The sequence below is a fragment of the Barbatula barbatula genome, assembly GCF_947034865.1.
Source record: "Barbatula barbatula genome assembly, chromosome: 10".
NCBI lineage: Eukaryota > Metazoa > Chordata > Actinopteri > Cypriniformes > Nemacheilidae > Barbatula > Barbatula barbatula.
The window spans coordinates 12393769-12515664 of NC_136773.1; the positions used below are offsets into that span (position 1 = coordinate 12393769).

Sequence of the window (121896 nt, forward strand, 5' to 3'; positions counted from 1 at the left end):
AACATTATTACTCTCAACCCAGAGGTCCAATCAGATTGATTTTAGAAACCACTCTCTAAAATGGGGAACTGGTAAGGGATGGACAGAACTGTCATCCATTCTGAAGTGAAGAAACTTAAAAGGACTTTTCGAAAGTGATATTCTAGAGATTCTAATGACATATCATGTTTGAGGAGAATTATATTCAGTGGAATATTAAATAATATTGTGATAAACTGTGGTAGTGGTGTATACATGAAGAGTTTGGTTCCAAAATGAGATAACTCTCTTTAATTATTCTTTTTTAATATCAATCAAACTGCAGTTGGTTTGTTTTAATTTCAGCCATAATAACTAATCAAATACAGCTTAACTAACACAATAAAAACACAATTTTAAGAGTCATCTCATTATCTTCATATAGCAAACATAAAAGTGCGTATAAAATTCAGTTTCTATCCTTCTATCAGTATATAGACCTATAGATGATTACAGTAAGATAAGATAACTCCCATCATGCCACACCCTCCCATATGATAAGGATGATTGTGCCTTTTGGAATTCTTTTAAAACCATTATTTACCCTTTACGTTGTTTTATGACCTACAGGAAATAAGCCAAGTCATGTCTGTGCAACAGGTTTTACGATATTTATAGTTTGTCTTAATCACGCCTGTCCTGACATATTCTTATGCATGGCCTAATACAGGTTTCGTGTTTTTATGAAACATTTGACGTCACATTAAAGGGGAATATCCAGCTTTACCAAATACAATTTGCTGACACAGCAAACAAGTTGTAACCAAAATATAGCGGATACAAAGTTGATACAAAGCGGAAACAATGTTGAAATGCTATAATGTGGTAGTGCACATAATGTTGCTTTGGAAACTTTATCTTTCCGCAAATTTCGGTGACAGAAGAAATACGATTTCCTTTAAAACATCAAAGTATAAAAAATCCTATGTATTTTCCTCTCTTAACTCGTGATCAATCTACTTAACATTTAGTTAACATGCTTAAGGTATCATTGATCTATAATCATGGAATCTTGCTGAATTATACTGGTGGTCTTTTGGATATCCGGAAGTCTGGGTGGTGGGTCTGTAAATGTTATAAAATAAACACTGTCCTAAACCAACATGTTAAGTGCAACATAGCTTTCACAATAATTGAATAGTTTATATAACACGAGTTTTGGATGAACCTTAAATGGTTTCTCACTCTGATCAGAATCAGTCCTGACTCATGCAGTTGCGACACACATTTTTTCACCTAGGCGTGGTACCCACTATAAAAAAAACTTCCAGCGTGTGTACCAGTAGAAGGTGACTGCGCCTTTAAGAAACGCTGTATCGGTGACGTAAAGACGTGACGTGCTGTAGACTCCGTGGGCAGGAAAACTGCGCGCGTGTGCGAGAGAGACAAGAGAGAGAAGCGCATGCATTGATCGCTCCCGGAGCACAGACACGGCGCAAGGTCCAACACGATGCGTTTCTAATGCTGGGACACGGCCAGAATCAAGCCCATTCTCCCCCCAGAACACACATCGTGCAGCAGCAACCTCGCCCCGAGCCAGAGATCGGGCTGGGTTCGGGCGGCGAGCGGAAGGACGGCGGACTGAAACAGCAGGGCGGCTCAAAGCGGGTGCACGCGCCTTTCAGAGAAAGAGAGAGAGGGAGTGACTGCCTGCCTGTGCATTAGCAGCCATGAGAGAATACAAAGTGGTCGTGTTGGGATCCGGCGGCGTGGGAAAATCGGCTTTGACTGTGCAGTTCGTCACCGGGTCCTTCATCGAGAAGTACGACCCGACGATAGAAGATTTCTACCGCAAAGAGATCGAGGTGGACTCGTCGCCCTCGGTGCTGGAGATTCTGGACACGGCGGGGACCGAGCAGTTCGCCTCCATGCGTGATCTGTACATCAAAAACGGCCAGGGCTTTATACTCGTTTACAGTCTGGTCAACCAACAGAGCTTCCAGGACATCAAACCCATGCGGGATCAAATCATCCGCGTGAAACGGTACGAGAGAGTGCCCATGATCTTAGTGGGGAATAAGGTGGATCTGGAAGGAGAGAGGGAAGTCTCTTCCGGGGAAGGCAAGGCTCTGGCGGACGAGTGGAACTGCCCGTTTATGGAAACTTCAGCCAAAAATAAAGGCTCGGTGGACGAGCTGTTTGCAGAAATTGTCCGACAAATGAACTACGCCTCGGCGCCAAATGGAGACGATCAGTGCTGTTCGTCTTGTGTTATTCTTTAAACAGAAATGCATTTATGCCCCCCCTTTCCTGTTTGCCATGGTGAGTGAGCCGCACGTAAATAAAGACTCCTTAAGATAAAAAGAGAACTAACAAGTTTGCTCGAGGACAAAGACACAACAAACATCGCTTATTTTCTGGTGTTGACTGTCATCAGTATTCCTATAAAGTGTCCTATCATGTCTTGCACACACGACAAAAGAATATTGAAACCAGTGTTTACACGACAGAATACTTGAATGTTCTGGGATCTAGACAAACCGACGCGTTGAAATCGCAGGCACTTGAGTTTTTAATCTTGTTCAGGTGCCGGCCAGTGTGGTATTGTCTTTTGCGGTAGTAATTCATTCGTTTGTGTTAGTTTATTATAATTTTTTTAGAGGAATTCTGTACTGTTGAGCTACGCGTCTCCCCCTGGCATTGGCGTTTTTTGGAGTAGGAGTTCCTCAAGGGGAGGATGAGACCCCCTGGAATGGTGGATCGCTCTTCGGGAATTCCGCTAGGGTTGGAGTATGCACAGCATTGATGTCAACACAAGTGGCTGATCGACGCCCGTTTCGGCTTGCACTCATAACTGGAACTTAAACCCCAAGACGTGGAAAACCGAGACACGGGAGGAAAATCTCTATAATGGTTCTTGCTGTACGTGAGTTGGGCTAAAGGAGCGCGCGGACCTAGCAACCCTCGTCGTGAATCGAAGTATCGCGTCATTTTTTTGTCTGTTATTTTGCCGGCGGATGACGTCACAACTGAAAAAAACACTTTCACGTGCCACTTTGCCCTCTTCTCCTACTCCAGCGTGCGCGAGGACTTTACTGTTGTGACGCGAAGACGTCGGATCTTACGTCATCGAGTCGAGTGCCTTCCAAAAAGCTGTTCAAGAGTTTAGTAGTGCCAAGCTGCAAAGGTCTGCAAGGAGTCTCTGTTCATGGCAATCCACAAAGTACTTAACTGTTACACTTGCCGGTTGTTTGGGGGGTTAACAATGTTTAAAAGGCCTATTGTCAATGGAATGGCAGTTATCACAGTTTTGAGGTTTTTTTTTGTCCTTTAAGTAAAACATTTTTTGGCTCTTTTCTTGAAACTGGTCTAGGTTTGGCCAAATATATTGTGAAACGCAGGTACTGACGCCCCCAGACTCAAAGCCACAAACCACTGTCTCTCTAGACCAGTTAAATCAGATTTTTGTTATTTTGTTTTTAACAAATGTGATGTACCATTGAAATTCTAATCCGATTGTACGTTTAATTTCAGACTAGCATTTTAACAGCTGTCTGATTGTTTTAAAGAGACTTTTAATACAAATTGCATTTTTTTAAAAATCATGAACGGTGTTTCCCCTTCTTTCTGCTTGCGCATTTTCAAGAATAGGTATGTTTAAATAATCCATCAATTTAACGTGAACACGTTTATGCAATCCACTATATGTTGCAATGAGCGCAGAGCTACGATGTGTGCTAATTCTCAGATGGCATGAGTAAGCGAGCATCCGTGTGCCGCTTCCAGTTATGCTCATTTACAGTGTTGCTTTGATTGACAGGTCTAGTCTCTCAGGACCGACCCTGTCTAACACACTTTGATGAAACTGTAAACAAATAAGGTGGGCCTGTGTAGCATTTGTCTAAAACTTGATAGTGAACGCTCCCAGGGTGGAGTTACAGTAATGGGGTCATGTAGCAGAAGCTGTCATGTGACTTAAGCATGCTTTGAGTTGAAGGAGGAGGGTAACATTCCACAGCTGCATTCTAGGCTGTATAAATGTTAGACTGGCCCGTGTGTTTGCATGGTGATAACTTAATGATACACACAGGAGTCGAAATGCTTCAGGAGTGATTTTTACTTTGACTTTGTGCAATACGTGGGTTAAAACAGATGTTTGGAAAAGCAGATGTTTTTTTGGCCATGTTTAAAACCAGGCGTACCCGCTGCACATAATTATATACGTGTAAAGTATTTATAGGCTTCATTCCTCCTGAGTTGGTTATTATATGGTCTGTAAGGTAATGTTGCATTTACTTTTAAACTTCAGGAATTTGGTGTGCTTTCCGTCTTAGAGAGGTTCGTAGTTGGGTCTTGCTGGGTGAGCTGTATCTTGGTTTTAACTTGAGGCTAAAAGCAGCATCAAAACGGTTAATAACTTACATTTTTAAGGGTCCTTTTTACAGTGCAAGCTGTAAATAACTCAATTTTTCTTCGTTTTCTGTCGCGGAGAGTGGAAGTTTTACTTCCTCTACGATTTGCCAACATATGTTTTGTTTTCTTGTCTTCTCTATGACCAACATGAGGGTGTCTTCAGCTGATCTGTGGTCAGTAAGTGCAGATGACTGAGCAGTCACAGGTCATCTGGTGTCAGTGTCATGTGATCGTGTTGCCACGGAGACGGTACCCAGAGGCTTTGCTATGTGAAGATTGTATGTTTTAAGGGGATTAAGAGCCACCATATGACCCTGATTAGGCTATGAAGACTGCAGTAGTATCTATTGATTTTTCACTGTGCCTTGCGATGCAGTGTTGTTGCTGAATGACAACGATTACTAAACCCTTAAAAGTAGCCATTGCTCTAAACGTCAACTTGTGCATTTTACCATCTGATGATGTTTCGTAGAGTCAAACTGGTTTTGACATTAAGGTTATTGATAACCGTTGAGCTTTATGCTCATCTGTCTATTTTATATGGACTTATGCATTTTATGTTCAAGATAAGCAATGCGGCGCTTGGGTTGCTGGAGTGATTGTGCTTTTCAGCTTTTATAATACAGTGCCAACCCAGTCGCAAGAGATTGCTGCAAGTGTGTTAAAGGAAGTATTGCACCACAGCGTGAGTGCATGTGGGTGGTGTGTTTGTTTGTGTGCCTGTTCGAATGTGCCTGTGTTCGTTTGTCTGTTTTCAGGCTTCCTTCCATCGCAGTCTAAATCCTAAAGGTATTTTGAATGGTAAAATTTGTATATGCACAGTTACATGTATCTTTTTACAGCAACTGACTGTGTATTGTTATGCAGTTGTCATTTTAAATATCAAATTATGGAAACAAGATACTAAATTGATAAATGTGTTATATCTTTAAATCAAGTAATTGAAACGCTGTAGTACATCTAAAACAACAAACATTGAGGTTTTTAAGCTATTTTGAGCACACGGCATCTATATCGTAGCCATGTATGTAGATGTCTACATGGATGAGCTGCTTTGTGCCTGTTCTGAAATTTGAGATTTACGCATAAAAGCTGCACTATACCTTCTTTACTTTCTGCTTATGGGTTTATAGAGTCTTGAAATACGATAACAGCATAACTGTTGTCAAAAGCCATATGATCCACAGCTTAAATGGGGCCGTTTTCTGTATGTTAAAGCATGATACAGTCTCATTCGTAAGTGATACGACTTGACTTGCATACAGACATGAAAACAACCCCATTCCACCCCTTGTTTAAATAATTCATCCCTGAGGTGTGGTGTCTTTCAGAGCATCAGAGAGTCAAGATGATTGGAGGGGTGTGTGTGTGCCAGAAGGGCTGGACAGAGAGTGATGGAGGCAGCCATGCCTACAGTCACAGCCATGGCTAGTTCTGGGAATACCCTCAGATTCCGGTGATTTTTCTCATTCCTGCTGCTGTGCAGTCTGGGCTTGTCTTGACGCAGAGTCCCTGTTGGTAAAGGGCTTTTATTTGGAAGATGGAAACAGGGCCTGTCTAAACAGAGCCCAGACACGCCACACTTACACAAAATGGTTACCTTATTACTTGTTTCAATGAGAAGTGCACAGAGTTGTTTAAAAAAATGTTATACAGAGGCATGTTTACATTTCAAGTGAGTTCAGGAAAGCTCTCCCGCTCTATTATATATTTCTGTATCCGGTGTAGCCTATTAAAAGTCTACAGCTACAGGGTTTGTAATGATTACTTTACTTGTTTTATGAGTTGCACAGTCTGTTCTCTATACAGCATCATTTGGGCTGATACGGATAGAAATTCAAATGGAAGTTTCAGGTGCCCTCTGGATGTGATAGGACTGCTTTCAGGTGGCTGTGGGTTTCAATGGAGGTTGAGGCTCCTTAAAAATGTCCAATTGGTGAATAATCTGTCTTTTCTTTTCAGAGACAATTTCCTGTGAGCAGTTGGTTTTGTTATCGTGGTGGGTTTTGTGTACAGTCGGGTCAAAAAATCTGACACGTGAGATTACAATGTATCATCGCAACATATTTAAAAGAAGTGTCATTCAAATAAGTAATGTTAAGACGATGCACTATTTTACATACATTTATATTTTGTAGATGTTTGGTCACTGATCTAGTAAAATCAAAACTTTTATTTTTCACGTAAATGTGATCATATTCTTTATTGTGTTTTGCTATTCAGATTAGAGCAAATCAGACATACAAAAAAACATGATTTTCTGTTGTTCATGTTAATGTTTATTTTGCATAACGTTTGGCTGTTGTATGTAACAACAAGTTTAATGTAATAAGTGAAAATGCTTCAGTTTTGTTCACAAATTTAAATGTAGTAATCTTTGATTATTGGTTTACTGATGAAACTCATGAATTAGGTCCTTTAATTTGACAGTTATTTGATGGTGTTATTGAATGTTTACAGCCATTTACACTCCCAAAAATGGTGCACTAAGTACACTTTCATAAGTGCTCCATTTTCACACATTAAGTTTGTACTTAATATATTTAAAATATAGTCTTCAGTACTTCTATTCATGGTGTCTTTAATTGAGTACACTTAGATCTCACGTTTATCTCAGAAAAGTATTAAAGACTATTACTGTTTTTGTATATAAAGTTCAAAATTAGTGTGAGGAAATGGAGCACTTTAAATACATTTAAGTGTATTTTCATGGGCTATGTTCAGGATTTCAAGAAGTTGAGAATACTTTAAGAATATTTTGCATAATAAGGCCAAGTAGTCTGTGAACAATAGTTTCGGTAACATATTATCTTGTCAGTCATATGTAGCTGAACACAAAGTCCATGCAAACCAAGAGTTTCAGGTATGACATCATAGAACACGTGGTATGTCAACCCTCAGTCACAGGAAGTCTGCTTTGTTGAACACAACTCTTGACCTGAGGCCGTAGGTCATGTGACCAGTTTCCTCCTGATACCCATAGAGCAAAGAGCTGAAACTACAGTCAGACATGTTGTTACATGCCCCGAATCACGTGTTCCTTCCCAGAACCCATGTGTTCTTTCTTTCAATGCTTTTCTGAAGACATCACAGTCAGATGTCAGCTTTACCAGTCCGATGTTGTTCCTTGATCACCCTAAATGCAAAGACAACTTTTTGATGGAAAGAAAACATGTTTCATGTTTAATGGATGTATCCAACCTTTTGTTGCCCTGAACAGTTCTTTTGTTTTGCGTGTGTGTTTGTCTGTTATGCATTATCTACACACCAGGATTATTTAAGGTTATTGTCCATAGCTCTGTGTCAGATATTGTTTGCAAAACAAGTTTCGGTAAACAAGGAAGTATTTTATTATGCAATACATTGTCACTGTCATGAATGTAGGTGAAAGATTTTGAAGAGGTTAAAGGAGAGACGTGTGCCTCTCTAACTCTTTATGACTATATCGCTCCTCACAGAAATGGACACGTTTACACGAGCCACCAGTTGAAAGTTAACATTCAGATTCTCTGAGAAAGTTTCTCTGATACTAGTGTTTGTTTTCTCTGATCCTCCTTGTGTTAATGTTATCCGCCTCTATAAGGGAGGATTTCAGCGAGACGTTTATGTTCACACTGGCAGTCGGTCATTTCTTCAGAGTGGTGAGGTAAACGCAGGCTTATATCCTGTAGACAGACATTTGTATAGTTTTTTTGGGTCACTATCTGCTTCCTCTTTTCTTCTGCATCATTTCCAGCTGAAGTTTTGTCTTCTCGCTTTGCACATTCTTCATTTTCTTCTGCATTTATAATTCAATTCAATTTTATTTATATAGCGCTTTTCACAATTTGCATTGTTCCAAAGCAGCTGTACATGGGAAAAACGAAAAACCCAAGAAAGGGTAAAACACACTACATGGTGTGATATATAATAAATCCAATTGATAGACTTCTACAGTGACGTATATTTCAAACATTGGGATGTTCATGGTCATCTAATTATCACAATGTCCCCCTCCGTAGGACGGCTTTTTAATGATTAAATTGCTTAAAGTTTGAGCTGCAAATTGTGTCATGGAAAAGTTGTCACCTTTAGGGTGTCTGAGACTACAGAGTTCTAGTTTTATGGAAAAAGTTCTGTTGAGACTGACTTATTACGTTTGTATTTGGGATTCTACACTGTAAAAACGGTAATATGCCTGCAACTGAGGCATAAAATATACTTATTTTTAAGTACATTTACACATTAATAATGTTACTTTACAACCATCTTGTAAATTAGCTGTATTTCTTTAATTTAACAATTTTTACTATTTTTTTAAATTCTCTCAAATAAAACCGTCAAATGCATTTTTACAGTGTAGAAACTACATATATAAAGAATCAGTTTTATTTTCTGAAATGTTTGACCGGAGTGAACTGCTGGAACACAAACACTGTTTGCAAATTAACACACTATTTTAAAATCACATCATTTTTGCGAGAAAGTAAGATTAGAATCTGATGAAACATTACTTGATAAACTGGTAATAGTATTGAGTAATTTCAATGACCGATGTCCCATATTACTGAAATCTCTGTTGTATGTGTGGACAGATTTTTCATTGAGGAACTGTCAGGCAACTCTTACAAATACGACTATGTCTCCCTTTTGAGGAAGAAGTGATCTCTTTTATCAGTACGGATCTGCGTGTTTGTTTCTAAAGCTCAAGTAACCACACCTTGCGGTTAGCCACTTCCATGTAGATGGTAGCCGGTGTCACATTTTGACCATGTAAGCCACTGCAGGAATAGCTGACAAAACAGAAAAATGCAAACATGTTGCCACTCAAAGGTGTGAACTCTGATTGCCTCTGCCAACTTGGGTTTCTGTAACCGTTTTTGTGTCAGCTGTTAGATGTCCAACTGACCTTTTTCCAAAGAATTAATACTGTAGAATGTGTAACGCCCTGTGGAGATTTATTAGCAATTAGTTCAACCGAAAAATGTTAATCTGTCATTCATTAATCATGTCAATCATTCAAAACGTTTATATGACTTGTATGTCTTCAGTGAATCACAAAAGATGATATTTTGAGAAATGAATCCGTGATGATGTGTCCATACAGTGGAAATCCGTTGTGGCCAATGTTTTTGGTAACAGCGTTCAAATACAGGTTTGAGTAAATGATGCATAAAACTTGATGCATACTATAGCATAAAAAAGATGATAATATTCAAACCATGAAAAATCAACCTTGTTGAATATCACTACTGATAATATTAATTAATAAGCAAAAAACATTCAGAAGTCCAGAATTACGATGCCAGTTTGGGGATCAGATGATCATACCATTTCCTGTTGTTCTAGAAAGGAGGAAGTAGATTTCTTACGATTATGCTGAGAAAAAAAGCTTAACTGAAACCTAAAATCCTCTGCATGCAGAGTTTTCATCTCTCTTCTTGCAGTCTTAACCGGAACGGTTTGTCAACAGCAACTGCACATTTCTTCCTTCTATTGCTTTTGCCAGTTTTTTTCAATGTGTTATATGGTTTATCTATCAAAGCCTGATCTGTGATTTGCATTTCACAACACCATCACTGTGTGCGTGCGTGCGTGCGCGTGTGTGTGCGCGTGTGTCACACAAACTCTTGCCTGTGATCCCAGTGCTGGGCAGGAAGGAAGGGTGGTTCCATTTGAGACTTCCTGTCTTGTGCTATGACTAACTGTAAAGCTGTTTCTCCTGCACTTTTCTCTCTTTCATTCTCTTTGGTCAAATCTTTCATTCTGTCTCTTGTCTCCATACCCAAACACTATGTACCTTAAGGGTGGCTTAAGTGCGGAATATGCGTATGTTTCAAGGGTCACAGGTCAGTTGGAACTCCGAATGGGGGTTGTTAGTGATATCATTGCTATCCGGCTGCGTGGTGTCACGTGCGCATGCTGAACCCACAGTGTAATGATGTTTAGAGAGGCATCCAAAGAAAACAACACTCGCAGCATTGATGTGGAAACTTTCTAAAGCCCTTTTCACACAGAGAGCCTGGAAAATACAGGGAAAATGTGTCCAGGAATTTGTCCCGGGATTGTTAGATTTTGTTCATTCACACTGCCAGTGATTTTCTGGAATCTGTGCGTGCGTTCACACACATCCCTAGAAGATCCCTCAAAGACACATGAAGTAATGTACTGCAATGTAATGTTATGTGCAGTTTTTTGTATTAAATAGGGTTGATCACGGTGAAAGATATTTCCTTGCGGTGTTTTAAGGTGGATAAATAGCGCAATTTGTTATTATTACTGCCTTCCTTTATTAAGTACCAAATACTCCTAAATAATCTCTCTTTTTGCGGTTTTTATTCTGTAGCATTTATTGTTGCCTTTTGCAAATCACAAAGAAAACACAAAAAATATTTTTTTATTCATATTCTTTATTGGTAAATGGAAAGCAATGAAGAGGAATGAGGCACAAGAACACAAGGTAGGCTATAGCCCAACGAAATTAAGATAAATATAAAATGTCATAAGAAAACAAATAAAAGCAAATTGCTCAGGCTTGTTCGGTGCAAATGTACACAGCCTTAATGAAAACATATAACGGAATGCTGCGACGTAAAAGGAAGCCAGTATTTTTGCAGCCTAACTGCAATACAAAAGGCACAGTATAATATTGTAGTATACACTAATATTATTTACAACATTTTTTATTTGAAAATAAGTTTATAGTTTTTTAAAGCACAGTTTGAGAAAAGCTTTTTAGTATTTAGATTTTGTAACCATTTCAGAATAAGTTCACACAGATCAAATGGAAAAACCAGTGAATAAAGTATATAATGCTATAAAAATCATGTTTATATTGTGTACAATGTTTTTGTTGGGAAAAACAAGCATACACGTTCGGGTGAAAGTTTGGAATTAGTCTGTTAACAGTGTCTGTAGAGAAACTCGTGGGCACGGCAGGCGCACACAAACGTGTTTTAAAGGTTTGTAAGCGATCAATTGTATTTCGTGTTAATATAGTTTCTATAAAAAGTAATTTCAAGTTTAAACTGTGTTAAGAAGCAGAGTTTGGTGATAAGGCTTTACTATATTTGTTTTCAAAGCCAAATTATTTACGATTTATCATATGTGTGTCATCACAAAACTGCTTTTACGGCATCGTTCACTCCGGAATCACTTTTGAGATAAATCCGGAATGCGTTTGCGTTTACACAGGTCTGTCTGAATGGGGTATAAAGGTCGATGTTCGATGCATATCTTTGGTTAGAAATGAACGAAAACTTAATATTCAGAAAATAGTTGTCATCTTAACTTCACAACAATAACAAAATGTCTACACCGGACTCAACAGGCGTCGCATCCAGTGTGGAATGTTGCGTCTGGTGTAGACATGGTATTATCTTAAAAGCTTACATAATAGCAAACTTTTAGGCTTATAAAAATGGATCATATGAATTTATTTAGTTAGTTATAAAAATATTTTTTGTGACATTGTCAGTCAACCCAACCAATACAATTTTAATTAACATTTTTTTAATGAAATGTAAAATAAAATATATAAAAAATGATAAATACAAAATAAAATACAAAAATAGAATACAATGAAATTAAATAAACTAAATGACAATAAAATAAAATAAAACCTGCAGAACTTGTATAATAACATTTAAACAATAGAAAATAACAACGGAAAAAATAACAGATAAACCAAAATCAGCCGTATTCACAGTGTTACCTAATGTTATATCACCAGGAAAATCATGACAAATGTTGTTGTCCAAAACAACACTGTGTTGTCAAAGCTGACAAGCTTTTTAAAATACTTTTAATTGGTTATTTGTGTGCGGAAACTACAGACAAACATGAAAGTTAGGAGACAATAGCAATGATTTATGAGAAAAAAAGATATGAGGTTTCTGCCCGACAGCCACATTTTATGCATTGGCAGAGCGCACTAAACATCTACAAATGCTCACTGCTGACACTGCGGATTGTATTTGTATGTTTATTGGTCTAGTTAGAAGACAAGTATTCTTGGCTTTTCTGCAAGAGCGTTTTAAGCGTTGACTGGAGTAACCTGACTTTATAGATCATTTTTAATGTTCCCACATTGCTGACTGGCTGAATCTTTGTTCTGTACATTATCTGTGTGAGCAGGATAATTAAATCTGTGGAAAGCAGGATAAGAAAGGTTGTAATATATCGCTTAGCTATATGGTAATTAAAGGCTGTAATAACTGCACAGCTATGGTAATTTCATTTGCTTGGGCATCATGTGACAGCAAAGCAGTGATGTTCATTTATTTACCCAAAGCAGGAAGTTCTCCCAAACAGACTTTTTCCCTTGCAAGAACAAGGAGCCATGACACTTCCCTTCCCCCGGTTGAATGCTTTACCCTCAGGCCCTTGTTTAAATACAGTACTTTGTTAAGTCTCTTGCTTTTGGGCATCACAAAACTTCTCATGTTCAGTCGGCCAAATCGTAGCCTGAATTGGGGGAAAAGGGTTTTAAAATGGCCTGGGTCCATTTGGGACCATTGGCAACCTTGGCTTGTAATGTAATAAAACTATTTGACCAAACTAAATTATTTGATTGTGATTTGATCAGTGAGGTTATATTTGAGCACTCCGTGGTGTATGTTGGGCTTTGATTTCCCAGTAATTGTACTCTTCTCAATCTGTGAGGTTTTATATTGGTGTGAATGAGTTGCCTGAGTGTAACGGTGGGTTTTGAGATGTTTGTGAGATTGTGTTTAAAGGTTTGAAAAGCAGATGGGACCTTGTGTCCTGATCCAGAGTTAGTCAGAAGGAGGAATTTCTAACTGCTTTTAACAGCTCGGTTTCTCTTCGCACATGTTCTCAAGCATAGACAAACCAACTGTGTTCTTACTGTAATGTATGACTTGAGCCGTCCCATATTATTTTAATTGTGAAGCCTACATATTGCACATAGTCTAAAGTTTATGTTCGGAGTTACTTGAGAAATGTTATTCGATTCTTTGTGTGTGCGTGTGGGGCGGGGAGCCTGTCTGGGAGGTTTATCAGTACCCAGCAGGCACCATATGGCTCTGTGAGAGAAGATTCCTAAAGAACAGATTTTCCCAGATCTATGTCTGAAAAGAGTACAAACATAGCACATTCGGTTGTGATCAATCTGTCTAAAGGCTGGGTTATCCAAACCCTGCATTAGCTTTACCAATTATAAGTATGTCCTACATCTAGTGTGTTGAAATTATTATTTATTGGGCACTATTTTTGGTAATAATTCAAAGTTCAGATCCATGTGAACTCTACACAGTAAATCAAAGTGTGGATTATACACACCGAATTTGACCTATGTAATTTTGCTGTGTAGTGACTGAAAATTCCCACATTCATTTATAATAAATTTAATTATATAGTAAAAAAATGACATAATAATGAATAGAGAAAAGCTAGCAGGGTCGGGGCGGTGGCTTGTCCCCCTATATTTTTAATTGGCCCTTCTGAAAATATTCAGGTGACAATAAAAAAATATAAAAAGGGAATACTTATTATTTCATACTTAATAAAACTTATATTATGTATTAAATAAAGATCTGTCAATTACATTTCTACAGAAAATCTAGAAATTATGCAAGCAATGAACTTATTGTGACCAACCAGAATATGTGACTGATCCACCAGTCAATCCAGCCAAGCGCTGGGCCTGTGAGCAAGGACTTGTATCTTGATGTGTGAAATTGTTAGCCATCACATTTTTGTCTAGGCATAAACGGTCACTATTGCAAATGCAATAGACCTGAAACGCAAGCTCACATGAAGACATCTGTAACCTGTGAATTTGTATCACTTGGAGATGTGTGTCCAATAGAAGACCAGTACATAACGGTGTGATCTTTAAACAAATCGTTTTGTCTCCTTTGTTGTTCTTCATGTTATAAAAAGGTAAGAAAGAGATGGTTCCTTAAACGACCTTTGAATGGCTCTTCGCTGAATTAGAATTTATTTTAGAGAGCGTAATTTATAGCACTAAAAGTGGTTATTTGCTCTTAATCATAGGGGAACCGCTTTTGGAGCTATATAGCACCATAACTTGGTGCTTCAGTGGTTCTTCAGAGGTTCTTTGGGGTGACCGATGTGATTTAAAAATGGTTCATTCCTTTAAGGTGCAACGTGTAAGCATCTGTTAATTGGTCAAACACTGTTCTGTCTCTGAATAAACCGATTTTTGCTTTTTTTTGCCTACATTTTATAAGCTTTAGTAGAACTGATAGCAACCGTGTGTAGGAGTTCAACAGTTAAGCAACAGTGAATGAATGCATTAACAAACTGAACTCTGTGACATTTGATGTCTAGACGTTCCTTGTGACCAATACGATGGCTCTTCAAAGGAACTTGCCTTATAAGACTTGTAGCATGTGATGGGTCTCTGCATGTGTATGTGTATCTGCAGACACACATGTATCTTATTAAAGACTAATATGCAGTGTTATCCCACTACTGAAGATAGCCTAACAGCTTTGGCGAGATCGTCAGTTCTCTCATCTAAATGGATTGTTATCTCTTCTTGCCATTTTGAAACAAATAATCTTCAAATGGAAGCAGAAAGGAGATGTTGTTTGGCCATTTAAGACTAAACATGATGTGTTTTCACGGTCATGATTTTTTTATGCCCTGTTTCTCAATATTTTGTTGCCAATATATGATTATTCTTGTTATACAGTAGTGCCTATCTAACATATATGCAATTATAGTTCCAAGTATAACAATTCATCATATGGTTCCTGCATTGAGAGAGCGGCTGAATATGACCTAGTGAATTTTTCACACTTTACCAAACGTTCTCAGGTGACATGTACCCAATAAGCCATTTATAGTGAGAGTATGAAAATATACCGTGCACACTGACAACCAATTATCTCCTTCCATCAACATAATGAGGTAGAATTATTTCCGCATATAAGTTTAGTTTGCCCACAAAACATTTACCCTTCAAAAGTCACACACACTTTTAAATCTCATCATATCTTATTATCATGAGACTAATTGCTGTTAATCTGGGAAAATTTGCCTCTCAGTGCTTATTACAACATGTGATTGACAGGTCTCAGAGAGAGAGAGAGAGAGAGAGAGCAGAGTGAGGTCATTGCATCGGCTGCTCTCTGACAGAAAAAAAACTGGATTCATGCAAGATGAATGAGTGAGGAAGAATATCTGTCTATAAGAACAAATTTCCAGAGGTTCTCTTCTGAAAGTTGCTATGGTAATATACTGAATTTTACAAACTGTGTAACCGAGGGGATGTAAGACTTGTCACTGTCTCTCATTATTGCACATATTACAAAGGAAGTATTAAGTGTTATACGATAGGTAAGATATTGCAAAGGTTTCTATATAGACACATTGCAAGTGACTCTAATCTAGCCAGCATCCTTTGCAGGTTAAGAAATGGCACATGCATTTTATAATTTGCAACAGCATGCGATGGCAGTAACTAAAAAGTTCTCACAGGATGTTGCTGCATTCTCTTCCAGAAATGTGTGAAATCTTAATAAAGCATGGCTAAGAGATTCTTTTATGCTGTGCATATTAGTTATATTCCCCTGAATCCATATGTGATAATGTTATAAGGTGGAAGATTCCAACCAGGTACTAGGTTTCATAAGTATATGTAAGTCAGTGTAGAAATAAATCTGATACATTCCCTATGGAACCTGAAACAGTGTTAGGTAATAAATGCGAAGAACATCCACGCGGCAATAATTGCAGAGGTTAAAGCATTGACTACAATATGAGAAAATGTAAATCTGAGATGGTTTTGTAACAGAAATGAGTGATTCGGCAGCCGTGCCACAACTCAAATTAAATTTAGTATTCATCATTTACATTATATTCTGCATTCATCCATGCATCTGCATTCATAGTTTCTATAGCACATTATATGAGGAGTGTATATAATGCATTCATCCATGCGTCTGCATTCATAGTTTCTATAGCACATTATATGAGGAGTGTATATAATGCATTAATCCATGCATCGGAATTCATAGTTTTTATTGCACATTATATGAGGAGTGTGTATTAAAACCACATCCCAAAAAGGAAAAAAGTCACTCTCCCGTACCTTCTCTGGATCTGTTCCACATTGCTGGAATGATCTACCAGCTGCTACAAGATCAGCAGACTCGGTTGCCATCTTTAAAAAACGCCTAAAAACGCATCTCTTTCGTCCACACGTCTCTGATTGATTTTTTCCTCATTCTCTTCCCTTTCCTTCTTTACAAAAAAAACAAACAAACGTACTAACCTCACTATTGTTAGCTTTTTCTACTGTGCTAGGCTTTAATGGACTAGTTTGATGCACTTATGTATTTTGTTGCCTATGTTGTTATAAATGTTTCCTCATCTGTAAGTCGCTTTGGATAAAAGCGTCTGCTAAATGGCAATGTAAAATGTAAATGTAAAACATATTTTCCTTATAGATTTGGAGGATACATTTACAGAGCATTGTGCCTCGTCTAGTGGTACCAAAACAAATGTATTTCTATTCTGACATCTTCCATTGCTTGCACAAACAGGTTCTGGTAGTCTGGTAAATTCTAGTTGTCCCTGTTAGGACATGTGAAAAATATTTTATAATTTTACTTTGTTTTACCATTAGTCAATCACTTCTGTTTTCATGACACCATTTTTCTGTTTCTCCAAATTGAGTCACATGTACAGATTAGGTAATAGGCTGGAAAAAGGAACTTGGATGTGAAACTGCGTCACCTTGAGCAAAGATGTGCTCATAATCATATTCTTCATGAAGTTCCATGCATCCTCAGGGAAAATGCTGTTGGAAAACTTTCTATTGGTAAGCTTTTGGGTTAAACCTTCAAACAAACAGGACAGTGTTTAAATCGTTCCAAAACCTTGTTTTTGGAATTACTTATCGTATACTTTAGAAACGTGGAGGAATGTACACACCTTTCAAATGTAATCTTACACAACCCTTTCCACATATGTTGTTAGTCTAATGGGCGGGAAGCATTACAGTTTGGCCACAGTCTGTTAGTAGCCACACACACACACAATATTTCACCCTCTCTCAGCTGCACATTCTTTTATGGTGAATTCAGTCTTCATGCTTCTTTCCTAAAGAGACTTGTGTGGGGAGGGTAAGGTCCTGACTGTATTTCGGGTAGGTCTGTTTCTTGGCCTGCAGCTGATAAGATAAGGTTGGGTTGCACGCCTGCAAGCTGATACTATTGAGACGGCTTGGATAATTCGGGCATGTCTGAGTTTGAGGACTAGGAGTGACTGTATGAGGGAGGGAATTAACAAATGGTCTGAAGCAGTCATTAGATGATGAGACCTACCATGTTCTTTGAAAGTACTGAAAGGAAGATTGCGTGTAACCCGTTTGCCAGTGCAGAGCTAATGGAGAGAATTGCGGGGTGCTGCACGCTGGCTGGCACTATTGTGCAGAGCAGGAATAAAAGTCTCTTTTTCTTGCCTATTGAGCGCTTGCTCAAAGCCGTCAGAATCTGCCCTTGCCCCACTCTCGCTCTGACAGAATGAAGCTTCACTGCCCCAGCGGTCACAAACATCCATTTGTCTCGCACACACACACAGACAGTGGGAGTATTGAATGAAAGACTATATGGCTAATGTCTCTTGAGTTCAACAGTGTTGTCTTGTTCCAACATGCGTAGGGGAATGGGTGTGTGCAAGGTTTCTGGGTTAGTTGGCAGACGTCCAATTAGAACCACACGCACAAACTGACACTCATTAGGATACAAGATATCAGTAATATCTTCACTGGATAGTGTCGAGTGATCTGTGACAATGGCTAGATTACATTGGTAAGGTGAATTAAGTTTAGGAGCTGGAATGAATACTGACTTGTTGTGGGCTTTACCCTTTTCTTTCTCCGACGGCATTAAACCAACAAGTAACGAAAAAGAATAAATGAAACAAAAAGAAATATGGATTTCTTATTGGGTTGTATTGGGTTAACCTGTATGGTAATTTAGTCTGTTTATTGACTGGTTTGCAATCAATATATGTGCATGTGTGTGTGTATTTATAAGCACAATTTTGTGTGTAAATAAGGTAGCAACCACTTGTATGGTTTTAACTATCTATCATGGCTGAACTAGTCACTATAATAAACTATGGTAAAACCTAAATGCGGCGGCTCAGATGTGTCCCTTCCACTGTCTTTTTCGTGAATGACTAACATCTATGTGCCCTCAAGAGCTGGATGTTTGTTCTGACAGATAATCCAACACCATAGGTGTGAAGCTGCAACTCAAATGTTTATTGCAACTACTACCATATTCCTTACTACTAAGGGCTCTTATGAGAATATATTATTCATAGACAGATAATGTTAGAATTTAAGCTTTTTCACACCCACCAACACAGAAACACCTACACAGAAGCACACTCTATACATGCCAAAGCTGGATAAAAAACCTACCAACAGATATAACTGAATCTTAAAATTAGACATGCTAATGTTCCTGAGAGTTAATATTATATCATTTTAATATTTTAAACTTTCAACTGGACATTTCCTCAATATGTAAGTCACACATTCATACAATGCATACGATTCCAGGAGATTTTGTATTGCAGCCGTTAATCATAAATGATGGGAAATCAGAATACTTGCTGTAAAATACCATGACTGCAAACTTAGATCAGAGCTTTTGATGCCATTTCCGATCCAATGACATCACAAAAGATCTCCCAATAGTCCTATGGCTGTGGTTTTCTCATTGGCCGCTGGTGATCCAGCCTAAAGGTGCATGACAACAGTGCTGTCATTCCAGCGATGACTCCAAGATGAGTAATATATTAAGCCTGCTGCATCCTCTCGGAGTTTGGGAATCGTTTTTTCTGTTTCTGTGCATTTTAAACTTTGACCTCATTGTTTTGTAAGCAGAATGCGAAGCTAATTTAATTTGTGTATTGAGTTTCATTGTCTTATGATATATTCATGTTATTTAAGTGTCTTTGTTATAAACTTCTTCTGTCTACGAAGTGTGTGTTATCCATATGGTCATATAGTATGATGTGATGTTTTGGTCTTAATGCTGATACTATAGGATGCTGTGAATACTTGCCAAGGTGTTGCTAAGCAGGGGCATATAAATATAAGACAAAATATAACATCTTAATATCTTAAGCTGACAATCTTTTGTCTTTTAAAACTGTAAGTCAAGAGAATGTTTTGTATTCTCCAAATACTTAAGGCAGTTCTTAATTTTTTTTTCTCAAGATACATACGTTATTTTATTCTTATGAAAAACCTGTTCTTAAGATAAATAATAGGAAGCTCATAAGAATGTTCTTTCTTAAGACGTTTTAAAATATTTCCTGGTTTTTCATAAGAATAAAATGCCGTATGGTTTGTAAATCGATCTTGAGATAAAAATTTAAGGAGTGGCTTAAGAAGTTTTTTGGGAATACAAAACATTCAAAATTTTTCTCTTAAAATACAGTTAAGAATAATTCTCTCAAGAATGTTTTGTGAATCCGCCCCCAGAGCAGTAGATGTGATTGGTTGGATATATCTATAGGGTGTTACGGGTAGTTGCTTTTTGGACAAAATCTAACCCACCATAAGTATTAATTATATTCTTATTCCACATGGCATGTGATTTCTCCTCCTGTTTTATTGCCTACCTATCGTAGTCTAGTCAATGAAACTGGTTCTCTGGGTGACGTGAATTTCTCATTTGGGTTTGTTACTGGGGAAGCTGAACAGCAAGTGAGAACAGGAACCGGAGGGCTGAGAGTGCATTTCCAAAGGTTTCCAAAGAATTTTCCTGGAGCATGACTCATTGTCGATATAAGAGATGTGTGTGTAAGGGGGTGTTTGGTGTTGATATGTATGTGTGAGACTCTGTGGGTGTGTGAAATGTTTTTCTGAGGAGCCTAAGTTTGTCCGTCTTTACATGGTGTCCATAACGATTGTGAATCATCTGTAATGCGATGGCATCAGTTAGTGTTATTGTGTTTGCAAATACTGCAGTTTTTATGAAATATCTCTAAATGTCCTTTTGTTTAGCATTGCCTTATGTAGTGAGGCCGGGTGTTCTTAAAGGGATAGTTTACTTAAAAATGTAAATTCTGTCATCATTTACTCACCCTCAGGTTGTTTCAAATCTGTATAAAGTTCATTGTTTTGCTGAACACAAAGATATTTGGAAGAATGTTTGGAACCAAACAGTGCTGGTTCCAAACTTCCAAACAAGGCAGGTTTTTTCATTGTTTCGATTGTGTTTTTAGATGCCATGGACCCCCAAGTATGATCATCCTCTGGTAATTTATTTAATGTAAAACGTCTCGGTTATGACTGTAACCTCCGAATTCACCCTTCTCGCACCCCTGAGGAACCTGGTGATCAGGTTATGTTGAACAAGAGACTTACCCTCCACGAGATCGTGATGAGCGGCAATAGCGGCTACATACACTCTCAACCTGTCCTTCAGGGTATCACCAAACAGGCCGGTTTGAGAGAGTGGCCCATTTGAAAGGTTGAGCCACAGATGCCTCTCGTGGACACCGACTGACCCAAACCACGCGCCGTGGCCTTCGGTCAGTGGCAGTGCGCAACTCGCTCATGCGGGTTGGGTCGGGCTTTCCATCATCCAGGTCCTTCAGGGATTTAGTCCTTGGGGATGTCGATGTAGCCATCCAGGGAAATCACAGCTACGGAACCCGCTAGCCTGAAACGCGCTGAGAAGGGTGCATTCCAGGATTTGGTGAGCTCCTCATGCAACTCTGTGGCTTTTGACCACGCTCCGCCCCCAAAACCACGGGTCCAGTAAGCACGGTTGATACTGGACCCGTATCAGTCTCATCTTGAGCTCGACCGCCCAGAGGTGGGAGCTCAGAGAGATCTTCCGCATCTGATGCCAGAAGGCAGTCTGATGCAATGACAGATAGGTCGTCCTCATCCCTCTGTGAGTCTGCCCGCCATGGGACAGTCTACCGTCGCCCATCAGGGACAAGCCAGGTGAGCATGCTGGGGTATGGGTGGTCCGTGAAGCCAAAGCTGATGGAGAGACATCCATAGGTACCCCCAAATCACCCCCGCTGCTCGCCTAATCGGTCGACCTCGACAAAGCAGTAGTCGAACTCGCCTGTTAAGCAGATGGAAGAACCTCCCCAGCTGTGACCGCAACACCTTGCGTCTGACTCAGGGATGAGCCTGTCATACCACCAGGACAAGATATGATGATAGGTTCTCAAGATACACCCCCAGTCTGTCCCTCAACACAACGTCGAGAGACCGACTGAAGAGGAACTCATCCTTCTTTAGTATCCACTAAACTCTGAAAACATACATACGTACATATAAAATGTATTAACAGTACATTCAGTTTGATTAATATTTTGTTCTCTTCCCTATCAAAATGTGCTATTAAGTATATAAAATATTTATTTGTTTTTTTATTTAAAATATATATATTTTTATATACGAATGCATTTTTAATTCAACCAAATCTTTTTAACAGGTTAACTAACTGCTTTCTGATTTTAATCACATTTTTTATTTATTTAATTTATAAATATAGTAATTTATGTATTTACTTTCCTTAATATTTATTCTCTATTTTAGAGATATTGTTTATTTATTTTGTCATTTTGTCTAAGTTCTTCTGCTTTTCAGTCACTATATTGTGGATCCCTTGGTGTCCAAAGACTCAAGACCGATATAAAGTGTCAATAGGTAAATAAAACAATAGAAATCAATTAAAAGTCCTCAGTGTGATAGAAAAACAAAAGTACAGTATGTTTGTGTATACTATCCTACTACTGTGAAAGATTTTCTCCTCATGTGTGAAGTTGTGTGTGTAGATGATAAAAAGAACTTGACCCAGAAATACCGTATTTTGACCCTTAATATTCGGGCTGGCCTATGTGTGGCCTGACCACCCCGCACCAAATCATAAAGATGATGAGTCAACTGCACACATAGTAAACTCACTAAAAAGTGACTCTAAGTACAGTTACCGTGACAACACCAGCCGCTCGACGTCAGTCACCATCATCGTCAAGTTAATACTTGTTTTCATGGCTGAACTTTTGCATACCGGGGATTTATTTTTTCTATATTGCTGCTCATCGCAGGCACAAGCTTACACAACAGCCTGTTGTCTATTCATCAAATGAAAGTTTCATCTGCAGCCCACTCAGTGTTTTTGATGAACCGTGTTTGTGTGAGAGTATTTGTGTCAGAGGAACGTAGTGTTCTTGCGATAAAAAGCATTCCACATACTGTATGAATGTGTGCTACATCTTATGTCAGCTCGGTTATGGAAACCAAATGTTATTGGAATTGTGACATTCCACAGTTAACATGTGGGGATCAGATTTTGAAATTACACGTACACACACACGCCCATAAGGTCCCGCAAGAATGCGCAAACTAACGTATTATAAGGGATAGTTCACCCAAAAACAAGAACTTTGTCATTTCTATACCCTTGTGATAATGTATGTGACTCTTCTGTGGAAAATTAAAGACGATTTAGAAAAATATCTCATTGTCCATACAGTGGAGGTCAATGGAGGCCAATGGTGTTTGGTTACCGACGTTCTTCTAAATATCTTCTTTTGTGTTCTGCAGAATAAAGTCAATAATGAGTGGAATGGCATGAACGTAAGTGAATGATGAAATAATTTTCATGTTTGGTTGAACTATCCTAGCTGATCTAATCTTATTTGGAAAAAAATGTATATTCAACAAGTTTTTAAGTGGCAACAAGAGACACCAACAGCATTTATCATGTGTTTCCCGCCCCACTTTTTGATTGGTCCTACATTCCTGCTTAGATCTACTAAAACCCCCCAAAAATGCAATACTTATTTTAGAATTTGAGTTTTTTTAAGTGGACATTATTGTGTCCTACTGTGACAGGTGCAAGATAAAAGTCAAGTTGTCTTTCCACACTGAATGTGAACCTGCTGTGCAATAACATCCAATCGAAACATACAGTATGCAATGTTAAATGTTCAGTTAAGAGGTGTAGAATATGAGAGATCAGAGCTCAAGGCAAATGTTTACTACAAGAAAGAGAAGAAGATAACAATAAAGAAAATTAAATGAGATTTGGAATTTAAAAAAGAAGCAAGCTATAAGAAATGAAGGACATCAGAACTGAGATGGATGGATGAAGAGAAGAGCAGGAGAACGGGGGATGGAGACTAAAATAGACTGTCGCAGTGTGACTAAGATGCTAATTGCAGTGGAACAGCATTTTAACATGCAGTAATGAAAAAGAGAGCGAGAACAGCACACGACTCCACCACATACAAACCAGCACAGTATGTCCCATTCACATTCAGTCCTCTGATCCATCATAATCAGGGTTTACAGAGATTTTGGTGTCGGGGGGGGGGGCACCCTTAAAATGTGTGGTGATAACCTCAAAATATAACCTTCAAATTTTAAGGGTCATAATGCAAGAAAACGAACTATTACAAACAGGAAAATATGAATCTTGGTGCTCGAAAATCTGCGCTCTCTTTTTTTTTATAATAATCTTTTTTATTTTGACACAATGTGTTTTTTAAAGACATTGTGAACAATTTTGTACAACACAAGGTAACACAAAATGCTTTGTCTTTAACTAGACACAGAGATGTGTTCGGTTAAGGACAGATTGTATTTTCAACAGAAGTTTTAAGTGCCTACAGAGTTTTGAAATATTATTTAATGTGTGCTTTATTAATACGGAATAGCGATGGCTAGCCACTGAAAAATTATTGCATAAGGTACTTTCAAAATAGCAATGGAATGTGCGTTCTGGATTAAGCAAACTGGAGCACATGGAAAAAGCAATGAACTGACAAACAAACAGCTAATAACATTCTTTCTTTTTTTGAATCCAAGGTGCTAGAATTCAGTTCAGGATCATCCCAGTCCAATTTAACCCCTGATCATGAGGACAATTGCCACAAGCACATTCAGCATTCCATCTCACTATATTCTTTCCATGTCGTCACTTCTCCCAGTGTTAAAAGGGTTGGCTAAATCTGGTGTTTTATGTGAGCAAATATATGTACAGTTCCCTGCCGCACATGTGAGTGGGCCGGTTCCTCGCAGGCCTATCATTAGAGGACATTCTTATTTGTACAAAAGAGGTTAATGGCTCTATGCTGTATATACCGTTTAGATTTTATGAAACGTTGGCCATACTGTATGTAAGAAAAGGTCTGTATGCATGTGTTAACTTTGTTCGTGTGTGTGTGTTGTTTAGAGCTGGAATGCAGCGTCTGGCAGAGTTTATAGTGAAACTATGAAACGGCACGCAATACTCAGATGTTAATAATCGACACACAAATATAAATGCACAGACTCTTTAGGTCTGTAACTGTCTGAGCATTGTGTTTTAATACAGATTCATGTTTCTCTGTGTATGTGCTGTATTTTTTCATATTTTAAATCTCAACGGGACAAACCTTGTCAGTTCATTTGTAAGAGATTATATTGAGTAGCCGGTCACATCACAAAATAAACACAAAGTGGATGATCACAGTAAAATGATCCCATCCTGAAAGGATTTATTTTGTGTTCATGTCAAGATGACTTGGCATCATTCTGCTTATTACAAAACTATTAATGAAACGAATAGACACTGTAGATTTGATTAAAATAATTATATTACGAAAAGAATGAGATGGAGGACTATTCCAGCTATGGGTGTGACATTTTCAGTCAGAATTTAAAATATGAATTTTCAGAGAATGTATTTATTAGCAATATTTTATATCATCTGATTATATTGTACTAAACCCCTGTTGATAGAGTCCAGATGTCAGAAAGATATCAGTCTATGCGTGAGTTTTCTATTTTGAGAGAGAAAAAAAAGTCAAGCATTGTGTAACGGGGATGTGCACGGAAGACTCGAGGAACGCAGATAATGCAAAGTGGTTGTAATATAATCCAAGGGAAACCAGGCAGAAGCACATCACCACATACATAAAACATGTATTTACAATCATAATACCCGACAATCAATCAAACAAAGAAGAGAACTTATATAACACAGATAACGAGGGGTAAACAGATGACGGGGATAACCAATGTCCAAATGATGGGGATCAGGGGTGACAGGTGCAAAGGATTATGGGGAGTGTGGTCCGGTGTAAAACAAGGGAAGACAGTTGATTGTGACATTGTGGAGTACGAAAAAGGACACACGTTTTTGAGAGACAACATACTTTTTTAGAATTTCTGTGAATTAAAATGTCCGAACCAGAAGCAATAATATCAACAAATGGCGATGGGATGACACTTCATATATAACACAATATATAAACATAATATATATAAATGAAGAGTTGACTCCGAAATGAGTTAACTGCATTCCAATAAATATCAATCAAATAAAAAATACGGCTAACAACTAACACAATAAAATAATAATGTTTTTAATACTCTTTGTGTATATATATATATTTATTTTTTATGTGCATTTATGAAGAACATGGGTGGAATTTACTTACCTGACTCCACCCTTAAAAATAAAGGTAGGCCTACTTAAAAGGTTCTTCAGAGTGATGCCATAGAAGAAACATTTTTGGTTCCACAAAGAACCATTCTGTCAAAGGTTCTTTAAAGAACCATCTCTTTCTAACCTTTTGTGAAACAGAAGAACAGGTCCTTCGGATGTTAAATGTTCTTTATGGAACCATTTAAACAAAAACTGTTTGTCTTTGGCATCAAATAACCTTTTGAAGAACCTTTATTTTTAAGAGTGTATGAAACACAAAGCTTTAAAAACAAACAAAATGCTTTAAAAACTTAAAAACTATACGGACATCTGAGCTATTGTAAAAACATTTGGTAAAATCTTTTAAGATTGTTTCATTTTAAGGTGGACATTTGCATGGAATTGCCAATTAAACATACTTTAAACACTGAAGCCTGCAACCCACCAATCAGAATCGCGTCTTCCAGAGAGCAAAGTACTTTGTAAAAGATGTCAATCCACTAAAATTGAAAACTGAAAATTATTTTAAGTAAAATCCCAAGTGCCAAAACTACCTGCAGTCAACAATTTTCAGCCACATTTAATAGAGATGAAGAAAGTCATTGAAACTGAAATGAAAGAAATCATTGTCACAAGTTCGCAGAAACAAATATGTTTATTGCAAACGTGTGGTGGCAAGATTGTTACCCAATACAAGGGTCCTAACAAAGTGCAAAGTGGGAGTTTGAGGTAGAACAGAAAGCCATGGTCCTGCATCCACATCTGATTAAAACATATTTCCTGCTGTGTACCTGATTCTCTTTTTTTATGAAGTATGTGTTTATTACATTTTTCACGTGAAGGAGTTTCAGGCAACAGTGGTAAAAGCACCTATTATGAGGCCCTCATGGCAGCCGTGTGTGTATGTGTGATACCGCAAAGAATTTGTGCTGATAAAACAGGTTTTCCAGGAATGGGCCTCATGATCATTTCTCTAATTTACCTGTCAGCTTTGTAAAAAATACCTCCTGCCCTGCAGGTAATATTGAGATACGAGACGCTTTGTGTGTGTGAATGTGTTAATGTTTTTTATTGTGCGTGCAGCTCTGAAGATGGATTAGATATATATTCCCAATAGTCCACTGTTTGCTTTAAAAGCCTTTAAAAGAAACTTCACCTTTATCTTTATCTGACTTGTCTGATTACTTCACAGACTCAACAGATCTCGGGGTCTGAATGTCTCCCTGACTCCTCTCACTGTCCGCCGCTATATAATAAATAGCCTTAGGGCATTCCGAGTGAGGCCTTGATTTGTTTTAGTTGTGTGTGCGATTGTGTAGGTGTGTGCATGCGTGTGTGTGTGTGTGTGTTGATGGGCAAGGCCTCAGGCCCCATTGCACCAGTGCTGATAGTCAATCTCTGAGGTGGATAAAAGAGATTCTTGTTTGATAAATCAGTCTGTCTCCTGGACAGCTGCATTCGGCCCCTACCTGGACTTCATTCACTGTCTTCACTGTCTGTATTCAACAGAGGAGCGTCTTTCATCTCTGCAAGGGAGTACTATCTGATTCTGATGCATCACTTAAAGGGATAGTTTACCCAGAAATAAAACCAATTCTTCCAACTCTTTATTTTTTCATCTGCACACCACAAAAAATATATTTTAAAGAACATTTAAACCAAACAACATTGACCCCTCCCTATTGACTTCCATTGCATGGACACGTAACATTTATCAACATATCTTCTTTTGTGTTTCACATAAGAAAGGCTCATATCAAATCAAAATATGACAGAATTTTTATTTTTGGGCGAATCATTCCTTTAATGAGGATGAAAGGACTAATGATAATAATATTTAGTTTTTATCATTGTACACATCCATGGGAAAAAAAAAACAATATTAAAGGTGCTGCAATTTGAAAGATCTATTGAAAGAAATGCAATATAATATACAAAGCTATGTCTTCAGAGGTGTATAACCTTGTGTATATTTTTTCATGTGTAACCTCCTACACCGTGTTCAGCAAAGAAGTGAAATAGGGTCAACATCTTTGTCCTGTGAGAGCCATGTTGTACTTCGAAATAGAGGGGCAAGTGGTGGATTGACCATCGGATGCAATTCACAACTTCACCACTAGATGCCCCATAATGTCAACGTTGCCCCTTTAAGGTTGGAAAGCTTTTATTTTTGTAAGTGTGAACCAATAGATTTTAATCGTATTATGTTTGGCTGTGATCTGACGTTAGTGTATTCTCTTGTGAACGTCTGCAAATTTACTGTGAGTTTTAACATTGACATCTTTGATGACCTTTTAACACGAAAGGTTCTTTGTGGCGAAAAAGTAAGAAAGAGATGGTTCTTTAGAGAACCTTTGACTGAATGGTTCTTTGTGGAATCAAAAAGCGTTCTTCCATGGCATTGCTGTGAAGAACCTTTAAAGCACCTTTATTTTTAAGAGTGTACAACCCAAACCTTGTTTGAATGTTGTTGTATAAGCTCCTTTGGAGCGATAGAAGGAGAAGAGGTCACACGCTCTGAGTAATTCAGCCTGAAGTGTATTGTACTCATACAGCTGTAATCTGGCTGTGACTCACATCTACAGCGCATACACAAACACACACTGTCAGATATTGAAACAAATGTTTGTTTCAGGACAGGTAATATCCTATTAAATTTCACTGTTAGATTCTCTATTACTGCATATCTCACCTCTGCTACTTCCTCTCTCTTTTCCTTATATCTCTCCCTCCTTCACATCATATTCTCAGCGGGCTCATAATTACCTTAATGACCCAAGTTTCCTGTTAATATGCGAACGGTATTTCAACTTTATCTTCACAGATAAAGAGCATCAGAGACTAAAGTCCTCTCTCTCCCACAGTCTATCACATTTCTGACTCGCTATCTCAGCCTTTTTTCTGTCTTTAAATCGAATGAGAAAAAACACAGGTCTATAAAAATGCTAAATGCTGGAAAAATTTAAGCTGTGCTGTTGGGTAAAGCGATCGTTCTTAAGTGAGGTGCAGATGCACTTTACCAGTATTGAACACATTTGTGGATGACTTGCAAAAATGAAGCCATTCAGTGTAATTCTATAATTAGAATTTAGAAGACAGAAGGACAAAAAAGCTTTTACATTACAATGACCCCAAAAGTAGACTTACCTGTACATATAACTCTTATGAAATGTTCGATTGCTACTGCATTACTACACCAAATCCAGTGGCGATTATTGAAAAAGGAACAAGCATATTTTTTTATTTAAACATTTAGATTTAAAGTGCATTAAAATATGCTGTTCAAAATGCGAGAAACACTTTCTGCTGTCACGCTTAGGGCATGTTTACAAAACAACATGATTCGAAAACCGGTTACATTTTTACTGATGAAAACATTGTCAAAAACGTTTACACTAATCCACAAAAAACGACAAAAAAGGCTGTACTGTGTATGCCAGGCCAATAGATGGCGATGTGACTTTTAAAAACACTGTGCGGTTGTCAAGTAGCCTGCTAATGCATTCCAATAGACTGCGGCAGGGATGACGTATTTTTGTAGGCCAACTTGCTGCACCGGTTTCCTTGGCCAAAAGCCTATGGATTTTCCCATAGACCTGAAGGCTAGTTAAAAATAAGCTCTGCGATTAACAAAGGTTTGTGATGTTTACACGTTTTGTAGCCTAAATACAATCGCCAGAAGTACAAAGCTTGCATGATGCTACAAACACACTATACGGTCGCTCCATATCAATGTCATCACCACCAAGCCTCCGACCACTCTTTCAAACTTTATTTAAAATGTGTGTCCTTGTAAGTAATCACTCCGTAAATCAATCCCCATCCACATAGAGATTTGTGTCCATGTTGTATTATTTGTGAGATATATACTCGTATGTGTGATTATGTCTGCCATAGGATGTGGTTGCTTTTAGCAACTTATCAACCGACGTTTTCAAGACACAATAAAGCTTTAAGAAAATCACGTTATAACTAATGTGTTTTATCTCACAGATTATGAAGTGAAAAAGCTGAGAGGTTTTGCTAAGCACAGAGAAAGCCTATACAAAAAAAGCCGGAAATGCTAAAATGCTAACTCGCTTCCAGGGTTTGCATAAAACAATACGTCATTCCTGCGGCATGCTATAGACTGAACACGCAATATGCATGTGCATGACATCGCAGCTTTACAAATGTGCATTTATGTAATTTACACATGTCGTCTTGAAAGACTTGCACTTTGTTTTTAAAAGTTTGTGTTTTCAGACCTCCAAACACCATTGTCATGTAAATGAACAGCTAAAACGCATAAACGCTAAAACGCATTTTTGTCAAACATTGTGTAGAGTAGATGCAACCTGAGACATGTCATCATTAATGTGATGAAATACACCTGTGCTTATTCTGCTGTGGGGGTATATAATAGAAATGATTCACTAAAGTCTCCTTAATAATTAGTTTGCTTGGTTATTGCAAACAAAATTATTTCCGATTTCACGGGATACTACACACAGTGTTGCACTTTTTACAGTGTGATAATTAAATACGTCTTCTTTAGTTGCGAATGTGTGTGAGCGAGCTGGTTAAAAACCTCCAGCAAGCTACAGCAGGCTACATCTTTATGCAGTCTGCTGATAGCTCATGGGATTCTGCTAATGAGATGTAATTTCTGCTTGTAATGATTGGAAAGAAATTCCCCGGTTTGAATGTACGGCCATAAGGTTGAAACACTTAAATGTAGATATTTTGACAAAGAGAGATATTCAGCTAAAAAAGCATTGCTTATCTGCTGTTGTGGCAAATGAGCAGATCTGAGGGGTCGTCGGCAGTTTGAATGGGAGTGAAGGAATTTCAAGGTGCAATTAAGAGAAGCTGAAGAATTGCACCAAGGGAAATCCTGGGAATGCCGGAGCGCTGCCGTAAAGGTTTACAACTGAGATCGTGTTTGTTAGCAAACACCCAGACATGTTTGGGAAGATGAAGGTGATGTTTACATAATTCTTTCACATTGTTTATCTGTAATGTTCTTCATTACTGCCCCACCACATAGCCATCAACGAGGAAGTGATGTTATCATAACATCCTGTTTTCCTTGAAGCATTGCTTGTTTTTTCACGTTTTAAACTAGTGATTGTTCATATACGTTGTGTTACAATCTTTTTGAGTTTGCTTGTTTATATTGGATGTTCAGTATGTGGGTCAAACAGTGATGTCAAAATAATTGTTTTCCTTCTTTCCCTTTTTGTGTGTGTACCATTACTAAATAGTACTGTATGTTCTTAAATACTGTAAACGTGTCATGTCATGCAGAATATTCACGTTCAGTACCCATAGCTTGTGAAACTACAACCTTTCAAAGCCCTTTGAGATTCACTCATTCTTTCTGATTTTCAAGATCTTTTTCTCACCCCTGATATTCCTCTTCTGTAACTGTCAGGCCATGATGCGTTGATGCAGAGAACTTCTCTCTCTTCTCCACACTCATCAGAGGCTGTTCCTCTCAAGCATTCAGAACCGTGGCTTGGAGATCAAACCCTCCCACACGCTCATTTTAACAAAGCACCACTATAAATAAAATAATGAATCGTGCCAGCAGGAGAATGGCGCTGAAAAGGAGAGCTCTGATAATACTGAGCTTTGCACGATAATCCCTGTGGCATCAAAGCACAGATGAGATAGTATCAACTTGTATCTTATGTCTGATAAAGTAATGCAGGTCCCTGTTCCTCTGGTGTTAATGAAACTAGATGATCTCTGTAACGTTCCTGTAGGTCTGCCGGCGGTTTCCGCTTTCACTATCCCATGGGAAAATCGTATCGCTCAGAGGATGCTTCTACAGCTCAAGAGACCTGATCGAGCTCTCGGTTATGATTTATTCAAGTGTCAACTTCGTCTCCAATGAGTTTTAAAGCAATAGGCACATACAGTAAAAAAATACAGTATTTACTGTAGATCAGATTATCTGAACATGCTTTTCAACAGTTGATGCCGGCAGCATTTCCTTATTTCTTGCAATATTTTTGCCCTCATTAAGACCTGATCCTCCCTTGTTCTGTCTGGGAAAAGCACCCGAGCAGAATAAGACACTCGAGCATGCTTAACAGCACCCGTTTTGACCCCCTCCAGTGACCTCAGACACATCTTCAGGTCAAGCGCCTGAGTGAACCATGAAGACTAGATGGCTGGCGTTGCGTTAAATCTACTGTATCTGAGCCCTTTGATTCGATCATTTAAACATGCTTTTGGTCTTTGAAAAACTCTTTGCAGTGTATAGACTGCTTTTGTAAGTGACATAGGAAAATTCCTTCACTGGCTTTCATCTGTTCTTGGCTGTTAAACTTGTGACAACTTTATGACTATGAACTTTGACCCTTGGGTTAGGCTCGCATGTTGTGGTTATTCAGTTAACAGTCAGGCCTCTAAGAAACATCTTGGGTGTTGGTATTAGAAACAGCATGTGTTTGTGTCGAGTCCTAGTGGTTCGAGTCGGACTCATAAGTCTTATCCTCATCTCTGGTCGGATTCTCAGAGACAGCAGGTAGTGACTGACGTTGCTCCGGGTCTGTGTGTTCACGACTCACTGGATGGGTTAAATGCAGAGGTCACAAATAGGCCACTTTCACTTTTTCACTTCACTAATGTGTGTAATGTTGACGGTAAGAAGTGCAGCCGTCTCCAGTTTACGCATCCCTGCCTCCATTTTTCGGTTTGTGTGTCAGGAAACGGTATAACTATCAAAATACACCCTCAGTAATACTACAACTGACAGACACACTGGAACGTGTTCTGGTCAGTCTCATGGAAACACAGAGATCAGAGTGTTGGTCATTAAATCATAAACCATTAATGATTTCCTCCACTTAGTAAAACACTAACAGCATACTATGGGTGTGAATGCTGCCAGTGGAGCAGAACACTTCTTTCACAATATGTTGTGTCAAGGCTACACAGTCTTATGACTGGCAGGAATAAAAAGCGCTTTGTTGTAGTGTTTCCTCTTTAATTTTTTCGCTTACCAGCAGACACAAACCATAAATTATGCATAGTGCCAAATACATGTCAGCATGCGCTGCCAAGATCTCCGTCAGCAAACAAACTAAAGTTTGAGCTCTGACAAAAATGCACTTTAAGTCCTCATGAAATTCATGTTTATTTTGTCTTACGCTGTTGTGCTACAAAGGATTGACATAACTCACATTTATAAGCACTCAAAACTGACATTCTCCCCCTTCTGCTAACATGGATCAATGATGTTTATAACATTCTGAACTTCTGCTACTTATCACATGGAAGACAATTGAACACTTTCTTCATAATTTGACAAATTTATAGATTGCATGCAGAAATAAATTTTGTTTGACTCTTTATTTAGATTATCTGAGTTTAAAAAGTGTGTAATATTGTTTTGATCTTTTATGATCGCTGTCATTTTGCGAGCTAAAAGTCGTGGTCTGGGGAAATAAAGAGTAAAATAATTAAATAAACAAATATATACATATAAATCTATATATAAAACATCTGAAAAAAATTGAAAACGAAGGCATGAACCTTAATATGACTACATGTAAAAGTGAAATAAAAAAGTATCACTTAACAATTTTGTATTTGTTAACATTAGGAAATGCATTAGCTAGCATGAATTAACAATGGGCAATATATCTTTTAAGCATATATTGAGCTTTGTAAATGTTAGTTAATACAAATACAATAATTCATGTTAGTTAACAAATAACATATGATTTTAAAATGTATTAGAAAATGGTAATAGTAATAAAAAACAAAGATTAACAAATGCTGTAGGAGTATTGTTCATTGTTAGTTCATAGCTAATACAAGAATAATGGTAACAAATACAACATTATTTTAAGTGTAACCAAAAAACATTAAGTACCTTAAGAATGTTTGTTGTGGAGTGAGTGACTTTGAGGAGATGGGGGTGGTGGAGTGCAGCAGCCGGCAGGTTTTTTGGGGGGGTAATTAAGAGTGTGTTTAAGAGGATTGAAAGAACAGTAATTATTGTAAAATAATGGGAGGGGAGGACATGGGCCCTGAGCAGGCCTTCTCCCCAATCCAGACTCACAACATTTCGTGGCATAGACACAAAATTTGGAATCGTTCATGGACGATTGGGACGATCCCTAATTTTTTCGTGTCAGTGAGCACAACCTTCTTCACAGACTGCCTGTGAATTTACATTTATATATTTATCACCTGATATCAAAAGAAGTTGTAAATATAGTAGGATGTGGCTAACCAACACCTTACTTCAACCCAAACCCTAAAATCACAGCCGCAAAGACCAATTTAGCTAAAAACGCGAGTTTCACGATGTTGCAAAACAATGATAAACGGCTCCCCTAACCCCGCCCTTAAACCTAAGGGGAGAGTCAAATCATAAGAAAGCATACCAATGAGATCGTAGGAAATAGGAATTCACACGAATGAGCCACCTTGTAAAATAGGTATGAAATCCCAACAGATTGCGTTGATATATATTTATACATATGAAAGATACCGTGTATTATAATACATTAGATTGAAAGTCGTACCTAGTGACACGAAAAAAGTAAAATTCGTAAATTAACAGATTACAGTGTGTGACAATGTCACAAATTCCCGTTAGATCGTGTTGTTTTCACATATGCAACAAACCCATGTTGCCACATCGTGCTTGAAATGCCCTCAGTTTTGATGATTTCTTGCATGGGTAAAAGTTTTGTGGGACACTGTTAATGCTATGTTCTGAAATATGCCACTGTTCTGAACAATTACGGGAACTTGTGCAGAAAAAAGCTGTTATCGATTACAATGAATATGTTTCAGGATGTGTTAAGGCACTCTTGCTCACCACAAACAAAGAGCGGTTGTTATATTGAGTCTGAGCACACGGACGATCACTAGCAAAAACACTCTGCTGTTGTTTTGATGAAAACATAGTTAGCTTCACCTCCAGCAGCCTTACTGATACCAGTAGCCTACTGCAATACGCTGAAAAATAATACATTTGCACTTGAGACGGAGGACGTGTGGAGTTTTGCTATCAATCTAAATATATTTATTTTTCGAAAGTTTTTGTGTTAACGAGAAGCTGAAACTGTGAAAAAGTGATGGAGTAATCTAATAGTCTGTACCCTTACTAGCAGATCTGCTTTATTGGTTAGTTCAGGAATAGTTCACCCAAAACTGAAATAAAAAAGTAATTTTTTACTCTTGTGTGGTTAAAAAGTGACTCTTTCGTCTGTGGAATGCAAGAGAAGATTATGACAACTTTCAGGGGTTTGTCTACATACAATGGAAGTCAAAGGGGGCCGATGTTTTGTGTTCTTCAAAATATCTTAGTTATACAGGTTTGCAATAACATGAGGGGGAGTAAATGAAAAAATGTTTGATAGATGACTGTAATAAATGGAGATTAACATACTCGCACAGGCATGCACGTGCTTATTTCTTTGCAATGTTGCTTTGTGTGAATGTTAGCAGTCTGCCAAGTTGTAAAGCCAAAAAGTGAACAAATAACAAAATGATTGGCTTGGGAAAAAAGGAGTTGACTGTGAATCATGCGAACGAGTCGTCTGTTTCAGTTCCAGGTCAGATTTGCGTCACTGCGTATAATGCCCTCCTGCTTTCCATTTGCGACGCAGTAGACCAATCACAGCAGACTAGACCATCTGACCAATCAGATCAGAGTAGGCTGACAGAATGGAGGGGATAAGACAGATGAATCCCAAACAAATCAATTGAGAGTCAGTCGAGAAGGAAGGTAATGATAACTGCCTATTATTAGAAAATTAAAGTGTTTTTACCAAAACATTCTCACTCGCTTTTTAAAGCACAGGGTAACCCTTTGGCATCATTTTTAGACATGCAGGGCACGCAAATTTTACTCCCGCCTTCTTTCTTTTGATTGGACAATATTGCTAGGCTTTAGCAGACGCTTTTTTTCAAATCAAGATCAGATCTGAGATCAGTCATAGGGTTTTCTACAATATTGGCAGCAGTTCATTCAGTTGTTTTGTTATTCAAGACACACCATGGAGAAATGACCGATGGTATACGCCGTATACCCATGGACACCCTGCACTACACAAGTGGGAATACGCAATGCCTTCTGATAAAGAAGTGGGTATAGGCCGTATACCTGCGTATACCCTCGACTACACCACTGGGTTTAGGGTGGGGGTGGCGTTAGGTGCTCCAAAATATTAAAACCACAAATCATTATGAAATGCTAAGAATTGCACGCGTCTTGGTATGGAGTCTTTGGCGAAAAACGACGCCAAATCGGTACCCTGCATGAAGCTGAGGGGCGCTGACCGAGCGTCAATATGTGATGAGTCTGGATTGAGAACGTATTGGTTTTTACACCTCTTATGTATGTAAACTTGTTGTTGGACACTCCATAAACCAAAGTAGGCCCTAAAAAATAACAAAATATTTTCTCTTTATTAAAATGACACATCTGGCTTATATATTAAAGCCATATTTCAAATACTTATATGTGGCTATTTTTGCTCATTTTGTTGTAATGTTTCTGGTTGCAGACTGTGTGAGAGTCTAGAGGTGAGTGCGTCCCCTGCTGTTCCTTAGGCTGTGGTGCATTGAATGCTAACAAAACAGCACATTACTAGGGGCAGTACATTACACAACAAATACTACAGTTTACAATAGTATTTACTATAGTCGATTGTAGTTAATTGTAATATACTGTACTATAGTAATAACTAAACTTGATATGCTTTAGAAAATACGACTTCAAAAACACTATACTATCTAGCAATTGTACTGCATTTTATAAATAGTATAAGTGAAGACATATTCTAAAGACTACAGCATACTACAGTATTTTCTTCATGTTAGATCTAATGTGCACCATTTCTCATAAAGTGAGAAGCAAACTCTACTATTGCTAACCAGTCAGTACAGCATGTGTGCTAAACAAGATAATGCCATTATGCTAACTTATAGATAACTGTGCGTTAAAGTATGTGTGCCTGTTTATCATATGTAGCACACACACACGCTGACCTGTCATCTGTAATAATGATGTCGTGATCCTAAATGTGCAGTCAAGCTTAACTATGAGAATTTGACATCTCTATCTGTCACAGCAACACGGGCGCAAAATGTCAAATGCGGGTCAGTGAACTAATGTTAATCAACTTCCAGATGGTACAGTAATCGTTACCATGGTTTCTGTGCACATGCAGTGTGTGTTTTCAGCAGAAACTGTCATGGTTCTCGAGTGGTGAGACACGGAGAGAGGACCCAGGTGCAGACAGCGGGTAAGGGGTTAATATATTTTAATAATAAATAATAAAACATAGACCCACGTGGGGGTAACAGAAAAAAACAGGGATGCAATAACATGACAGGACTAAAACTAACTACACTTAAACAAGACTTAAATTAACTTTTACCACGAACTACAAATAACTAAACTAGAGTACAAGACACAAGAACTCACCACACAAACCACAATGAACCAGCACAAGACAGAAGACACAAGGGCATTAAATAAGGGAGCAAATCAAGATGGAAACAGGTGAAGGGCATTAATCAACAACGAGGGTAACGGGAGGATGGGAACAAAGACGAGACCGGAGAGAGAGTATGGAAGGCCATAAGAACAATAATTGCCTCTCTCCACATTAAACACGAGGTTCTGTCATGATCCTGCCACTAAACTAAAAAAATGCAGCAGAATCATGACAGAAACTGCTGTGTCGCATGGTGTGCAGTCATGCTTGGCACTAAAGGGCACGGGGCACATGGCGTTAATGTGCACTGCATCCCTGCCTGGCACAAGAGGGGGGTGTGTTAAAGCTCCTGTCTGTAACATTACTGTAAAATAATGCCAGTTTTATCCTCAAATTTTTGAAAATAAGGTTTAAATGAACACATGTATAATTGCATTTTTAATTGCACCAATTACACACTGTATAAAAGAATGAGGTGTAAAAATGAGGGTTTGAAGTGTTGCTGCATTCATAGGGGTTCTGGGTAACGCAGTGAGAAGGAAGGGTGAAAAGGAGTTGTTTCACCTATTGGTACTCACAAAATGATATTGCACTATGATTTGTGTCTGTCGGACATCATTAGTAGCCTAAATTCTTGCTAAGTGACCAGCTATTGTTCATACTTACGCTTGGAGTTTATTTTAATCCTCCTCAACCATACAGAAAAACATATAGAAAAAAGTCTAAAAAAGTATGGACAGTTTTTTTTATTAGAACACATTCGCATGGTATGCAATAAAATTTCCCAGAAATCCTTTAGACTGAAGATTCTAATAAAATCTTGTGTCATTCTAAACCTGTATGACGTTCCTTCTTCTGCAGAACACAAAAGAAGATATTTTGAAGTTGGTGACGACATTGTTTGTATGGACACAAAACCATTTCTAAATTTCTGAAAATATCTTCTTTTGTGTTCCACTTGCAGAAGAGTCATAAACATGTTATGAATAACATGAGCATAAATAAATGGTCACAGAATTTTATAATTGGGTGAGCCATCCCTTTGAAGGAGGAAACCGAAATGCAACCCCTAGCAACCAAAAAGCAACACAATAGGAATACCTTAGCAACCGCAGTATTGGCAAAACCCTGGCATTGTGTTTTGTACAGGCAATCCCCACACATTTTCTTAGAAAAAATATTTTGTTATGATAATGCAATTTACAACATGCAGAACATCTCAGTTTTATGTAAAGGACATATCAAAGCTCAAGGATGTTGCTAGAACTTGACATACCTAAAACAGATTCACACCCAGCACCTGTTTTTTATTCTCCAAATGTACTGCATAACAAAACCTTTTTATCTCTCTATTTTCTTCTCCCCAGACAGGTGAGGTGAAGATGGAGGGATGCGTAGGAAGCGTGGGCAGAGAAATGACAGGCTACAGGAGAGAGACAATGTGAGACACAGAGGGGAGAAGGAAAAGTCGTGGGTCCAGATGCAGCTCTCACAGCCGTGTTTATAATGGACCTTAATGATGGGTTCAACGGAATCACAGACAGGTGACTCACTATAGAGAGAGGAGAGATGAAGGGCTAAAAATGACTCACTTAGCACGAATTTGCTTTCTACTCTTGCTTTCCCGAAGATGTTACATTGAAAGTCATTTAGATCAACAAGAATTGACAGAAAATAACAACAACAATATATTCAAGATATAGCTTCAACACATATCCTGAAATCCCCCAAAAACAGAATTGCAAAAAGGGATTAAGACAATTCCTATCATTAGTCAGACAAACAAACGGGCCCCGCCCCGAATCCACATCATTGCTTCAGTCAATTTTGTTGTGTCTTAATGTTTTGAAAGCGTCAATGAGTAGGTATTTATGGCTGTGAAAAAAAACATAATAGTTAACTTGCACTGTAACATTAAATCAGTATTTTAGCTGGCCATTTAAATAAAAGATGAGGCATGTTACTATGGTCATTGTCGTGTGATGAACTGCTGGTCTGACCTCTCAGTGCTTGTCCTTTGACCTTAGATCTGGCTTCTTTTTGTGGAAGCCCAATTTATCTCATGTCCCTTCTGCGTTAGGATTTCTTTTGGATATTATTATCTCCCAGATTTCTCATTTCCTGTTTCTGTCTATTAGCTTCCTGTGGTTCTCTTACCTGTATGTGTTTCAGAGCAAAAAAACATTGGCGGCTGTTTCATAACCTCAGAACAGTTCAGAGAGCTCTAAAGGCATCTGCTTTAATTTTTAACCTCAACAAGTAACGTGACAGAGTTATGCAGGACCATTTCACTCAAATTTTCACCTGTTATACATACAGTTATGCCAATGGAATTAGGTCATGCTACCGTTGACCACAGTCTTCTGTTGGCCGAAATTCCCGCAATGAGGTCAGTCTAAAAAGATGAAAGACATTTCCTGGCTGTTCCGTGTACAGTGCATCCTGGGAAAGAGAAACGAGGAACTTGTCTGAGTCTGAGGAACTTCCAGTTGAATTTCCTTAGAGAACAGGAGAGTACCGTTTCCTGCTTGTCTGTCTGAAGCTAAGGATGCTGTTATAGCTATACTTCCTAATTTTTTAAGAAAACACTTATTCCCAAATGGCATCTCGTTTTACATTACTTACAAAGCTGCTACCCTGTTCTATGTTTTTCACTAAAAATAGATTTTTTATATGTGTGTGTATGTGTGAGACTGAGGGGAAACGCCTAGAATAACATTATCCTAACCTGAATAATAAATGAAATTAACATATTATTTCTATTTCTATTTGCATTTACATTTATTTGCAGACAATTTTAACTGGAGAAGGTCAAAATAACAGAGAAAAGCTCTGTATATTTTTCAAACCTCAAATACTGCAACGAAAACATGTTCATATTCACTTTTAAGCAATACAACAGTTACATTTGCACGTGGAAAAGTTCAAAGTTCATTTTGTATGTGATAACCTTGATTATTATCATAGTTTTCATGTGTCTTGTTATGCTGTCAGTCTTTCAAATTGCTGTTGGTTGACTTTATTGTCACTCCTGAGGTTTGATTTAGTTGAAATTCAACAGACACTTGACTGGAATCGCCACAATACATCTAGAAATGCTGATTCAATTAAAATTTGGAATGATCTCTTAATGTGGAAACCAATGTTTATTTAATCATTCATTCATGCCAAAATATTTATATTATATTATAGTACACTGGGTCATATTAGTGTCTTTGACAGTGACCAATTTTCATAAATGCCTTTGAAACATTAAATTGACTTTTTGAGGTATAGTCGGTAGCTCAGAACAGTTGCTCGTGAATAGTTGAAGTCCCAGTAGTCACTGTGGGGTCTCCATCCAAGTTCGGTTTTCCGAGGCTGCTTTGCAAGACTGGTCTACACAAGAACACAAGTCCGTTCTTTGCGTTTTTTGAATTGAGAAACGGCCCATGTTCTTGCCAATCAACATTAGCATGACTTAGAACTTTATCCTACCCCCATTGCAAGAAGCCCCTAACTGTGTTTGCCATAGCGATGGGCCTGACAGGAGGAGGAATGTGAGGGGGTTTGACCCCATGCTGGACTTCACTTCTGTCCTAGGATCCTTACAAACAATTTTCCATCACTGACCAACTTTCCCAAAGCACAGCTCTGTTGTCAGTTACATCTGTTCACTCCTACTGGTCCTGTCAGCTGGATCACCGGTCTAAATCTGGACTAGAAATTGTATAAATTTCTTCAATGAAGCTTGACTTCTGCTGAATGGCAGGCGCTTCAAGCTGTCTTTGGGTTCTGTTGTTTTTATGTGCAGATTGCAGGGCCCTTCCTCTATGTGTGTGTGTGCTTGTTTCCTTTGATGTTTTTTTTCCCTATACTTTGCCAGAGGTGCGCTTTGTGGTTGCCAAGCAACAACTGAGTTTTGCCTCTCTGTATTATTGAATGGGTCAAATATGGACATTGTATGTGTTTGTGATGGGTCTGTTCTGTCTATACTTGTGAAAAAAGTGCTCCTATTCTGTATTTATTCTTCATAACAATCTTTAATTTAACCTAATTTCTCTTTTAAATTTACAAAGCGCACACACACATACTTAAGCAATGTTTCCTTTTAAAGGCAAGTGGTTACAAGTAAAAGTTCAATATTACGGTTACTGTAAAAAATCTGTAAAATATGGAACTACATAAAGTGATAAGGAATATGAAGGAATTTTGCGAATAACATTTTAACAGTTGTTTACCTGTATTTAAAAGTTGTGTTTTATCATTAACAGAAATGTCCGTAAGACAGACGGATAAAGTACTGGCAGAAAATTACCAGTACCTTTCCGTAATCTTTTACAGGGTATGATTAGACACATAGTTAATGCAACAAGCATAAAAGTACATATCACTACTATTTAGATTAGATTAGATTCAACTTTATTGTCATTACACACATACAAGTACAGTGTAACAAAATGTAGTTTAGGTCTAACCAGAAGTGCAGTTAGCAAGTGCAGGATATACAGTTAGAATAAAAACAGAATACAATGTGAGAGAATATAATACAGTGGGCATGGACTATAAAAATATTTTGCAGTAGGTATGTACTATGAAAATATGACAGTAGGTATATACTATGAACAATATATACAGATGACGATATACTATGAACATTAATGTACAGGTGGATATGAACAGATAATAATTTAGACTAAAATAGTGCAAGTGACTTAGGAATGCATAAATTATTGACATTGGCTATTAAAGTTGCAATGCAATAGGTGAGTTAATGCAGTTGTTGAAGTTAATGCAGTTATTAAAGTTACGGTGCAGTATACGAGTTAATCTGAAACCTTACTATCTTCTGAAACCTTGTATCTCCATATTTCGTCATTTTTATTTTTTGTCACAAATAATCTTATTAATATCCTTTATGTTTGTCACTGGGTTTTGCAAATAAAAAAGGACTACAAAGTGCTGTTCAACTCTGACAAAAACATTTCCATTTCCTGTAAAACAATGAATTTGGACATGCGAGGTTTCAGGAGGACAGCGAAGATAACCAACTCTTATATATTACATGTAACATTAACTTTGCAATCAAACCAAAAAAATTACATTGGTGCAAAATAACGCTGTATCACTTTATAAAAAAGAAAAACAAGAGCTTCACATTCATTTTAAGGGTGAGTTCACCAAAATATACACATTCTGTCATCATTTATTCCCCCTCATGTCTTTCAAGCCTATACTCTATATAACTCTTTTTTTCTGTGCAAAATGAAAAGAAGATATTTTGAGAGAATCTCAATCTCAGGTTTCTTGTACATGCAATGTAAATCAAAAGTGTTCCAGTGTTTGGTTACCAACGTTCTTCCAAACATCTTTTGGCTCATAGAAGAAAGAAATTAGATTTGGAATGAATGTTGATGTTGAAAGGATTTTCAATTTTTGGGCCAAATATCCCTTTAAATCCTTAACATTCACAGGTCTCTTGCAAATTCTCTTGTAAGTGTCCTAAGTTTGTCTTTGTGTTTTTTTAGACAAGTCAACATTATTTTCCATGATAATCAACATGATTCCACTAATGCTTCTGATAGAGCTTCATTTATTGTGAACCCAGTACATTGCTTTAATTCTTGATGAGTTCTTCACTCTGATATCCCGCTGGAATGTTGTCTCATTGCTATTCAGCACACGATCCCCAACAAAAACTCTCTATTTCTTCTGTCGGTCAACACTGCCACCCACCACCCAGATGTCAGAGGTGAAAGCTCAGTGTTCATCAGTAAAGCAACTCAAACAGACCACTGGACAGACAGTGGGATGTGAGTAAAGTTTCTACACTGTGCACACAGCCTTAATACCAAACTCATGTATCCTTTCAACAGTTTCCATAGAAACCATTTCTGCTGCCTCAACTTCCACAATGTCTTTCTAGTTCTGTTCAGCCGTGAGGTAAAAAGGTCATGACCGGGTTGAGCTAGTCTTTGTAACTCAATACATCTGTCCGTGATACCTTGCTGAGTAAGAGAAAATATCGCCCCGGGAAAAAATGAACCCTGTTACCTGGTTCGCACCTGTGCGAGGGTGCCTTTTAAAGATGTTGGTCAGCTTGTGATATCAGACAGAAAAGGTTTATGATGAGAAAGTTCTCTCTGCTTTTATCTTGGAGAACTCTCTCCAAACACCTGCCCCCATCATCAGAGGAAAGCACCTCACCGCAGCACCCCAGAGGAATGATGGGATGGGCTGGCAGGTCATGCTGCAGGGCAGTTTCATTTTACTGCCATTTGTCAATTAACAAAGGAGCCGCCGTGTAATTAGTCCTGAGAAAATGGTGTCTGGATGGACTAATTGCAATCGCACAGTCAGACGGCAGCTCCCAAGGGGAAGACAGACCCGCTCTCAACACTATCATTTTATTTGACAGAGGAGAAGATTGGAAAGCAGAAACGGATGCCCACGGCAGAGTTTGGGGAAGTTGAAGTTGGGCTTGCTGAAAGGCTGGCCCACATTAATGCTGTGAGCTCCACTGGGAGTGGTTTGACATGCGCTGCCATCCCCACATAAAGTGTGACTTCTTGTCTACTGTCTCACTGTGCCTTGCCGTTCACTCTTTCTATCTGTGGGTCTCATTCACGGATCGGGCACATTTTTGTTCCTTTATAACCTACAGTAATTATTTACAGAAAATATGTCCAGAACGCCCTGATTTGGAAATGATTTGGACATGTTTGATTCAGAACACTTAGAATAATTTGCATTCATCATCATTACACTGTAAGCCCTGTTGTTTGTACTTAAATCAAGTAATCTTGACTAAAAGGTTGGGTTTTGGGTTTATAAAGGGGTTTATAGTATAACATTTTCCTTCACAGTAAAAGGTGTTTCAGAAATAGATTTAAAATAACATAATGTCACTGTCAAATGCATACTGCAAGACTGATGGAGCCGTGTGGAAACAAAGAAAATATATGTATACCTTTGAATGAAATGGAAAAGAAGAAAGTCTAGAGGCAGAGAGATGATGACAGGGGCTGTAACTCTGGGAGGACAGTGAGATTTGACTGCTTTATGGTAGGATTTTGAAGAATCTGTAGCTGTGTCTTTCATTGTTTTGTTTATGACAACTTTGAATAATGTTTGAGTCTGTATGTGGAACTACAGTATATCTCTTCCGTGAACACTCTCAGATAGTTAGTTGTAACTCCCCATAGATAAATGAAATAAATGAGTGGTTTTCGACCTCTTTCAGGTTTAGGGAGACTAAGTGGATGAAAGGATAAAGAAAGAGACCCCTCTCTTACATGTTTAATGATATATTAATAAAGCCATTAAAATAATAATTATCGATAGAGAATTTCACCTGAATGTGGGTGATACCCCATCCCCACCCAAAATGATACTTAGTTTCTCCATTTTTACTTGTTCGTCTTAAGCTGGAGTATGTGGTCCTATAAAGTTTCTAATGGGGGCATCATGCTTTGTAAGATGCGTATTAAAGAAAATCGAGTATGGTATCGCCGCCTTCATACGGGTCTCAGGGGACAGCAGGAATGGTTCTAAACCCATTTTCCCAAAGAAAAGATCATTCAGATTTTACCAGAAAGTATAGCTACATCTCTGTGCTACACATCACTCAGAAGTCAAGCAAATATCAAGCAGATTATTTAAGAATAACTGATCAATATGAGAAATATTTCTGTTATACCTCAACACACATGTGACAAATCTTTAACATGGAGCTTCTTTATAAAGTTCAATAAAACGATGTTCTTGGGTCTACTGATTTATGATTAGATTTCCCTTATGTGTTGCCATGCACACACACAGACACACAGACACACAAACACACACACACACAAATATGTTCCCTCTTTCTTTACTCTATCCTTTATAAACATTTTGACTGAGTAATCTGTGAAAACATTCACTAGCAGAGGGAGAATAATCAGTGTTTCCGAACACCCTTCCTTTCGGAATATCAAAACAACTCCCAGGTGAGGTGCAATGAAATTACACTAATACATCATAATAGATAGCATAAGATTAGCAAAGCTGGCTGTTAATGAATGGCTTTATTTGGCTGTGCTCTCCGGTGAGCTTGACTTTGCAAAGTAGAGTTAATACACACACTTCCAAGCCCTGAGGGTCTTAAAATGATGAGAAAGGGAGAGCGAGAACATGCAGACTTCAGTGTCAAAGAAGAATGAACAGCAGATTCAGCCACTGGGGAGCAAATAATGTTGGAGTTTCATTGAGAAAAGAAAAGTAATTCATATTCGTCTTATCTATAGTCTCTGCTTTGGTACTGTATACAAATCAGCCTAGTTATTCATATTGACATTAAAGTGACACTCTCTGTAATATAAATATAAATCCTTTTTTAGAATTATCTAATCATGATTTTTTTATGTTTAAACAGCAACCTTCGAAAACAAGCTCGTCCTTCTCTGCTGCACCACATTATCACAACTTTGACAGTTTAAAAATGTCAAGTTGAGAGTAAGCACACATTGTTGAGAAGGTGCTGGTGTTATAAAACAAACACTTGCATTACGTGAACAGCTGGGTCAGTGTGTAATTGTCTGTTTGTGCATCATCCGTCTAATTTAAACGTTGTTAAAGCAGCAGATCTGAGCAGAAGTTGCAAATATATGTGTTTGCCGTTGTGTATTTGCCTCATTAGACATTATGTAAACTTCCAGAATAATATTATTACAGTCATTGTTCATGCAAGGAGCTCTGTTTTATAAAGGATGTGAATTAATATCCTGGCTCACATTAGGAAGAAACAGAGACGTATTGAATGACAAACGTTACTACCATATTGTTCTTGTAATGAGGCTGAGGGGGATTTATTGAAGAGGCATTTATGTGATTATGTGAACTGTTTAGAGTCAGTGGCGAAACAAAATATATAGAGAGACGGTTGAGTTGTTTTGCACCAGAATTGAATATAGTTCAAAGGCTTAACGTCATTGCTTTCATTGCCCCCTAGTGATTGCTTTTTGTCATTGACACACCACTTATTTATGGGTTCTTTGTTAAAGGAGCATTCAGTGTAAGAAAAGTTTCACAGATAAAGAAATAAAGAGTTGCGTTTATTGTGTACAAGCATGTCCTATATCAGGAACTTATAAAAGCTTTAATATTGTATGAACATTGTTAAGATATCCAGCATAATACTTTTGTTTTTAAAGAAGCCATAACACACAAAGCTTCCGCATATCTCTTGTTAATCGCAAATACGTACAGATTCGTTGTGCACCCTTCAAATATCCATAGAGTCTGTAGTTTGATCACATTAATAAAATACAGATACAGCTGAACGATTATTCTGTCCGAAAACATGCCACGCGTTTGGGGGGGGAGTCTATCAGTTTCAAATTATCTCCAAATCCAGGGTTATATCTATCGTTTATATAACATTCATCACCCAAATGCACAGCTGAACTTCGTGAACATAGTTCTCTCTCTTTCCTGCACACAAGTGAAAGTGACTTGTGCACATGCTCCTTCTCCTGCTCTCCTTGGTTCATGCGTGGGCGTGCCGCATGCTTTTCCGAGAGAATTGTCCAATAAGGGACCAAGAAAAGTTGTTACGTAACAATTTTTCATGTTCGAAAAAAACTTTCCGAAACCTGTACGAACACCTGGGGAGTGTATCGAGCACAGAAATACTACTCAATACATCCAACTCATTTTAAAATGAAACAACAGTTGCAGGGCCGCTTTAAGATGGTCAGCCTTTCCCATTAATCCTCTATAATTGTACTTTAGCTTGCATATTTCATTATTCACGCCACAGATCATTTCAGCTTGGTTTTATACACAATAATAAATGCAACATTACAAATAATCATCACCAGTTAACAGTATTAAGAGAAATTTACACATACATTCGTCATGTTAAAATTACCATTTGCTGCAATTTTTCTTTCTTCTTTTGTTTTACAGCACATTTCCCACTTTAACTGCTTTTCTCTCGCCCTGCAGGGGAGAAATGATTTTTTGTCCTTTTGTAAGCCTCTTTTAAACCTTCAGCGAGTTTAACGATCTGTGCTCTCCATCGCAAAGTTTCTCTTAATAGACCCTTTTGTTCATGTGTGCGCGTGTGTGAAGGAAAAGTGAGAGTATAGGTGAGCATTATACAAAATGCCAAAGGAGTTTCAAACCACTCCGTGAACGGTATATGGAAACAGTGGGGATCCAGATTTACTGAGAGCCTCCATAACCAAGACCACTGCTGTGCCACTGCATCACATCAGCTAACAGCAGCCTGAAGGAAACAGACTGCACAAACAACACTGACCTCGTCTCACCCTCAGACATCCAAATTACACTACACTGTGTAACATGATGGTTCTAGTGTTCTTCAGACAGGAAGAGCAGGCTCACACCTTGCAGAAGACATTGACGGTAAAAGGCATGCCATGTTCAAGTCCTTAATATGAATACTGAATTTTGGCAAACTCAGATTTTTCACAATCAATATTTCCACCTATTTCTGTCTGACCCACATACAAGAGTGTGACTAAAAACAACTTGCTAGTCCCTTTGAGTCACATGCAGAAATGTTTCGGTATACAATAAGAGTGGGCGAGGTGAAGAGTGTGTGTGAAGGACTGACTACTTTCAGGATTGAACTTCAGAACAACCAGGTTATGTAACAAAAGGGAAATTCCATGCAAATGGCAACCCTAAAAGGTATTTTTTACCAAATGATTTAACCATACAGATACAGTACAGTGTTGTTTGCGTGGATTTGTTTGTGCATCAAACTAATTGTTTTTGACTATATGTGCATCCATGACAATTAAGAATGTTGCTGTCAGATGATGTTCCACTTTGTTTAATAAGATAAAAAGTGTAGGCAAGCAAGAATCAAACCAATAACCTGCACATCACAAACCCAATGCATTAACCACTGAACCACTGGAACTACGAGATATGGCTAGTTTAAACATAAAGCCCTTCAAGGCTAAATATTTCAATGTCGAGGAGGGGAAACGCAATCTGACAGCAGAGAATCTTACTGTCAGATACCGTTTCCCCTGTTATAAAAGATAGAAAAGTTATATATGTCTCACATTTACACTGTAAACTTTATACACCACTGGAAGAAGGTTATAATAGAATTCAGCCTGTTATCATTATTTTTTTCCCACAAAGCAGAAAAACGTATCCTGCCAACTAAGAATGTGGCTGTCAGAGGCAAGAATCAAACCAAATTCCTGAACATCCAAAAGCCAACGCAGTAGCCACTAGACCACTGGGCCTTGTGGGTGAGGCTGGTTTAGGCCCTTCAAGGCCAAAATTTGTAAGTTATAAGGGGGAAAGCAATCTGACAGCTGACATTTTTACCGTCAGACACCGTTCCCCCTGTGTTCTGTAAGATAGGAAAGTCAGATTTGGGCAAAACAGATCCTGGCACAATATTACCCCCCCTTGAAATATCATCCTGTTATGTGTAGCGTGTGTATGGGCCTTGTGGATGAGGCCAGGTTAAGCATGAAGTCCATTAAGGCTACAGTTATAGCAGGGAAACACAATCTGACAACTTAGAACCTTGATGGCATATACATTTCCCCCTGTGTTCAGTAAGATAGAAAAGGCATATGTGTCTCCCTTTTACACTGCTGACTTTTCAGTTTCTGAGTTTCAGGCTCTTATCAATATTTTTTTCCAACAAAGCAGGAGAATGTATTTTGAAAACTAAGAATGTTGCTTTTAGATGAGGTTCCCCTGTGTTCAATGAGAAAAAACATCCAGGCAGGTTCTCAAAACAATGAGCCCCACATCATAAACCCAAGGCACTAACCACTACATCACTGGGGCTTTTGGATGGGCCCTGCTTAAGAATAAATGCATCATGAGACATACAGTGAAGCATTTCGACTATACGTGCGTCCATGCAAAAGTTTAAAGGGGGTAGTAATGGTAGCAGTATGCAAAACAGATCCTGCCCCAATATAACCTCCTCTAAAATATTATTGTGTCATGTATAACATGTAGTGTGTGTGGCTCTGAAATTTCAGCATGTCTATGTAAATATAGAGAAATGCTTCACGAGGCATACAGTGCTGTTTGTGTGCATGCATCAATCTTCTTGTTTTTGACTACAGTATATATGCATCCAAGACAACTAACAATGTTGCTGTCAGACGAGGTTCCCCCTTGTGAGATAAAAGTTGGGAAAGCAGGCAGGAATTAAACCTGCACATCATAAACCTATGGCACGAATAGCCCCACCACTGAGCCTTGTGGATGAGGCCAGCTTAAACGTGAAGGTTATAGCAGGGAAACTCAAAATGAGAATTTTACTGTCAGATGCCGTTCCCCCTGTGTGCCGTAAGAATAAAATGTTATAAATTTCAAGTTTTGACTCAAAATGCCACATCCATTACACTGGAATAGCCCAAAACTCTCCATTATATCTCAAAATGTTTTCTCTGATGACTTTTTCTATGGATATTATGATCTTCAATTCAAAACCGAAAAAAACAAAAGAGTGTTTTCTTTTAGTTACATTCCAGGATGATAATGGGTCAACATGAGTCAGAGTACTTGATTGGCTTTGCGGCACCAGCAGTTATCTGCTGTAATCTCTGAATCCTGATGGGTTCTAAGGCCGGCAAAAAGCCTGTCGAAATGTCTGATCCTTAAACTTATTTGCATCCACTTACACAGGCATTCAGCCCACGCTCAATTTAACCGAGTGGTACATGATAAACACTCTCTGTAGAAACGTGGTGTCAGTCCCTTCTGCATGCATGCTGCTCGGTGACTCATCACCGTCTCTCCAAGATGCTGTTGCCAAACCCATCTTTGTCAATGTGCAGAACTACATCTGTTACATCCGACCAGGCAGAATTACATTTGAGGAACTCAGCCATACCAAGTACGGTCAAAATAAGACCATGTTTAAAGTAGAGTTAAAGATGACCAAATGAACAGAGAAAGACCCTTGGGGGGGGGGGATGCATATGTCCTTTAGGCATATGCACCAGCTCTCCAAACACTACAAACACATATAGCCCACGCATGAAAAGACTGAGTGGGTACTCGATATTTACAAGCCTGCATACTGTAGACTAATTTTGGCATTTAGTTGATAGGATGAAGGAGGGAAAAGGAAGCGGAATGGCTATTTAAGTCAGAGTAAAGTTCTGATAAATGAAATGATAAACACTCTCAAGAGAAACAGTGTAACATTTAACATTTTTGCTGCAAGATGCTGTAACCCATTGCATACTCTTTAAACTTTTAAATGTGGGGGGAAAATGGAAGAGCTGAAATTTTTACAGAACAAAATATGCAATCTGCCATCAAATAAAGTTAGAGAGCTGGTCAGTCTTGTGAAGACTGCATACTCCCAACATAATATAAACTATATGATTGGTTTACTTTAACTTTCATTTACACAAATGCAACATGATAAATACTTTGATTTCCTCTCTTTGGTCTCTGTTTAATTTGTTTAGACCAGTGAGAGATTGCTAGTCATTTAGGTGCAGCTTTTTAATCAGTATGAATATTTAACCAACACGGCACCTTTTAAACATTAATATTTATAGACATCAAAGGTTGTGTTCTCGCATCTTTGCACTAGAGGCACTAGAAAGGGCCATTTAAAATGTAATGCCAATTAGAAAAAAAATTCTGAGTGGAGGTAATTAAACCGGAGGAAAATAGTCTGTTTGCACAGCAAGTTGAGGTCAGGGTGCATGTTAATCCAGAGAGTATCTGGTTAAAACTGCTTGGCCAATGCTATTGTTATTATTGTATTTGTTTATTGTATTGTTACTTGTTTCTTTGTTGTTACTTTAAAGATGAATAAAATACCTTTCTAGAGTAATGAGCAGCGTTAGCTATGCTTTGCTGCCATCTTGTGTTTGGTTTGACTTTCGAGTTGAAGGTTATTGTGAATTAGTTTGAAAAGTAATAAACCGACATGCAATTTTAAACATCCAATGCTGGCTTACCTAGAGTAAAATTAATCAGGATTTTTTTATTTAATTGTAAATTAAATTGCCAGAATTTCCTGGACCCCACGTACTTTTTTTTTCAGAAAACTGTATGCATTTTATGACTGTTGGGACAACGCATATTTTTTTATTTCCAAAAGCCCGAATGTGTTGCATTTAAACACAATTCGATAATACTGTAATAGACTTGACCAACCATGGCAAATACGTGTTGCCATCTGGTGGTACAACTGTGCACGTGCCCTGTACGCCATTTATAAAACGTACGTGTCTAGACATTTTTTTGTATTTTTCCATTTTAAATACTGCAGCAAGCAATCACACAAATCTAATTCAAATCACGTTGTACAAAAATCCGACTAAATGCATTCATTTCTTTTTTATATACATTGTAAGTACAGCAAAAGAGCACTAGATGGGGCTAAATAGCCGTTGTTATTCAGGTTCGCGTTTGAAACGCTCATCAGAATGTTCTGCAAACTAGAAATAAAAAGTGTATAAAGTTTTGAAAAGATTGGCTACAACTGTATAAGTTCTGTAAAGATGTGCTGCCATTTGTCTCCCAATGAAACATCTGGATGACTCGCTCAAAGTTGAGTTGCGCGTGAGTGCGCATGCATGACGTCACATGAACTTGGGAACCCTTGTGCCCTCCTGCCAAACCTTCACTTTACTCACTGCACTCACCGCAGAAGCGCAGTCCCGGTCTCCCCGCACACAAACACTCGAGAGTTAAACAGCGCAAACTTTGAGTTTAGCACTTTTTCTGTTCACTGCTTGAGAGGAAAAAAGCAAACGACATTTACACTGGAATTTTAACTCACGCAGATGGGAAGAAAGGAGTGAAGAGCGGGATTATAATATTTCTTCATACAGAGGTATGCAGCGTTTATTTTCTTTAAAGCGCGAGCGCTGTTTGTTACATGTTACATGTAACAGCGCCCGATGATTCTCAAATGGAGCTTATAGGAGGAAAAGTTGTTTTTACAAGTTTCTCTTCATAAACACTCAGAAAACCCTTCCATATGTTGACGTTTTATGTTTTATTTTACAGTGGAGTTTTGTTGTGGATGCGTACTCTTTCAGAAAATGTTTAACGTTGCGGCTTGAACTTTGTTAATAAGTGATCGATCGATACTCCCAGGACGCAGTTCACCTTCCACTCAATGTTTTCTCTCTGTTTCACTTAAGACAAGGTGCAGCATGATTTCTGAGTGATATGAGTGGACTCATTATGGATCTCAGCAACGAAGTGGACTTTACCAATAACAACATAACACCTCTCTGGAAAAGACGAAGCGACCATGACAAGAAGCCCAGACCTCTCAGTTACCAGGTTGACGGTGTCCTCACGACAGACTTTCCCGTGGATGACAGGTGCACGTTCACCATCACCCAACCCGCTGAGAAGATCAGCACCACTCCAACAAACACCGCTGTGCTCAAACACACTCTGAACAAACCTGCTAAAAAGACCAGGGTGGTGCGGAGCATCAGCATGGGGTATTCTAACGGACGCTTCTCTCTGTCAAAGTTTACGAAGTCAGAAGATGAAAAAAACTCTAATCCTACCAGCCCCGCTAAAACGCCAACTTCGGCCACCAAGAACGGGAATGGCCTTAGCGTGTGGCACGATAAGAATATAAGGGGACCCCTCAAGCGTCTTTCCAATCAGTTTAGCCTCTCCTCTCAAAAGGATCAGATTATTTTTGGGGATACGTCTTCACCATCAGTTTCACCGAAAAGTTCATCACCCCAGAACTCTCTACGTCAGCTTTCGCCTCAATCCCAGGATGTCTGTGGGTCACCTATCAGCCCCTCCAGCTCCCCGTCCCACAGTTCCACGTCCAGCATCCCTTCCCTCTACTCCAGCCTCAGCATCCCCTCAGATCCACCTACACCCCGGACCCCATCTCCCTCTCAGAGGTCGGAGGGAGTTCTCTTGCACCGGCAGAGTTCAGGGTCATCACAGGGCTCCGAGGTCAAGCACCCCTCCTCCCCAATCATACTGAGCACCCACAGTCCCACGGCACAGAAGATGGGCACCCAGCAGATCATCCCCAGGGCTTTGGCTTCTGACACACACTTTAGCAAGCCGTCTCAGAACCGCGTAGAGCGCATGGGACTGGGAGGGGTTTTGGAAACTTGCAAAGGTGGTTTTCGACCCCGAAGCATGTTTGAGACTGGGTCTTCTTTTTCCACCAGCAAGGACAATGAGCTGGAAGGAGAGGAGAACCCAGGGTTACTTTCAAGAGGCCTGCGTTCCAAATCTTATCGCCGGGCAGTGGTCAGCGGGGTAGATGTGGATGTGCCGTCTTCAGACCCTAAAGCCAGTTGGCTGTCCCAACCTGCACTTAAAGGAGTTTCAGAAGACAAAGAAAGACCGGCTAGCCCGAGTCCGACTAAGAGCAAGGTGAATTATTGACCACAATATTCTGAAAAACCTTGATCTGAAGATTAGAAATTGATTGAAATAGTATGAAAAACACAAATGGTCTTTATATGCTGCAGTTGTTAAAATAAATGCTGTTTGTCTTCCAGTACCATAACCACAGAAGAGACAATTGAAACATTGTTGAAATAAAAGTCTGTGTATTGTTGTATAATTATAGAGGTATTGTATTTCACATCTTTTTGTAAGAACGCATCATGGAGATTAGATCAGTCGAGTTTAAGGTTTCATTCAAACATTCTTAAACACACATGTTGCGTACCAAGGACAAAGTTCATTTATTTTTTGTGGGACATTGGAAAGGAGACTTTGTCCTTAGACAGATATTTGGACTGAGTGGTGTTTAGGTCTCTAACCATTCGCAAATTTCACTGCTCTTAAATTAACGCACCACCATCTAAAGCACAAAGGTCATCTTTAGGATCAAAGAGGTCAAAGGTTGCATGCAAGCAACAATAGACTACCATTACTTCAGTCCATCCTTCACAATCCGACAGGTCAGTGTGAACAAGCTGAGCATAGTGTGTCAGTGGACTAACAGCCCAATAAAGCCACCAGTTCTTTCCTTTTATAAAGAGAGGAAGACGGGTGGCTTTAGATGTTGACCCACACAAAGGACGCAAGTTTCTGTCATATTTGTATATTGTTAATTTGTTTCAATAATGGAGTCTGTAATCCGTTTAATGCTGTCAGCTACCAATAGGAATGTAGTACTCTCAGCCAGGTTGAACATGATGATAAATGTAAATATGATCAAAATTACAATGATTTCTTTTTACTGAAGGATTAGTGGAACAAAATGTGCATATTAAAAATATATATACAACTGCGGACTTGTGATTCCTGAGAAGTCCCATTTGTTAAACCTAACTAATCAATCACCTGTGTTTCCTACAGAATGCTGAAAGGAAGAAAGGCCTGCCGAGCCAGCGGACGTTTGACAGCCAGGGTAAGCATCGGTCAGCCTGTCTGTGTGGTGTTAATACCAAGTTGAGACTAGGTGAAGTGGCAAACATCCTCCATCTATGTGTGTTTTCCGCTTTCTTTGTTTTGATCTTTGTTAGTTCTTCTAGTGGCTGATCAATAATAGTCACTTTATCCGTCACTTTTAGTTTTGGCGAAGCTACTTTAAAACTTAAGCTAACTAAAGGACACAGTTAAAAGTATTGTATATCAGACGAATTACATTTTTTGATAAATAGCACTATTTCGTTTTTTTTAACGTAATGTATCTGAGTAATTCTAGGAAATTATTTATATGAATCAGTTACTTGCATTGAGCGAAATACATATCATATTCATTCAATAAAGCTACATTAGATGCTACATAGACAAAACATTGTAACCTCTATTAGACGAGCCACTCATATGTTATATTTCATGTCCAGTTTACACACCAACATGTGATAATTCTAAAGAATGTTTTCACAGTCTCACAATGTCTTTGCGTTTCAGAGGATGAAGTTTTGTACCAGAACTACCAAGAAAAAGCCTTGCACAATGATTCCGATGAGGACGCAGAGTCCAAAGAACCCCAGCCATACAAGGGCATTGTGGTCCAGTTCAAACCCGTCCGGACCTCCTGGAGTCAACTCAGCGTGGTAAGGAGGTGTAAAGAGTACTTGAAAACCATACTTGAGTAAAAGTACAGATACCTTTCAGTGAAAATGACTCAGTTTCAAGTTACGAGTCACGAATTCCAAAACAACTTGAGTAAAAGTCTTCGAGTATCTGATTTTAACTGAAGAGACATGTCAGTGAAATCAAGTTGATTCGTGAGGAGAGCAATTCTGCATCAAACTGAACACCTCAAAATTGCAACAAAACAAGGTCGACACCATAGCCCATGTCTTTTACAAAAGGTCAAGTGCTCATAAGGAAACCAATATCCTTCAAAAAGGTCTCTTTAGTAAAATCAGTTAAAGCCTTTTTGCACTGGACATGCTGGTTTTGGCCAGCTGCAGTCATGTACTCTTCCCACATAAAATACCAGCGATGTCAACAACCCAATAATGCACCCGAATTCGCATAAATAAGCCATGTTGACAAGTTTCGTTAAGTAAGGGCAAAAATGCACGAGATAAATGTACCTTCAATGCCCTGTAAATGGCAATATTGCTTCTGTTGCAGAAATAAACTGCTGCGGATAAAGTAAGGTGGCATGCAAAATGTAATGTGTAGTTGCATTAGTCATTACAAATGTAGTGGAGTAAAGAGTACATGTACTTATTCAAAAACGTAGTCAAGAAAAGTAGCTAATATCTTTAATACTCAGTACAACTACGAAGTAGTACAGTGTCTAAATACATATACATATTCTTTACACCACTGATACATTACACAAGGACAGACTTTCAACATTTTTGAGTTTTGATGAACATCTACAGTTGTACATTAAACATAACTGCTTGTTTGCGTATGAACTTCATCACAAACACTCTGTTGTGACACCGTTCGTAATGCTGGTACAAGAACGTCGCCCGGCCCTGTTGTGCGTCTCAGAGAGAGAGAGAGTGAGAAAGAAAGCAGGTGGTTTGTATCCAAACGTGGGAGGGAAGGAGAGTGGGCTGGGATAAGCTAGGCCGCTGGGAAATGGTCAGGCATGGCGCCAGCCGCTTGGCAAACAGAAGAGAATTCTTCCCCATGGAAAAATGAAGAAAATGTAGATGGATAAAGCAGTGTGCTGACTCCTGTTATGGAATTACGTAATCGAGTTTGAGAGTCTAGAATGCTATTTTCCACTTACGCGTTCTGTTTCTCTGCATTATTTACAGCTATCTGGGAGGGTTTAAGCAGGAATGTTCTGATGAAGCTGAAACAGAGGCATGCTATATTAGTGTAGATCAGCAAGTAGCCACCAGCAGAATGAACAAGCTGGAGAGAGAGAGAGGGATGTCCAGGTGAGATAGAGTGACACAGAGATGGAAGCTTATCTGAATTACTTCTAAAAGAAAAAGGAAAAACTGTCCGATGCGAGGAAGGGAAAGAATAAGCAACCTTTGAAAAGGGGAAAACAGATGCACTTGAAAGCATTAGAGGTGTTAAATGCCGGAGGAACTAGACTGATGTTAGCGATAAAACATTACGCAATGGTATTTCTCTGCGCTTCTTTGCCACACATATTCCCTGGAACACTTGCATCAAAACGTTAGTACAGGGTTTCTCGGAAACGTTTCGATTCACTTCAACAAAATAGAGACAGGTATGTTGAGACAGACCGTTTTATTTACACACGTTACGCCACAATTCTTCCTTTAGCATTTCTGGCAGCTTTTGCACAGGAGCCTGGTTAAGTCTGAAGATGTCTGGGTGGAGTTATCAGACTTCTGGATCTGTCTGTGCACTCTAAACCCAAAATCTACAAGATCAGAAGAAAACCCTTTTGTTTCTGTTATCAGCAGCAGATGGTTACGTATGTTAGAGTTAAATGATGAAGAATCTCGTCTTAGTCCAGCAGACTTTGATTAGTTGGGCCAGTTGCAGGATCAGGAGTCCCAAACTGATTTCATGTGTCAGCGTAAAAATGATCCCAGCTATGGGTGTGTTCTGTGTGCGAGGACCTGAGAAGGTTTTGCTTGAGTGTAGATTTACTTTTCCTTGGCCCGTACGATACCGTGCCTTTTGCTTTCTTGTTTTTCTAACCTGGTTCAGAATTATTAGAATGTGCCCCAGGTGTCTGCGGTGTGGCAGGAGGAAACACGATAAGGTCATTTGGTTTAACTCAAATCGACACACGCAGGCTGCACGTACGGTTGCTAAGATTTGTTTGGTTAGCATCACACCCACATTCGAAACACCCACAAAAACATGCATAAGGCCACACACGCATTTATGCAATGGTAAAGTATTTCACTCATTCCAATGAACACCACAAACCAGACGCCTTCATTCAAAGAGCTTCTTTCTCTTTTGGGCGAGTCCATTTGAGTGAGTTGGTCCTTGAAAGTGTGGGGAAAAGGCTGGTTAGAGGTTTTGGTTTGGACCCGAATCTGTTTGACATTTGGTTTATTTGCGTAATGTGATGCAGTGTTAGCCACACACACACACACACACACACACACACACACACACACACACACACACACACACACACACACAAATCAGCAGAACCACTTTGTGTGTAAAGATAGATCTTATCAAGGTGTGTCTTATAAATACTTGAATATTCTAATCAGTGAGATTCTTATGTTCAACTCGTCTCTTCTATTGCAGGTTAGAAAAAGTGGAATGTGTGAGACGTTAAGTCAAGAAGAAAGAAAGAGACAAGAGGTAATGTTTCACATGTCAGCCTTTGGCTTTTCTACCTGCCATTTTCTTTCTTGCTGTTTTTTTCCTGTTCATAAATCTTATCAATCAGTTTGAAAACATCTTAGAAAATATCTATCTAGTGGAAGTTTTCAGCTTTTTCTATAGAGCTAGTTAGTTGCCAGTTTAAAAAAAACTGTGAATTATTAAATGCACAATAAAACACAAAAAACTAATCTTAACCAACCATCAATCAAATCCTTCCTTCCAAATAGAAATTAAGAGATTGATTTATGGCGTTTTAGTAACCATTCAGCAAAACAGATCATAGCTCAAATGCTTAATGTCTTTTACATTAGACAGATATGTTTGGCATGTTAATCAGTTCCTTTCATCTCTGAATCGACTGTCACCCGACATTACCCTGCTTCATGTCAGCATACAGATGTTTTAGAAATGACCTGGATTGATTTATCTTTAATGACGTGCGTGAAATTTAAAGTCTGAAATTTTGTTTCTCCGCTTCAGGCCATATTTGAGGTCATCTCATCAGAGCACAGTTACTTTCACAGTCTGGAGATCCTCGTCCGGCTCTTCAAGAACTCAAATGAGCTTATCGAGACCATCAACAAAACGGACCATCACCATCTCTTCTCCAACTTGGCAGACGTCTGCGAGTCCAGCAAAAAGTAAGAGCTTTCTGCTGACCGAAGCCACATCTCTGTTATCTTTGACAGGTTGTCAGTGGGGCACTTATTCTATTGTATATTCAATTCAGCTTTTTGATTTCTAGTATGTTTATACAGCAAGTTGCCGGCTCATTAGATGCAATCTCAGAAAAAAAAAACGGTTTAACCATTTGATGGCCTGCTTCGCCCTGTGTGCTAACTAAATGCAATGCTATTTTAAGGGTTCAGTTAAATAAGGCACTGTTTAATACATTGAAGAAGTTCAGATTCAATTCCATTATCTGTTTGAAATACTGAAAAAAAACCTGAACAAGCTGTCATGAGCCACTGAATTTGGTTTTGTTCGGGCGTGTTAGGTAACCTCATCAAATTTTTCAGGGAAATGGACAGCAGATGCTGAACATGTGAATTAATATATTGGAATCCTGAAAACGGTATGATTCCTTGAAATGGGCTACTGAAACCGTTGAGAGGTTTCACACCTAGTTGCCTATAAAGTTCTGATTTTAGAGTGGTTTTATGTTTTACCTTGTTGTTTGTTATCCTTTTCCTCCATTGTTGGTTAAGAGAAATTCCCCTTGGACCTGATCCTTCAGTTAATATAGAAACTGTAACTTGAAACCTTGCAGTGCCTAGATGTTATCTGTTTTTCCAGCATGTTTGTATGCAGTTCTTGGTACTTTATCTTCCAGGTGTCTATTACCTGTTGGATGGCATGTGGATTGTTTAGTTTTAGGGCAAGACGGCTGGTTGCTGTCTAATGACTTCATTGCTCAGGAGTCATGTGATCTGATGACTTGTTCACCATTTACGGTTAATATACTGAAAATTGTGGCCGTTGAAGGGTTTTGTACGGTATGTGCAGGCCAGGTCTGTTATTAATATGCTTTCGGTTCACAGTGTCTGTCATACGTCAAAACATGATGGGCCGTAATTGTTATAAAAGTTGACATGAATAGTGAGTCGCTCTGACCAAAGTTCAGTTTGCAAGGAATAGTACAATGCAACGTAAGTCGCTTTGGATTAAAGCATCTGCCAAATGCAAAAAATTTGAATGTAACAACAACCCAGTGAAGTGTTGATAAATGAAATGCAAACAGACACAGACAGCAGTAGAGAAAGAGTGTTAAAGTGAGTCATGCTGAACAACCATAAATCAAGCGTATATCCAGAGATACTCTTATATAGGGAGATGGAAGGGTCTGTAATACTTACGATGCGAAAAAGCATAACGCCTAACCTGGATCAAGTGAGGCACTCACAACCAATCCTATAACGTCAGTGGCCGGAGTTCAGATTTAAGGCAGTCGGTAACAATTTACGTTGCACAGTTTCGCATGGATTTGTTTGTTTATATTGTCAATAAATATTGCACAAGAAAAGAGATTTTGTTTGTTATCCTGATATCATTATCGTTTAAAATAGACCATATGACCGTAATTGTAAATGTAATTTATTTGTTTAAATCTAGCAGCCAGAAACCATACCTTTATATTTATTTCTTTGTTTATTTTACATTAAATTGCATTATCATGATTAACTCAACAGTCAAGTCATTACATTTCAATTGTATTTATTGAAACATTTAATATTCATTCAACAACAAATATATACAATATCATATTTTACATTACATTAACATTTTCATAAAATTGCATCAGCATCATATGCATACATTTAGTTATTACAGTTCAAGTTTTCTCATAACTGCTGAATCCTGAAACCCATCGTTCAATACACCGTATTAAATATATGACAAGCCTGTAAAGTGAGTCCTGTCGCGACATTTGCTACTCTGCCTTCGCTTAAAAAACTTAAATGTTATCATAATAAAATCTACATATCGTTCACAACCAAAGTATTGTTTGGTGTGAAACTTGTTGAACATAAATGGACAGGCAGTTCATTCCTTAAATGAACAGCTGTTTCCTCTCAAATGCGATTTATTCAGTGTAGTGGAGCTTCTCTTCCATTGAGATCCATAAAAAAAACTGCCTCTGGTCTGGTCGGCGTAAGCATTAGCCGTTAAACTTTTTTGGCTGAAGGTTACAGGCTTTCCTTTTAAAAGGGCTTTGATATAGTGTTCGTTCTGGCAGGTCACGTGAGCCAAGCCCGCATCAGCTGATCCTCATCTTCCTATAAAAATATGACGCAATCACAGCTTCCTTATAAATTTCATTCAGCTAACAGCAGCCGATCGCGTTGCTCAGGAGCAAATTACCCTCCTCCATCCCCAGCTCCACTTCACATTTTCAATTGGGATTCGACTATTATTCCTTTTCACAATCTCAATCACTTTACATTATGTGCTCCACTAAAATGTTATTAGGAACTAATGACATCTGCTTGTTCTGTTTACCCTAGCGGGGGTTATCACTGCGCTCTTATTGATGCTGGCTGCATGGATGGGCAGGGAGTTTTGCCCAGAACAGAACCATACCACCCAGTAGCGGTTTTAGGCACGGGCGAACCGGGCCCGGGGCGGCATTTTTTCATGTCACATGGGGGGCGGCACCGGCACGAGCAGTAAAAGAAAACTCTGGGCCGCCGCAAAGCGGTTTCCTATTATCTATCATTCATTCATTGTTTGGGGAATCGGCAAATTGGCGTCCCTGCATGCTGAGAAGGTGCCGTGTGAAGGGGAGGGGCGCACGCAGGGGATATTTCACCTCTAGGTGTTCACACTGAACGCGAATGAAGTGTGAAGCGCAAGTGATTTACATGTTAAGTCAATTCAAAGACGCGATGACCTACTTGCGGTGCGATTCGCGCGAATGAGGCGATTAAGCGTTCGCGTGAAATCTGAATTTTGGCGAAAATTTGCGCTGCTAATCAGGAGCTTTCTCTAGTTGGGCCGGGATTATTTACATTTAGTCATTTAGCAGATGCTTTTATCCAAAGCGACTTACAAAGAGTTCGGGGAGCAATAAGCTATATGTCATACAAAGAGCAAAGTATACAAAGTTACTAGTTTCAACAAAAGCCAGACCGCTACCTGTTGAGAGAAGAGTGTAAGTGTATGTTTTTTTTTATTTGTCTGTCAGGTATTCGCCGAAGATGTGCGTTATTTGGAAGAAATTAATATGACGTAGCGAGCGGCAGAAGCCCCTCCCATGACGCGAATTCAATTAGTGGGCTAAAGTCAGTCACACACCTCCTGGACTTTCTTCCAAATAACACACATTTTATCCATAATGCAATGAATATAGGCCTATAGTTCCTGCACATTTTTGTTTTTCTGAATTGTGTGAAATGGCTAATGAAAAATAAGTAATACAAAACGATTATGGCTGTGACTCGTTTCCTGAGTGACCGTTTTGGGGAAGGGGGAAATCTGTTGATTCTCGAGTGCCAAATAAACAGAGATGGACAGGAAAAGGTCAAAGCCAGGTGCACACAAAAAAACGGATTTTCTGCAATTGAGAAATATACTTTTCTCTTTCACCTATGTTGTTATAAAAAAATATGACGGTTTGTCTTATTTTTGTGTGTGTGTTTTATTTTTAAAATAATGCTCAAAGGTGGTCTCGCCCGGGGTGCAATTCAATGTAGAACCGCCACTGATACCACCAATCTAAACTGAATGCTAATTGTCAATCATTTTTGACGGTGAACCTGACAGAAATGAAACAAATATGCGTTAGCAGTGTCAATAGAAGCTTATTTTTGTAGATGAAGTTCAGAAGAGTTGAGCTTCAATCAACTGCCATTTAAAACTCCTGTCGGGGCTGGGAACAAATGCTACGAGTTTATATAAAGTAACTTTGACCTTAGTCACTGATAACATGCGTGTCTGCCTTCAGTTTATTTGAAAGCTCAATTTTATGAATCATACATTTTCTCTCTAATTAATAACTTGACTGCTTAAAGGTCCAGTGTATGAATTTTTGCGGTATCTAGCGGTGATGTTGAGAATTGCAACCAACGGCTCACATCCCTCCCTTTCGAAGCACTACGCAGGACTAAGATGTCATCACGTTTTCACTTCTTTTCCGAAGGAGATAATGTATTTACGAAAGCTCTGTAGAGCAGTTACTGAAGAAACAACAAGGCGAATTCCATGTAAGGGAACCCGTAATGTATGTAGATAGAAATATCTCATTCTAAGGTAATAAAAACATAACGCTTCATTATGTAAGGTGACCTCTGAAGACAGAGTTATGTAAATTATATTGCATTTCTCTCAATAGATCTTCCAAAAGATTACACACAGCACCTTCAAGTTTGAGCAAAATATCAACGTCAACATCTCAGTACACATTTTGAACAACTTTATGTACCTCTAAAATGACTTTCCTTCTTAAAGTACCTAAGCTGCAAGGTATACATTATACAGTATGCTAATGTTTACAAGTATCCAAAAAGCTGTTTAATTGGTTATAGCTTCCTTTTTTTACATAACACCCCATTTCCACAGAGCCACAACAGTGTACACTATGTTTGTGTACAGTATGTGTGTGCTGTATGTGAATTTTTGCTGGCCATGCTAAATTCCGGCACTCAAAAATGCCCCCACCCATGAACACATCTTCTTTTGTGTGTCGAGCTGTAATGCCCTACAGACAGGATTTTCCTCTTCTGACCCCCGTAGAGAAGGACAGAGCTGTAGGAATACAACAAGTGATTTCACTTTCCGAGATCCTCTGTTCTCCATCCTGTGAGAAACAACACAGTCCAGGTGGAGACTGTCAGCCACATTTACGATAAATGTATGCTCATTACATGCTATTACTGAGATTTTTCAGAATGGCCCACATATATCTCGTATATCAGTGCAGCAGATAGCAATGAAGGCAGAATCCAGTATTATCCAGTGTAGCGTATCTGTGGGAAAACACTGGACCTTGGATGGATAAGATTGGATTAGGTCCATTAGATAAGGATGTTTGTCAATCTTTCGATGCCTGCCATATCAAAGTCACAATTTATGTGACAGTGCAGATGGTGTCATTGCTATGTGTGGGTCTCAATGGAGTTTGGGTTTTTCAAGAACACACGCAGACCCTCTGTGTTTCCAGAACAAGCATGCCCACATGCACAAGCATCCGTTTCTATGTCTGGGTTACAAGAGACGTCTTCTGTGCTTCCTCTCTGAATTATACCACCTCTCAGTAAACTGGCAGAGCTCTGATGTTGCTCATGACAGATCCTTCACCAAGGTCCATCAGAGCGGCCACAGCTCCAGCCACTACAGTATATGTCCGGTAGACTAGAATGACAGCAAAAACACTCATTCTCACACTGAATAATGAAATGTTCACTAGCTGTAGACATGGGGTTGGTGCCCAGAAATTGCCGCTTTAGGGAGAGGATATAAATGGCGTCAGGCTCATTTGTATGGACTTCTTATACATTTACAGACATCTGGCAGTGAGCACCGCTCCAGTAAAACATAATGAACTCCTTGGATTACTGCAGTTTACACATACTATCTGAGGTTATAAAACATACGCTCTCTTATTAAACTGCTGTTGTGTCTGGGAAAGGGATTGTGTGAATGACATTCTGTATGTGTAACTAAAATTGAGATCAGTTATCGGAAAAAGGACAGTATACTGTACTTTATATATACTAGTAGAGCTCATACTCTATTAAGATGGATCATCATTTAATGAATGCAAAGTTTGTTGATTTAAAGGCAATTGCATTAATCCAGTGATTTTAGGAAGAATAATAGATAGAATATGATATTTATTATCTGGGCGGGAAGTCTTGATTTCTGAAACAGTGTATCTTGTTACTACATCAGTATCTGTTATTCAGAAGTACAATTCTTATCATTTCTCATGGCATGACCCCTTTATCCAGGTTCTGGGTGTGCCTTCTAAAGAACGGAGGGCTTGTTTTAATATTTGTGCCAGCTGCTACAGCCAACTAACTATTATACCCACCATGTTGCAACTGACATTTCTGGGACATCATTGACTACCATATAGACAAAATTCCCAGTCAATGATGTCCCAGTTTCAAACATTTTTTCCAAATATATTTCTCTGTGTTTATCAGAACAAGATTTTTTAAACAGGTTTGAAACAACTTGAGGGCGAGTGAATGAGGACAGAATTGTGATTTTTAGGAGGTGTATCCTTTTATGTTTAACATGAAATTATTCCTCAAAAAAAATACAGGCTGACATATAGTATTAAAAACAGTAGTAATTGCTTTCTTCTGTCACTGCCATCATAAGTGTTATTAGTAAGTCAATTGACAACACCCCAGTTTATTTAAAAAACTGGAAGAATTCTCATTCAAAGTGTATTTGAAATGAGAATTCTTTATTTCTCATCCTTAAGTGGGAATTGTCTGAAGTGATGTCATAGTAAGGACCACAACAGTGGTGTTATTGTGTGACAATGCCTGATCCAGATGGTTTCCTTGAAATGACAAGTATGTATTTTCTTTGAAACCATCTGGATATAGTCCACATATTGGGACTTTCCTGTCTGGTGCTTTATTGAACCCTGATGTAAAAAATGACACGCAATGGTTTTATGAACTGGCCCATGGTGCAAATCAAACCCCCCCCCCCCAGAGATATACACATTATTGCATACCATGGCGTTGATTCTGAAGGGATTTTTCCAGCAGAGCAGAATTAAAAAAAATCTTGAAATGTCTCGCATTTGGATTTGTCTGTTGTGGTCCCTGTTTTGCTTTAGATAGCGTTGTTAGAAGGAAAGAAATTGTTTCCTTGTTTGTTCTCTTATTGGATCTGCTGATCACATTGTAAATGAACAACGCATTATATAAACCCTACGGTCTTGCGTGCCGGACTCTCTGTAAATCATTTATCAGCCTGTTCTTTCTGTTGAGTGTGTCACACAAAAATACACACACTGACAAAGCAATATAAGCGGTTGAACTTTGATTACAGTAACCTTTTTTAACCCACGACCAGAATTAGACATGTGTTTCTTGAAAAAGAAAGGTTCGCTGAATTTGTATCACCCCGTTCTTGTCCTAAATTGCTCATTTGTATTTTTAGTTGTGTACATTCAGATTGAGAAGCTTATAGGGCTCCACACACCTGTCGGAAGGGCCTGAGGTCATTGCCCCCCTGCCAAACATCACTTCCAGATTTAGCCTTCCGCTTGTGACTGTCCGTGATCTATTGTAAGGTTTTGGAACCAGAGGTCACGCTAGGTTCCACCACAGATGGCTCTGAGCTGCATCCTCTGGATCATTGTAGAATATGGGAATACCCTGCACAGGGGTCATAATGTGTAACGCGTGTTTGTCCTGACAGGAAGTGATCATGTGGAAAGCAATAATGTATGTGTGGGACTTTGGGATGTCCTGTGCTCTGATGTGATCATGAGCTATGGAAGGTGTTTTAACTCCTTCCTGGCTTTGTGTTGAATGCGAGTTGGCACATGATTGTGTCATGACTAAACCAGGGTGCTCCCTGCATTGAATTTGACTCGTGTTGATGTAATGACAGGTATGTTGCGCATGTTAATGGCTCACTCGATTTTTTTCTCTCCCTGTCTGTCCTTTTCTGCTCCTGTTTTCCCACCCTCTACAAGGTTCTTCAAGGAACTTGAGGATCGGCACCAGCACAATATTGTAATCGATGACATAAGCGACATTGTGATAAGACACGCCCAAACAAACTTTGACCCCTACGTGACATACTGCTCTAATGAAGTGTACCAGCAGAGAACATTACAGAAACTATTGTAAGTACAGCACACTCAAGAATAGGAAAGTTATTTTATTTTTATTCTTGTATTAATAATTTTTTTTTCATTAAAAATATATACACACGTTACATACATACGACATTCAGTTTTGTACGTTTTGGCTCACATTATTATTAAAGTTTTCCCAAGCAGAGATCAGTTTTTCTCTAGTAAAACACTCCATGTATCTCCTCAGAAATAAAAGTCCATCCTTTAAGGAGTTGCTGACACGGATCGAGGCCCACCCAGACTGCCGAAACCTACCCATGATCTCCTTCCTCATCCTTCCCATGCAGAGAGTCACGCGCCTCCCTCTGCTGATGGACGTGAGTGCCGTTATCTCTCCACCTTGACCCTTGAACCCAGCCTGTGAACTTTAACCGTCTTTATGAATATTAGCATCAGATCTGATCTGGAGGACTTCCACTGTTATGTAACACACCAGAATAAACCAATCAAAGTCCCCAGCTACTCCTTGTTTTTCTTATTCTCCCTTTTATACTTTCCTCTCATATTTCCACTCAGCCTTAGCTTTCACTGCAGTTAACGTTTCCTTTTATTGGATTTCTGCTCTTTCTGTAGGGTTTCTTTGTAAAAGGTTTGGGCTGTCCTTGACGTCTTTTGTTAAACTTCACAGTTAATTTTCTTTCGTTTCCTGTCTCCAGAGGATTGTGCGTGTAATATGACCTGGAAGCATCTTCACAGAACCTTTCCTCACAACTCATGATTTCATTTATTGGCATATTTCAGACCTTCCTGTGAACCGCTTCTCACTTTCTCACCCTCTCATCTTTCCGTCCTTCTGTCGCTGTGTTTGTGGATCCCCTGAGCATGGCAGTGGGTTTCCTAGTTTAGGATGGGAGAGCTGGCTGGCGCTGAGCATGAGAAAGAACCAAAGAATTGGTTCTCTCTCTCTCTCTCTCCCTCTCTCTCTCTCTCTCTCTCTCTCTCTCTCTCTCTCTCTCTCTCTCTCTCTCCTCCCCCTCTCTCTCTCTCTCCCTCTCTCTCTCTCTCTCTCTCTCTCTCTCTCTCTCTCTCTCTCTCTCTCTCTCTCTCTCTCTCTCTCTCTCTCTCTCTCTCTCTCTCTCTCTCTCTCTCTCTCTCTCTCTCTCTCTCTCTCTCTCCATCTCATTTCCCATACAAGTGAAACTTTAGCTGGGAAATATCAGACAAGTGTGAGAGAAAATTAGAGAACACCGTGTTAGAGATAAAATGTTAAAAAAAACTTGAGGAGCAACTGAATAATTAGATAAACAAAACTTTTGGCTTTATATTCGGAGTGTGTTTTGCAGTGTACACAAGCAGCATTTCCATAAATGTAGATTTTTTTGTAGACCATATGCCAGAAGACACCCAAAGAGTCGCCGCATTATGATGCCTGTAAGAAAGCCCTGCATGTTGTCAGCAAGGTGAGACGATGTGAAACAGCAGTTATTTTTAAGTGTTGTCTTAGAGATTTGTGGTTAACAATCAACATATATTGTGTGTGTGTTCGTGTGTTCAGCTTGTGAGGAAATGTAATGAGGGCGCTCGTACCATGGAGAGAACCGAAATGATGTACACCATCAATTCCCAGCTTGAGTTTAAAATTAAGGTAAGAAAGGATGTGTTTATGTGAAAAAATAAATGTCTGAGAAAGGTAAGGATTGATAATATTTTTTTATTTTGGATCAAAATCTATGGTGGATCAAATTCCAATTTAAGTGATTTGACAGTACGTGTGATGTTATGTAAAGGGTTGCATGAAAAAGCTTGAGCTAATGTTATGTTATACTTAGTCAACAAGTCTGTAATTGCAATAATTTAAGTGTCATTGGCTCGGAGTACACATGACACAGCAACAAGTCTTACTATATTCATGTTGGATAAAGATGGTCAGCATCCACTCTCTCATGTTATTCAGGTAACCAGCTGACAACTCGTCTAAAACTGAAAATTCATTTCTAGAGCTTTGGCATTGTACATTTAGGTCTGTTGAAATTGATAATTTCAGTATTCAGTCCTCATTTGTGGAACAATGCCATGAGTAACCATAAACAAGACAAGCTTCAGCTAAAAAAGGACAAAATTATCAAAATAAAATAAATGTTTGTTAGCTCCCAGAGAGCTGTAAAACAGGTTTTAAGACATTGTTAAGACACAGCTGATAAACAACTTCTGCAGAGATATGCATGTCACTATGCAAGTTTTACGTGTATAGTTTGACACAAGCACACAAACTATTATAGGAACATATTTCCTCTACTCTTAAGTACTATCCTGCAGATCACCGTATTCTGTCGAGCACATGTGTCCTGCCTTTGAACTGTACCACAAAGCAGAACTTTATTGTGTTTACACAAACTTCACAGCTGAGATCCTTCTCAGATCGTCTGAATCGCACAAATCCCAGTCATTTTGAGAGGTTAATCCGGCATGCTGTTTTCAAAGCCCCGCAGAGGGAAAGGATCTGAGTGGGTATTGTGTGAGCACAACTATCTGATGTTTTTTGTTCGGATTAACAAGAGTTTAGACTGTCAGTTATGCATCCTACCACGAGAAGCAAGTGGATCCTCTTGCGTTTTACACTGCATGTGTGGACACGTGTTGTTCACACTTTTGCTTCGCATACACACTGTAATGCACACATTCCCATACTGTCATTTACAAGTGTGTGTGTGTGTGTGAGCAGTGTGGGAAAGTTCTGCTGGCACGTTTGGTACTAGCAGATGTCTGGAGGTTTCTGCATAATATCTGAAGACTTTGCTCTGTCCAGCTGTTAGAAGGTCAGCTGGTCTCACACCCGTCTGCTCGTTCTTTAAGAGCAAGAACACACACACACACAGACTGAACTACCTTGGAAAATATATTTTCCGATATAATAACAATCAATATATAATCTATAAAATCTATAAAAACATTATCAAAAAAAAAATATATATATATATATATATGAATATATATATACAATAATACATTGTTAACAAAATATTACAATGTGCTAATAAGAAGAAGAAATTGAGTCTTCACATACAGTATTGAAAAATATGAGGATTTGGTTCCAATATATGGAAATGTGTTATTTTATATTTTGGATTGTATTTTAAAGTATATTCCCATATATTTTGGTTTGTAAGAGTCACCATAATCTGCGAGACTATTCATTTTGTTGTCATTTTGTAGCATTTAAATGTCCAGTGTATGAAATTTAGCGTTGTCTAGTTGGTGAGGTTGCGAATTGCAGCCAACGGCTCACCCCCACCCTTTCGAAGCACTATTGGTGGTTCTTTGCTGAAGGAGATCACGTATTTACGAAAATCTTAGAGTAATGCAAGAATCATCAAAAAAAGCTAAGGAATGGCAATCACGAAAGGATTGTAGAAATGATGTGCATGATGTACGTGTATATATTCCCCTTTGAATATCTTTACTTGGTATGTTTATGACTTCCTCAGTGTTACATTGAAACATTGTTAATTCCGTCTGGTTCTTAATCTCTTTTACACTTTCTCTCTACAGCCGTTCCCACTGGTGTCGTCCTCCCGCTGGATGGTGAAGCGCGGTGAGCTAACAGCCTTCGTAGAGGAAAATGGGATCTTTTCCAAGAGGATGTCTCGCCAGCAGGTCTATTTCTTCCTCTTCAACGATGTCCTCATTGTCACAAGGAAGAAAAGGTGAGCTGGAGACCACAAATTAAAGCTCTCATACTGTGTCCAAGATGTGCTTGTGTTGTACCCCTGCTGTTATTGTGCCCTGGAGGACACTGCAGATTGCAGGAAATTGTTGGGCTGTAGTGGGATGAAGGAATGGAGGTATAGCCTGTTATGTGCGGGTGGCTTTAGGTTGTGTTTTGGAGGTAGGACAATGGTTGCTACATTGCTAATACTAAGGGGATGTCAAAAATAACATTTGCTGAAAGTATGGAAAGAAAAGAACTTACAAGGCAGAATTTTGGCTTCGGTATTAAGATAAACTGGCAGGTGATGAAAAGGGCCTCTTGAACCGAGACCTCTGGTATGTTTTTGTCTTGTCCTAACCACAGCGTCAGGTAGTTTTTAGAACAGTGTACTAAAATAACTGCTTCCTGCAAATGCAAGTGTGTAGTTTATTGTTCTTCAGTTGAATGAGATAAAAATCATTTTAATAAAGTATTTAAATGTTCATACTAGAGATGCACAGACACTTAATTTATCCACCAATACCGAAACCGATAATGTAGTGGTTATATGTGATGCGATCTGGGAAAACACAACACATGGTGAAAATATATGAAAAATATGAAAGCTGAAGCCTTTCCAAATCTGTTTTTTAGTTTAAAGTTAGGTGATGAAAATAAAAGCACAACAGTCAAGTATCACAAGAAAAAGTTACTTTACAGTGGTAAAAGACTTGCTCTAAATAACAATAATAAACAAAACATTTCATAGTGTTAAACGTGTTCTTGTTTTGCCATTGGTGTCTGGAGGCCTAACTCCTGGGGCTCCAGACGGTGAGCTCCGCTATCTCACGAAAACATTGTATAAAAAACTTTGCATGCCGTAGTTTCACACAGGACTGGTGGGAAATGTGCATTGATACTCCTTCATACTTCATGTAATGTGGTTTACTTTGATAGATGAACAGTCTTTTTAGTGTTTGTAGAGGGAAGTTATGAGTGTTTTTTTTCAGCTCCCCCGGCATTTCATCAGCTATAGGCACTATACATCGCTATTTTTCAGCAATCGACATCCGACTGGTTTTCCCAGATTGCATCACATATCACTCGCATTAACTAAATTCTGAAGATTAAATTCATATTTCTTAACTTTGTGAATGTTATTAATAAATATTATGACTATCAACATCAAACTGGTGATGTTTCTGAACATTTTCTATAGACAGAGCACACATTTATTACACTTTCCTGCCTTTTTGATTGACGGGATATATCCGTAACCAAACATGGGCTGTTTTTAAACTATCGCCCAATAGTGTGAAAAATAGCTTTTATCGACCGATACTGATTATCAGAATCATTGTTTGACAGTGCAACATGTTATTATTGCTAGGACACATTGTCCTCACGCTAAGACTTTTATTTGCTCTTTGTTGTTTAGGCTACCACAATTTTTTTATTGAACCATTTTGGATTGCTTATAATATTTGAGATGTTAGAATGTTAAGTTCTCCATTAAAGTGTAATCTGTGTTTATGTGGCTCTATCACATTTTGTGTTGGTTTATTTGTATGTCTGCTCCCTGCCATTGCATATCGTCTGTCTGTCTCTTAGTGAGTCATGCAGTTAGTAGAGCTCACTTTGTTATTGTTTTCATCATTTTTTGGAGGCATTCTGCACATCATGAGGGGACAACCTCCTGGAAAAAATATGGTATACATTTCCACAAGCTCTGTCTGAGTATAAAAATGAAAAAGAAGGAAATATTTTTTCTCGATCATCTGAACCTGATGTTTAGCACGGAGAGCTGTGTGTGTGTGTGTGTGTGTGTGTGTGTGTGTGTGTGTGTGTGTGTGGTGTTATGTGGTCTGTACAGTTTGTGCGGGGAGCACGAGTCACGCTACTAGCACAGATCTGGAGCAAAACAAACCCAAAAACACCACGCCACTCCTTCACCCGATCCATTTTCTCATTTCCTCTCTCTCTCTCTCTCTCTCTCTCTCTCTCTCTCTCTCGCTCTCTCTTTCTCCTGTTTTTACACATTTTCTATAAAATGGTTATGTAACACTGTCTTGAAAGCAGCTTGCTGTTTATCCTACGCTTCTTTTGTGGATATCACTACTTGCCATATACACATTCACACTTACAGTGAGGGAAATCATTATTTGATCCACTGCAGATTTTGTAAGTTTGGCTGCTTACAAAGAAATAACGGGTCTATAATCTTTATGGTAGGTTTATTTTTACTGATAGAGACAGAATAAAAAATCAGGGGTAAAAACTGTATATAAAGGTTATAACTTGATCTGCATTTCAGTCGGTGAATAAGTATTTGATTCCCGAGCAGAACATAACTTTGTACCCTCCAAAAACAGAGGGTCAATTTTGGTCGCACAGCCCTTTCTCCAAAGCCTTTTCTGAATCATTTTAATTTTCATTGTCAAACTTAAGACGAGCCAGGCGGGCCTTCTTAGGCAGGATTTCAATCTATTGTGGCATAGCGTGTTTCCAATGGTTTGCTTGCTAACTGTGGTCCCAACTGTCTTGAACTCATTAACAAGCTTCTTCCGTGTAGTTCTGGGCTGATCTTTCATCTTTCTCGTGATCATCTTTGCCCCATTAGGGAAATCTTGCAGGGAGATCCAGACCAACGACAATTCATAGTTATTTTGTATTTCTTCTATGTCCAAATGTTCACACCCACAGTTGTCTCCACCCACCAAGCTTCTATCTTTAGCCTTTTCAAGGTTTACGCAGGTCTACAGTCTTGTGCCTGACATCCTTTGAAACGTATTTGGTCTTGACCGTGGTGGTGGAGAGGTTGGAATTAGAGATACAGATTCTGTTGGCAGGCATCTTTCATATACTGTATATATCAAGCTGACTTAGGAGTACTTTCTTAAAGTGACAGGACTAATGTACCTGCGGTCCATATAGGCATATTCCACAATTCTTGCTGGTTGGTTGGGGATCAAATACTTATTTCACTGACTGAAATGCAAATCCATTTATAACCTTTATATACATTTTCCCAGACTTTTCCGGTTGATATTCGGTTTCTATCAGTTAAAATAAACCTTCCATAAACAATATAGACCGTAATTTCTTTGTAAGCAGGCAAACTAACAAAATCAGCAGTGGATCAAATAATGATTTCCCTCACTGTACATGGTCAGTAAATCTACTTGATTTATTTTTGGTAATTGTTGAAAGGGACAAGATATTTGTATCATTGTCTTTAAGTGTTACAACAGTTGTCTGGTTTGTAATTCTGCGACGTAGCTCATGCCCACAATGAAACTCACAGGATCTCAAGTCCTCTCGTGTGTCAAACCTGAATGAGGACAAACTGATTGTTTAGAAACACTCATTTTATAGAATGCTGACCTTCTGCGAGGAAAATACGTTTAGTTTTGTTTTTAAGGTCCGAAACGATGTTCAAACGTCACAAACGTAATAAACAGGCAAATTGGTTTAATCGTTTCTAAATATGATAAATATAATTCATTTTTGTGTAATATTAAACTGCGCCTCTCAAAATGATTTGCGGCATCCGGGTTACAGGGTGTTATTAGTTTTCAGCGGTTGTTATTTGAAAATAACAACCTTGGAATTTCGCGATTGGCCAATCAGAATCAAGCATTCAAACGAGCCGTGTCATAACATATAATATAGGATCCATACTAGTACGCTGATGGGCTGTGATTTTGTCACCCTTCATTTTTCAGTCCTGACAAAAAAATAGCTGTCACTGGAAACTTGTCACGTCTCATCCGGTTAGGACAAAGTGCTAAACTTATACAGCCATGAGCTCATCCTGCTCCCGGGAACATGATGGTTACAGTGTTGTTACTCAGATACAGCATGCCTTTCATACCAGAACAGAGGCCTGTGTATGTCTGTGTTTACATGAATGAGATGTGTGTACGTGTGCGACTGTTGCTTCCCTGGCAATGAAGCAAATTCTTGACTGCTGGAGAGGATGTCATTACAGCGCTAGGAGCATCAGATTAATGCTCTTATAAAAACTATCCGCTGGATGCTGCTGTAATGTTCAGCTGTAATATGATGTCAAAAAGAGTGTGATTGTCAATAGTGGAAAATTTTGATTCGTGTCAATGCAGATGCTTATCAGGGCTGATGTAATGTAGATATACGCGTTCACCGTTCCAGACAGATGATGTGGACTCTAAGAGTAGGATAAAATAATGGGGATTTTTTTTGTATATGGGTCAAAGATGAAAAAGGGTAATACTGCTTTAATTGTTGATGTTCAAAAAAAAGATTTTTTTTTTCTAAACAAAAAATATAAATATCATACATGTTTCCCTGATTTATAGAAGATGCTCACTAAAATGTTATTCAGTGTCAGGCATATTTGCAACAAAAATCAACTTATGACACATTGAAAGACTATTTACTTTCACCCAAAATGCTAATTAGTTGTAATTTTACATTATTTGCCACTATCCTATAGGTTTTTCCCATTTGTCAATAAGACTTTTGGACTAATTTAAGGAACTATAATACCTAATATGCTCCCTTATTATTTATGTATTTTAAAATGTACAAGTCTAGTCAGAGTAAGCATGTTGTTTGAATAAATATTGTGTTACACTGAATGACAATGTAACATTATTTCAACCAAATTTGACCAAAAATTGTTTCGGACATATTAACATCTTTGACCCTCGTAGCGAGACATGTGGAGTGTGGATACACGTACCCTCTGTTGTATTTACAGAAATATTGGCAAGATTCAAATGAACTTTTTGTATTATGTCTGCCTTGTCGGCGGACTTGTAACACTGATAAAAATCCTATTCAATAAATTACATTGACATTCAATTTATGGGTTTATAGCCCATTTGAGTTCATCTATCTCTTATTGAGTCTTTCCGTCCATTACTGTGTAACTTTCAGACTTAAAGACCAGGTAAAGAGAAACCAGAGAATTATTTCTAAACGCATATAAATGTTAGAAATATATTGCTGAAACACGTTACAAAGACAAAGTATATAGTACTGAATTGTGGAGTTAAACCGTTTAAGAGTTTTTCACCAATTCTGTGTTCAGGATTTTCTGTGCGAGCCTAAAACGGTCACTCGATGACGAAACGGGTGTCCGAGCATGCATCCTCCCGCCCCTACTGGTATTTGACAGTTAGATAACTTATTTTATTTACTTGGATGTTTTCTTTCTCCATTCAAATGTGGCTGGGTGGTTAATAACACACTTTTCTGTTGGGTGACAAACTCAGAACACATATTTTAATGTCACTTTACTTGGACTTTAAGATAATGTGTCACTGCTTAATGGGTGTTGTTCTCACCCAGTGGAATGTAAATGATGTTGTGAGCGTGTAGGGCCGAGCCCAGAGGATATATATGAAGTGAACAGGAGGATCTGATTCCAATTATTGAATTATCTCTCCACAAACACAGTTTATAATCTGGCTGATGGCACAATACAACAGTTTATAAATAGCACTTGCTTACACATAAATACCCATATAAATGCATGCAGACCAGTCAGTTATCAGAAAAGACGTTGAATAGAAATACAACAATTGAGAGAAATGACTGTTTTTGTCACATCAAATTGTACAGGCCTGGAAGAGCCTAAAAGTGTCATATTTGATCTAAAAGTACACAAAATAACATTATGAAATAAAGCGTACTATAAAGGGATCGTTCTCCCAAAAATGTAATCCTGTCATTATTGACTTAGTCCTTTTAAACCTGTATGACTTTCTTTCTTCTACAAAACACAAAGTAATATATTTTAACCAAATTCTTTTGTCAGTGTAATAGAAATGAACGGGTTTGTTTGGTTACCAACATTCTTTAAAATATCTTCTTATGTGTTTTTCTGAAGAAAGTCATAGAGGTTTGAAATGACAAGAGGATGAGTTGAAGATGACAGAATGTTTGGTTGAATTATCCCTTTAACACTTTAGATTTTTTATTGTGACAATAATTGTGTAGTTTTTCATACACACACACAAAATAATAGCATTAGTTGATAGTCTACAGTAGAGAGTCGGGGAAAATGAGACATCTGTTTTTTCTGTTTTGGGTTAATGTCTTGACTGACATAGAAGAAGAAGGTTTGATGGGTAACCTGGTGACCTGAACTTGAAACCAATAGCTTCTTCCCGAGGTCACCCCTGAGGTATGATGAAATGTGGTTGTGTGTTTGTACTTGTCATGATAGCTCAGCAGTCCACACTCAGCAGTATGAATCTGGTGTAGGCAGAGCACATATGCGTGATGTTATAGCTGTACTGTTAGGGATTGTTGATGGGTCTCTGCAGAGTCCGGGAGCCCCATGTCTGGCTGGTGAGGGACCATTAGACCTGGCTTAACCAGATCTCACAATCATTTCCAGATGGCAGAAGTCTTCTAGCTCAGTAAAGCTCAGATCAGCGACTGTAAGAAAATGTCATGGGCCACAGATGATCACGGGATGTGTAGAGGCATATGGGCTGAAATCTGGTTTGTTAACTTTAGGAGGTTGAGACTGGCTGTTAAAGTTGTCACAATAACAATAACTTTTGGCGGCTCCACCCAATGGAAAGATTTGTTTTTAGCTTAGAGATAATATTTGGTGATGTAAAGATTTGAGAAGAATGTGAACCTGGGTCACAAAACCAGTCATAAGTCAAATGGGTGTATTGCAGAGTTTGATTCCAAAATTAGATAAAATGTTCATAAAATCATGTTTTTATTGTTTTTGTTTTGATATTAATTGGAATGCACAATAATTTAAAAAAATAATTAAAATATTTGGAACCAAACTCTTCATTTGTAGCAATAGCCAAAAAACATTGTATGAGTCAAAATGATATTTTTCTTTTATGCCAAAAATTATTATGTTAAGTAAAGATCATGAAGATTCATGTTCCATGAAGATATTTTGTACGTTTCTTACTGTAAATATATCAAAACTTTATTTTTGTGAGTGGATGCAGCAAAATCGTTGCAAATCTTTATTTTGACAGTTTCAAAGGCAATATTCTCAGTATTTCTATTTTGTGCACCATCAAATTCCAGATTTTCTATCTTGTATCTCGGCTAAATAACAAACCATAAATCCATAGAAAGCTTAATTATTCCTCTTTCAGATTATGATTAAATCTCAATTTCAAAACATTAACCCCTATGAATGGTTTTGTGGTCCGTATCACAAATGTATATGTGCATTGTGATTTTACAAGAATATTCTGGGCTCCGCTCAATGTGTCAGATCAAAAACAGTTGACTTTCAGTAAAAATGCACTTTCAGTAGATGTTGTTCAATATCAAACTTTGTATTTTAAATATTTGTTAAGTATGTGTCTTTCTTTCTGTGTTTTCTTTTTCCAGTGAGGAGAGTTATACAGTAATAGACTACGCACTTAGGGATCAAATCGGTGTGGAGTCGTGTCATCCAGAAGAACTGAATCTTTCTCCGGTACGAGCCACAGCGGGAATGTTAACGTCACGACAGAATGTGGCCAGTCACCTGTTTCAAACAAGATTCCGCAGTAACCACTCCGGAGACGACGTGACCATGGTCTTGGGGGCGGAGCTACTGTAAGTACTTGCATGTTAATATTCATTATTTTGATTTGATATATTTCTATTGAACCATTTCAATTATTCAGGCAAGATATTCTAAACTTAACAAAATACCCTAATTTTACTTGCTCTTTAGGTTATTTCACTTTCCAATTACGCAAGAGTTTCCAATGTCATATTATGCAACCCCTTATTCTGTACTTTACCTTGAGATTTAATATTACAGTAAATCAGACATGTTCTGACATAATCTTTAATTGACAGGGACTTTTAATGATCTTTCCCCTGTCATCACTCCACATAAATACATGAAGCAACCACAGATTTACCGGAACATAAAGAGAAATATTACGTTAAACAAGTGATTGGCCAATCTACCACACCCTTTGTTTATAATAATTGTGGTTTGGGAACGAATTGTTTGAAACTAGCTTGTGACGGTAAAGTACATTTTATAGTGCCAAGTGGTGTTCATAAATCACATCAATTATGTCAAACAGAGATATGAGCACATTTGAAGAGCTTGTTAGTCTGTTTATGACAGCAGAACAGGTTTGCCGAAGGAATCTTAGCAGGAACGTGGAGAATTGAACAGAAGTTTGAATTTTTGTCACGGCTGCGTTGAAACAGCTGCACATTTGTATCATTCCTTCACTCTCATCTATCCAAAATAATCCTCCTCTTTCATTTATCCCAAATAATCCTCCTCTTTCATTTCAAAGCCAGAGAACATTGAATGCATTTAAAGAGGTCCTCTTTTGAAGCGTTTTATCACTTATATTAGTCACGGACGGTTGTACGGTACGTTTCCTACTGTACTTTTAAGTCTTCTGTATTTCTCACTGTAGTCAGGTTACTAAATACTGAATGGGTATTGATGTGTAATCGTAGGCTGTTGTCATATGTGCTAGTGGTTGGGACATCATACGCGTGACCGCTTCGAATACAGACTCCATATGTTCGTGTCATCCAGCCAACATTTTATATAACCAGTAAGGATCACAGTTCCGAATGTACGCACAACAACCCCTCCTCCCTCTCTCCCTGCTCAACATCAGATAGTGCGAGCAAATATTTGACTTAAATAAACAATCTTCTTTCAATTTCCCTCTCTCAAATAGCTGTGGTTTTCTTCCCAAAGTTTCTTCTGTTCAAAAGTTTCTCAAATTTGTACTATGCACCATGAATCAAATAAAAACTTTTTTTTTGCTCAAGTTATTTACAGCAGAGTCTGGCTCTGGCTAAAGCTGTTTATTTTAAAACCCTGAGGAATGACACGGCTCTTTGTTGCACACTTAAAGACCTTTGCCATCTAATTAAACCCATCCAGATATGGGTCGGTTACTCTGAATTGTTTGATACATGCACAAGTGTACAAATAGTGAAATTATTTCGTTTTTAAGTTATTAGGAGTTTTGATTCTAGTGAAGGATCGGATATTATTAAGGTCTTATTTTTGCTTTTAATCTTCTTTTGTATCGGAATTGCAGTATAATTCTAGTTTTACTGCGAGGAAACTACTGTTATTGCACACATATCTGTACCTACTTGTGACGCTTCTGGATTATTCAGGCAGCCGAGAAAATAGGTGTTTTAGATTAGTACTTCATTCAAATTGAAATCATAGTTACCGAATAGGTTTTTATATAAAATATTTGAAATTTAAGCCTTTTATTGTTGACATTTTCCTTATGGTGTCATGTCCAGTTGGACCACACTTTGTAACACTTCATTTCAACAAATAAAATAAAAAGCCAGATCATAGAGGATGCAATGGGTTTTGCCGTCACAAACGTGTTGTAGATGTTTGTGAAAGTGCAAATAAAATCACCCTAAAAATAAAATAAATCACTGACGCTGTCTGAGAAATTGCCGTTGGATACACGCATATATGGCTAAAAAGGTAATGCGACCTGCTGTTTGCTCCCTCAAAGTCTCATTGTTCTCTTAGATTTGAATGTTTATGAATGTGAGAGTGTATGAATGTTGAATGGGTAATGTTAGGTCAGAAATTGAAAGTTTTATCTAGGAAGAAATTGAAACTCTGGGTTTTAATACGTTGTGACACAGAGTAAAGTGCAGAGGCATCTCTGTTGCTGTGACTTTAATTCTATTGTGTAATACGGTTGTTAACTTCAGCTTCTGATGAAGAGTCAACATGACTGTAGGTCTTTCGTCAGCACACAAGTTCTTCCACATTTCTGGACGTCCGTCCACCCTAAAGGCGCCACCCTACGTTGTGTCTAATTACGCACCATTCATTCTGCTGGAAGGGGCATATTCAATAAGAAATCCTTCATAATAGTTTGACTTTCTGTGTAGACGCGTCATAGAAACGGAAAGCCCCCAACTCTCCCCATTAAAAAAAGCTTTTTTCTTTGGACCCCATTGTGATGTCATCAGCAGCAGGTTTTTTTTACAGTGCTCATTCAACTGTAGTACCTTCCTTAGAGACGGTGGATTAACTGTCACTACTGTATTTCAAAGGAATCTTAAAGACGCTCCCCCTGTATAAATGATTTAGATAATGTATTAGTTTGATCTGAATTTAAAAGGCCACGTGTTGCCGTTTTTGCTAACATGTTCATGTTTTATGGATGCTTCTTCATTTTCGTTTTGCCTCCAGGTGGAGTATGACTAGTTCGAATAGGCTTCATACAGGTTCACAGATGCTCTCATTGACATTTCACTTTATTTAAAATCATCTTTAAAGGAGGTGATAGGTCTGGAATTTGGCCCTCAGCTGTATGAGAGCTTGTGAGAGCGTGTTGAAGCAGAGAAGCTTGCAGGAGACTTGACCGGATAATGATGATGTTTTTTGTCGCTGTAGGTTTCTCTGTGGTGTTATAAGTGTCTCATTATGCGAACGGGGCGGTGGGGGGGTTCTAGAATAGTTGTTTCCATTCAACTGGTTCTTCTTGGACACCAAATGTGTTCATCGTACAAAAACAAGGACAAATTTCCGAACAATAATGGTCTGATAATCCAACATTGAAATTCGTTCATATGATCATGAACTGCATAAAATGGAAAACAATAGGGCTGAATAGGAAATTGAAAATTTGTTTGGTTTAGTTAAGATTCAGAATTTTGATGGTTTCATGCCGTTACTGCGCACATTATGGTCTGCACAAGCCATGTTTATTCTTATCACAGGCGAAGCAGAGTTTAATATAGTCTCAGTTGTTCTGTTGTTTAATTCATGGTTTTCACAAGCCTTCACAAGAACAGACCTGTGTTTTCTAGGCACCACAATCCCTATGCTGACTGTTTACTTGTATTTAAGGAACCCATTTTTTTCTGCAACACTGAACATAAAGTAATTGTTTAAGAAAGAGCTTAGCTTACACATTAAGCGTATGTTAAGATCACATAAGGGAGCAGTGTAATTCATATAAAACACAGCAAAGAAGTACAACTGATATATATGTGTGCTTAGAGTTGGGCATTATTTATGACCGTCTTGTTCTCTCTCTCCCTCATACACGCATACCTTACACTCTCTCTCCCGCACATTTTTACACCCAGTCCGTCTTACTCCGTGTAAATCATTCTGTAATCTTTCTTGATGTCATCAGCTGGTGTAATGCACAGCAGTAGGAAAGCGTTTGCTACCTGTTGTTATCATGCACGCTCAAATTCCAGGGATGTGAAGAGACAGCTGCCCTTCCCACGCTCGCTAGACACCCCGAAGAGAGGCTGAGGGCTCATTTGAACATATTTGTCTTTATAACTGTCTCATCACGCTCATTGTGCCTGTCCAATTATAAGATGTATAAAGAATGGATGGTGGTTGCACATAACATTGTTCAGAGTAAATAAGAGAGCATTTTGAAGCCATTAGTCATTTGAACAAATCTCTGAGTGTTAAGTGTTAAACCTGTGTGTTACCTGTACCATTTATTCTACACGAATAATCGAAAGTAGATGTGCTTTTTCTATTATAAACCAGACTTTGTGATCTTGTCAGTAAACACCTCAACAAGCCTGTCGTGTGTTTTGCACTTTGCAAATTTTTGTAAGAACTTCTTAAAAATCTTGTTTTACATTTGTCTAATGATGCATATTTGCATACCAGGATTGTAAATTGTACCGGTATATCAAGAAATTCAACCAGGGGACTTGGCACAGATACTTGAAGCTCCTCCCTTTCAAAGCAACGCGGTGGCTGACACAGGACTAAGATGCCGTCACGTTTTCACTTCTTTGCCGAAGGAGATAAAGTATTTACGAGGCGTGTTCTGTAGAGCAGTTTGTCCGTTTCGGGCTGCTGTTGAAACAACATGGTGAATTCCATGTAAGTGTATGTAGATAGCAATATGAAGTGTGATAATTATTCAGTGAATGAGTCATATCACACTCATTAGCATCAACAGTCCCAGTAATGGTAGATGCGAGGGGCCTTCATGACCCTCTCTGCTGTTCATGCGACCGGAATGAGCCAATGACTCACACAGCTGGTCAGCTCAGATCGTGAGAGTAGATGAGAAATTGGAGCGGGACCTGCGCGCGCTGCGGTCAAGCCGAGCGTCCCGCAGGTCGTCTGACTCATATTCGGATCTCTGTATTCAGTGCTAATGCCAAACTCCACAAATGCATGTACAGGGTCACGCACCCCGGACGCTTTCTTGCATGTAATAAAGCTGGACAGCGAACAGCTGGGTAAAATCGATGTTGAATTTGCCTGTACGACGCAGCTCGGATTCTTTCTTTAGGGATGAATTCGACGAGGAGTCTAAATAATATGCCGTGTCTTCTCTTTCTTGAGAACTGTGGTGGTGTGTTCTCACTGAAACTGAATAAACACAAGGGCTAAGAAGGAAGAACAGAAGCTTCTTGTACTGCGAGTGCTTTGGCAGGGTCAAGTTTCTCGAGGTGTAACATTACCTGAGTCTGAAGGTGTGTATCAGTGAATGGAGCATAATGGTGAAGGAATGTTCAAGGGACTGTGCTGTTGCTGCTTTGAAATGTTTTTGTGTACAGTGCAAATGACGAAGACGAAAGTTTCATGTGTTTATATTTTATTTTTTTGGCAGGAACGAGAGGGCCCGATGGATCAGTGCTCTGGGACAGAACAACAGTGACTATAAGAATGCAGACAAAACAAGTGAGTAGTCACATTTAGACAAACAGCTCCACTCTCTGGTCAAAGGGAGTATTACACTGACCATAACACATGATACTGATCATACTTACCGGGAAGTGATGTTTGCTCTGGACCCAGACAACAAGGTATCATGAGAAAATGTGAAAATCAAATTTCATGTTAAAATGTCAAATCTAGTCAAGTAATTATAAGTAATACAACAGCAAGCGTTCATTACTTTGATACATTGTTGCTTTATTGTAGAAAAACGGTTACATAGTTTCGATTACAATCTTAAAAGTTGCCATGCTTCCACTTCAAAGGCACTTTGATGTCATCAAGTGTGATGTCATCCTCTCTATTAGACGCTATGCAGGTGGAGGTGACAAGGACGTACACAGCAAGGCAGCCGGATGAGCTCTCTCTGCAGGTGGCTGATGTTGTGCTGGTCTCCCAGACAGTTGACGGTGAGATCACCTGCTTAATGTTTCCTCCCTAAAGCTCAGAATCCGTTTTCCTTTTTCAGATTCTTCAGATTATGATCTCTTAAATCAGTGTTTGGGCTACACAGAATGTGTTCGTTCTGCTGTCGGTCTTTAGTGAATGGACGTGTTATGATTATTGTCTCAAAAACGAATCGCTGCAGGGATGTGTTTTTATGTGATGCTCCACTGAAGGTCTCTGTTTTGATGGCGCCGGTCAGCGGGTCAAGTAGGGGTCTCACTTGAGCTGGTGCTCGATTGCTGGCTTTCATGATGAAAGGGCAGGGCTCACGGGATAGGGCTTCAAAGAGCCCTTCAATCTTTTAATGGGCATTAAATATACAAAAGATCGTTGAAAGCCGCCTGTTTTATTTTTGAACATGCTCGGAAAAGAGGGATTTTTATAATCTCTTCACAACAAAGGAGAGCAGTTGAGATAGAAAAAACAGCACTTTAAACAATATGATGAGTCTTGATTTTAAAAACAACAAATATACGCATGTCTTAATAGAGCTTCTATTCTGGCAGAACACATTTCATAAGGCTTGAACTGACATCTCGCTGTGTTTCAGGCTGGTATGAAGGGGAGCGTCTGCGGGATGGCGAGCGGGGCTGGTTTCTTTCCGAGTGTGCCGAGCACATCACCTGCCAGGCGACCATTGAGAAGAACATGCAGAGGATGGACCGTCTGCAGGGCCTTGAGACTAATGTCTGAGTCTGTTTACCCCCTGCCCCTTCACAATGCATATGACGACGACTGTGGATGGACTCTAACCACTACAGAGCAAAACACACTTTAGTCGCTTAACGCAATGATCACACCATATGAAATTATGCTTTTATATAAATCTAGTGATTATTGACTGAGCTCAGAACTCATTTGAACTACGAGGGATAGAAAAAGGATCATTTTCTCTGCAATAATGTGCCATTTTTCACTTATCCAAAGTCACACTGATTCATTGTATTATTTTAATTCAGAGCACTCCTGCATGATATGTGAACTTAAAATGTTGTATAGCTTACAGTGAAGTTTTATAGGCACACGGAAATGTTTAGAATGTTCACACTTTGTATCGACTCTCAGGGAATGTAAAGTGAGTTGAGGTGTTGTAAATCATACCAAATGTAAATATGCTTACCTGAATGTGTACCCTTGCAAGGTAATAATGTAGGATTTATATACCAGATGCTTTTATGTGCAAAGATATTTCATTCCTCGAGGTCTCCATGGTTCCTTAAAGGTTTACCCCACTACGTGCCCTGTGACCAATCCATGTGTGTTTGAAAATAAGATGACGTACGGCATAGAAAAATGGCTTGTATTATGATCACTTTAATGAATTACTGTATAGACAAAGCCAACCACTTAAACAAAACGACTTAAATAAAACATGACTTACATTACCGGCAATCATTTTCTTGTTTTTAATAGTTTCTGCTGCATGTACAAGGACTTATGAAAAAAAATGTATCTGCATAATCCTCACTATTATGTCATAGCTGAGTATCATTCAAATAAATGAGCTAATCGTGGAAGTTTGTGGTTAATAGCTGCCCCTCCTAGATCCTCCAGCTGGACTTTCCTGTGTGGTGATGAGGTCGATGATGGCCGAGATGACAGCACAGTCTTTCGACTGCCTGTCATTCCAATCCACAGGTTGGGGTTTCTTTATTTTATCCTCCAGTAAAACATCCAGCTCCTTCTTCAGGTCCTGATGTAAACAAAGACATTTACGACGTAAATTCCAATACACGTCAATCGCTCGATCCCCGGTGGTGAAAAAATGAAAACCAAGAATTTCAACTGGTGTGAATGACACTAACTTTAACCAGGTGAGCGATGCGTGCCGGCGACTGGAAGACGATCCACTCGTCAACCGCGATGGTCTCTTGGTCCTTGTCCTTCTGTATGCTTATATCTCCGCCAAAGAACAGCAGTGAAAAAGGTGACACCTCCGTGCAGTCATACAAGAAGATCTGAAACGAGGGAATTAATTCCAATAGTGAACCTCATTTTGAACTGTGATGTTTGCAATTATCTGAACCATTTACAAAAATTGCAAAGGCAGCGGGGTCGTGCTCATATTTCCACGATGCATGCAGAGACGCACGTATTCATGTATTAAAACACATTCTTCTCCACGCTGAAACTTGAGTCGAGCTCAGATGTAATGTGTTTCATTAGAAGTGCGTGATACCGGGAACTAGAATATCACTTTGCACTGAGGCAGAGCTGTGCTCTCATACACACAAACACAATGTGTGAAATATATGTGAAAATAACCCGTAATGAAAGTGAGGAGAGTAAAAATACGATGGAGAAGAAGAAAAGTGTGTCTTGGTTCCGGCTTGCTGGGACACAGTACAGAGTACTAAACATGATCCCAGGAGCCCAACGGCGTCAAATGTTTAACCAGCGGGAGAAGTCACAGGTCAGCGCTGTGGATTGTGTGTGAGTTCTGACCCGTCACAGTGTGCTCGGAGAATGGAGAGCGAGTGGGGGAATGAGAAAAAGACAGACATTCTGAATAGAGGGAATGACGGAGACTTTTTAAATTCTGTTCACCTCCTTTCACTCGCTCGAACCAATCTTCACCAATACCTTTCTAAATTATCCTTCTGCTCTCTCTATCTCCCTTCCAGCACTAAATGGCTTTTCTCTAATCTTGTCGTTCACTGGTTTATTCAACTTTTCCATTTCAATCTTCACTTTTCTCCAGGCACCTGTCTGTCACTCTCATAAAAATGACATTTCCTTCATTCAGTGCCAGTTTCTTGCACGACTGTGTTGCTGAGCCGCTGCTGTGAGAAAGACTAGAAGCCACGGTACAGGAATAATGTAATGTCAAGCTGGTCATTAAATCAACCCTGACAGGCGACTACCTATTACACAGCTACTTAATTAAATAAACATGAAATATTGATTTGGGTTGAAATTACCGTGCGAGAAGAAAGAGACAGCGTTACGAGAAACCAAATATAAGCTTAGCAATGAGACACGGACAATCGTCCAGTTTAGACGTTATATTAAACCTTTCGGTGTTGCCAGATCTTCATAAACCATAAAAATCTAAATAGTTAATAAACCATTTTTGATACTTTGTGATCAACGGAATAAAGACATCCTGCATCTACGGTTTAAAAATCATCAGATTCTGAAAAAAGTGGACTTGGCTACCCTGACACCAATTTGCAACGGAATGCTGCGGGCGGGATGAGAAAATATTGCTAAAAGCTACACAGTAATAAACAAAACCTCGTAGTCAGCACGTTTAAAACAACAAAATGCTACTTTAAAGCTACATTTTTCCAAAAACAATGGACAATTACAATCAAAATATGAGAATATATGTATATTTTTATATATAAATATATAATTGTATAAATGTTTAAAAAAAACTAAATTAACTTAAATACCACATTGACTAGAATTAACCTTTTAGTTGTGAGCTCAAACTTGCAGAACTTAATTTCCATATATAATATCGGGGCGGTTCATGCTTTGTATTGCTGCGTCACTGGGACACAAAAGCTAAAAAGTTAATATTGTTTGTTGTTTCTTTTCGGGCAAAAACAGCTCGAGGCATAAGCGAGCAAGGAGAGAGAGAGAGAGAGAGATGCCTGAATTTGTACTCCTTGATATGGTAAGAAGCTTTGATCTCTTTTGAGAGGACGTCTGTTGAAAGGCAGACAGAAACTGAATAAAAGATGGGCCGTCTTAAAATGGAGCCTGCATTAAACTACAAATACATGTCCTCCCTCAACACAACTAAACAGTGCTCTTCAACAGAGCGACATACAATTACTCCAATCCTTTCCTTTCTAAACGGGTGAGTGGGTAAACAGCCTCCATCTTATGGTGTTTGAGTGGCTTTACTTGGTTATACAAAATAAGTCCATACATTATACAAATCAAACAAAAGATCCCTTCGGACGCATTTTCAAATCTAAATAATATATCTGTGTGCGTGTAGTTCGTATTCGATGAAGGTACGTACACTTGTGGTTCTCATCTTTAGGTGATAGATGAGCCATGTGTAGTTGAACTGAGTTTCTTCTGCATTAACAGACTTCGGATGGATGCAAACTTTCCCATCAGCTTTTGTGGACACTTTTGGCGGCCTGCAACACACACACACACAATTTTAAAGTGTTACATTCTTTCATTTCAGATTTGCAAACCTCTCAATAAAACACAAAACAGCAATTGTATTTCCATTTTCATATGTCCATTTACAAGGACTATGGACCGTTATGGATGTGACAAATCACTTATCAGACTATGGTAAACTATGCTTAAAACACACAACAAATGCTTTACAACATTAAACAAGACTTTTCATGGGTATTTAAACCACCAAATGTAAGTATCTGAGTACAGTAAAAACCTTGCATGGAATTGCCCAAATATACTGTATAGAAAACATAAGTTGCATGTTTCTGTAGCTCAATTGATAGAGCCAGATGCCAGCAATTCCAATACAAGATTAGACTGATAAAACGTATGCACTTCAAATACACTTTTGAAAAAAGCATCTGCCAAATGCACAAATGTAAATAGTTTTGTACTTTTCAAAAGTAGTTGCCAGTTTTGTGTCAGACAGTCTTGTGTTAGCTGTGGACAAGACTAGGCAAGAATAATCAACACTATGCGTCCGACTCCAAAGATGTGCCAAAAGTCTGGCTGGCAACCCTACATTCATGCAAACTAAAGTAACTAATGAATGCTTCAATCTAACACCCGAGAAACCAGACAAAAGCGCCACTGTGACAATTCCCACACACATTAAACAACGGCAGCCTTTCTCTGCACACTCAATGAGGTTGTGCTCCTGCAGTCTTCAGAAAACTCATATGAAGCTGTGTGCTGCGCGACTGCGTGAATGTAAAGCGGTCACAAATGGAGCCAGGTTTGAATTATAGACGGAACAGGACTGGGTGTGAATAATGGATATAAAGCAGGTGAAAACAGAGCAACTGAACTGTGATGCACTTTGTGTGCGTAAAAGCTGATATCTCACGTCACTACTGAGCTTTGCCTCTTCACTGTCATGGCGACGATATCTTTAAATCGCCAGAGTGACGCGGCTAATAATAGAGGCAGACAAAAAAAAAACAAGTCCAATTGCCAGAGGATAGAATTAGAGAAAAGGTCCTGACGTGCATTTGGAGGTTAGATACAGGATCTTTCTCTGATCTGATGTCACTTTTCTTCTTCAATTGCTTTTTCCTGTAACAGTTGAACAAAGTAAATAAAGATTTTGATAATGCTACTAGTAATGCTACAAAACATTTAGTGTTAATTGTACTTTAATATGTACATTTACACATTTGGCAGACTATTCAGCAGTGTGTGAATGTTTTGTTTCATCCGCACATTCATCCCTGGGAATCAACCCCATGACCTTGTTGATGTCAGCATTACACTCCACCAGCTGTGGCGCAATTAAGCTTATTTGCATCTTTTAATAGTCACCATTAAATGCTAAAACATGAACGCTGCATAAACATCATCATCATAAGCAAAAGAATCCATCCCACTTACATGAGTCTCTTGCTACTGTTGCTGGGGCGAATCTTGGCTACTTTAGGGTACAGGCCTGCCACCATCACCGCCTTTATCAGCTTCTCGTTCTCTGCGCAGCAAAAAAAGAGAAGAAAAACAAAAATGGTGTGAACAGAAACATGGTCAACACACGGCTGAGAAAACGTCAGGTAAAAACACAAAGTTAAATATTTGCACGATAGTGACAGGTAGGTAAGCAGGTGGATACTGTATCCAGACGGACAGAGATACCCGAGTTTATGTTAGCGCTGGGATCTTTAGGGTCCTTGCAATTCACAAATCCAGCAGCCAAAAGATGATCCGCAAACTGACTCTTCATGTTCTGAAGCATCTGTGGGGACAGAGAAAGAAACTTCATTTGTCCGGTGCAGTGTTAAACTGATAAATAAAAGGTAAATGACAGCATTCATCAACACAAATAAACATGCCACGTATGGAAGAAAAAGTTAAAAAATCTAAACTGTATTTTCGTCATTTGAAGCCTTTACAAACTACTTAAAATATATAAAAAGATGAAAAATGACACAAAAATGGCTTAAAGTGTTCTTAAATTAATATAATGGAAAACAAAATCAAACTAGCCTAGCAAATAAATAAATAAAAACATTGAAAACATAAAAAAGCTAATTTAAATAAATTAAATAAACATACAAAATCAAAAGTAAACATTTTTAGACTTTTAACCTGGCAACAAACAGAATATATAGAAGTGATCTATCAGAATGTAGCTGGTTGGTTCAGACCGACCTGTAGTGTGTTGGCAGAGAGGAAGTTTTCCCAGCAGTATTCACGTTCAAACCTGCCGCCCTGACTCTTAGCATCCTCCCAGCCCTGTTAATACCATAAAACACACACAGCAAAATCAACAACACAAAACAACAGCTCTCAAAGAAGTTCTTTGATCACTTGAGTATTGTCTTCGTCTAAGTGTTTCCGGTATGATCCTGTAGCTAAACTAGCAGAGAATTGTGTTAGCAATGCTAGCAAATGGGGTTCAATCGCAGTTGACACGCATACTGATAAAGAAAGGCCAGCTTGAATGTGCTTTAGATAAAAGTGTCTGCCAAATACATATACTGTATGTTAATATAATAGTATGTTCCAACATTTTTGTCCAAGGACTCACCCAAAAAGCATTGACAACAGTAAGATGATCACTCTTGGAGTTTCTAGAGAGGGTTTTTCTCCTTTGGTCCGCAATCTTCTCCTTCCCCTGAGAGTAACAGATCAATCAGTCAACAATCTCTCATTAGATCTCTCACACACACAGGCTCTGGATTAAACATCCTGCAGTCTTGGGAATTGAACACAGGTTGTGTTTGTATGTACCAGTGGTATGAAGAAGGGATCTTTAAAGCTTAGGCTGGTTGCGATGGTGAGCACGGGGTCCAAACAGCCTAGAAGAGCCCCAAACAGAATCATTTTTCCAATGTGAGGCTCTACGGGCAAACGGGCTAGATGAAATCCTAACGGGGTCAACTCTTCATTGCGGTCCAGAGCATTCTGTGGACACATATATGGATATGATCAATAGACGATGGACTGTCTCGATACAAACCAATAGAACCCTATTGTATAGCAGTTGTCAATACAATGCAAGCATTACATTGCTTTGCAATATATATAACTTTGTATACTGAATTGAACTGGCAAATCACAGCATTTTTTTTGTATATATTATACATCACTAAACTGTATAACTGATCATTGTCCCAGGTAATTAGCTGTACTGTTTTCATCTCTGTCCTTTTGCTCATAATACTCTATGGCAGTGGTTCTCAACAGGGGGTCCGTGGCCCACAAGGAGGCCCCAGCTGACCACCACGGGGGCCTCAGGATAACTCAAAACATTTAAATTAGGCAAATTGCAACAACTAAAAACCAAGATATTTCTTATTATTTATCCATAAACACTTTTTCAGTTTATATCAAGCACTAAATATTTTATTAGCTCGAAATCTCGAGTTTTGAGCGAAGGCCTTTGAAAATGATTGAATACAGCCTTGGAGTCAAAAAGGTTGAGAACCCCTACTCTATGGTCTTATAAACATTTTAAATGAAAAACAACGCTTAAATCATTTTATTAATCCAACCACTTCGATCAACTCTTCCCTCTTTTCATGTCTTGATCCCCTCACCAGGTCTATCAGGTGTGTGATAGCCAGCTCGATGGCTCTCTCTGAGGGAGGGTCCACACATCTCCGCAAGAATACAGCGATGGGGCCCAACTTTAAGATCTAAAAGAAACAGAGAAAACCTTAAAGGAACAGTTTACCCGTAAAGAAACATTCGGTCATCGTTAATGTCATCAAAACCTGTGACTTTCTCAGCTGCGAAAGACAAAAGAAAATATGTTGTGAAATGTCTCTGGCCCCCATTGATTTCCATTGCATAGATACAAATCCACAGTGCTGTTTGGTTAAGAATGCTCTTCAATACATCTTCTATTGTGTTCTACAGACAAAAGAAAGTCATACATGTTTGGAATGACAAGAGGACGAGTAATACATTTTCACATTAATAAGAAAAGGCATTGGCGTTTAAAGTAAAGTAAGTGATAAAGTAATAAAAGTAGTAAAAGTTGATTCACAAGGCTTTGTTTTACCAGTGCGAGAGCTTGGTTCATCAGGGCACCACTGCGGAACAAAAACAACAGGGGCCAAGCAGACGCGTGGAGGTGAAAATGAGCAGTAATTGACACATCTAAAAAGCCTTGTTAGACAATTACACTGCCTCTCAGAGACAGTGATTAATGTCCCTTTTAATCCATTAGTTTGTGTGCTCGGCTATTGCAGTCACAGGAGACTATTTGTGAAACCTCTGCCTTTAGGCCCCATTAAAACAGATACGAGGAGAGTCGAAGAGCGTGAATGAGTCACTGCTAGAAATGTTCAATCCAATTTCTCTCAACCACATGTGTGAGACGCTATAACCCTCTAAGGATTGCCAAAAACGCATGATTCTTATGCATTTGAACAGCATACACACCCACTACCTGCACTTGTGCTTTACAGCCAACACAACCGGACGGGTCCACCTATGCAACTCATGAAGCATTCATATAAACACACACAAATTGACCGTTGGATACGGCACCTTTATTTGCAAGCAAAGCTCTTCCAACGGGGTGCGCTGGATCTCCGGTAGCTGGTAGTTATCGAGGAGGCTGGCCCTCAATCCATTATACAGGTGGTAGCATTTCCCAGGAGCCACCCTGTAGCACACAAACACACGCACAATTACACATGAAGCAAATGAGATGCAGAAAACACATTGTCATACTGCTTCCATTAGGAGTCTCTGTGTGATGAATGGAAACTAGCGCTGTTGAAAAACAATTGAGAGTTTAGTCGTCTGTTGTGGAACAATAACAGATAGAGCAAAGATGCACACAGAGACACATTTACATGTATTCAGTTACCAGGCACGTCTATCCAAAGCGATTTAGACACGGATGAATAATCTGAAAATGATTGCTACCAAGCAATCGAAGAAATTGATCAGAAATGAAAATTATAAATATTTTTTGGGGATTATTTCTTTAGTTTGAGCATGCACAAATAATCTACCATCTACCTATTATTTAGGATCTTATAAATTACAAAACGACTACCATAGTAGAAAGAATATAAATGGCATTTAAAGGTGCCGCAGAACTGTTTGTTTTACTGAATTCCTCAGTATTTCATGACAGAATTGGTTGGAGTTTAACTTATCCCTTTAACTTATATCAAAAATAACATGTTTGCAAAACACATTGTGAAACGGACGAAGAAAACTAAAATAGAAGTAAATTAGGATTTGATCGTGACCCGGGTGAGCAAACCTAAGGCTGTAATGAAGATTCTTTCGAAGTCCAAAGTCTAGCGACGCAAGACCAGACAAAGCTTGCTGATGTGAAAGTCAGGCTTTCCTATGAATAATGCAGCACTATAGCGTTGCCGTGGCAACCTGCGCTGCGTGCGTGTGTGCGTGCCAGGCACAATGAGAGAGTCGTTGTACATTTGAATGTTTACGTGAACTTGTGTGAAATGGAAATGGTGTGTCAGAGCCTGTGCTGAGCAGCGGGGCAGATTCATTTAAAAGCGAATCTAGTCGCTAACTTATTATCTCCCTCTGTAAACCACACACACACGTATCTCTACTCACTCACTCACTGTCTAAAAAGCATGAGTCACTGTGCAATTTAACACGGAACACGTAGATGCCAGACGTAAATGCGTTGCACACGCCTGAAGATGTTAGTCTGCCATCTAAATACATATCAAACATCATCACAAACATAGATGATAGATGCATCCTCTAGAATGTAGAAAAACAATTTTTTTTCTTAAAAAGAGCAAGGTTTCGGTGAGAGAATCGAAATCTTTTTAGTACGTTTCCTATCAAATGACTGAGAAAACAATTAATTCAAGGCAACAGATGAAAGGCAGTGAAACCTTGAAAGAGCACTGAGGTACCTCACAGATGAGGACTGACCTTCATGAATACACTTACAGTGAGGGAAATCATTATTTGATCCACTGCTGATTTTGTTAGTTTGCCTGCTTACAAAGAAATTACGGTCTATATTTTTTATGGAAGGTTTATTTTAACTGATAGAAACCGAATATCAACCGGAAAAGTCTGGGAAAATGTATATAAAGGTTATAAATGGATTTGCATTTCAGTCAGTGAAATAAGTATTTGATCCCCAACCAACCAGCAAGAATTGTGGAATGTGCCTATATGGACCGCAGGTACATTAGTCCTGTCACTTTAAGAAAGTACTCCTAAGTCAGCTTGATATATACAGTATATGAAAGATGCCTGCCAACAGAATCTGTATCTCTAATTCCAACCTCTCCACCACCACGGTCAAGACCAAATACGTTTCAAAGGATGTCAGGCACAAGACTGTAGACCTGCGTAAACCTTGATTTATAACCTTTATATAACATTTCCCCTGATTTATTATGGTATTCTGTCTCTATCAGTTAAAATAAACCTACCATATATCCCTTCATTTCTTTGTAAGCAGCCAAACTTACAAAATCTCCAGAGAAACAAACAACTATTTCCCTCACTAGTGATAAATGAATGAAAGGAATACTTGAGAATGAGAGGAGATTAGAGGAGGGGGAAAAGGGTAAACCGGGCTCAGGGACATAAAATAATCCATTCATACGTTCCATTGAAAACTGGTATCACATTCACTAATGATACTTATTCATTCCCCAAATGAAATCGCAGCATATAAGCACTAAGAGCAGTAAAAACACTTTAGAGGGTATCTTTTAAATCCATTTTTATAAATGAATCTACCAAAATCGAATGTCCAATCTTATTGACAAGCCCTAGATAGTTATTAAAAATATCCCTGTGGAAATAAGGGTCAAACCAAAGCCAGTGATACTTGGATTGAAAAATGGATTGAAATGAATCCCTTCATCCCACAGCATTCCTGTGATACCTGTGGGATGAGCGCAGTGTATATTCGAATGATTTGACATTCTTCCAAAGGGTGCAGTTCCTCCGAATGAGATTGGATTTGATACTTGTGAATGGATTGAGGAAGAGCTGCTGAAATATAGAGCGAATAACACATAAATGAGAGGGAGGGAGGGAGCGATCTGTACCTTCCAGCGCGACCCTTCCTCTGTTTGGCGTTGGCTAAGCTCACCCACTCTGCAGTCATGGTGCTGATGTTGTTCTGTGTGTCAAAATGAGTTTCTTTAATCTTCCCTCCGTCGATCACATACACGACATCATCTATCGTGATGCTGAAAGACAAGTGAAGACAGTGTGACAAATATCACAGCGTACCGATGGTGACGCTGCAGAAGAGAAATACATCAAATCGAAAGCGACCCGACAATGTCTTCATAAAAATCATGACACACTGGTCAAACATAGCATAGTTTGTGAAAACAATATCTTCACAGTTATAAACATGGTATGTTTGTATAATATATTTGTATATATTTTGCACACAACTAGTAAACAATTAGCGTTATATTAACAAATGACTTGTGGTTATAACTTTGTGTATATCCATTGCAATTTGTCAATGTCAAAACAGTGCTTTGTTTGTTTATAAGCAACAGCATGCCACAGATGCTTTACATAGAGTTGTCCATATGTTTCAATTGTGGGCTACAGCTGCACTTCCATTCAAAAGTTTACCAGCCGTTCCTCATATGTATTTTCCACTTCTTAAAACAGCTAAACTATGGAACAAAGTCTATAGGAATTATGACAATATAATATAATAAGAATTGTGTTGTGACAAATATAGATTTGTTTTTTAGCATCTTCAGTGTAGATGCAAAGAATTTGCACAAGTTTAATCTTACTTGAAGTATCAGGCGCTTCAGTATTGAAGTAGGTCCCATATAATCGTGCATATTTTCTGAAAAGCCTTTTCTTCGCTATTCTAGTCATCAATTAAAAATAAGACTTGAAAATGATTCAAATGGCCTGATGATCCTGAACGTAACAAACAAGAGAGCTACACATTCATTTATGTATGAAAATCCCATCGTATTCAATCTGTTTTCAATTCTTTGTGGAGTTTGTTTGTACATGTGATGCTGGGAGTCTGTTTACCAGTTATGTGCATGTAAGCACGTCAAGTTTCAACGCACGGCTTCAACTTGTGCATACTGATGCCGCTAGCTAGATTAGCAACAACAATACTGTTGTTAACTCGGTTCATTTTTCACTGAATCTTGGTGGAGTCTGTGATAAAAAGGGCCAATTATCTCAGCTGTTTACCCGTAATGATGTATTTTTGAAGAAACCTAGCCACATTTAAGAGGTGAAGAACAAATAAAGATTTGTTTAAAAGCAGAGACTTTCATTTGATCTATTATTTGTTCATATATTCATTACAGAAAATGTACTGTGAGCCATCACATTTGAGTGAAAATGTAAAAAAAATGCTGGCGCTGACTGGCGACATAAAAAAAGGCTAGCGATGAAAGAGTTAACTATTGATAATGGCACAAAACTGACAATGCTTACGTGAATCTTGACGTGCTTCACATTAGTACAGTATCAAAGATACACACACACACAAGCGCACCTGGTTTCTGCGATGTTGGTCGCGATCACAATCTTGCGAACTCCCGGAAGCGGCTTTTTGAACACCTGAGGGAAGAGAGAGAAGCAAAGTGTCATCCATGAACATAATAGCACTATTGATGGTTAGAGGGACTGGATACAGGGCACAGAGAATTGAATTCAGTGCAGGCAGATGGGTGGGCAATATCACATTTGAAAGCTGCAGAAGGCGGCAGAGAGCTCGCTGCAGCTGTCTACACTCACCTGAGTCTGAGACACCGTGGGCATCAAAGAGTGAAGGGGAATTATTTTAAATCTGTCTGAAAGAACCGAGATACAAGAAAGTCAGATCACAGGCTGCGGCTGCTGTCTTGTATTTGCTGTTATTTCTGCTTTATAAAAATGAATTGAGAAACAACCAGCTATTAATATTCTTACTCCAAAACGACATTTTGCATTGTTTTACTTAAACACAGCCGCAGAAAAAAGTTAAGGGGCCGTTTCAAAGTCCATTTTCAGTTTTTCTGAATTTACTATTTATAGGTTTTTGATAAAGTAAAATTATTATTCTTGTTTCATTCTGTGAACAACTACCAATATTTCTCCCAAATAAAAAGATTTTTCTATTTGTTTTTATTTGCAGAAAATGAAAACTGGAAAAACAGGTCAAAATAGCAGAATAAAATGCTCTTGATTTTTTCAGACCACAAATACTGCAAAGACAACAGGTTCATGTTCACTTAAGCAATACAACAGTTATATTTGAACATGTATTTACGTTTTTTTTATTTATGTGTGTTTTAGACTAAAACATCTACCTGATTTAAACATCTGGTCAGCCATAAGCAGATCATTCAGGGTGCTGATGTTGTCCCAGCCAGGCAGGAACACTAGAATCGCTCCATCCTGCATAATAAAGCAGTGTCTTAATGCACATTCACACACTGGTGGACTATAAAGAAGGGTGAGAAAACCTCTCAAAGTGGGGTTCCTATTTATGGACCAGAACAGAGACATGGGGTTGATTGTTTGAGATTTGGTTCAGTTAATAAGACAACGCTTCACTTTCTGTGTCATGACTTTCACAGTAAATCAACAAATTGTTATCATTTCTCAAATGGCAATGAGAGCAGTGAAAGAAGACTGAGAAACAAGATTTTCAAATTAAGCAAGCCAGACCACGTGTAGACCACATCCGCTAGGCCACTGCTAGCACCGAACATACTCGCAAACATACACAAAGAAAACAATGTCATCTGACACATCAAAATGAAACGTTCTCAGTTCACATCAAAGTCCAAGTTTTTGACAGCTCCTAAATCAAACTGCCTTGCCACGCTATGATCTCAAGGGCCAATTTATATCCTAAAACTGAGTCAACCACCAAAGCCAGATAAAAGTGAATTAAATCTAGCAGCAGCAGTCGGAGGATTTTAACCTCATAAAATGCAGCGTGTGTCGACGGAGGGGAGGAGGCAGATAAAATATGAAGTGTCCCCAGACAGCCCTGGTTCTATATTTAACAGCCCAGCAACGTCACATCAGGGGTACATGACATATTAAACAGTAGACTTACTTTTGCTATGTATGCATGTACATGAGCATGCCGACAAGCATCTGTGTGTGAATGAGTTTCACAGCATCCTGTGACCTAGATTCCTGTGTAATGCGCAACAAAACTTGACATTAAAATACCCAGCATTCCCGGATGTTATGTTTAATTAACAATGCTTAATCTCACTGTTCCCGCTGTGACGTCCCAGACTGCGACGCTGATGATGCAAGCACTCATTTATATGAAAATCTCTTCATCTCCCCCAGACAAAAAGCCGTAATGACAGACACTAAAGCAGGGCCATTGGGTGTGTTTCAAAACAGAAAGGTTGCCTTTCGTGTTAGCACTATGTGTCACTCAGAAGACCTTTTTATGAGACGTACAAAACAAGCTGGACTTCAAGGTCAGGGGCTATAAAAAGGCAGTCAAGTCAATGAGGGCGAGTAATCTTTAGTGAACACAGTCTTTAAACTGCTTTTGATCTTCTATGTAAAATGTCATGCCATGACTCTTTAATTAGCCAATCACCATCATTGTCATATAAAAGACAAGCTATAATGCTTTATCTGACAGGTCATGGCCAATAAACGCATTGTAACTCCTCTATAGTGTATTTTAGATTCAGCCTCTTTCTTGTTCAGTACGAGCACAAGCTGTGGACGTACAGTTGGCACAGTCTTGGCATTTGTTCACAGCGACAATTCGCCCAAAAAAATGAAAATTCTTGTCATCATTTACTCACCTTCGAGTTGTTTCAAATCTGCATACATTTCTTTGTTCTGATGAACGCAGAGAAAGATATTTGGAAGAACGCTCGTAAACAAACAGTTCTTGGACACCTTTGACTACCATAGTAGGAAAAATGACAAACTGTTTGCTTTCCTACATCCTTCTAAATATCTTCTTTTGTGTTCAACAGCAAAATGAAATGTACAAAGCAATTTTTCTTACTATGGTAATCAATGGTGGCTGAACTGTATGGTTACTTCCCCAGTGCACATTCTTCCAAATATCTTTCTTTGTATTAATCATAAATACAGATTCGTAACAACTTGAGTCATTCATATGTCATTTAAAATGAATAGTTTTTTTGAGATTTTCACTGAAGATTATGAGGGCACATGAATTTAAAAAAGCAAATGACACTCATTGATAAACTATTTGCAATAAATGCTGCAATATTTCATGAACAAATAGGAATTGTCATTTTGAATTTCACTGGGACTTCAAGTTAACCTGAGCTAAGCCACACAAGTGCATAGTTTAAAATCTAATACCACAGTCAAGATGATATTGAAAATAAGTTTAAATCCAAATTATAAATGACGTTTTGTTGCAATAATCTGACCACAACGGCAGAGGACAACATTTGGAAGGGTGCCTTAAAGAGACGGCAACAAAAAAGGCCCATTTATATAAATCCTGGACGAGCATAAACAAACAAACTGTTTCTGCTCAGGTGCAAAAAAACACTGACTTCCCTAATGACAAATAAAACCAATTTTAAGAGTATAAACAATAGTTATTTAAGGCTCCCCTTATATATATTTAATGTGAGAAGTGTATATTAAGCATTTTAGACGCAAGGAAGAACACATAGCGGTGCAAACAAGGAATGAACGTTGCCTTGAAAGGGAAAGATAATCAGACAGAACCTGAGAATGTTTGATGCCTTTTATCTCACCCTCGACTACAAATCCCTGCAATCATGTGACACAAGTAGCAGTATTCTTCCACATAAAAGAGCTGCGGAGAGAAAAAAATCCTGAAGATATTAAGAGCAGCATGGGAAATGCAGTTCAGAAAAGGAAAGCAAGGAGAAATGGAGAGGAGAGGGTCTATTAAGCAGGCCCATTAGCACTCATTTCATCCCAACATGTTTTTCTTTACTATGCCAATCCTCTGTTCCTGCTTCGGCCAAGTCATACACACTGACACATGCGTACACACACAAAACCCAGGCGTAAAGGACTCACGTCCTCGTTCCTCACGATATGCCGGATCAATGTCACGATAAGCTCCAGATTGATCTTGTCATCATCATCCATCATCTCCAATGCGTCGATGGTGCTGTCTGAATACCTGCCAATCAAACGCGGAGAGGTGACACTACATCATTTCTTACAACTGTGACTCAATAAACGCGCTGCTCTATATGCACGTGCGACCAAAGTCACTTTGATAGCTAAAAGATAAACCCCAATGCAGTCTAACGTCAGCTCGATGAAAACTATTTTTAAACTGCACTAAATTACTTTGTCATAGTGGCTGACACGCAGGTTTGTGAATTGAATGCCTCACCATAACACTATTCATCAAACAGACCATTTCCTTTAATGGCTGTCGGGTACAGTTGGAAGAGCGAGATATATTTTATGGTACATTAAGTACAGATATAAGAGTGTTCATAAGAATACAGAATGTACGGAGCACTGTAAGAAGTTTAGAGATAAAGACTGACCGCTCTCTGAGCGTGCGGTTGTAGCAGGGCCAGCTCTCCCGGTATTCAGCCTCTTTCTGCTCTTTCTCCTGCCGTACATTCTGGCCGTGCATAAATCCTCTCCTGTGGCGAGGTCTATGCTCCCGTCGTTGCTGTGGCTTGAATCTGTAAAAAGTAAAGTAAAAGTTAGACCCTCCAAGTATAAAATCATTCTGCTATCCTGCATCTACTTTGAACAATTTGAGTGTTCTGGAAACATTTTACCTTAACATTTCCACCACATCCTCCAGTAAAAACTCTTCCACTGGGTATGTGTATCCAGGAATATGAACCATGGGACAGTTATCTGTACAGAAAAGAGGTGATGAAAAGACTCCAGTCAGTGCCTGTAACTTATTACATGGTTGGATTCTCATTGTTCATGATCAGCCTCTTGCCTCTGAAAGCTGAAGCTATTATTCCAGTCATTAGCGCTATGCTAAGTCCTGTCCTATTATGTTCTTTTGAAGAGTACTTTATTAATCTGTTATATTTTACAGCTCCACAAGATCTCACACACATAGTTGGGCAATTCCAGCGTTATGTGATATAAACCCTCATAGAATGTATTTGTTACTATATATTGAACCATTTTACTAAAGCCCTGTTTCCATGACCTATTAGGAATGAAACCCAGTCTGTGAAGTGGTCGTTTTTTAACCAAACCTCTTGAAATGTACATTTTCCTGGCATTTTGAGAGAGATAACCACAACAGTACGCAAAAAAAACTATATTTTCTATACAGTATAAATGTTTCCAATTATCAAAATGTAATTTTTCTGTGACAAACAAAAAGCCCTGATATTCCATGACTTCAACAGAAAATATATAAAATTCCATGACTTTCAATGTGTAGAATAGACCTTTTAAAATTCCATTATATTCCTGATATTCCATCACCCGTGGGAAAAACATAAAAAGACACATTTTTGATAGACTGAATACTTTGTAGGATTTCTGTTAAAATGCATAAAGCAGAAGTAATAATACCCCACAAATGGAAAGGTGATATCTCTTCATTTTCATGTGCCCATTTATGAGTAATGTGGACCATTATGGATGTGACTTATCTGAAAGCCGCATTTACCTGACTATGGAAAATCATGCTTTAAAATAAAATAAAAATGCTTTAAAAAAATTTAAACCACCAACTGCTTACATCTATGGTATCAGTTCAGTTAAAGTGATGGTTCACCCCAAAATAACAATTCTGTCATCATTTACTCACTTTTATGACTTTCTTTCTTCCCCAGTGCACAAAAAATTAAGTATTTTGAAGAAAGGTGGTAACCAAACAGCACTGGCCGCCATTCACTTCTATTGTATGGACACAAACCAATGCCAGTTAACAACATTCTTAAAAATATCTTCTTTTGTGTCATGATGAAGAAAGAAATCAAACGACAAGAGTAAATGATGAAAGAATTATTGTTTTTGGGTGAACCATCACTTTAAAACCTTTTGTAAAAACTATATCATGTTGCATGGAATTGCCCGGATCTTCTCAATAATACTGTCTAAAGTTCCTCAAGATCATTTACATGTATTACTTAAATTATCATACCGAAATATCTGCTGAATTTTTCAGCATTGAGTGTTGCACTCATGAGGACTATTTTGAGGTCTTCCCGAGTGCGTAACAGGTCTTTCACGATGGTGAGCAGAACATCAGACTGAAGACTCCTCTCGTGAACCTCATCCAGGACCAGATGACTTATACTGGAGAGATACCTGACCGAACACACAGCACTTGAAAATTGGACAGACATTGTATACTTGCACACCGCATACTATATGGATAAATGTCAGAGTAAGGACAGAAAGTCCGGAAAATGTAGGACAATGTTTACACAGCAAGTCTTAAAAACACAACACCCTCAATGCAAACAACTGAAAAAATACACTACCCTTAGGAAAAACACTTTGGTGGGCACACAGCGTTACTCACCATCACCATTGTTACAGAAGTTATTCACAACTATCAAGAGAATAGATTGATGTATAACTGTTGCATAAACAGAGTGATCCCAGAGTCACACCTGTTGGTAAATGCAGTTGTCACGGTGTGAACATTACCCAAGTAACAGCATTCAGATCTCTTTCAGAGTTTTCTGTGTACGAATGTTTCAGCAGCAAAACAGAAGAGATCAAAGAAGAAGGCAACAACAGTGGACAATGTTTTCTCTATGTGGGCTGGACTGAAAGCTGTCTGAGTGGATGAGTCAAGCTAAGAAGCACTGCAAACGGCAGTTTGAAGCAAATCGTTGAAGCAGATTTAATGTCAGTGAGTGATACTGGATGCGTGTGCGACTGCATTTTTAACGCTGCTTCGAGTATGCATAAGTGTTTGTGAGCGGGTCCTGCACCTGCTGAGGGCTGAATAAACACTACCACCTCTTACTGGGTTAAAAAAGGCTCAGAACACTGATAGCGGATGGAACAGGGGGTAATAAAAGAGCAGATCGGAGGGGTGTGAAGAAAAGGGGACGTAAAACACTTACGGATCCGAGCGGAGCCATTGAAGAATAATGCCCGTCGTACAATACAACACCGAGCCTTGTTTCCGTGGCAACCGACTGAAAAGCAGAGCCAGAGAGTGGGAAGAGAAGCAAATGAGGAACAGCATAAAGATGAATTCAATTGAAATATAACAGTAAAATACAACAGGAATACTGTTAAAAGAGTGTATACTTCCTTATTTAACATTTAACTTTCCTGCTTTGTCTAATATAGAAATGAAAGGGTGGAAAGCGCTCCTGCTAACAACTTTTAATCATCAAAAAACATTTCAATGATTCCTACAACTTTACAAAAAAAAAACATTAGAATACACACATTTTATTATGATTAGAATGTACAATAAAAGAAAAAACTAAATGTTCTTCCTAAACCAAAAAGCAAATCTAACAGAAAGGCCTGTATCAATAATTGAACTTCCTATTTTACATTACCAAGGATCATTTTGCAATTCATGAGCGTTTATAAAACTAAGCTAAAGCTCCTCGTATACTCCCACACACACACACAGTCGATCACATGAGGGCAACAGGGAAAGAAATATGGGATTCCCACAGGCTTTAGAGTGATGTACAAAATAGGAAGAGGGATTCACAGAGAGAATCGAAGAGGCCCTGCACATATTAACCTCTCCTGGCCTAAAGAAGACATCGTCTCCATCCTACCGTCTCTTCACCTCGGTCCCCCTCCTTGCACTCCATCATCCCTTCCACCATTCACTCTCAGTCCAGTACTCACTTGCTCGCTCACCACAGCAAGACAACATTACCAGCCAATTTCCCCTCTACCTGTCTCCCGCCACCATTCGCACTTTTCACATTATCACTTCATCTCTCTGGGCTCAGCTAAAACAACAGATTCCCCACTGATTCATCTCTCCAAACCCTCTTCCCACCCTCCGATGTCTCTCTTCTTGAGGGATGTCAAGTGTGTTACCTGTGTGAAGGGAGTATTAGACACCTGATGAGCTGAAGGATTGTGTTCCCTCACTAACTCCTGTTTTAATAGAGGCAGGCTCGGTCTGACAGCATCCTTAACATGTCTATAGTTGCACAGTAACTCACTCCTGAGGACAAGAGGGATTTCGAGGTTGGGAACCAATTGGTAATTCCCTTATTCCGCCAGCTATATTGATTTAATTCTGTTTTCTTTCTCTTTATATTTCGTCCTAAAGTATATTTGACTATATTAAGGTCATTGATACACCTCTGATGGTCAGGGTTTCACTGTGGTGGAAGCCAAAGTGCCAAAGCCAAATGTCTTCAGCACACAGTTTGCATGTTTCAGACATCAACTATGTAATTTACACCGGAAAGAGGCAGATCATCAATCCGATAACTCAGTCCAATCCATTTATTATCCAGAAAAGGTTACAGATCAAACAGTGAGTAACTAACACTTATAATAACTAAATAGCACTTGCCGTGGGACGTTTGAACCTTGTATCCAACAATTCATTTATGTAACATCCACCTGATGGGAATAGTATGTCTGGTCATTCAAAACAGCACATATACTCATTTTTTTTTTACATTTAACTCGGAGTCTGTGAAAGGAATAGAAAAGGTGATGTTGCCTTTAGCAAGAACCACTAATAAGACAAGATGGAAAAAAGGGAGATGGAAAAAGCCACTGTGGTTGTGATAGTGCTGGCCATAAATTTATATAACAGTATTTTCCAGATATATACCGGTTCCGCTACATGAGGGTATTTTTAACCACATTTTATACTGATTAAGAGCGGAAATACTGCAGTTGATTGACTTAAAATGCCCTTTATACTGTCATGGTGAGTGAATATTTGAGAAAAATGCCACACTAGCGTTATATAGGTTAGCAAGTCCCACAAAATGATGGTGTTTATAGAGAGGTTGCACTCGTGATGAAGTGAAGGAATCAGGATGCATGACAGTTGCAGTCAAAATACAGAACCTTTTGACTGTACACAATTTGCAAACAACTTGTAACTACACAATGTAAACAATCCCCCTCCCCTATAATAACTGCAAAGTTTAGACTTCTTTAACAACTGAATATGCAAAGGTAACTTGCCTTTGCTTTGTTTTGCTCGTGAGTGAATTGAATATAACGTATTAGTCATCTGCTGTTCAGCCGCGCAGTGTGCGCTCCCATTGCTACATGAACGGAATATGTAATGTTACCGAACATCCAAACGAGTCCGTTTAGCGCATGTTTATAAAAGAGCATGTTTTCTTATAAAGAAAAGTGATCATAATGTAGTGCCGCGACATAGAAAGACGCATTCTGTTTGAGTGGCCGGTCATAGTGCAACAGTGAAAAGGGACCCCGCTGAGCCTCGTCCCGCACATTGTTTAAGCTACATACACCGGTTATACGCTATATTAAAAATTCACATAACAAAAATACACACCGTGTTCGGTACGAACCGGTGTACCGCCCAGCACTAAGTTGTGAGATATTTGGCAGCAAAGCTCTAATCAGTTCTCTCTCTTCTTCCACAGAAGAGAGGCAATTATCTGCTCTAGGACACAACATGTTCCAGTGACCTCGCTCCTTAATCCACTTTCCTCTTGCTTGAACACTCTCAAGATAAAAATGCTACACTAAATATATATAGACAGACCTTCACTACATCTCTGCTTTCCACACAATAATATAATTTTTTAACATACACCTTACATAAATAAAAATTACATTTTCCAGAATAAAAAAGTTGACTGTTCAATTAAAACGTATTATTTTTCTGACCAGTAAAACAATATCAAAATGTACTGAACTTCAAAAATATCTCGTTAAAAAATCTGTGGTATTATGTAAATAGATTTTCTGAACAGCTGGTATGGTTTATGTGCCCATAATGTGTCATTTGTGATAATAACAAGTAACCTCAAACTCTTCTTTGCAAGATGTCACAATAAGGAAAACCCTATTGAAACTTAAAACCTCATTTAATCACCTCTGCAGACGAATCTGATACCCACAGGACTTTTCATCTCCTACCGATTCTGCGCGCTCGGCCGCTACTCTCTCTGCTACCTAAAGACAAGAACATCCACTTAACATACATTTTTGATCCTCATCTTTGGTGGTGACTGCATTTAGACTTACTGATATGGCACTGATTCGACGTGGCTGCGTGCAGACCACCCTGCACAGCGAGCCCATGCCCCTCTCCATATAGTCATCCAGGATGAACTGAGTTACCTGGGTGGTCTTGCCACAGCCAGTCTCTCCACTGATCACCAGTACCTGGTTATCAGCGATCAGCCTAACCAGCTCCTACAGACAAAGACAAGAGAAGATCTTCAAACATTGCCAGTGTGATTCGCTAGCTCAAGGTTCAAAACATTGAATGTTTGTTTGTTGTTACATAACTAAAGATGTATACACATCAATTGATATGCTGTATAGATACTGCAATCACAAATTTTACCTCTTTCATTTCATACGATGGCAGCTTTTTTCTGAATTTCTGAAATAGAAATGCACCAAATTGAAGCAATTTGACACAAAGTTCGAGTGAAAGTCTGTCTGTCTTTGTCTGTCTCACCAGCATATCAAGGTATCTTTGGTTATCCATTTTCTTCTGCAGATCTTTCTTGAGTTCCTCGTCCAGGGAGGGTTGACGCTGAACATAATGGCATAAGTACTGCAGATCCTTTTCACAGTTGAGTCCAGTTTTCACACTCGTCCGCAACTCATTATCCTGCTTCTCCTCCTTGGGCTCAGTTTTTAGCAGTCTCAGATTATTCTGAGATTCTGGAGGATCTCCATCAAAGTAACTGTAAATGAAGACCTTGCTATTATTCACAGCTCGAATTGCTAACTAGTTAGTGGTCAAGCTTATGAAATTTAGCAGCATCTTGCAGTGAGGTTGCGAATTGCAACCAATGGCTCAATCCACCGCTCGCCCCTCCATTTTAAAGCACTACAGTGGCTGACACAGCACTAAGATGTCGTCATGTTTTCACTTCTTTGCCGACATAGATAACGGATTTACCAAACGCTGTAGAGAAGCTACTGTAGAAACAACGAATTCCATATAAGAGGAACTACGGTGTATGAGAGAAATAGCGTGTTCTAAGGTAATAAAAACATAACGCGTCATGTGTAGGTTTCTTTTATACGCCTCTGAAGACATAGTAGTTCATGTTTTGAAAAATTTAAGACATGAATGTATAGGAATTTGTATGCATGTTTAAGCTCATTTTTATATTTCTTGATTTTTCAAGATAATTAGGTATACTCGTGCCATAATGTATTTACACCTGTGGTTGCTGGGCTCCTCCTTCACACGCCGGTTTTGGGATGTGGAGGGTAGGGAGTCGCTGAGTGGCTCTCTCTGGACAGAGTTCAACAACCTAGTGATGTGCTGCTCACGTGATGCATCCATCTGAACCACAGCCCTCTAAAAGTGAAACAAAAGAAACCATTCATTGCTTTATTATGATGTATTATTCTACCGAAACTCTTAATTAATGGTCACATTTTTCTAAACGGTTGCACGGGTTATTAGCACATATTGTACTATTGCTCTTTTATGACATATCGCTTATTGCTCCCCGAACTCTTTGTAAGTCGCTTTGGATAAAAGCGTCTGCTAAATGACTAAATGTATATGTTATAGACTGTAATACATTTGAATGCTTTCCTATTGGTGTGTTTAGCTTCATTTTTTATGCCCTTATGGAATTGACTATTGTTTAACTATAGTTTGCATTTTTTTAAGCAAATCCAAAGTAAGCACAAATTTACACACTGAAACTATAACAAAACTTTCTTAAGGCTATGGTTGCATTTCAAAAACAAACTTGACATAAGCTGAAATGATTTTAGCTCAACAACACCCTTGGTACTACTCACAGAGTTTCTCTCTGCCTCCGATCTTCCAATGCCTCCAAATTTGGCATACCACAGCCCTATTTCACGACCCTTTAGATGGGGAGGGTGTTTGCCTCGTCCGCCTCCTCCTCTTCGTCCCCCTCCACGTCCCCGGTCTTCCCTTGAGTCCCATTCAGAGTGTCTTTGGTGTCCTTCTCCGCTGGGTCCAGCCTCTGCATCCCACCTGGACCCATCTCCGAACCGTCGGCCTCCTCCTCCTCCTCCTCCTCTTCCTCTTCGCCAGGGTCTGTCACCATGCGCGTAACTCATACTGCCGGTGAATACAGCAGCAGCTATTCCGCACTGTTCACAGCAAGAAACGCGTATCACTCAACTACAAGCATTAAATCATCGCTGCTTTCTCGCCATTGCGATGTATAAACGTTATCACATCAGCCACCGATCGAGCCGTATTGATAAGAAGACTTTTGTTGCCAAGACGCATTTAATTCGTTTTTATTTTTGTGCAAACATCCTGCTCGTCGCACATGTATGACGAAACAAGTTAAACCTTAGTCGAGTCATTATGATGTAGCGATAAATGATTGGTTCTGGTTGGCTGTGCGTCAGTCACGCGGTCAAACTTTATTCATCAATTCGTGTATTTAATTTTAAGTTTACATTTCCCGATATCAAACCGATGTTTCTGGTCTCCCTAAAAGATTTTAAGATGTAAATGGATTCCATTTAATAAGAAAACAACTTTAGTTTATGTGCTGTAACTGATTTAATTTCATTTCTTACCCTCACGTTTTTTCTCTCTTTTCTTTTTTATTTCTTTTTACTTAAATATCGTTCAATCCATTTCCATTTTACATGCTGATGATATTGAGCATACTATTTACACTCTGTATGCATTGTATGCATATGAAAATGTTAAGCTAATTTATACACTGTATGTGATCATGTCATCATTGTATCTCTATAGTAAAGTTCAATATAAAAAAGCACATTTAATTGTAATTTGTGATACAGCTTTTTTACAGCTTTGCGTAGTTTCAAAGCAGAATTACAAGAAAAAATTACTCACACTACACTATAGAAATACATAAAGACAAATGACTGGTTTATTTGCAAAAACAGATAACTTCGTTTTTAAAGACAAAATTCTAAAATCGTTATGTTATCATGTATTTCTTGTGTTTTTTATCGTGTTAGTTAGCTGTAGCCTATTTTTAGAATTATTACTTAATCAAAACAAACCAACTGCAGTTTAACTGAAATGGATATAACGATGTGAAAAAACTAATATTCAGAAAAACATTTTGGGAAAGAAGATTTGATGATAATTCTTTTTAACATTAAGGTGCAATCATATAATATTGATTTTGGTTATATATATATATTACATATTTTAAATGATGAACTTCTTGGCTGTAATTTCAAAGATTCTTTCCAAAGTTTTTTGTAACAGGTTTTGATTTCAGACTGTACAACACATAAAGTAACTATTTAAAAGAGGTTTGATCATTTTCTGTACATTGTGAAGTCATCAGAATTAACAGCAAAGAGTTATGACGTAACCAAAATTGAATAAATAAAATGAATACCAATGTTTGCCTAGATTACAGCTCTTGACATTTTATTAACTAACCCTACCTAGGCCACCTGAGATGTTTTCTTTTTCTTTTTTATCTGTTGAGAGAATTTACTGGGTGTATCTTGCTTACATCTGGTTCAACTCATTAATTGATTTTGTTTAAATTAAAACGTTAGTTTTATAGAGAAACGTCAGGCCAAGTCTGTCCAAACCTTTGACTACTACTGTTTTTTTACAAGAAAATATATTGTTCTCCATATATACAGAGATCACTTTAAATCTACTTAACGGCCAGTGGCAACAGTTACCCATGTGACAAAACAAAAGCATCTTCCCACAACCTCTAAATCAGATACAGTATGCTTGAAGTGACAAAGGTTTCAAAGGCAATGCATTTGGAGAAAATGGTACACCTCAGGAAACAAAACACTGTTTTACTTTTTCTCATAGAAAAAGAATGAGCTAATGAGTTTTCCCACACCGTAACCAGCCGTTTGCAGCAGTGTGTCATGATGAATCCTCCTAACGTTCATCTCGAAACCCAGAGACATTAATTATCTTCACTTAGCATCTCCTTCGCTGGTGTAATCTTACAGCTACATCACCAAGTCAAAGAGAAGTTATTGTCTTCTGCTGCATTCTAGAGTAGCCTAAACATGGTATGAACAAAAGGAGTTGTGTGTTTATTGCCTCCGAGCACTCGAGTCTTCGGGCACTTGTCCTAATGCTTATAGTCTAATTGGTCTCTGCTCACATTGTCATTAGTGTCTTGTTTAAAGGCAGTGGAGCAGAGGCAGGGATTTGCAGGGAAGTGAAACAGCGACTGTTTTAACAGAGCGCAAGAAGATAATTAGAGCGCTGTGGCGTTGTGACGGGAGAGCTGTGTGTCCTGCAGAAGCTTCCAGACCCATCCATGAAATATGGATTAGATCTTTACCATCACAGCAAGTCTTCTTTTTAAATGAACCCACACCCTCTATTCTTTCAGTTTCCTTGCTCTGTTTTCACATTGTATTACAAAAAATAATCTTTATGCAAAGTAAAGATTGCATTTGTTCAAGAAATAATTTGCCATAAAAGTCCAGGCAATGTCCAGGCATGATTGAAAATGTGTTATTTTGGGTTGGAAAGAAATTTCACTAGGTGACAACTTGCTGTCGAAACATAGAACATCTAATTTAGCACACATCCCCTTAAACAATGACCATTTGAGATCTTCTGTCTCTTAATCTTTCCACTTCGTCTTTGTGTCCTCAAATGCCTGTCCCTCAGTCAGCATGGCACAGCGCTCTTAAAAAAAGTATTCATATGGGGAAGCATCTTCTCACTTTTTACTCTTTAATCGCCACCTCAATCATGTCAATCTCTTTTTATTCAAAAGCCCCTTTCCAAGCAGCCTGTCACTCGCTCGCTCCCTGCACAACAATATCCTGATAGCTTTGGATGTGCCTCATTGTTAATTGCTTTTAAACATCATCTGAATGGCAGGCTCTTTTAAAGAACTTGCCTTGTTTGCAAGAAGGAGGGACAGAGGGAGTGTCAGCCTTCCAAATGGCTCTGTCTGAAATGTTAAAAAACGGAGGAAAGAGAACTTTTATGTCGGTAAAGAGCAGGTCTGCTGTAAACATGTGCCCAAAGTCTTTTCAACACCCTGTGGTTGCAGCTCTTAGGATTTGCAGTGCTCTCCAGGTGCAAAGACGAATCAGATGAAGGAAAAAATTGTCAAAGTCTTTAAAGCATAATCAAATATTGACAGCTAGTTTTTTTTATGATAGCATGACAAAACATTTTAGAAAGCTTTGTAGTGCAAAGACATTAAAGGTACTTTAAAAAGAGATCATTCTTTCAACAAAAATTATTTTATTTTTTAATTAAGTTTCTGTATTGACAAACTCTGAAGCTGAGGATCTCAACTCTGATCTAAAGGTCCTCCGTCCTACAAAGTTTTGCCTTTATCCTGATCAATCCCACTTGAACAGGCAAACCAAGGTCTTCAGGGTTACTAGAAAGTTACAAAATGAGTTTGGAAAAATGGCAATTTAATAGTTTACGTTGGCTTTTTATCGGCTTGCTTTTTTACAATACAATTGTAACAACAATCACGAAGCAAATAAAAAATTACAAACATGTTGTATCGGACTCAAACCTTGTTACTTGTATCTTGGACTGAAATTTATTCAATAAAACATTATTGTTGGTTACCCTTCGTGTTTATCTGTGGTTTTTGAAAAAAAGGTTTTGAGAGCTTGTTAGTTTTGAAAGTGGCAATATGCAACTAAACTACATACACTCTTAAAAATAAAGGTGCTTAAAAGATTCCTCGCAGCAACTTTTTATAACCTGAAGAAAAGCCACAAAGAACCTGAAACAGAAAGGTTCTTCAGATGTTAAAGGCTCTTTACAAAACAGGTTCTTCTATGGCATTGTGAAGCACCTATATTTTTAAGAGTGCAATGTGCAATTATATACAATTACAGTGAAATTATTTTGCTTTGTTTAATCATTGCTGCTTTTAATTATCACTTTGTCCAAATTTTGTCATTGCAAAGTTTTTGCAATATAAAATCTCAAATGACAAACATGATTATTAAAGCACTGAACTGTTTCTACTCGTATTTAAAACGGAAGAGGCAAGAAAAGTTATCAATTTAAAAAACCATTAAATATCCAGACATGGGGATTTCTGTCTCATTTTCCGGCTCGGATAATTTATATAAAAACCACAGGAAGCAGTTCAACAAAGAGCTGCAAATGGGAATAAATCTACACTCTTGAATAAGGCTGTTTTCTGCAAATAAATCTTTAATGAGAACATTGAATAGATGAAAATATTTTGGAGCATTATGCCTCAGCTTTTTTGCTGCTTGACAACAACAACAACAAGGTCTGCTTTTCGAAATATACAACATGAAAAACAAGTTTAATTTTACATTTATAAAATAAATAAACACTCTCTGTCAGAAATTTTAAATGGGTAGAAGAGCTTTTTGAGCCTGAACGATGTTAGCATTTACATTTCATCTTCACATTTCTAAATAATTGTTGTACTGATGTGGCAGAGCTAAAATGTAAGTAAGCGTACTGATCACAGTCTGCATTTTTCTTAGATCACAGGTATCTATTGAATCATGCACGAATGCTCCATTTTCAGAGCCTGTATTAAATGCGAGTAAGTGGCCTGGCTCACATTTCTGATTGGAAATGCAGTGCATTGAAAATGGGGGGAGGAGGGGGGGATCCTAAGTGACTTTAAAATGAGCATTCATTTGCACACACATAACCACTTAAATAGGCCTATGCATCACATTCACTTTTACATTTGTGGAATGTTCCATTGGTGCGATCTCTCTCTGGCTCAGCAGTCAGATTCATGAATTTAGATAAAGCAGCACATGTGCAGCGCTTTAGTTCAACAATAAAGATGTACATATACACACATAAGGCAGCAAGCATACACATAGTGATCAGCCTTTATGTTCACACATACTAAGTTTACAGGTAAACACACTTAGACATACACACACAAGGGAAAAGCAATGTGTCTTAAAAAAAAGCAAACGCTTTGCATTGTACACATTTGGCATCAATTATTTTAGTATGCCATACGGTCAATGCCTGAGCTAGAATACTAAAATGGATTTTTTTCTACTTTCGAATCTGCACAAGCCCTTGCAATCTCTTCCTTTGTCTGTCTCACAAGCACCAAATACACATTCATTGGCTTTCTCCGTTCGACACACTCTCTCTCTCTCTCTCTCTCTCTCTCTCTCTCTCTCTCTCTCTCTCTCTCTCTCTCTCCTCAACCCTCTCTATCAATGCACATTCATTATTATTCAATAAATGACAGATCATCAGATATGAATAAAACACTATTTCTCATCCCTCAATAACCTTTATTTCAGTCTATACGTCACACGCAGCAGCTCAAGGACTTCAGCTTGTTCTCCAATACTTCAAATCACGGCAGTTTGCTTATCACTGCGATTCTCAGTTGTCATTGTAACCCTCTGATCTATCTTTACCGGGGCTTGAAACTGAGGGTATATCTGAGCAAGCACAGTCTCTGTCCTGCTTCCCCGATTCTAAGATTTGTCGTACCTCGGAGCACATTTTATCCGTACCTTCTCATATAAATCACTTCTTTCTCCACACCTCCAGCCCTTCCCTGATGCACATTAACCTTGAAGAAGTGGGTGCTCACATATAAAGGTAGTCACAAAATCGGAAGACCCACATCACACTTCGAGTTTGTTTTTATACCCCTGCTTGCTTAGGTAAAAAGCCTGACAGCATAATATGTCTTGTGTATCTTTAAACATTTAAATTTCTGCATTTTATCCAAAGGGATTACAGCACAATTGTTCTTTGAAGAAAATCCAATCTTTGGGTCTGGATGCTTTCTTCTACTTGTAACTTTCTGTTAATTAATATTTGTCCTGAACCATCACATGCCAATCATCTATACAGTACAGTAAATTTTCCGGGCCAATTGGTGTACACTTTTGTATCTGCTTGTGTCAGTTCCCCTGGTCACCTGCCTGCCTCCTATAGGCTTCATTGATCAGCTGTATTTCCTCCTTGTAACCAACAACCTCCTGGTGCTGTCTCCTGCTGTTCTGCCTATGTGCTTCCACTGTGTCTGGAATGTGGATGTTAATGTTGTCCGCATCTGGATTACTGGTGGGGATCAACAGCGAGTATGAGGCTGTTTCGCCTAGGTCACATGACACAAAGCGATTCTCACGGCGAGAATACCGCAGTGAGGGCGAGCGTGCATGCATGGACGACTGGCTGATGTTGGAGACTATAGAGACACTGTCCATGGCTTCCTCATTGTCGCAGATCTCCAGAACCTCCAGGTGGATTTTAACATTGGTGTCGGCAACTCCAGCGCCTCCGCCTCCATTTCCAGAGTTGGGTTCGTCCGCGCTGGGCTCGTGACCCACCGATTTGGAGCGGTACACCTCCACTTTCTTTGCATTGTGGGGGGAGATCTTTAGACCGTCACTGCTGACTTCGTAGGTGGAGAGGGACAGGGTTTTGCCAGTGGGGGCATGGAGGGATACCGTGCCCTGGAAAGCACATAGCGGTATGGCCAACCCAGCTGTGGATCTCTGTTTGGAAATAAAAGACAAGAGTCAAAACACTTTGACAGTCCAAATATAATCGAGAACTTGGGTTTAAAATCAAATCACAAATATCTTCTTTTGTGTCCTGCAGAAGAAAGAAAGTCACACGGGTTTGCCATTTATGACTTTCTTTCTTCTGCAGAACACAAATATATTTTCAAGACCGCTGGTAATCAAACAACGGCGGTGTCCATTGACTTGCATTGATTTCCTGTCTGTACACCAGAAGTGAGTGGGTACCGCCGTTGTTCGGTTACCAATGTTCTTCAAAATATCTTCTTTTGTGTTCGGCAGAAGAAAGTCATACAAAAATTACATGAGGGTAAGTAAATGATGACAGAATTTTCATTTTTGGGTGCTGCATTATATTTTAATGTAAATTCATGTTTATTTAAAGATCAAGTGTGTTTTTGAGTTAAATGTTTTCCTGTATTACTGCATACACTCCCTAAAAAGAGTGCTTCAAAAGGTTCTCCACACCGATGCCATAAAATAAAAAACTTTGTCTCCCTAAAAACCATTCAGTTAAAGGTTCTCATAAGAACCATTTCTTTCTTCCATGTGCTAGATGGAAGTGTTTTAAAAACAAAAAATCAGTTATGAAACTTGTTATCTACAGTATCTTGGTATCCGATAACAAATTATATTAATCAGTTCAATCATGCTTAATGAGTATTAAAAACCAGTCCAACGGGACACTTTTGACCGACAAGATGCAAGATTGATCAAAAAACCTTTAATTTTAAAGGTCAAAAAACTCTCAATTACACACAAAGTCAATGACATTTAAAAAGCAGCCTGATAAATGTAATTTCATTTTGCAAGATGTTTGCCATGAGTTAATAAGCCCTGTGTATATATCAGGCCCGTTGAGAACAAAAGCTCAGGTCAAATTAAGACAAGGACCATCAACACCCATCCTTCCATTGTTCCATCTGTCCCCGGCAGCTCACTATGGAGAACTTCAGAGCGGTCCATATGATTGTGTCTTGTCATTATCATGGCCCTTTTCAATAAAGTGAAACAATCGACATGAAGTCTGTGCGTAATAGATTGAAATGCCACGCTTGACTGAGGACTCTGAATTATTCAAGCATTTTGATCTGATTTCATTTGACTGTTCAGCGCAGCTGCTGGAGAAACGTCTCTCTCTCCCTACTTTTATTTCCTCTCTCGTAACATTAGAACGGCTGAGAAATGAGATGTCAACAATATGATGTGTGCCTTCAGCAAGCTTTGCCCAAATACAGTATATAACATTCAAATGAAATACTGCTCATCAGAGGTCATAAAGGACCATGTGGGGGATGACTTGGGTGTGAATTCGGCCAATTGCGCAGCACCACTGGATGAGCTAGAGGCACTGGGGAGATGAGGACTGATAACCACATCATCCAAACCATAGAGTCAGGCAGTAAAGCAGACAGGAAAAATGGATTATAAATGGATATAAAATGTATAAATGTCATTAGAAAATAAAATAAAAATTCAAAGAGAATATTAAAGTAGCATATTCCAACAAATAATGCAAAGCCTTTGCTCAAAAACAACTGACAAAGAACTCTTAACCAACTGGATGCAAAGGTGAATTTGCAAGTGTTTTTTGCCTTTGTCTTGAACAACATATCTATGTTTCATTTATTATTTGACTTTATAAATAAATTTTTTGCTAGTGATACGATTCTGACTTTGTATAATTTTTTTAATGAATGTGTAATGCGGTTCAATGTAAGGAAGGAAGGAGGCGGGGATCCGGCGAACGTAAAAGTAACTTTTTACTCAAATCAATACAGGCCTGGTCCTCTCTTGCCGTACACTCTCTCGCTCGTCATTTTATGCTCCCGGAGCTACTCCATGAGGGATGCGAGACCGGTGTAAAACAACCAATCTCTTCTTACAAAACATCTCGTAACAAATTACCTCTTGCTAGCTCACACATGACCTGGGTTCACAAAATACTCTGAACTAGTCATCTGCCCCCGGTTAATCAGAGCCAGCGGTGTTCTGACCTCTCCTCCTACTCTGGATCATCCCCACTGGAGGTCTAGACATAACCTAGCTTCCTGTCTTCAGTGGCAAAATTATACTGACAGCAGAACTGCAACTGCCTGATGGGTTGTTCCAAGTCACAAGAGAATATTTCGTAAACCTACTGTTTCTGCTCCCAACACACTATGAGTCTAAAGCAACCCAACAGCCTGTTTGCAAGCCCCAATTACTCGCTGTTTCAAAGGGGTGGCTTGCAGTAGAACCCACTGGAGGAGCAGCTGCCTTTGTAGTCATAAATCCTGTATTCATCAGAGCAAGACGGTCTTAGTGAGAGGAAAAAGAGATATTTTGTTTTCATCATACTTTTTTGCACGACCACAGGGTTTAAAAGACAGGTTGAAAACCATGCTCTGCTGAAGGGACTATAGGAATGAGAATAAAAATATCTGCTTTATGTGTTTCGAAATGTTCAAAATGATAATTTCTAAATTTTTTCACAATCTAAAATAAAGGGGATAAATACATCTGAAAGTGGTTAATTGGCTTATTATCATAGTAGAGAAACTTTAGATGATATAGAGCACCATAACTTTAAAGGTACTATACAGCTTTGTTTAATTGTGCTACGAAGAACCATAAGAGGTGCTTTGAAGCACTTTATTGCTTCAACAAAAAGATAGCCAACAGCTTTGGTGCTTGAAGAGAATGTTTATTTGTATAGCAGTGGTGCTTTAGCACTTTACCACCCCAAAGAATCGCTGAGGGACCTTTTTTGTGTGTGTGAGTTTGATGTAGTGTGAAAATATATTGCAACTTTTAGAGCTGAATGCATCCTCCGTAATCCAAAAAGAACATATTTTGAGGGAGAGCAGCAAAAAAAACTTGTTCTAAAACTGAGATGTCAGAATCCGGTAATTTTTCATTTCACATGTAGAGAAGGTATTTACAAAGAAATCTTGGAAAGACAGCAGCAAAAAATGGCTCATTTAATTTTAAGGGTCTGATCACATAAACTAAATCATAACATGTTTACTGCTGTAGTTTACATTTAAGGTAAAATGTAAAAAAATGCTTAAGTGTAGCATCACTAGAAAATCTATAATCAACTCATAAAGCTATGAAAAACTAAGAATTCTGTTTCATTTGCTTGTTAACTAAATTCATATTCAACCAAATTCTTTTAAAAGTAAATTTTTTATTAATGTTTTATAATATGCAAGAAAAAGGGAGAGAAGAGGACATGAATAATAAGAAGCTTTCTCGTCTCTCCCCTGACATGGAAACCTGATTATAGTGTGAGTTTAGTATTAGATTTAGTGTGAGCGCACAAATTATTGCGTGTTCATCTGAGTACAAAGTCAATATGAAAAAATGCACTTGGGTGTAAAAATTTATTTAAAGAAGACTGTGCCTTCTGGGTGCCTACAGGGCTAAAACAGTGATCAAACTAATGTTAGTGGAGAGGGGAAAGTGAGATCAATGCTAGTCTTCAGAGCCCACAATCGTCAACAAACCTTTAATCCATAAGAAAACATAAAAGTAAAGTCAGGAACCGTCTCTGCATATTTGCATTTATAAAAGGAATTGTCCCCTAAGCAATGCTAAAGCTTAAACTGGATGTCATAATCGAGAGACCCCACCTTAAAGGGATAGTCCACCCACAAATGAAAATAAATTCTGCCTTTAACAACCAGTAAAGCAATTGTCAGCATTCAATCATGTCAATGTGTCAGGTCAAGAGTATCTGCCTCTCTCCACAGAATACACAGTGCTCCTGAGACAATAGAGATTATCTTGTTTTGCTTTAATTATAACAATGTACTTAATAGTTTGTTGATTTGGGGGTTTTGTTATTATGCATTTTGAATAATGTCTTAGCATGACCCGCTCATAGACATCTCTGTTTTAAACGTATGAAACCATGCATGCTCAGTTTAGTTAATATGCAAATGTTCTACTTTAGTAATTTTTCACTAAAAGCATAGTGCAGGTCCTGCACATCAGTTATTAATTTTGTCTGAGACAGGCGTCCCTCTCTTCATTATTTGCTCGTGCAAACACTAAATAAATCAAAGCCACTACGGTCCATTCAACTATTTAAAATGATTCAAATATTAATAATGATTTAAGCAACCTGGTGGTGAACATCTAGAGGCATGCTGTTAATTTAAAAGTGCCAAATGAAAGTAATTGTCAAAATCACGACTGTACAAGGCGCAAAGGTACCTTGTTAAGAAAGTTAAATTACCTTTTTTATCATTTGCTTGACTGTGTTTCGGTAATAACAGACATAACCTACTTTTAGAAGAGCAATTTCAAAATAGTAGTGCCAGAGGATTGCAGAGTGCATGTTCAACGTACATAGAATGTCAAATTTATATTCATGTTGGTATCATATGGTTTTGAACAACTTTTATACGATTTAAAGCAAACCCCTGTCATTAAATTCAAAGTCTCAATCTATAAATTATGCTCATTATGAGATAACAATAATCAAAGTTTGATTTCATTTTTTTTGTCAATATTAAAGATATCAAGGTTGTATTTTCATTGAATGTTCTTTGCATCACGAAGGATTATTTAAAATGAACCTGTGTTTTTACAGGGAGGAGCACACAATTTTTGAAGCTGAAATAAAAAATCACCAAACAAAAATAAATCCCACCCCATATGTTGATATGTTTTTCATCTTACCTGTCTTGGAGTCCTCTCTGATTTACTTCTACACCACTCCCAGTCCGTCAACTCGATTTTACGACACTCCTTGTGGGACATCCTCCTCTCCGGACCGTCGAATACGGATGAGTTGTCTAGGTTAAGATCCTCCCCATCGCAGGCAGACACCGGAGGAGAGATGCTGCACGGTCCGTCCCGTTCCGCGGAGCTTTGCGGCTCGCCGTCCGCCCTCTCCTCGAGCAGCAGCTCGCTGTGGAGGGAGCTGTCCTCCGCTGGCGTGGTGCTGAATTTACCGATCTGACCGCTGTCCAACACTTCCACTCTACTCTCGGAGAAATCACAACTGTATAAACTGTTAAACGATGGTTTCTCGATGGAAGGAGACTTGGCCTGGGAGATCTTGTAAACACCGCCTTGTTGGAAAGAGAGATTGAATTCAAACCTCCTTTTCTTTGCTGTAAAAGAAACATAAACGGTGTGAAAAGTAATTTTCACTTTCTAGCCCCCCACACAGGATGAAAATGCAATTTGATTTATTTCATTTATTTCAAAATGTAGCAGTGGTTAAACCTACGACCTTTTTAAATGTCACCATGCCCTTTTTGAGGTTGATAGATTGGGCAGGGGTGCATACAAAAGAGTCGCCAAACCTTGAATAGTCTACTGTACATAGCTTATAACATCAATGATCACAATCGGCGCATGTCACTATAGGCTCATTAGGCCATTGCAAAAATCATCAGTGATCCCTGTAAATACCAACCGGTGGAGAGCTGACGGCAGTTGATAAAGCAGCCGCATGGTAGATGGATCCAGCGCTCTGAAAGCACGAAAACAGGGGTAACCGCCGCGGAGAGCAAGGTCAGGAAGAAACAGAGAGTCTCCAGGGACGAGTTGTGCATGTGAACAGCGTGACTCACCAAGATCTGGGTCTGCAAGGGCAACATATATCAGGCATAAATAACGCTATTCACTAAACATCATTCCCTATCCTATGTTGAAATAGCAAGACGGTTCACGAGAAATGTGTGAATTAAAGAAGCATTTAGGCAGATTTTAGGTCAACCTATGACGTCTTGCCTTATCTGATCTCTAGCAGACAAAACACGTATGAAGACATTTTGGGCAATGTGCATTGCTGTTATAGCTTGACTTCCAATGTGGCTCACCATCATTGGCATCCACAAAACCATTCGAGCCATGGCCAGAATCATGGAGAAGCGCTTCTGGGAGAAAAACACAGGAGAATGCCTTTCACTTTGGACAGCATCCTTTTGAAAAGGACCAGTCGACGGGGAATACGACAGGGTGTTTGTCTCCGTTCTGTTCTTGAAACTGTCTGTAGTCGAGTTGAATTCATTGTACGCTCCCAAACTTTTCTCCAAGCTGTCCCGTGAAAGCGAAGGGATCTCACATAGCGGAGCCGACCCCGTAATTTCAAGGTAGCTCGGATAAAATGTTTTTAGGGCCTCCGTGGAGCACATGAGCTGATACATGAGAGGAACACAGCAAACTATCAGCCCGCAAAAACACAGTGCGTAAACAGCGAAGAGAAGCAGCACGTAGAAGCTGTCGTTCTCCGGGAGACAGCCAAGAGACGCGGGAGCGATGCGACCCCAACCGCACACGGGCAGGACACTGACCACCAGACTGACAGTCCACACTGCGATGACAGCCACAAACACCCCGAGGGGTCGGTCGGGGGTCTGATATACTCCAAAGCGCTTCGTGACGTATAAAGTGTACACAACAATGAGACAGGCTTTCATATTGCTTGACAAGCCTTGAAAAATATACAAGAGTCCGGAAAAGGTACACATTGCCCCCGACCGGTTTGCGTCCCCGCTCCTCCATTGTAGGACCATGAAGAGTGTGAGCGGAACTACGCTGATCAGGTCGTCTATTGACAGTGAAGCCACTAGAAGACACAAGGAAGACTTGCTCCTCATCCTGAGCAACGATATAAGCGAGTACAAACCACCCATGAATGTGACACCGGCAATCGCAAAGGACAACCCGAAGAGAATCTGCCAGTTACTCTCAACCGGGTCCACGTCCTCATGCTGGTAGGTTTTGTTAGGCAAAGTCGAGGCATGTATCGTCGGCATTTCCATTTAGTCCAACTTTTCTCGTCTCATTCCCCCAAGCAGGATTCCGCGATCAGACCGAGCTGGTGGAGGTTTCGTCCAGCGACTGCGCGCAACGAGGTGCAAATACTTTCCCAATGCGCGGCATGTTATCCATTGGTCTTCGGACACTTGTGGTCAACCAATTGGTGCTTAAAAGAGCCAGCGAGTCATTTCAACAATGTTCCTGTTTCGATCGGACCAATTTCCCTACTAACTGTTACTCAAGGTGTTTACATTATTATTCATCCTCTGGGCATGTGTGGATAAATGTTGCGCGGTCGATTACTAGCCATTCAGTGTGCGCCTCACGCAGCTGAGCTTCAGTGTGAATGAGCTCTCAGAGTGAAGATGCTAGTAGAGGGTGGAGCCACCGTCCTTCTCCCATCTATCACTGGTGTGTGAGCTTTGCATAAAACACATTTCACTGTGCAGGGTACTACTAAATGTATCAGTAGGGGCAGTTTTTGTAATAAATGACCGTAAATTAATGACTAAAATATGTATCAACTCTCAGAACATGGTATAAGATGTTTATTAGAAAAATGATTACGTTCTGTCAAAATGTTTTACACTGTGAATCTTTCTTTATGAGTCATACAATCACATCACTCAGGTTTCAACATACAGGATCAGACTTCCAGTTGCACTTATCCTTGGCGCAAATAACTATCACCAAGCATAACATTTACATATTTGGCAGACACATTTATACAAAGCAACTTGCAGTGGAATTGGTTGTGCATTTTTATCTGTCCACACATCCCCATAGAATTGCGCGCATGGCCTTGTTGTTGTTAGCATTGTGATCTACACATAAGCCATGGAAACACAGTTTTTTTAAATGCCATATTCTTTTAGATAACTATACATTAAACATTTAGTTTTTTTAAACATTCCTGTAACTCTCTTTTAGCATTTTACCAGGGCAACAAGAGTGGATGCAAAATACAATTTACATTTATTACTTTAGCAAGTTTGGTAAACCTCACACAGTTAAGCAGAATGTACCAACAGAAAGTAAAAGACTGTTGAATATTTGTCAAGTGAAGTGAGTTTTGTATTTCTTTGCATAATACAATTGAAGTCAGAGTTTGGATGACAAGCACAATGTAATGTAGTTAAAGTCAATTTCATGACCTCTACTGCAGACTCACAGCTGGAAGAAGGGGCAACATTGATCAGTTACTTAGAACGCTTGTGCAAATTAACAGGATTGATTTGTAAATTATTCTGCATGAGACAACGTGAACATAATCTAACCTTGACCAGCAAAATGGGGGAAAATGGATTATATGCACATATTGGTTCAATTGTAAAGGGTGAGAGAGTACACGTGAAAGCAGGAGA

At 38.7% G+C, this 121896-nt stretch overlaps 4 protein-coding genes across 5 annotated transcripts; 2 read left to right on the top strand and 2 right to left on the bottom strand.

Moving 5' to 3' along the window:
• Positions 1-1368: 1368 nt before the first annotated feature.
• Positions 1369-6603, top strand: rap2b (RAP2B, member of RAS oncogene family). Its single transcript, XM_079465937.1, has one exon. It carries the CDS (start codon positions 1689-1691, stop codon positions 2238-2240), a length of 552 nt encoding a protein of 183 aa, XP_079322063.1. The 5' UTR covers positions 1369-1688; the 3' UTR covers positions 2241-6603.
• Positions 6604-51881: 45278 nt separating this feature from the next.
• LOC306899171 (rho guanine nucleotide exchange factor 26-like) lies at positions 51882-84594 on the top strand. The gene is made up of 15 exons (XM_079465250.1): positions 51882-52103; positions 52417-53638; positions 54575-54626; positions 55133-55278; positions 57890-57946; positions 58451-58611; positions 66138-66290; positions 66490-66619; positions 67628-67702; positions 67798-67887; positions 69792-69946; positions 77296-77505; positions 82527-82597; positions 82942-83043; positions 83631-84594. Exons 2-15 carry the CDS (start codon positions 52445-52447, stop codon positions 83771-83773), a joined length of 2739 nt encoding a protein of 912 aa, XP_079321376.1. The 5' UTR covers positions 51882-52103; positions 52417-52444; the 3' UTR covers positions 83774-84594.
• Positions 84376-107639, bottom strand: dhx36 (DEAH (Asp-Glu-Ala-His) box polypeptide 36). 2 transcript variants are annotated; one of them, XM_079465248.1, is made up of 25 exons: positions 107069-107639; positions 106474-106613; positions 105756-105987; positions 105639-105677; positions 105314-105484; positions 105162-105241; positions 102208-102282; positions 101271-101437; positions 99931-100012; positions 99688-99831; positions 99203-99308; positions 96490-96577; positions 95936-95991; positions 95694-95758; positions 94246-94389; positions 91724-91841; positions 90766-90864; positions 89957-90130; positions 89754-89840; positions 89375-89458; positions 88859-88958; positions 88607-88697; positions 87060-87183; positions 84886-85038; positions 84376-84773 (listed from the first exon to the last, which is right to left on the bottom strand). In XM_079465248.1, the coding sequence occupies exons 1-25, from the start codon at positions 107354-107356 to the stop codon at positions 84606-84608; spliced, it is 3075 nt and encodes a 1024-aa protein (XP_079321374.1). In that variant the 5' UTR covers positions 107357-107639; the 3' UTR covers positions 84376-84605. The 2 variants fall into 2 exon arrangements, with proteins under 2 accessions (XP_079321374.1, XP_079321375.1); XM_079465249.1 differs by lacking the exons at positions 84376-84773; positions 84886-85038; positions 87060-87183 and adding an exon at positions 88006-88291 and having other exon boundaries at positions 107069-107489.
• A 5504-nt stretch (positions 107640-113143) lies between these two features.
• LOC306899964 (putative G-protein coupled receptor 149) lies at positions 113144-120528 on the bottom strand (the record flags this gene model as incomplete). Its single annotated transcript, XM_079466578.1, has 4 exons — positions 113144-113740; positions 118439-118875; positions 119184-119352; positions 119590-120528. The coding sequence occupies 4 exons, from the start codon at positions 120526-120528 to the stop codon at positions 113144-113146; spliced, it is 2142 nt and encodes a 713-aa protein (XP_079322704.1).
• Between the last annotated feature and the right edge of the window lie 1368 nt (positions 120529-121896).

Excerpts from the sequence above, each read along its gene's own strand:
- rap2b (XM_079465937.1), top strand. The coding sequence starts at position 1,689 with ATGAGAGAATACAAAGTGGTCGTGTTGGGATCCGGCGGCGTGGGAAAA.
- LOC306899171 (XM_079465250.1), top strand. The coding sequence starts at position 52,445 with ATGAGTGGACTCATTATGGATCTCAGCAACGAAGTGGACTTTACCAAT. Across the intron at positions 53,639-54,574 it reads CGAGTCCGACTAAGAGCAAG|AATGCTGAAAGGAAGAAAGG; the intron begins GTGAATTATTGA and ends TGTTTCCTACAG. Across the intron at positions 67,888-69,791 it reads AGCTTGAGTTTAAAATTAAG|CCGTTCCCACTGGTGTCGTC; the intron begins GTAAGAAAGGAT and ends TTCTCTCTACAG.
- dhx36 (XM_079465248.1), bottom strand. The coding sequence starts at position 107,356 with ATGAGTTACGCGCATGGTGACAGACCCTGGCGAAGAGGAAGAGGAGGA. Across the intron at positions 100,013-101,270 it reads AAAATTCAGCAGATATTTCG|ATAACTGTCCCATGGTTCAT; the intron begins GTATGATAATTT and ends TTTTCTGTACAG. Across the intron at positions 95,992-96,489 it reads TGACCAGATGTTTAAATCAG|ACAGATTTAAAATAATTCCC; the intron begins GTAGATGTTTTA and ends CGGTTCTTTCAG.